The sequence below is a fragment of the Pristiophorus japonicus genome, chromosome 10, assembly GCF_044704955.1.
Source record: "Pristiophorus japonicus isolate sPriJap1 chromosome 10, sPriJap1.hap1, whole genome shotgun sequence".
NCBI lineage: Eukaryota > Metazoa > Chordata > Chondrichthyes > Pristiophoridae > Pristiophorus > Pristiophorus japonicus.
The window spans coordinates 28550769-28694947 of record NC_091986.1 but is presented as its reverse complement, the minus strand read 5'-3'; the positions used below and the strand labels follow the sequence as shown (position 1 = coordinate 28694947).

The following is a 144179-nucleotide window of genomic DNA, read 5'->3' as shown; positions in this document are numbered from 1 at the left end:
CCAACCTGCTCATCTCAGGAATCACCCTCATAAACCTTCTCTGAATTGCCTCTAATGCAAATATATCCCTCCTTAAATAAGACCAATACTGTACGTAGTGCTCCAGGTGTGGTCTCACCAATGCCCTGTACAGTTGCAGCAGGACTTCCTTACTATTATACTCCATCCCCCTTGCAATAAAGGCCAACATTCTATTTTCTTTCCTAATTACTTGCTGCACCTGCACGCTAACTTTTTGAGTTTCATGTACAAGGATCCCCAAATCCCTCTGTACCGCAGCACTTTGTAATCTCTCCCCATTTAAATAATAATTCGCTTTTTTATTTTTCCTACCTAAATGGATAACCTCACATTTTCCACATTATACTTCATCTGCCAAATTTTTGCCCACCCACATAGCGTATCTATGTCCCTTTGCAGATTCTTTGCATCCTACTCACAACTTGCTTTCCCACCGATCTTTGTATCATCAGCAAACTTTGCTACATTATACTCGGTCCCTTCATCCAAATCATTAATATAGATTGTAAATAGTTGAGGCCCCAGCACTGATCTCTGTGGCACCCCACTAGTTACAATTTGCCAACCTGAAAATGAGCCATTTATCCCAGCTCTCTGATGTATGTTAGTTAGCCAATCCTCTATCCATGCTAATATATTACCTCCCCAACCCCGTGAACTTTTATCTTGTGCAGTAACCTTTTATGTGACACCTTATCAAATGCCTTCTGGAAATCCAAATACACCACATCCACTGGTTCCCCCTTATCCACCCTACTCGTTACATCCTCAAAGAACTCCAGAAAATTTGTCAAACATGATTTCCCTTTCATAAAACCATGCTGACTCTGCTTGACTGAATTATGCTTTTCCAAATGTCCTGCTACTACTTCCTTAATAATGGACACCAACATTTTCCCAACGACAGATGTTAGGCTAACTGATCTATATTTTCCTGCTTTCTGTCTGCCTCCTTTTTTAAATAAGGGTTTAAAAAAACATTAGTGGTTTTCCAATCCGCTAGGACTGCCCAAGAATCCAGGGAATGTTGGTAGATTACAACCAATGCATCCACTATCTCTGCAGCCACTTCTTTTAATACCCTAGGATGCAAGCCATCAGGTCCAGGGGACTTGTCCACCTTTAGTCCCATTATTTTACCGAGTACTTTTTCTTTAGTGATAGTGATTGTTTTAAGTTCCTCCCTCCCTATAGCCCCCTGATGATCCATTATTGGGATGTTTTTAGTGTTTTCTACTGTGAAGACCAATACTAAATATTTGTTCAATGTCTCTGCTATTTCCCTGTTCCCCATTATTAATTCCCCGTTCTCGTCCTCTAAGGGACCAACATTTACTTTAGCTATTCTCTTCCTGTTTATATACCTGTAGAAACTCATACTATCTGTTTTTATATTTCTTGCTAGTTTACTTTCATAATCTATCTTCCCTTTATTTTTTTTGTCATTCTTTGCTGATTTTTAAAAGTTCCCCCAATTCTCTGGCCTCCCACTAATCTTGGCCACTTTGTATGCTATTCTTTTCAGTTTGATACCATCCTTTATTTCCTTAGCTAGCCATGGATGGTTATCCCTTCTCTTAAAGTCTTTCCTTTTCATTGGAATATATTTTTGTTGAGAGTAATGAAATAACACCTTAAATGTCCGCCAATGCTCATTAAATATTTTACACTTTAATCTATTTTCCCAGTCCACTTTGTCCAACTCTGCCCTCATTCCTTTGTAGACCCCTTTATTTAAGCTTAGGGCACTGGTTTGAGATCCAACTTTCTCATCCTCCAGCTGAATTTGAAATTCAACCATGCTATGATCACTCTTTCTTAGAGGATCTTTTACTAGGAGATCATTTATTAATCCTGTCTCATTACACAGTACCAGATCTAAGATAGCCTGCTCCCCTGGTTGGTTCCGCAATGTACTGTTCAAGGAAACTATCCCGGATACACTCTTTTTTACAAGCCTCCATTATTTATTGATTTATACTCTGTTCTACTGTGTGGCTACTGTTAGGGGGCCTGTAGACCACATCTACCAGTGACTTCTTTCCCTTATTATTTCTTATCTCCACCCAAACTGACTCTACATCTCGATTTTCTGAGCCAATATCATTTCTCAGTACTGCACTGATCTCATCCTTTATTAACAGAGCTACCTCGCCTCCTTTTCCTTTCTGCCTATCCCTCCAAAATGGCAAATACCCCTGAATATTTAGTTCCCAGCCTTGGTCACCTTTAAACTGCATCTTTGTAATGGCTATCAGGTCATACCTATTTATTTCTATTCGTGCTGTCAACTCATCTATCATGTTACAAATTCTGTGTGCATTCAGATAAATAGCTTTTAATTTTGTCTTTTTACCATTTTTCCCCACTCAAAGCCCACTTTTTGATGCACTCTTATGTGTCTACGCTCTGTTGCTACCTGTCACACTCTGGTTATCATTACCCTTATCGATACCCTAGACTATTGCCTTCTCCTTTCTGTTTGACTTTTTCAATTTCCGCTCACCGGATCTCTCCCCCCACCCCCACCCACTAATTAGTTTAAAGCCCTATCTACAGCCCTAGTTATTTGATTCGCCAGGACACTGGTCCCAGCCTGGTTCAAGGGACTGCCTAGTAGTAGTAGTAGTAATGAAGCATGTCCCGACGGAACAGCTCCCTCTTATCCCAGTACTGGTGTCAGTGCCCCATGAATTGAAACCCTCCTTGCAGCAACCTTTCTCACCATTGACAGATCGCTCTGTCATCTCAACTTCAGCTGCCATCTATTCCAGCTGCATCGATGCCCTTAAAAAAAATCTCACCTTGGTCCTCAGAATCCCACCATGATCAGTTCCAACACGAACATCACTAAACACACCAGCAGCAACAACCGTCTCCGCCATCACCTGATGCTGCACAGGACAGAGGGTTTCAGCAACTGACCACATTGCTACCCGGACGGCCAGTGATGGCCTCACCATGGCTTAATTTACTTCAGTTGATGCTGTACACCCTGGCTGCCACATGAGGCACCAAGTTGGCACCACCCCACACCAGCACCATAAAGCATCCCTGCAATGCCCAAGCCATTCCTTTCACACTCATCACCATTGCCTGTTTTCTGCCTCCCTCCTTTCTTAAATAGAGGCGTGATATTTGCAGTTTTCCAGTCCGCTGGGACCTCTCCAGAATCCAGGAAATGTTGGTAGATTACAACCAATGCATCACTATCTCTGCAGCCACTTCTTTTGAGACCCTAGGATACAAGCATTAGGTCTAGGTGAAAAAAAATCTCAATCCTCTGGCCTTCCACTGTTCTTAGCAACATTGTATGCCTTTGTTTTCAATTTGATACCATTCTTTACTTCCTTAGTTAGCCAGGGATGGTTCATTCTTCTCTTAGAGTCTTTGTTTCTCACTGGAATATATCTTTGCTGAAATATCTCCTTAAATGTTTGCCACTGCTTTTCTATAGTTTTACCCTGAATATATTTTCCCAGTCCACTTTAACCAACTCTGCCTTCACAACTTTGTGATTGCCTTTATTTAAGTTCAGGACACTAGTGTGAGATATAGCTTTCTCACCCTCAAACTTAAATTGAAATAAAACCATGCTATGATCACTCTTCCCAAGAGGATCCTTCACCATGAGATCATTAATTAATCTAGATTCGTTACACATTACCAGATCTAAAATAGTCTGCTCCCTGGTTGGCTCCACAATGTATTATACCAAGAAACCATCCTGCATACACTCTATGAACTCTTCCTCAACCTACCTTTGCCAATTTGATTTGTCCAATCAATATGAAGATTAAAATCGCCCATGATTATTGCTGTACCTTTCTTACAAGCCCCCATTATTTCTTGATTTATACTCTGTCCTACAGTGTGGCTACTGTTTGGGGGCCTGTAGACCATTCCCACCAGTGATTTCTTTCCCTTATTATTTCTTAGCTCCATCCAAACTGATTCTACATCTTGACCTTCTGAACCAATATCATTTCTCACTACTGTACTGATCTCATCCTTTATTAACAGAGCTACTCTCATCCTTTATTAACAGAGCTACCCCACCTCCTTTTCCTCACTGCTTATCTTTACAGAATGGCAAATACCCTTGAATATTCAGTACCCTTGGTCACCTTGCAACCACATCTCTGTAAGGCAACCAGATTATACCCATTTATTTCTATGTGTACCGTCAACTCATCTATCTTGTTACAAATGCTGCGTGCGTTCAGATATAGAACTTTAAATTTTGTCTTATGTGTATACAATCTGTCCCTTCCTGTCACACTCTGGTTATCATTATCCCTATCGCTACCCTGCATTTTGCCTTCTCCTTTCCCTTTGACTTTTTAAATTTCAACTCACTAGATCTTCCTGCCAACCGCCCCCAACCTCCACTATTTAGTTTAAAGCCCTATCTACATCCCTAGTTATTTGATTCACCAGGACATTGGCCCCAGTCTGGTTCAAATGAAGTCTGTCCCGACAGAACAGCTCCCTCCTATCCCAGTACTGGTGCCAGTGCCACAATTTACTACAGTTCACTAAGCCACTTCCAAAGGTGCATAAAAACCTGTCCAAGAAGGCAAAGTGTTCAAAATAAAGATTTCACTGTTGGACAACACAATAGCAGAAACTCTACATGAACATTGACTAAATTACCCAAGTTCTTACCTTTGTGTGTTGCTAGTTGATATGATTGGACAGTTGGCTAGTGAGATGGGCATGTGATAATGCAGATAGAGAGAGAGGGATAGATGGAGATGCAAGGTAATTTGGTGTGAGTAAGGATTTGCAGGAGTAGGGTAGGGAAAACAGAGTGATGGGGATGTGATGAGTGGCACGGCAGATGACGTTGAGTGTGGTTTTGCAGTAACGTTTTGTGATCTACTGAGATCATTGAAAGGTTTGTGCCACTACAGCCTGGTCCTCCTGAGGACATCCCTGCTTGTGCCCTTATGTTCAATGTGCAACCAGGTTGCATTGATCTCCTGGGGAGGTCTCGTCCACCCATTGGAAGAGAAGAGAACCTCCCTGCGTTCTGTGACTATATGGAGGGAGTGATGGGAGAGCCTGGGTGCAGCCCTGTGCCTCTGTGCAGTGCTTGTTAGTGTTTGCAGCACCTCAATGCTGTAGAACACTGACAGCACAACTGTCGAAATGAAAGTGGGTGTGGTCCTTTTAAGAAAACCGGCCAATGACGCATTATCAAATGATGTCATCAGTCTTGCTTCCTGTTAATTGTCCGCGAACCTCACAGGGTGGGCTAAACAAGCCCAATCAGGACTAAATCATTTCAACAGAGTGCGATGGAACCGGGAGCGGGATCTCAGTCCACCACACTTAGCCTGCCTTGGAAGGTGAAATCGCGGCCATATTGTGCGATACAGACATTGTAGGCTGTATTTGTGTTGAGTTTAGTTACTACCTGTTCCTTTCCTTGGTTTCTTGTATTTCATACCATTTTCCATTCACTCACTGGCATTTTTTGGGGATTTCTAACAAATTTTATTTCATTATTTGGGCCTGCCTTTTCCCTGAATTCTGTACCATCTCACAGTAACAACCATGAGATAGGGCATTGTGTAAATTGCATTTCCATTCTTGATATCCCTATAGAGTCCAATGTGCAATGCATGAGATATTACACGGTTCCATTTATGTTCTTGCACTGATTGAAATATGTTCTGGGCTGAGAAGGTTATGCATGGCGCTGAATGCTGTCAGTCATTTAAAGAATTGAGATCTTTATTAATCCTACTACCCACAGAATAAGCTACAGTTAGATTAGGGAATTGGGTAGGCAGGTAGAAGATGAAATTCAATGTAGAGAAATGAAAAATGCTTTACATGGGAATTAACAAATCTAGGACGGGGCTATTATTAAATGGAAAGAAAATACTCTGCATGGAAATTGAAAGGGATTTGGGGGTCCTAATTGACAAGAAATTGAAGCTATTGCAACAATGCTCAGCAGCAATGAATAACGCAAATCATATGTTGGGGTTCATAGAAAGATCAATATTGAACCAAAATAGCGAGGTAATCCTGCCATTTTATAAATCATTGGTGTAAACGCACTTAGAATAGTGTGTACAGTTCTGGTTGCCACAGTACAAGAAAGATATGGCAGATATTGAAAGGATACAGAAGAGGGCAACAGAATGATTGAGGGGATGGAGGGATTGGATTATGAGGAGCGATTATGTAAATTGGGGCATGTTCTCACTGGAAAAGAGAAGGTTGAGAGGTAATATGATTGCTGTTTTTTTAATTCTAAAGGGATTAGATTATGTAGACCATGGTGAGCTATTTCACTTTGTCCAGAACAGTAGAACCAGAGGAAATGGCCTGTGCTTGAGGGCAGGTAAATTCAAAACTAATTTGTGGAAATAATTGCCCTGATATTTACAGGGGGGGCGGGTGAGTTGCGTGTCAGCGACCGGAAAACCTGGAAATGTCGGGAATTTAACAGCAGGACCTCATTCTAATTTTTTACTCTGTTTTCAGCCCGGCAACCAGCCAGATTAAAGGTTGGCCAGTTGCTGGGCAGAAAAGTCAATAGTAAAAATCTGGCTGGGGCCAATCCGTAGCGGAGAGGATCGTGAGTTGGCCGGGTGGGGCTCGGAGCGTGGCAGAGAGATTTCAGGAGAAAAAGGTTGTGCGGGGAAGTGATCACAGGGAGGGAGAGGTTGCAGGGAGGGAGAGATTGCAAGGAGAGAGAAATTGTGAGGGTCTGAAGATCGTGGGAGCAGAGGATTGTTGTTGGCCAATTGTGTGAAAGGGAGAGACCGCAGCAGGTTTGCTTGAGGGGCCAGGGGAAGCAATCCTGGTTTCCTGGCCCAAAAGCAGTGCTGGATGTGGAAGCTCCATCCTCCCTTCAGCTGCCAGGTTTCCCGAGCCCTGGGGAAACTGGCCGGCCAGCGTTAACTTCAAATAGCTCCCAACATCTGATAAACAGAGTCTCATTTAAATATTATGATCATGGTCCTGCCTCTCCAGAGCGGGTTACTCGGTCGACCCCAAATCCGTCACAATTAAACTGGATTTAGGCACCCTCTCCCGCCCATCATTTGGGCGGGCGGGGGGAGCTAATATTACCCCCAATATTGAGTGAGCATGCGGTTAATCTATGGAACAGGCTCACTAAGGAGGCAGTGGAAGCAGGTAATGATGAATTAAAATATAAATTAGTTTGATTTTTTTTCACAAAATAATATTTTGGGATACAGTATGAGTGTAGCAGGTTGGTGAGGAACAGGTGACTTTGGACTTATGGTTCCCAAAGCTCTCCACCACTGGGGTTTTCCTCGCCTCATGTCTGGGGCTGTTGTAGACTCATTGGTCGCGATTGATTGCTTTGATTAGTCAACAACTCCATTATCGATGTATCATGTGACAACCAGGATGGCATAAGGTGAACCAGATAGACTGTGGTCTTTTTTCATCTAGCAATTCCTACCCTCCTCTCTGACATTTTGTACTTTTTATCTATATTGCAAAATAATTTCAGAAAGGTAATATTAATTTTTATTATCTACATTGTAATTTTACAGAATAGATTTGCAATGAACAGCAAAACATAGTTTATATTAATTTTGATTTTGATGTACACTTTAATATATCCTAAACATAGTTTATATTAATTTAGATTTTGATGTACACTTTAATATATCCTGTGTTCCTTGTTTTTGATATTATAAAGAACTCATAAACTTTATATGTAAAGTCTATTGGAATCATACAGATTGAAGGAAGGTTAGTAAAGAAAGGAATATAAAATGTCAGAGCTCAGGCAGACTTAGATTTAAAAGCATTAGATATGAACTTAAGAGAAGAAATTAATTCAGTGTGCTGTTAATCAGTTAGGTATATTTTAAAGAATAAAGCAAACATTTAGTTTAAGAACATAGGGCTAGAAATTCGAGTATTTGCAATATCGGCATTTTTTTGTCAATAATCACGGCGGTGTTTTTTTTACCGCCAGGGTACCGCTATCGCTAGATGTTGCAAAATTCACCAAATGGTGATCAGCGATAGTGATAAATCCAGCCTTGCATGACTGAATTTGTGCGCTGGAGCCGAAATTTGTGAACGAGAAAAAACCGGACCTTCTGCGCATGCACAAATGTTTTTTTCCGATTTTTATTTTTCCCCGATTTTTTTCTTCCCATGATTCTGGTCAGCTGTCAGGGCATGCGCAGTACATCCAGGGGTGAATCAGCTATTTTTCACACAGTAGGTATGATGAAATGAGAGTTTAGCAGGCAGAGAGCCAAGAAATTTAGCTCTGAGGCGAACGAGGCCCTCATCGCAGCTGTGCAGGGTAGATGGGGGGATTTTAATAGGAGGGGTGCAAGTAAACCCCTCCCGACTGTTCTAAGGCGTCAATGGACCAGCGTCTATGGACACCATCAGGAGGGACCACAAGCAGTGTTTGAAAAGGTTCAATGACCATTGCAGGGTCGTCAAAGTAAGTAAGTAATATTTTTATTGATGCATTCCTTCATTACTTAAATTGCAAATCTGACACATGTTGGTATAGGTAGGCTTAGTGTTGCATGTTATTTACCATGAATGATCGTTACACATTATTAAGGCTGTTTTTTGACATTGTAAAAGATATTTCTGCACTTCGATGTCTTCCTCATGAACCGCGTGCAGCTACTAGGGCCATTAAACAGAGGACTGTATTAAATGCACACAGTATGGTATAAGTGCTTTGATGGCTATCTATGTGTGCCACAAGAGCAGAAGGGTCCTCTGGTAACCATTCCCATTGTCAGCTTTGCAGGGAAAGGTGTCCCACAACCGCCGGGAGCAGCAGCGCACAGCCTGAACCTTGGGGAAGCCAACAATTCGTCCAAAACCTATAAGCCTCTCATTCTGTGCTTCCTTGATCATTGGGAAGTTTATAAAGTCCATCCTGCATGCGTACAGTGCTGTAGTCACCTGGCGAATGCAGCGATGTGTTGCGTACTGTGAGATGGAGCATATGTCCTCTGCTGATGCCTGAAAGGAGCCAGAGGAAATAAAAGACCAGTGCCGCAGTCATCTTCACCTCGACGGGCAGTGCAGTTGTGTTGCTGCTGGTAGGCTGTAGGTCTGCCTGTATGAGCTGGCATATCTCTGTGACCATCTCCTTTCAGAAACGCAGCCTTCTAAGGCACTGTGCCTCAGAGAACTGCAGGTATGAGCGCTGTTCCCTGTAAACTCATGGGGGGAAAGGCCTCCTCCCCATACGTCTGCGAGCTCTTCGATTAAACTCAAAATGCTCTTGAATAAGCCTTCTTACAACTTGATGCTGCATAGAAAAAGTAACCAGGAATAATGGCAGAGATAGTATAGCCCCCATTCTTTTAAATGTCCTTAAATTTCCTTAAAAACGAACTATAAACACATAAAGCTCACTGTGTAAAACGCAGCCTTCCCTCCAAATCCTTTTATGCAATGAACTTGTGCTCCGTTTCTCAAGATGGCACCGTTAGCACTGATTGCGTCCTGGGTCCGACCTGGTAAGACTTGATTTTTTTGGGCTTGTTTTTAGGCAGGCGGTAACAATGGCGATATCGGCGAATTTTCCGTCCCCAGCGATAACGCAGCGTTGCATGATGAGTGACGTCATAAAAATGGCTAAAAAAAACAGGCAGGAGATCATTTTTAGCATCGTCGCAAAACCACTGCCAAATTTTCCGCCCTGGTGCTGAATTTTGTGCAACTTGCTTCGTGCCAAAAAAATTAAATTTTCCACTTCACCATGGTGGAAAAACGGGCACAAAGCTGCCAAATTTCTAGCCCATAACCTTTAATATTTATAGGATAGGATTATAGAAATGTCTGTGGGATTTTGTCAAAGGTCCAGTAACTAAAACTTTTGGATGGAAAAAAAAATTGTGTAGTAAGTTAAGGAAATGTACTGGCAAGATTGAAGTAGCATTTAATTCTATATCCAGCAAGCTGGCACCTTGCCAAACCAGCAAGGTTCCAATATACTGCATAACAACTTGCATTTTCCACATTTCAAGAGTGCCACAATGGAACTACAATGGAACTACATGATCTCATATGTGCCACTGATTGGAAAAAGAAAATTCCTCTGGTCATTTTATTGGTAAATGCAGAAGCATATAAAAACAAATAATATTTTTGTTGATAATGTAGAAAGGAGACAGAGAAGGTCCAAGCAATCACTGAGAATGCCTGATCAAAATGGTAACTGTAAGTGCTGAGCTTGGAAGTTAAAACATATGCGACATCAAAAATAGCAACTATGCTGCCACCATTAACTATAGACATGGCCTGGAATGATAGAGAGTGAGAACTCTGGTACATACTTCAAAGATCCATGCTAGACTAAGGCAGGTTAAGGTGCTTGACATTGATGGTCATTTCATTTCGATGCTGGGAGACCAATGTCAATGTGTTGTATTTAATCCACTTATCATCATCAAAGGCAGTCTCTTGGAGTCGAGGATGACTTGCTTCCAAACTAGAAATTAGTTCTCAGGAGTCCAATGCAGTCTCGGTCACAGGTGGGGCAAACGGTGGTTGAAGGAACGGTTGGTTGGGGTGCCTGGTTGCCATGCACTCCTTCCGCTGCTGATGCTTGGCTTTAGCTTGCTCTCAGCGAAGAGACTCGAGGTGTTCAGCGTCTTCCCGGATGTTTTTCCTCCAGGTTGGGTGGTCTTGGGCCAGGGATTCCCAGGTGGCGGTGGGAATGTTAAATTTTTTCAAAGAGGCTTTGAGGGTGCCCTTGAAGCATTTCCTCTGCCCACCTGGGGCTCGCTTGCCGTGTCGGAGCTCGAGTAGAGCGCTTGTTTTGGGAGTCTCGTGTCGGGCATGCGGACGATGTGGCCCATCCAGTGGAGCTGATCGACCGTGGTCAGTGCTTCGATGCTGGGGATATTGGCCTGAGCGAGGACACTGATGTTGGTGCACCTATCCTGCCAATGGATTTGCAGGATCTTGCGGAGGCATTGGTACTTCTCCAATGTTTGAGGTGCCTGCTGAACATAGTCCATGTCTCTGAGCCATATAGAAGGGCGGGTATCACTACTGCTCCGTAGACCCTCCCTGTAAAGGTCTGCAGCAGGGTAACTGAAAGTCATTTCTGGAATAAAGGAGACAGAGATATGGTTTGACACAGCATTCAGATGATGCAGCTAGGATTTTTCAAAGAGGTAACCACCAAAATTTCTGACCCAGTTTGAGGACACTGCAAGCCTTCTCCAACATAGAGCAATATCCTAATTCCCTCCACGTGGCATTTAAATTGTTCCTTCTGTAGTGGTGTTAGTTTGTGGGGAAGTGATCACAATACACACATCCTCAGATCCATTTGAGGCTAATTGCGGAGGAAAGTTTCTATAGATTGGCAACTGCTTGTAAATCCCAAGGGCCCCTGTCCACTTGGCTGCTCACTCCACTGCAGAACCCCAGGACAGCGCCAGAGCATGCATTCAATATCGCTCATTGTGCCACCAGGTGCATCATCGAGCCGTGCATAGGCATCCTTAAGCAGAGGTTCCGGTGCCTGGACCGCTCTGGTGGCACCTTGCAGTACTCTCCTCAACGGGTTTCCATACTCGTGGTCTGCTGCATGCTGCACAACCTGGCCATCATGAGGGGACAGCCGCTGGAAGTCGAGCCAGCAGTACCAGCTGAGGAGGAGGAGGAGGAGGAGGAGGATCCCTGTCGTCCCAGAGCTAGGAGGCGTCATCCCCATCGCAACCCTGGAAGGGAGGTGCAGTTGCGTCTCATAACTTCTCGCTTCAGATAATTCCATCCACACATGACTCTTCAGGTCCCACTTTCAATGGCCATCGCAATGAGTACCTTAATGCAGAATTGCCCACTCCCAGATGAAACACCTTGCCAGATATATGTGCCAAAAATAAAGATTTATCCAATTATCCAAATCACTGCAAAAACAGACCATAAAAAACCAATATAATAATACTGTTTATCATTTTTTCCCCCTGTGCATCTCACTATAACACCTGTTACGCGTGACTACCCTAACACTATGCCTGTCATCCCTGTGGCTGCATCATGGGTTCGGGAAGACAGCTGTGGTTGTTGTCTGGGACTTACAGCTGTCCTTCTAGGATGCCCTGGAACACCTCTGAGCCTGGAAGGGCCAGGTGCAGACTGGCCAGCACCCTCCTGGGAGGGTGCGTCCTCACATATATGAAGTGCCTGACACCTCCTCTGCAATCTCCCTCCATGCATTATGTACTGGTGGCCTCCCCACATCAGGAAACAGTATTCTTCTTCTGTCCTCCACACCGTCCATCAGTGTCTCCAGCTCCATATCAGTGAACCTGTTGGCTCTCCTTGCACCTCTTACACCAGCCATCCTTCCAAACTCCTTCCTCCCTCAGGGCCTTGCTGCAAACCCTTTAAAAAGGCCAGGGAGCAGCTGGCTCATTAGAAACCCTTACCTGCATGCTGAATTTCTCAGTGGTGATAACGCTCAAATTAAGACAGCCACACTGCTGAAAAATCCACTTTGGAAGGGTTCATTAGTGCTGGAACCCATTTTTTCACTTTTGGAGCTGAATATGGGGTGGCCCAGCCACAAAAAATATTTGGCACTAATGGCCCCAAAAAGGTGGGGGGAGCACCAGCTTTCCAGCGGTACTGAATTTCGGACCCTTGATCTTTAGTGTTGGAGATGCGAGAAACACAGCTTTCTTTTTCTTTATACTTAAGACAATTAGCGGTGGCTGAATGTGATCGAAACACACGAGATGACAGACATTTTTACTATTATATATAATCAGGTTGTTCGTCCCATTAAAGTATTAGTAGCTCTGCTATCAATCCAGGGCAATTAGCACACGGTTGTAAGTATTTTTTGTTGCACAGTGATGAGAAATATGAGTACCACATATTTAATAATGCATAATTATTGAATTCATAAGAACCTATTCATTAAAAGGAGATGGAACCACCAGCAAATGTACCAATCATTCATTGCTTCTTCTTATGCATCATGCTTGAAGACTTCCGGTAGACTTCCCATCTTCAGCAAAGTTTTTTTCTCCCATGCTGAGCAAATTAACATGTCAATACTGGATAATTCTACATAATCTGCTTCCAGGATACTTCTGTCTAAGAGCGTAAAGCATCAAAGACAGGAACAAGGCATAGAATCATAGAATCATAGAATAGTTACAGCACCAATGGAGGTCATTTGGCTCGTCAAGCCATGGCGACTCTCTGCAAGATCACTTCAGCTAGTCCCGCTCCCCTGCCCTTTCCCCATAGTTACCTGCAAATGTTTTTTCCTTCAGGTACTTATCCAATTAATTTGTGATAGCCACGATTGAGTCTGCCTCTATCACCCTTTCAGGCAGTGTATTCCAGCTCCTAACCATGGCTGAGGATCACTGACAAGGCCCTCATATTCCCTTTAGGTAGCATTTGAGGAGTGTTTCAAATTCAGGTGAATATGGTTCGCTTTTAATGTTGAAAGGGTTAAAGTGATACCATTTTTATTCTGGAGTTTCACGCACATTTACTGAAGTTGTAGATCTACTCCTAGTTGAGGAAAGAACAGTAGATGCATTTGCCTTCTAAAGTGCATGTTGTTTAGATTAAATTGCACCTTGGTAAACCATGTTAAAATATTTATCACTTTCCCATTAATCACTGACATGTTCTTGCAATTCTAATAACCACGAATATGCACATGTTGGTTATGACACAATCCTTTGTTTCAACTTGTGAAATCGCATTAGCTGCACTATGTTGAACAACATACTAAAGTTTTAATAAACTGAGTAAACAACATGAATTCATTCATTACTTTACGCCCATGTTCAGAAGGTGTGCTATTTTAATGGACAGATAAAATAAGTACTGAAAAAAAGCTTTAGAAAATGTCATGTGTCCTCCTCCACCTGCCTCGTACATTTCCCCTCCTCTTGAAGACATTTACTGGGATACAATTGCATGCTTGCTGATTACTTTCCAGTACCTTATCCAAGTGACCATTCTTCATGGGTAAGCTTTGAGCTATTTGCACTTATCAACTCCAAACTGTCCAACCTTTGACCCTCCTCTCACAATGACATTTCTGCAGCCACCGATCTGCTCAACTACATCCTCACTACCACCTTTGATGCCCTAGTCCGTATTAAAACCATTACTCTCTCCTACCCTGGCTGTTCCCCCTGATACAGCCCTCGTCTTTGTTCCCTCAAGTCCAAAGGGCTCAGACTTGAATGGATATGGCAGAGAATTGGTTTAGCCATTCACTGACAGATCTGGCTTGAACATATAAAGCATTACCGGGTGCTACTCTTGTCTAGAAAATCAGCTTACTGTTCCAGGATCATTCTGGAATGCAAAGGTAACCCCCGGCTACTATTCTCTACTGCTAACTGTTTTCTTAAACCCCTCTCCCTTGTCTCCATCACACTCACTTCCAACAACAAGTGCGAGGAGCTCATGGAATTCTTTGTCTCAAAGATTGAGACCATCTGATCAGCTGCCTCTGCGAGTTCCCTTCCTTCCCTTAGCCCACTGAGCCAAACTTCATCTGAGGCCACCACCTACCCTAGCCCTAAACTCGCATCTTTCTCTAGTTTCTCTTTGATCTCCCCTCTTGACCTCTCCAATCTCAACTTGTCCATGAGACCCGCTTCCTGCTCTCTTGACCCTATTCCCATTAAACTGCTGACCACTCAATTTCCTTTTTTGGCTCCCATGTTAGCCAACATTATTAACGGTTTGATCTCCTCAGGTACTGTTCCCCTCTCTCTTCAAATCTGTGGTCATCACCCCTCTCCTTAAAAAAAGCAACCCTTGACCCCACTGTGCTTGAAAACTACGCCCCAATCTCCAACCTCTCTTTCCTGTCCAAAGTCTTTGAATGTGTTGTTGCCTCACAAATCCATGACCGTCTTTCCCTGAATTCAATGTTTGAATCCCTTCAATAATTTTCGCCCCTGCCACAGTACCAAAACGGCTCTCATCAAAGTCACAAATGACATCCTTTGTGACTGGAAAATGTAAACTATCCCTCCTCATCCTACTGGACCTGTCTGCAGCCTTTGACACAGTTGACCACTGCATCCTCCTCCAACACCTCTCCAACATCGTCCAGCTCGGTGGGACTGCACTCGCCTGGTTCCATTCTTATCTATCTAATCGTAGCCAGAAAATCTCCTACAATGGCTTTTCTTCCCACTCCCACATCCTTACCTCTGGTGTCCCCCAAGGATTTATCCTTGGCCCCCTCCTATTTCTCATCTATAGGCTGCCCCTTGCGATATGATCCGAAAACACGAGTCAGTTTCCACATGTACGCCAACACTCTTTTCCTCGCCCCCAGTGCGCCAGTCCAGCCTTTCGCCGCCTAAGGAAAAGAGTGTTCGAAGACCAGGCCCTTAAATCTACCACCAAGCTTATGGTCTACAGGGCTATAGTAATACCCACCCTCCTGTATGGATCAGAGGCATGGACGATGTACAGAAAACATCTCAAGTCGCTGGAGATATTCCACCAACGATGTCTCCGTAAGATCCTACAAATCTCCTGGGAGGACAGGCGCACCAATATCAGTGTCCTTGCCCAGGCTAACATCCCCAGCATTGAAGCACTGACCACACTCGATCAGCTTCGCTGGGCAGGCCACACAGTTCGCATGCCAGACACGGGACTCCCTAAGCAATTGCTCTATGCGGAGCTCCTTCACGGCAAACGAGCCAAAGGTGGACAGCGGAAACGTTACAAGGACACCCTTAAAGCCTCCCTGGTAAAGTGCGACATCACCACTGACACTTGGGAGTCCCTGGCCGAAGATCGCCCCAAGTGGAGAAAGTGCATCTGGGAGGGCTTTGAGCACCTCGAGTTTCAACGCCGTGAGCGTGAAGAGGTCAGGCTCAGGCAGCGGAAGGAGTGTGCGGCAAATCATTCCCACCGTCCCCCCACCCCCTTCCCCTGATGAATGTCTGTCCCATCTGTGACAGGGTCTGTGGCTCTCGTATTGGACTGTTCAGCCACCAAAGGATTCACTTTAGGAGTGGAAGCAAGTCTTCCTCGATTACGAGGGACTGTCTATGATGATGATGATGATGATGGTGATACGCCGATGACACCCAGCTCTACCTCACCACCACTTCTTTCGACCCCTCCATGATCTATAGATTGCTTGTCCGACATGCAGTACTGGATGAGCAGAAATCTTCGCCAATTAAATATTGGGGAGACTGAAGCCATTGTCTTTGGTCCCCGTCACAAACTGCATTCCCTAGCCACTGACTCCATCCCTCTCCTCTATCTGAGGCTAAACCAGACTGTTCGCAACCTAGGCGTCATATTTGATCCTGAAATGAGTTCCGGCCACATATCCGCGGCATAACTAAAACCACCTATTTGCACCTCCATAACATCGCCCACCTCCGCCTCTACCTCAGGTCTTCTGCTGCTGAAACCCTCATCCATGTCTCTGTTATCTCTAGACTTGACTACTCCAACTCACTCCTGGCTGGTCTCCCACATTCTACACTACGTAAACTTGAGGTCATCCAAAACTCAGCAGCCCGTGTCCTAACTCGCACCAAGTCCCACTCACCCATCACCCCTGTGCTTGCTGACCTATATTGGCTCCCAGATAAACAACACTTCGATTTCAAAATTTTCATCCTTGTTTACAAATCCCTCCATGGCCTCGCCCCTCTCTACTGCTGTAATCTATTTCAGCCTCGCAACCCCATGAGATGTCTGCCTTCTTCAAATTCTGTCCTCTTGAGCATCCCTGAATATAACTGCTCAACCATCGGTAGTCATGCCTTCAGCTGCTTGGGCCCTAAGCTCTGGAACTCCCTCCCTAAACCTCTCTTCCTCTCTTTCCTCCTTTAAGACACTCCTTAAAACCTACCTCTTTAATCAAACTTTTGGTCATCTGCCGTAATTTCTTCTTACGTGGCTTGGTGTCAAATTTATATTTTTCTTATAACACTGCTGTGCAGCGCCTTGGGACATTTTACTATGTTAAAGGCGCGAGATAAATAAAAGTTGTTGTTGTTATTCAAATCATGTGCATATCAAATCCAAACCCGGTCCTGTCCTCCACACTTTCCAATTACCATTAGGAACCCCCTGTATTTCGATTTGCTCCAGCTTTGAAAGAAGAAAGAAAGATTTGGATTTATATAGCGCCTTTCATGACCACCGGATGTCTCAAGTACTTCGGAAGTGTAGTCACTGTTGTAATGTAGGAAATGCGGCAGCCAACTTGCGCACAAGCAAACTCCCACTAACAGCAATATGATAATAACTAGATAATCTGTTTTTTTGATTGATGGATAAATATTGGCCAGGACACCAGTGGTAACTCTGCTGCTCTTCTTTGAAATAGTTCCATGGGACCTTTTTACATCCACTTGAGAGAGCAGACGGGGCCTTGGTTTAATGTCTCATCCAAAGGACGGCATCTCTGACAATGTAGCACTCCCTCAGCACTGAACTGGGGTATCAGCCTAGATTTTTATGCTTAAGTACCTGGAGTGGGAGTTGAACCCACAACCTTCTAGATTCAGAGATGACAGTGTTACCCACTGAGCCACAGCCAACACTGGGTGGGCATATTATGCCCCACTGCTGCTGCCGAACCTGAGCTACCCATGGCACATGGCACCTTATAAAACTTAAAATGGTCATAGAGTGAATGTGGGGTGTTTTCTTTATGAATATAATCATAAAAGGCATGACTTGCAAAGAACATTTAGAAGAAATACTAAATTCTGAAATCCAAATGAAATATTCTATGCTTTTCATATAATATATTGTAGACATAGTCAATGGCATTTGTAAAAATTTGTCACCATTTATTTCACTCTGCAAAGTGGCATTTATACAAAATTACAGTTGTGACCTCCATATCAATAGGAAAATACTTCCATTCCCCCCTTTCCCCATTCCTAGCCAGGTGGAGTCTTGTGAAAATAACTTTCCTGTGGCCTGAGATACCTGACCAGGAGCACCAGGATCAGCAAGAGCTCCTAAAGTATTGTTGGTATTTGTCTGAAAGCTGCCAATTGGTCTAGTTGCAGAACTGTTGAATCAACTAAAGCTTTGATGTGCTTGGTCCCACCTTTTGACAAACCATTCCCTAACCACCTGTACACCATGTTGCAAACCTCTGATCCACTTAGAGCAGAATTATGCTTAGTCCTGCTGTGAAAAAGAGATCAATGGCAGATCAAATGTATCTCCAGACCAAACAGTCCAACCCCAGCACCTGACGGTTTCAGCATTGAACTGCCAATCACAGGTCATCGAGTAAATGTAGTCTTCTGTAGTTCGAGAGCCAAAGTGCAAAGCTTAGGGGTCAAGAGGAGGGAAAAGGTAAACTTTTATATTCTGCATTGGAATATAGTTTTAAAACGAACAAAAACATTGGAGCTGCTATGTATTGTGATGTTGGGTTGTATCCCACTAACCTAATCCCCATAAGTTCAGATACAGGTGTGAATGGAGCCACCTAATCCAAAGTGAATTCAGCAACAATTTGCCACCAAGTTACATGATGGAGTGTGAGTGGACCCTACGTTCAAGACAGAGGGAAGGCATTTCCTCATCTTACTTGTGGCTTTTTCTAACCAGAATCATACGCTTTCTAAATCATCTCCAACTTCCCTTGTGTTCCTTCAACTGCTTTAAATCCCTTCCCTGAATTGTTTGTTTCCTCCTAATTATCTCACTTAAACTGAATAGCAAAGTTGCATTGAATAGAAAATATTAAATGTCACAGTTGTCAGCTGTGGCTCAGTGGGTAACACACTTGCCTCTAAGTCAGAAGGTTGTGGGTTCAAGTCCCACTCTATGGACTTGAGCACAAAAATCTAGTGCTGTGCTGTCAGAAATAGAAACATAGAAAATAGGTGCAGGTGTAGGCCATTTGGCCCTTTGAGCCTGCGCTGCCATTCAATGAGTTCATGGCTGAACATGAAACTTCAGTACCCCATTCCTGCTTTCTTGCCATACCCCTTGATCCCCCTAGTAGTAAGAACTACATCCAACTTCTTTTTGAATATATTTAGTGAATTGGCCTCAACAACTTTCTGTGGTAGAGAATTCCACAGGTTCACCACTCTCTGGGTGAAGAAGTTTCTCCTCATCTCGGTCCTAAATGGCTTACCCCTTATCCTTAGACTGTGACCCCTGGTTCTGGACTTCCCCAACATTGGGAACATTCTTCCTGCATCTAACTTGTCTAAACCCATCAGAATTTTAAACGTTTCTATGAGATCCCCTCTCATTCTTCTGAACTCCAGTGAATACAAGCCCAGTTGATCCAGTCTTTCTTGATATGTCAGTCCCGCCATCCCGGGAATCAGTCTGGTGAACCTTCGCTGCACTCCCTCAATAGCAAGAATGTTCTTCCTCAAGTTAGGAGACGTGGCGTGGTGACTGGGTCTGTGGGCAGAGCCAGCGTCCTGCGCTGGAAACAGTGCTGGGACGTTGGACATGCGCAATAGGATCGGGATTGCCGTGATCACACATGCGCAGTAGAATCGGGTCAGTGGGTGAGTGAGAGAGCTGCAGTTTTAACTGTCCGCGCATGCGCAGTAGAATCGGGCTCCTGATACTTTGCTGTGTTTCTGCCCAGCCCAGCCAGCCAGTCTTTTCCTCCACCCCCCACTCTTCTCTTCAGCCTCCCGATACTTTGTCGCGTTTCTGCCCAGCCCAGCCAGCCCCTCCCCCAGCCCCCCCACCGCCCCCTTAACTTCATCTTCCCTTCCCTTCAGCCTCTCGATGTGTCTTTGCCGGCCGCCCCTTTCCCAGGCCAAATGGCCTCCCATACAGGCCGGCCGAGTTCAATTCAAGGTAGGATTTACTACAATTATTTATTTGTTATTCAATTGTTTACCTGAGTTCTTTATTTTTATTGAGTTATTTCAACTTTTATTTGCAATGTTTGGTGCTTGGTGCTTGGATGCAGGTCATTACTTACTTATCTGCGCGATTTCTTAACTGCCCGCAAGGTTTTTCAGAGCTGGCAACATACGTTGACCTAAGTGGAACTGGAGTAACTTTTAGCTGGCCAGAATTGCCTAAATGGCCAAAACTGGCGTAAGTGGCTGGGAACGCCTCCTTTTGAAAAAAAATACTGAACTAAAAAAAATTGTACCTAACTGAGTTACTCTGGAGCAAACTGATTGGGGAAAATGGCGTTTTTTAACTTACGCCAGAAAAACCAACTTACTCAAAAAGAATTGGAGTAAGTCATGGCCAAAATTGGACCCATTGTGTCTGGAGAAAATACTTATCTTGCTACATATGCACACTTGTATGGATAGAAGTAAGTATAAATGATGGCCACAGAATTGTTGGCTGAGAAGTAGTGGTATGGATGGGAAACTCTATTCAATCCATACTTCTGGACTCATATGCTGAGCCTGGATTATAGTACTGGGTCGTGGAATAAACAAGACTGAGTATTTGAGAAATGGACCCTCAGATAGAGTGGTCAGAAGTACACTCAAACCACCAACACATTATCAACCTTGATGTCATTACTATAAGAACTTTATTTTTCTGTTGTACAAACCACTACCTCATACCCACCGAAACCCATGAGTAATGCAAACATTCTCAATTACCATTATATCACATGGTGTTTATTAGCCTTTACAAAATTATTTTTTTTTTGTGGAAGGGCAGAATATGCCACTTAGTAATACAGGAGGGGAGCGACAGAAAGGAATCCCAAGGAGAAAAACAACGAAGAAAAATGCAATGGGTCATGGTGGATTAGAAAGTATTTAGTGCCAGTTTTAAATTACTTCTGAGCTTCTTTTACACACACTTTCCCTATAATTGTGTTCTATTTTATCACTGCTGAGCTTTGCTTCTTTATTCAGCCTTTGCATGGCTAAAAACTATACCTGACCTATTCAACATTTATGTGGTTCAAATTGTAATCTTTTATTTGCTTTGATCTGCTGAGAAATTTATGAAATCTGTTTTCAAGTACACCTGAGGAACATAGAAAAAGGGGTAAGTCATTCAGCCCATCAAGTCTGTTCCGCCATTCAGTTAGATCAAGGCTGATCTATACATCAACTGCATTTACCTGCCTTTGTTCCATATCACTTGATATCACCAATGTTCCCTCTAATTGTTTTTTTTTTGTGCATGGTTCCTTTAAATTTGCTGCGCGGTTTCTTCCAGGGGCAACAGCTGGTGAGCGGCCTCTTGGGACCACCCAATTGTTTTGTGGACACACACCTTAGGTGGGAGATTGCTTGATAACCCTGATCAAAAATGTCTAGCATTCTCGGTCTTGAAAATGTCAATTGATCCAGCATCCATTGCCTTTGGGGAAGCTGTAATATAGTTCCACCTAATGGACTACTGCTCCCCTTAGTGGACAACTGTGGTAATGCAGCCATTGCTGTGAATGCAATAATGCATCAGGTGACAGGTCACCTGACAAGTTCCTGTGTTAAGAGCCATCTTGTAAAAGTGTGTATTGTGATGTCGTAAGGAAGATACCACATTGACGATGTAGGATCAGATTTCTGGACACATTAGCTGAAATTTTTGTGGTTGAAGTTCCAGCCAAACAAAAAAGAGACTAGAGAGATCCTTTGTTTACAGAACAGCTAAGAATCCAAGGTAAATTACAAGCAGACTTGGCTGAACTGCCAGAGTCCAGATGGCAGCGCTTATGGGAATAATAGGACGCTTGGTTGTAGTTCAACCAAAACGAGAAACTTTCGGAGCATATGTAGAGCGGCTAGAAATGTTTTTCACCACAAAAAGATTATGAAAACTGTAACTGGGTGATGTTAGAAAGAAAATGGGCTATTTTCCTCATGGAGGCAGGCCCCGAAGTGCATGAAACCTTGAAAAATGTGCTTGTTCTCGTCAAGCCAAAGGACACACCACTGATGGAGATTCAGCACTACAGTCCTGAGCCCCTGGAAATTGCTGAAAGTTATCGTTTTGGAATACGAAATCAACTACCTGACGAAAGTATCAGTGAGTATATTGTAGCATTAAAAAAGCTATCCATTCACTGTCATTTCGGAAACGTTCAGGGCCAAGCATTGCATGACCACTTTGTTTGTGGGATGAAAGATGAAACAATCAGACTGACATTGTTGACAACCCCTAACTTGACTTTTGATTTAGATTGTCAGACAGCTATGTCAATTGATATGGCCGACCAATATTCCTGAGAAATTTGCGCCATTTCTAGTCATCAGCCAACCGAGGTGAATTGCCTTCATGTATAAAGTAAAAGACAGTTGGGCCCCAAGGCCTCAGCAACTGGCCACGGTAACAATATATTGAAGTCATGCTATCAGTGCTTGGGACAACGTTGTCCATATGTGAAGGCAGAGTGTTTCTTCTGCAGGAAAACTGGGCATCTTGCAAAGGCATGCCGACTGAATAATAAACCAACTTTCAAAGCTATAAGTAGAAATCCACAGAGACTGCATAGCATGGAAGAAAAGCAACAGAACGAAGAGATACACGTCATCAGGAGCACGAGGGTATCTAACAGCCATTCGAAAAGTATCATCATCCAAGTAGATATTGCAGGAACCAAGATACCCATGGAAATCAACACTGGCGCATCTGTGTGCTTGGTACTAGAATTGCTATATCTAGACAAGTTGAATGATTTTTCACTGGAAAAGTCAAAGATAGAGCTGCAAGGCTACTGAGGAGAGCAAATTCCTGTGGTAGGTCGTATCACCGTACCAGTGAAATACAAGGATCAATTTCAGAGCTTACCTATCTTAGTAGTGGCAGGAGACAAGCCTGCCTTACTAGGTAGAAATTGATTGGGATCACTGAAGCTGGATTGGAATGAGATGTTTCATGTTGAAACGAGATTTGCATCAAAGGATGCCGTCATCAAGAAGTATCTAAAGGTGTTCTATGAAACAGGCAGTCTGATCCTGCTTCAAGGCGAGTGTCTGGGTACAGAAGGATGCTAGATCAGTTTACTACAAGCCACGTTCCATACCATATGCACTCAAGGAGAAAGTTGAGCAAGAACTCAAAAGACGAGAGACTGAGAACATTATTTGTAAGATAGATTGATGTAATTGGGCTACACCCATTGTTGTTGTACCTAAGTCTGATGGTAAGGTAAGATTGTGTGGTGATTATAAAGTAACCGTAAACCAGGTTCTAGAGGGTAATCTACCCAAAACATTGCCGAATATAGAAGATTTGTTCACAACACTGACAGGTGGTCAGATCTTCTCAAAGTTAGATCTTACAAATGCCTACTTACAACTGGAGCTAGATGAGGAGTCCAAGTCATGCTTGACTATAAATACTCATCGAGGCCTATATCAATTTTATAGACTACCATTTGGAGTGTCTTCTGCTCTTGCCATATTCCAAGGGGTAATGAACCAGATTCTTCAAGGCATTGAAGGGGTAGTATGCTCTTTAGATGACATACTCATCTCAGCACCAAACAGGCAAATCCATAATAACGTATTGAATGAAGTGCTCAAACGGCTAGAGAAGCATGGAGTATGAGTGTCTGCTCATAAGTGTGAGTTATTTCAAAACTCAGTGGAGTATTTAGGGCACAGACAAAGATGGTTTACATCCAACCAAGGAAACGCTAGATGCAATTAGAAATGCACCCACTCCCAAGAATGTCACTGAACTTCGATCATTTTTGGGTCTTTTGAACTATTATGGGAAGTTCCTACCAAATTTGGCTACAGTGTTACAGCCACTGAATAAACTATTGAAAAAACAGGTCCAGTGGAAGTGTTCAAAAGAATGTGACGCAGCATTCAAGGAGTGTAAAATCCAGTTGGTAGAGAGCACCATGTTAGTTCACTATGACGTATCTAGGGAGATCAAGCTAGCATGTGACGCCTCTCCTTATGGAGTTGGGGCAGTGATCTCTCATGTACTACATAGTGGGGAGGAGAGACCAATTCCTTTTGCTTCATGCACTCTCAGTGCCTGTGGGCATAATTATGCGCAAATTGAAAGGGAAGCTTTGGCATTCATTTTGGGGGTCAAGAAGTTCCACAAATACTTGTATGGTCGTACATTTACCATCATTATGGACCATAAGCCCCTGACAGCAATCCTCCATCCAAAGTTCCTAGTTCCAACCTTAGCTGATAGCCCAAATGTAGAGATGGGCTTTGATTTTGTCAGTATATACATATGACATTGAGTACAGATACTCAGCTGATCACAGTAATGCTGATGCTTTATCTCGGTTGCCATCCCCATCACAAGTTACACCTAATAGGGAAGAAGTGTTCTATTTTTCATACATTGATGAACTGCCAGTCACAGCTCAAGAGATTGGTGGAGCAACCAAATGTGACCCAGTTATGTCAAAGGTGTATAATGACATCGCAAATGGCTGGCCAAATGAAGTATCAAAGAAAGATATTCATCCATACTTCATTGTAGGAATGAATTATCAGATAGGATAAAGATTATATCATGTGGGTGCAAGAGTGGTTATACCAAATAAATTCAGGTCCAATTTATTAGGAGATCTTCATGACCAACACATGGGAATGTGCTTGACCAAGAGTTTTGCACACAGTTACTTATGGTGGCCAGGTCTAGATAAGTTAGTTAGTGTACAACATGTTAATTGGTAAGCAAGAAACCACCATCAGTACCATTACAGCCACGGAAATGGCCTCCTAGTGTGTGGCAAAGGTTACATATAGATTTTGCTGAACAGTAGGACAGCAATTGTTCATTGTGATTGATAGCCATGCGAGGTATGTAGAAGTCTCTCAAACGCGGAAAATAACAAGTAAAACACTAGACAATTTGTGAAGATTATTTTCTTCATATGGCCTTCCAGAAGAAATTGACTCTGATAATGGGCCACAATTTTGTTCAAAAGCATTTGCACAGGTCACGAACAAAAATGGTGTGAAACATACCAAGTTTCCACCCTACCACCCCGCTTCAAATGGTGCAGCAGAGTGCACAGTACAAATTATAAAATGTCCCCTCATTAAGGAAATGTTAGATCCAAATCTAAAGAAATGGCAGTTGTCATTGAATCATAAATTGGCAACTTTTCTAATTACTTATCGTAATACTCCTCATGCAACTATTGGTAGAACACCAGCAGAGTTGTTTCTCAAACGACAGCCATGAACTAGGTTCTCGTTGTTAAAACCAAACTTGGCACAGTCAGTAGAAGAGAAACATTTAAGACAGAAAGAGAATCATGATAGAGGTAGAGTAAGAGAGAGAAGTGTTAAATTAAATCAGAAGAAGAGAGTGAAGAACCATCACCATAAATGGTTAAAGTGGTTACCAGGAAGAGTAGTGAAGATATGTGGTCCTCGCACATATTTGGTCAAGATGTTTGATCATGGACAGGTTTGGTTTGTTCACATTGATCATATTTTACCTACAGATATGGAAAGAGTTGAAAGTTGGAATAATTCAATTATTTCTGACTCATCAGATAGTTTGGCAACATATACAGTACCAGTAACATATCCTACATCAAATGTACTAGAAACAATTCCAAAAGAAAGTCAGAATTTAAGTCTCAGTCTGAGTCAGGCAGACAAACAGTGTGAATTTGTAGAGAGTTCAAATATAGATCGAGTGTATCCCTTGGAGGAAAATTTTCCTCAGAATCAGCCTAGAATGAATCTAAGTTTGATACCATGTTTGGAAGGTTCTATTCGAGAGCAATGGTATCCTCTTCGAAACAGAAAACCAGTGGTTAAGTTTGATTTGTAAATATGGCAAAATAGATCCCTTTCTTTTGTTATGTATAACCATGCAAGTTATGTATGATGATTATTTTGTTATAATTACTTCTTCATTAAGGAGGGAGAAGTGTAATATAGTTTCACCGAGTGGACTACTGCGGCACCGAGTGGACTACTGTGGTAATGCAGCCATTGCTGTAACTACAATAAAAGCATCAGGTGAAAGGTCACATGACAAGTTCCTGTGTTAACAGCCATCTTGAAATCTGTGTGTTTGTGATGTCGTAAAGAATATACCACAGAAACGAGTTCCATATTTCCACTAACTGTGTCAGCTGTGGCTCACTGGGTTGCACTTTCACCTCTGAGTCAGAAGCTTATGGGTTTTATACACCAGAAGCTTGAGCACAAAAATCTAGGCTAACACTCCAGTGCAGTGCTGAGGGAGTGCTGCACTGTTGGAGGTGCCGCTTTTCAGATGAGACATTAAACCGGGGTCCTGTCTGCTCTCTCAGGTGGACGTAAAAGATCCCATGGCACTATTTCAAAGAAGAGCAGGGGAGTTATCCCTGCTCTCCTGACCAATATTTATCCCTCAATCAACATAACAAAAACACATGGTCTGGTCATTATCGCATTGTTGTTTGTGGGAGCTTGCTGTGCACAAATTGGCTGCCGTGTTTCCTACATTACAGCAATGACTATATTCCAAAAGTACGTAATTGGCTGTAAAGCGGTTTGAGAAGTCCGGTGGTCGTGAAAGGTGCTATAAAAATGCAAGTCTTACTTTCTTTATGTGAAAAAGTGCTTCCTGATTTTACTCCTAATGGTTTAGCTCTAATGTTAAAATTATGCCCTCTTGTTCTGAGTTCTCCAGAGAATCTAGAGAGCCGAACATCTCAAACATGATATTGAAGAAATAGTTTCTCTGTATCTGCCCTATTGAATCTCTTCATCATTTTAAACACCTTGATTAGACATTTCCTTTACCTTCTAGACTCAAGGAAATACACCAAGTTTATGCAACTGCCCTCATACGTTAACCCTTTAAATCTGGGTCTAACCAAAGTTTTGTACAAAGATGACTTACGCACTTTTGAATTACAACCCCTTTGTGTTAAAGGCAAATATTCCTTGGCCTTTTGGAATCATTTTTGTACCTGTGCACTAGCTTTTAGTGATTTGTGTTCATGGACATCTACATTCCTTTGCTCCAAATAATTCCTAGTCTCTCGCTATTAAGAAAATATCCTGATTTGTCTTTCTCAAATCGAAAATGGATAGCCTCGCACCTCCCCACATTGAACTCCATAAGTCATAGTTTTACCCACTCATTCATCCTCTCTATGTTCCTTTGTAACTTTCTACTCTCATCCAAACAACTTGGTGTCTTAACTTAACTTAGTGTCATTTGCGAACTTGGATATACAACTCTCTATTGCTTCATCCACTTCATTAATACATATGATGAAAAGCTGAGGCCCCAGTACAGATCCCTGGGCAAGATCACTTGCCTCATCCTGCCAATCAGTGACTGAATCCTTTATCCCTACTCTCTGTCTCCTATTTCCCAACCAATTACTGAGGGAGCTTGTAGAATCTAGAGGACCAAACACCTCAAACATGCAACTGTAGATCGACATCCATTCAGAATATACTATTCTGTCTTAATGTGTATGGAAATGAAGACATTAAAACAACTGGAATGTTTGGGAGACAGTGAGTTAAAAATTGATTATAGCCTTGTTTCAGGCGTAAACACCGCCTGATCGCTAACATTAGCACCGGGCAATGTTCACCGTCTCCAACTGGGATATTGCTTTTTTAGCGCTCCAAGAGGGGAGTAGAGCATTAGGGGAAGCATTCCACACTCCTCTTAGGGCGCTAAAGTTCAATCGTGAGGCGCTAGTGCAGGAGCGCTCCTGAAGTTGTGGCGCTAGGCAACCGACATCCTAGCGCCTAAAGGGGAGGTCAGTTGGACCACCTGAAGAGTACAAATAAATGCTAGGGATGTCATTTGAACATTGTTAAACATCAAACAAACAAATAAATGTACATAAAGTGAATTGAAATGAAGAAATCGCACCTTACAACCACCCACCTGCTGATCCGTTTCAGTATCGCCCCAGGAGGTTTGGGAATTGCCTGCTTTCTCTGTCGCGATTAGCGCCAAGCGCTAAGGCAGGCAAACCCATTGAAGTTCACGACCGCGGCGCTAATGGGGCGTTACACACTCATTTACATCAGCAAGTGGGTGGCGCTAGAGTCCGCAGCGCTTACTGTCAGCACCACTAAAGTTCCCGGGAGGCGCTGACAGTGCGGCGATCTGGCGGTAAGCGCAGCGGCCCATTAGCGCCCTTCTCGGAAGTTATTATTTAAATGGAGAAAAATTGCAAAGTGCTGCAGTACAGCAGGACCTGGGGGTACTTGTGCATGAAACACAAAAGAATAGTATGCAGCTACAGCAAGTGATCAGGAAGGCCAATGGAATCTTGGCCTTTATTGCAAAGGGGATGGAGTATAAAAGCAGGGAAGTCTTGCTACAGCTATACAGGTATTGGTGAGGCCACACCTGGAATACTGCGTGCAGTTTTGGTTTCCATATTAACGAAAGGATATACTTACTTTGGAGGCAGTTCAGAGAAGGTTCACTAGGTTGATTCCGGAGATGAGGGGGTTGACTTATGAGGAAAGGTTGAGTAGGTTGGGTTCAATGGAATTCAGAAGAATGAGAGGTGATCTTATTGAAACGTATAAGATTATGAGGGATCTTGACAAGGTGGATGCAGAGAGGATGTTTCCATTGAAGGGGGAGAGTAGAACTAGAGGCCATGATCTTAGAATAAGGGGCCCATTTAAAACTGAAATAAGGAGAAATTTCTTCCCTCAGAGGGTTGTGGATCTCTGGAATTCGCTGCCTCAGAAAGCTGTGGAAGCTGGGACATTGAATAAATTTAAGACAGAAATAGACAGTTTCTTAAACGATAAAGGAGTAAAGGGTTATGGGGAGCAGGCAGGGAAATGGAGCTGAGTCCATGATCAGATCAGCCATGATCTTATTGAATGGCGGAGCAGGCTCGAGGGGCCTAACCCTGTTCCTATTTCTTATGTTCTTATGTAAGATCCTGCTGTCCTCTGCACCCCCCCACCCCCTGCCCAACCCACCCCCACCACACCCTGCCATTGCAACATCCAATTGTTTCTTAAATGCATCTAGGGATTTTGCCTCCAGCACTCTATCTCGAAATCTATTCCAAATGATGATCACTTTCTGTGTGATGAAGGATTTCTTGACATCAGTCTTAAATTTGTCTTTTACTAGCTTGAATAGGTTTGCTTGTCCCATCCTTAGAAATGAATGTTAAAAATAATTTTCTGGATTTACCTATACATTTCTTTAATTGTCATATTTATTTCTTAAGATCACCTCAGACTCCTTTCCTGCTTGAATAGCAAAAGTTTTTCCAGTGTTTCCTGCTTAACTCAGATGTTTGATACTAGGGATTAGCCATGTGCTTTCAGGGTTTATGGAAAAATAATGCACCAGAGAGATAGGCCTAAATAACTCATGATCCCTAAGCAGATGGAGTCTCCTGTCGAGTTGAGGGATAGGCCTCAGTTGTACACTGATGAGGAAAGAGCCCAGTCCTGGATGCACATATACAACTACACATATCGCATTGAAAGCCAGATGAGTCATGAGGTGAGTTGTCTTGTGTGCCAGATGCTTGGCAAGCAAATCTCACAACCTCAAGTTCCTGATTTCTTTGTAAATCTGCTCTATCTCCTTCCCACTATTTGGTAGCCTATAAAATACACCAAGTAGCGTAATAGCTCCTTTATTGCTTCTTAACCCAATCTAATCTCCGTCACAGCCTGAACCAGGAGGAGGTGAGGGTTGAGCGGGGGTGGGGGGGGGCGGAAGACAGAAGGAGATGGACTCTGGCCACACAACATTGACTCAATGTCAAACTGCAAAGGCTGTGACACTTGCCTGCAGTTCCGAAGGATTCGGCAACGCCATCAGAACGTGTCGTGTGTGTTTTTAAAATAAAAAAGAATTTTGCGCTTTTCCAAAAAAATTTAAATGTCCCATATAAGTAGTGTCAGCTGTGACTCAGTGGGTAGCACACTCGCCTCTGAGTCAGAAGGTTGTGGGTTCATGTCCCCAATCCAGCAACTTGAACACATAAATCTAGGCTGATACTCCCAGTGCAGTGCTGAGGGAGTGCTGCACTATCGGAGGTGCCGTCTTTCAGATGAGACGTTAAACCGAGGCCCTGTCTGCTCTCTCCGTGGATGTAAAAGATCCCATGGCCACTATTTCGCAGAAGAGCAGGGGAGTTCTCCCCTGTGTCCTGGCCAATATTAATCTCTCAATCAACATAACAAAAACACATAATCTGGTCATTATCACATTGCTGTTTGTGGGAGCTTGCTTGTTCACAAATTGGTTGCCGCGTTTCCGACGGTGCAACAGTGACTGCACTCCAAAAGTATTTCATTGGCTACAAAGAGCTTTTGAGACGTCCGGTGGTCGTGAAAGGCGCTATATAAATGCAAGTCCTTCTTCTTCAATGCTGACATTCCAAGTAAGCACTACAATGATAAGGTTGGTTTCTGCTGCCTTGGTCAAGCCCACACAACTCAACACAGACAAAGGATCAAATCTGGGGCCGTCCTGGCCTGTCTAGACAGAGCACATGGTGCAGTTACCCACTGAGCCATCAGGGTGCCCTATCACTATTCATTTTAAAAGCATATGTATAGGCCTTAGTTATGCTGAGAAAAAGGAGCAGGAGGGAATCGTGAGGGAAGAAATGAAGTTCAGCATGAATTTTTTGGAAAATCAGCTTTAAAATATAATCATAGAAGTTGCTGTATTAATGCTAAAATAAGTCTCATAACGAGAGTGCTACAGCAGAGGTGGAGTCTATCTGGAGACTGCGAAGGATCACAATATCTGCGAGCAATAGGCAACGGAGCAGTGACGCATTGTTTGGGCTCCTGGTGCCCAGAGACGCTGACGGTGTACATGGGGAAGAGGTTACCAGTCACCAGACCGGTCTAGCAACACGTTCCTCATCTTCTGCTCCTCCTCCTCCTTCTCTCGAGCAGATTTCACCACATGTTGACATCAAATGGCAATTGCAGTCATATGATTTTTTTTCCCCTAAAGTACTTAAAAATAAATTGTAGCAATGGTAAACAGTAGTCTTTGAAAAGATGATAATAATTTCCAGATGGGACCGTGCTCCACAAAGACGTCAAGTTATAATGACATCCAGTGCAACTAAACTATTGGAACCAACTGATATCTAAAATCTTTTAATCACTCCTAATCCTCAGCATCTCAGCATAATGAGAGAATCAGACAAACCAAGGACAGAGTCACCAGACCGGTCTAGCACAAATGTTCCTGCTATTGACTTGGACTTCTTTTGATTCTTCTCTGTGAAAAATGTTGAAACAGATGCTATACTCGGGTTGTTTTGCCTCAAATCTATTGTGGTAGATCATAGATTTCTGAGCGAAGATATACTAAGGAGAAAACTGGAATTATCATTCCCACATTACATACAACTAAGTCCAAATTTAGAAAACAGACTTTGTGTCATTAACAACACAATATTAATTCAAATTTAAGGAGCATCGTGGCAGTATATTAAGCTGATGCTCCAACGTATGTGCTGCACACTTCAGCACAATGAGTTCCCAATCTCAACCATGACATTGTTGGAACAGATTGAGTAGAAGTGTAGCAGTTCTCCAATCCCTACAGGAAGAGGGGGAATAACCACCATGGTATCCTCGTGGTTGTCACACCAGATTAACAACCCAGAGGTCATAAGTTCAAATCCCACCATGGCAAATTGTGAAATTGGATTCAATAATTCTGATAATTTGTGGGCTGGTATCTGGAAAAATTGTTATGAAACTGCTGGTTCATTGTAAAACCTGAATGCATGAATGTCATTCAGAGAAGGAAACCTGCTGCTCAGTCTGGCCTACATGTGACTCCAGTCCTACACATATGGTTGATTCTTAATACCTTCAGCAGAACTAGGGATTGGCCATAACTGCTACCTTTATGGAATTGCCCAGATCTGAAATATATATTTTTAAAGTCATATAATCAGAGAAAGACTCATCCTAGTATTCTTCTGACAGAGACAAATGACATTGGTAAAGGATTAGGAACAGATCACTTACTGGCCCTCTCAGCTGTATGATCCATTAAAACAATGTGATTGGCTTTTTACCCTTTGTGATTATTTGTAAAAATCAACTTCAGGTTTCTGCTAGCAAATAACCTTTTTTAAAAAAAAGTAAAGTACATTATTCAAAAGCTGCATGTCAGATGTCCTTTTAAACAGTGTCAGCTGTGGATCTGTGGGAAGCACACTTGCCTCTGCATCAGAACATTGTGGGTTCAAGTCCCACTCCAGGGACTTAAGCACAAAAAAAAATTTAAGCTGCCACTTCAGTGTAGTACTGAGAGAGCGCTGCACTATCAAAGGTGCTGCCATTTTGGATGAGATGTTAAATCGTGGCCCCATCTGTTCTCTCAGGTGGATGTAAAAGATCCTATGGCACTATTTCAAAGAAGAGCAGGGAAGTTATCCCCAGTGTCCTGGCCAATATTTATCCCTCAATCAACATAACAAAAACAGATTATCTGGTCATTATCACATTGCTGTTTGTGGGAGCTTGCTGTGCGCAAATTGGCTGCCGCATTTCCCACATTACAACAATGACTATACTCCAGAAGTACTTAATTGGCTGTAAAGACTTTTGGACGACCGATGCTCATGAAAGTTACTATAATTATCCAAGTCTGTCTGTCTGTTTTAATTCCAACCAACTAGACTCTGTCTTTCACTCCTCAAGGACATTCTCTCTTTCTAGCACTGTAATATTTTCCTTAATCAAAACTGCTACCTTTCCTTTTTTTCCTTCCCTATCTTTCCTGAATACCTTGTACCCAGGAATATTAAGCATCCAATCCTTCCCTTTTTTGAGTCATATCACAGTTATTGCCACTACATCATATTCCCATGTGGCTATTTGCACCTGCAGCTCACCAACCTTATTACCCACACTTTGTGTATTTACAGACATGCTAACTTAGTCTTCTTTGTATTTTCTATGATCCCACCTACTTCTGTATTATTTCTAGCTCTAACTGTCTCTCCCAGTCCTCTGTGAACCTTGTTTCTATTTTTAAATACTACATCCTGGTGCCCCAACCCCTGCCAAATTCGTTTAAACCCTCCCCAGCAGCACTAGAGAACCTGCCAGTGAGGATATTGGTCCCAGCTCTGTTCAGGTGCAGCCCGTCCATTTTAAACTAGTCCCTCCTATCACAGAACTGGTCCCAATGTCCCAGGAATCTGAAGCGCTCCCTCCTGCATCATGTCTCTAGCCATGCATTAACCTGCCATATCCTCCTATTTCTACTCTCACTCGTGCATGGCACTGGGAGTACTCCAGAAATTACTGCCTTTGAGGTCCTGCTTTTTAACTTCTTCCTTAGATCCTTGAACTGTAACTGCAGGACCTCAACCCTCTTCCTCCCTATGTCATTGGCTCTTCCTCTTCTCCCCACAAAATGTTCTGCACTTTCTCAGTGATATCCCACACCCTGACACCAGGGAGGCAACACAGCATCATCATAGGTAGTACCTCGAAATCTCAGTAACAGGTGGGGCAGACAGTGGTTGAAGGAAAGGGTGGGTGGGGAGTCCGGTTTGCCGCATGCTCCTTCCACCGTCTGCGCTTGATTTCTGCTTGCTCTCGGCGATGAGACTTGAGGTGGTCAACACCCTCCCGATTGCTCTTCCTCCACTTTGGGCGGCCTTGGGCATACGGATCTCACGTAGACAGTAGCTGTTTCCCCCCTGACTATCAAATCTCCAACTACTACTGCGTTCCTACACTTTGCTGTATGCCCTGTGCTGTGGTGCTGATAACGTCAAGGTTGCGGGTTCGATCCCCGTACGGGCCATTCCAGTGTTTTATCAAGGGGTATGGAGAGAAAGCAGGAAAGGGTTACTGAGGGAATGATCAGCCATGATCTTATTGAATGGTGGTGCAGGCTCGAAGGGCTGAATGACCTCCTCCTGCACCTATTTTCTATGTTCTATGTTTCTAAACAACGTACAGCTGGTATTTTGAATGGGCCGCGCAGCCCCTTTTTGCACTCAATTTTTTTTTAAGGGAGTATTGACCATGACTACACGTTTCAGGTTTTGGCTTTTGAAGGATTTTCATAACATCCTTCTCATGTCCATTGACCATGTCACCACCTTATCTGAAAAAATGGTGCAAAAGGTCTGTTAGTCTAACATCTGTTGTGGAGAAGCTGTTGGAATCTATAAGGACAGAGTGATTGAGCACTTTGAGAAACCTGATTTAGAGAGAGCCAGCATGGATTTGTGAAGGGTAGGTCATGTCTAACAAAATTAATTACATTTTTTGAGGAAGTAACTGAAGGATTTGACAAGGGAATGTATTTGATATAAACTTCCAGAAGGCATTCGACAAGGTTCCATATGATGGACTCTTGGCTAAAATTAAAGCTCATGGAATTGAAGGCAAATTATTGACCTGTTTAGCAGATTGGTTAGGTGGTAAAAAGACAGAATGTAGAGATAATGGGAATGTATTCTAATTGGCTGGGGCCTCAAGTAATCACTATTATCATCATAGGCAGTCCCTCGAAATCGAGTTCTCAGGTGGCTGTACAGTCCAATATGGGAATTACAGTCTCTGTCACAGTGGGACAAACAGTTGTCGAAGGAAAGGGTGGGTTGGGAGTCTGGTTTGCTGCACGCTCCTTCCGCTGTCTACACTTGATTTCTGCGTGCTCTTGGTAACGAGTCTCTAGGTGCTCAACGCCCTCCCAGATGCTCTTCCTCCGCTTAGGGCGGTCTCGTGTTGGGCATGCGGACAGTGTGGCCTGTCCAACGGAGCGTGGTCAGTGCTTTGATGCTGGAGATGTTGGCCTGAGCAAGAACACAGACGTTGCATCTATCCTCTCAGTGGAATTGCAGGATCTTGCGGAGGCAGCGCTGGTGGTACTTCTCCAGTGCTTTGAGGTGCCTACTGTATATGGTCCACATCTCGGCTATGTAGGAGGGCGGGTATCACTACTGCCCTGTAGACCATAAGCTTGGTGCCAGAGTTGAGGTCCTGGTCTTCAAACACACACTTCCTCAGGCGATTGAATGCTGCGCTGGCACACTGGAGACGATGTTGGACCTCATCTTTGATGCCTGCACTTGCTTGATAGGCTCCAGTGGTCCACGTTGTCCAAGGCCGCGTCGTGGATTTTGATGACCGGGAGGGGCAGTGCTGTGTGGCGTGGTCAGGTTGGTGGAGGACCTTTGTCTTATGGATGTTTAGTGTAAGGCCCATGCTTTCGTACGCCTCGGTGAAGATGTTGACGATGGCTTGGAATTCAACCTCTGTGCGCAGACGTTAGCGTCGTCCGCGTACTGTAGTTCGATGACAGAGGATGGGACGGTCTTGGATCTAGCCTGGAGGCGACGAAGGTTGAGCAAGTTCCCATTGGTTCTATAGTTTAGTTCCACTCCAGCGGGGAGCTTGTTCAGAATGAGATGGAGCATTATAGCGAGGAAGATCGAGCAGAGCATTGGTGCTTCACCCAATCCCCGATGACGTCTGGTGAGCCTCCGACTAGCTCCGACCACAGGTTTGAGCCCTACCTACTCCCTCCGCTCTCACATTTGGGCCTCCCTCCCTCCCTCCCTCCCTCTGCTGACGTTTGGGCCACCCTCCCTCCCTCCCTCCCTCCCTCTGCCGACGTCCGGGCCACCTTCCCTCCCTCCCTCTGCCGACGTCGGGGCCACCCTCCCTCCTTCCCTCTGCCGACGTCCGGGCCACCCTCCCTCCCTCCCTCTGCCGACGTCCGGGCCACCCACCCTCCCTCCCTCCCTCCCTCTGCCGACGTCGCTACAGTTGTACAGGGCCTTGGTGAGGCCACACCTGGAGTATTGTGTACAGTTTTGGTCTCCTAACTTGAGGAAGGACATTCTTGCTATTGAGGGAGTGCAGCAAAGATTCACCAGACTGATTCCCGGGATGGTGGGACTGACCTATCAAGAAAGACTGGATCAACTGGGCTTGTATTCACTGGAGTTCAGAAGAATGAGAGGGGACCTCATAGAAACTTTTAAAATTCTGACGGGTTTAGACAGGTTAGATGCAGGAAGAATGTTCCCAATGTTGGGGAAGTCCAGAACCAGGGGTCACAGTCTAAGGCTAAGGGGTAAGCCATTTAGGACTGAGATGAGGAGAAACTTCTTCACCCAGAGAGTGGTGAACCTGTGGAATTCTCTACCACAGAAAGTAGTTGAGGCCAATTCACTAAATATATTCAAAAGGGAGTTAGATGAAGTCCTTACTACTCGGGGGATCAAGGGGTATGGTGAGAAAGCAGGAAGGGGGTACTGAAGTTTCATGTTCAGCCATGAACTCATTGAATGGCGGTGCAGGCTCGAAGGGCTGAATGGCCTACTCCTGCACCTATTTTCTATGTTTCTATGTTTCTATGTCCTTTGCCTCACCGAGTCAGGCTCGGGAATGTATTCCTTTGAGGTGTTGTCACGCTCTCTGACATTCAATGCTGAACATTGATTTGCGAGTGCCACACTCCCAGAGGACTCCTGCATAGCCTGCCTCTTCCTATCCTGCCACGCGACACCCTTTTGCTATTCTGAACTCTATCTGGCTGTGAGGTGACCACCTCCTGGAACCTGCGATCCAGAACACATTCAGTCACCCATATGCCCTGCAGTGAATCCAGCTGCCTGTCAAGTTCAGAAACCCTCAACATGAGTTTGAGCAGCTGGGGTAACTTCCTACAAACATGGACCTCCGGGACACATGAAGCATCCTGAAGTTCCCTCATGGCGCAGGAATTACAGGATACAGGTTACAGCTCTCCCTCCTTTCTAATTAGAATCATAAACTCCTTAGATAGAAGATGATTATTTATATAATTGCTGTGAACTGGGTCTAAGCTAGTAATGGGAAATGAACCAGAGCAGATAAGAGAAGTAAAAGTAGGGGGACATCTAGGCAAAGTGACCATAATATAATATGTTTTAAGGTGATAATTGAGAAGGACATAAGTATGATGAAAACTAAGGTTAATAGATTGGAGAAAAACTGATGTTGAGGAGCTGAAAACAGAACTTGAGAAAATAAAATGGGCAACAATATTGGCAAAAAATTATGTAGAACAGCAATGGAAAACATTTTAAACGGAGTGCAGGAACAATATATTCAGCTAAAAGGAAAGACAAACTAAACAGTAATGAGACTCGATGGATGAATAAAGCCTTGAGGGAAAAATTGAGGCTAAGGAAAGAGGCATACATTAAGTATATAGACAGCAGGGGAGTGCATGATAAGGGAGAATACAAACAGATTAGGAGATGTCAAAAAAACAATTAGGAAGGTGTAATGTCTGTAAGCTTGTAATAATTGTAGCTCCACACTGTGGATGTGGACGTATTGTTTACTGCAACTACAGAGTTAATAATAAACAGAACCAGGCATGTTCCGGTGGCTTCTGACAGAGCTGCCTGCCATGTTAGAAAACTGTGTGTGCTGTGCTATGTGAATATATCACATTTGACGGCGAGATGGGATTTTTCGGATGATTTAAAGCTGAAATTTTGTTGGTGAAGGATTCAGCCAGCCGACAGAGAGACTTTGGAAGCTTCTGTCTTTGGAAGCAGCTACAAAATCTGAGGTAAAATACAGCACACTGTGTGAACAGCTAGAAATTAAAATGGCAGCACCCGCAGGTGTAATGGGATATTTGGGTGAATATAGACGTGACCGGGAACGTTTTAAAGCGTATGTGGATCGGCTAGAAATGTATTTCACTGCAAATAACATAATCGAAGTTCCAGACAATGCAGTCCAAAATCAGACAATATTAGAAGCGAGCTATCTTTTTATCTGCAGCTGGACTTGAATTGTTTGAAACCCTTGTAAATCTGCTTGTGCCTGACGAGCCAAAGGACACAATGCTTAAAGAGATTTTAACGCAGCTGGAGCAGCACTATAACTCCAAACCGATAGAAATTGCTGAAAGCTATCATTTTGGGATACTGAATCAAAAGGCTGATGAAAGTATCAGTGATTACATTGCAGCATTAAAAAAGCTATCTATTCACTCTAACTTCGGAAACTTTCAAAACCGAGCATTGCAGGATCGTTTTGTTTGTGGGGTGAAAAATGATGCGATCAGAAGGAAGTTATTGATGACGGATGACTTGATTTTTGAGATTGCTTGTCAGACAACGAGGTCGATGGGCATGGCCGAATAATATTCCCGAGAATTTCACAATAATTACAGTCGTCAGTCAACCGAGGTGAATCGCCTGCAGGTTCAAAGTAAAAGACAGTGGGGGCCCAAAGTCTCAGAAACTGGAAATTCCAACAGAGCGCTGAAGTCATGCTATAGGTGCCTGGGAAAACACATTGCTCAAAGTTGTCCATACGTGAAGGCAGAGTGTTTCTTCTGCAGAAAGACTGGACAACTTGCGAAGGCATGCCGACTGAAGGGTAAGCCAGCTTTTAAAGCTATGAGTCCAGCGTTCAAAGCTATGAGTAGAAATCCCAAGAGACTACATAGCATGGAAAAACAACAACAGGACGAGGAAATGTTAGAGTTATACGTTGTCAGGAGCACGAAGTTAACGGACAGTGATTCGGAAAGTATCAAAACCCACATTGTTGCGGTATTCAAGATACCAATGGAAATCGACACAGGCGCATCCGTGAGTGTAGTACCGGAGTCGCTATACCTCGACAAATTGCATGATTTTCCATTGGAGAAAGCCAAGATAGAGCTGCGAGGCAACTCGGGAGAGAAAATTCCTGTGGTAGGTCGTATCACCGTACCGGTGAAATCAATTTCAGAACTTGCCTTGAATAGTAGTGACAGGAGACAAGCCTGCCTTACTAAGAAGAAATTGGTTGAGATCGCTGAAGCTGGATTGGAGTCAGATTTTCTGTGTAGAAGCGAGATATTCATCAACGGACGAGGTTATCAAGAAGTATCCGAAGGTGTTCTGCGAAACGGGCATTCGGATCCAAGGCTTCAAGGCGAGTGTCGGGGTACAGAAGGACGCTAGATCAGTTTACTACAAGCCAGGTTCCGTACCATATGCACTCAAGGAGAAAGTTGAGCAAGAACTCAAAAGACTAGAGACTGAGAACATTATTTGTAAGATAGATCGATGTAATTGGGCTACACCCACTGTTGTTGTACCTAAGTCCGATGGTAAGGTAAGATTGTGTGGTGATTGTAAAGTAACCGTAAACCAGGTTCTAGAGGGTAATGTCCCCAATACATTGCCGAATATAGAAGATTTGTTCACAACACTGACAGGTGGTCAGATCTTCTCAAAACTGGATCTTACGAATGCCTACTTACAGCTTGAACTAGATGAGGAGTCCAAGTCATGTTTGACTATAAATACTCATCTAGGCTACCGTTTGGAGTGTATTTCGCCCCTGCCATATTCCAAGGGGTAATGAATCAGATTTTGCAAGGTATTGAAGGGGTAGTATGTTATTTAGATGACATACTAATTTCAGCACCCAATAGGCAAATTCATAATTACATTTTGAATGAAGTCCTCAAATGGCTAGAGAAGCACAGAGTACGAGTGTCTGCTCGTAAGTGTGAGTTATTTAAAAATACAGTGGAGTACTTAGGGTACGGAGTAGACAAAGATGGTTTACATCCAACCAAGGGAAAGCTGGATGCAATCAGAAATGCACCCACTCCCAGGAATGTCACTGAACTTCGTTCATTCTTGGGTCTTTTGAACTATTATAGGAAGTTCCTACCAAATTTGGCTACAGTATTACATCCACTGAATGAACTTTTGAAAAAACAGGTCCATTGGAAGTGGTCAAAAGACTGCGATACAGCATTCAAGGAGTGTAAAAGCAAATTGGTAGAGAACACTATGTTAGTTGACTATGACATATCTAAGGAGATTAAGCTAGCATGTGATGCCTCTCCATATGGAGTTGGGGCAGTAATCTCTCATTTATTAAGTAGTGGGGAGGAGAGACCAATTGCTTTTGCTTCCCGCACTCTCAGTGCCAGTGAGAGTAATTATGCGCAAATTGAAAGGGAAGCTTTGGCATTAATTTTTGGGGTCAAGAAGATCCACAAATACTTGTATGGTCATAAGTTTACCATCGTTACGGACCATAAGCCCCTAACAGCAATACTCCATCCAAAGTCCCCAGTTCCAACATTAGATGCAGCCCGAATGCAGAGATAGGCTTTGATTTTGTCAGCATATATATATGATATTGAATACAGATGATCAGCTGATCACAGTAATGCTGATGCAATGTCTAGATTACCTTCCCCATCACAAGTTACACCAAATAGGGAAGAAGTGTTTTATTTTTCATACATTGATGAACTGCCAGTCACAGCTGAAGTGATTTGTAGAGCAACCAAATGTGAACCAGTGATGTCAAAGGTGTATGATTATATTGCAAATGGATGGACAAACCAGGTAACAGATAAAGATATTCATCCATTCTTCATTCGTAGGAAATAATTATCAGTCGATAAAGATTGTATCATGTGGGGTGCAAGAGTGGTTATACCAAATAAATTCAGGTCCAAATTATTACGAGATCTCCATGAGCAGCACCTGGGAATGTGCTTGACCAAGAGTTTTGCACGCAGTTATTTATGGTGGCCAGGTCTTGATAAAGATATAGAGTACATCGTGAGTCAGTGTACGACATGTCAATCGGTAAGCAAGCAACCACCACCAGTACCATTACAGCCATAGAAATGGCCTCCCAGGGTGTGGCAAAGGCTACATATTGATTTTACTGAGTTAGAAGGACAACAATTGTTCATTGTGATTGATAGCCATTCGAAGTGGATTGACGTGTTTCCAATGTGAAAAATAACAACAATTAAAACATTAGACATTTTGCGAAGATTATTTTCTTCATTTGGCCTCCCAGAAGAAATTGTTTTGGATAATGGACCACAATTTCATTCCAAAGAATTTGCACAATTCACGAGCAAAAATGGGGTGAAACATACCAAGGTTCACCATACCATCCTGCTTCGAATGGTGCAGCAGAGCACACTGTACAAATTGTAAAACGTGCCCCATAAAACAAATGTTAGATCTAAATCCAAAGAAACAACAGTTGTTATGGATCACAAATTGGCTAATTTTTTGATTACATATCGTAATACTCCTCACACAACTACTGGTAGAACAACAGCAGAGTTGTTTCTCAAACGACAGCCATGAACCAGATTCTCGTTGTTAAAACCAAATTTGGCACAGTCCATAGAAGAGACACAATTAAGACAGAAAGAGAATCATGTAGAGGTAGAGTAAAAGAGAGAAGTGTGAAATTAAGCCAGAAGGTGAGAGTGAAGAACCATCACCATAACTGGTTAAAGTGGTTACTAGGAAGAGTGGTGAAGATATGTGGTCCTCACACATATTTGGTCAAGATGGTTGATAATGGACAGATTAGGTTTGTTCATATTGATCATATTTTACCTACAGACATGGAAGGAGTTAAAGGTGGAAATGATTCAATTATTTCTGACTCATCAGATAGTTTTGATATACCAATGTACTGGAAACAAATCCAAGAGAAAATCAGAATGTAAGTCTGAGTCCGAGTCAGGAAAACAAACAGCCTGAAGTTAGAGTGAGTTTAAATGAAAATCAAAGAAATTCTATGGAGGAAAACGTTCCTCAGGATGAGCCTTGAATGAGTTTAGATTCGACACCATGTTTGGAAGATTCTGTTCGAGAGCGAAGGTATCCTCTTCGAAACAGAAAACAAGTGGTTAAGTTAAATTTGTAAATCTGGAAAAAATAAGTCTATATCCTGTGTTATGTATAAACATGCAAGTTATGTATGATGTTGTTATAATAACTTCTTCATTAAGGAGGGAGAAGTGTAATGTCTGTAAGCTTGTAATGTTTGTAGCTCCACACTGTGGATGTAGACGTATTGTGCACAGCAACTACAGAGTTAATATTAAACAGAACCAGGCATGTTCTGGTGGCTTCCGACAGAGCTGCCTGCCATGTTAGAAAGTTGTGTGTGCTGTGCTCTGTGAATATATCACAGAAGGCAAACAGTAACTATGAAATTTAATTTTCAAGGAACATAAAACAAAATAGTAAAATATTTTACAGACACATCAATAAAAAAAGGAAGTTAGTGATGGGAATAGGGCCATTAGGGATAGACAGGATAATACCACAGGCAACGATAGAGAGATGGCAGAAATATTAAATAATTATTTTGCTTCAGTATTTACCAGGGAGATAGAATAGGTGGCCATGACATTGCATGATGAGATTAGTAATGAGATAAGTGCATTTAAAATAAAAAGAGGGGATAAATTAAATAAACTAATCAAACTCAAAGAGAATAAAACCCCTGGTCCAAATGGATTGCATCCGCTCATTTTAAAATAAAATAGGGAAGAGATAGCAGAGACATTACTACACATATTTAATAATTCATTAGAAAAAGGTGTAGTGCCAGAGGATTGGCGGATAGCTCACGTAATACCTATATTTAAGAAGGGGAATAGAACATGTTCAGGTAATTATAGACCAGTCAGCTCAACATCGGTGAAAGGAAAAATAATGGAATCCCTACTAAAGGAGAAAATAGAAGAACATCTAGAAACCAAAAATATAATAATGAATAATCAGCATGGAGTTCAAAAGGGAAAGTATTGTTTGACCAACCTCATTGAATTTTTGAAGAGGTAACAGAGAGTAGACAATGGTAATACAGTAGATGTAATTTATCTAGATTTTCAAAAGGCTTTCGATAAGGTACTCCATAATAGACTGATGAACAAGGATAGAGAATGCAGAGTCAGGGAACATGAAGCAGAATGGATAGCTAGCTGGCTTCAAGACAGAAAACAGAGAGTAGGGGTAAAAGGGTAGCTATTCAGAGTGGCAGAAGGTGGGTAGTGGTGTTCCACAAGGATCAGTGTTGGGACCATTGTTGTTCACAATTTATATGAACGATTTAGACTTTGGAATAAAAAACACAAGTTCTAAATCTGCGGATAACACCAAACTGGTTGGGGGGGGGGGGGCGGGGGGTGGGGGGGGGGGCGGTAGTCAATACTGAGGAGGACATTACAGGAGGACAAATTACAGGAGGACATTAATAAACTTGCAGAATGGGCATATAATTGGCAAAGGAAGTTCAACACAGATAAACGTGAGGTATTACATTTTGGTAGGAAGAATAGGGAGGTCACTTATTACTTGGAGGGTGCGAGTCTAGGTGGTGTAGAGGAACAAAGGAATCTCGGAATACAAATACACAAATCACTAAAGGTTGAGACACAGGTTAGCAAGGCCATAAAAAAAGCAAACTAAGCACTAGGGTTTATTTCTAGAGGTAGAGAATTGAAAAGTAGGGAAGTTATGCTAAACCTGTATCGAACCTTGGTTAGACCACACCTAGGGGCCGAAATTGATGGCCTTACCGCCCACTGCTGCCAGTTTGCACTTGGGCTGGAGCAGGCAGGAGGGGAAAACCGGCAGGAACCACCCGCTGAGGTCAGCGGACGGCCAAGTGGCGCAAGTGACCACCCGCCCGCCGAGATGGCAGATTGGTGCGGGCGGGAGTAGGCGCCAGAGCGGGGAAGGACCGCTGCATGGAGGCTGGTCTATCGCTGATGCTAAGTATGAAGACCCGCCAAAAAAAGGTTGGGAAGATTTTTTTTAAATTCTTACACGACTTACCTGCATGGGGTCCCCTGAAGGTGTTCCGGGTTTTTTTTGCATTGATTTTTCTTTTCAGCTCTTGAACCCTCCGTGGGCCCGACTTCATCCTCGACGGCACTTGTGCGGCAAGAGCCTTTGCCGCCGAGATTGGGAGCTCCCGCCCGCTGCCACCCAGATTGACGGCGTAAGTCCCTCTTTTGCCGCTGGGTGCCCTTTCAAGGACCTTTTTGCCTAAACTCCCGCCCGAAGTACCATCAGGTATCTCTGTGGCCATCGGCGGTCCTTTGGCGGCACTTGGGTGGCCCTTGGCCTTCACCAATTTCGGCCTCTTAGAGTACTACTTAGTCTGCTCGTCATATTATAAAAAGGATATAGAGGCACTGGAGAGGGTGCAGAGAAGATTACAAGGATTATACCAGAAATGCGAGGGTATACGTATCAGGAAAGGATGAACAGACTGGGTCTCTTTTCTCTTGAAAAAATAAGGCTGAGGGGTGACCTAATAGAGGTCTTTAAAATTATGAAATCTTTTAATAGAGTGGATACAGAGAGAATGTTTTCACTTGTGGGGAAGAACATAACTAAAGGATATCAATATAAAATAGTCACCAAGAAATCCAATAGGGAACTCAGAAGAAACTTATTTAACCACAGAGTGGTGAGAATGTGGAACTCGCTACCACAGGGAATGGTTGAAGCAAATGGTATTGATGCATTTCAGGGATAGGCTAGACAAGCATATGAGGGAGAAGGGAATAGAGGGTCATGCTAGATTTAGATGAGGAAAGACAAGAGGAGACTTGAGTGGAGCATAAATGCCGGCATGGACTAATTGGGCCGAATGGCCTGTTTCTGTGCCGTATAACCTATGTAATCCTATGTAAACTACACTGCTATTTTTCTATTTGTTCCTAACTGACCATGCAGTTTCTTTTAAGTTATAAGACCAAGCTAAATTTCAATCTGATGACTACTTACTTAATACCTACCAGTTAATTAATGCTATCACTAAATTAAAGTTTCTGGCATAGAACTTGCACCCACAACCTGCTTACTCAGAGGCTAGGGTGCTACCTACTGAGCCATAACTTTCCACACCTTTCAACTTCCAGAGTGAATCATGAGTGATGAGAAGCACTTGCAAAATTCACATGCATTATCAGTTTTGGTCATGCTGATACCTGAGCGCTTGATCCCTTCCAGTTAAAGCTTTAGGCTTACTTAAAGTTGGTGCAACGAGACCTGGGTGTCATGGTACATCAGTCATTGAAGGATTGCATGCAGGTACAGCAGGCGGTTAAGAAATCAAATGGCATGTTGGCCTTCATAGCGAGGGGATTTGAGTACAGGGGCAGGGAGGTGTTGCTACAGTTGTACAGGGCCTTGGTGAGGCCACACCTGGAGTATGTGTACAGTTTTGGTCTCCTAACCTGAGGAAGGACATTCTTGCTATTGAGGGAGTGCAGCAAAGGTTCACCAGACTGATTCCCGGGATGGCGGGACTGACATATCAAGAAAGATTGGATCAACTGGGCTTGTATTCACTGGAGTTCAGAAGAATGAGAGGGGACCTCATAGAAACGTTTAAAATTCTGATGGGTTTAGACAGGTTAGATGCAGGAAGAATGTTCTCAATGTTGGGGAAGTCCAGAACCAGGGGTCACAGTCTAAGGATAAGGAGTAAGCCATTTAGGACCGAGATGAGGAGAAACTTCTTCACCCAGAGAGTGGTGAACCTGTGGAATTCTCTACCACAGAAAGCTGTTGAGGCCAATTCACTAAATATACTCAAAAAGGAGTTAGATGTAGTCCTTACTACTGGAGGGATCAAGGGGTATGGCGAGAAAGCAGGAATGGGGTACTGGAGTTGCATGTTCAGCCATGAACTCATTGAATGGCGGTGCAGGCTAGAAGGGCCGAATGGCCTACTCCTGCACCTATTTTCTATGTTTCTATGTTTCTATGGTACATAAAAGGTCTCTTCAACTCACAGTAAAGGGTAAATGTCCCTTTTAAGGTTGCCATTGGTTTCGGTTTGGATTAAACATTGGTCATTTTCCTTTTGTGTTCTGTGATTTACATGCATTGATTAATTTTTCAATGCATTTTCATCTCAAACGCAAATATCAGATTGCCAGGAGTGTGCATTAAGAACTACAGCCATCATCCCATTCACTTTTCAGGTTTGCACTTGGCAAAAGATGGAAACTCGATTAATGATTCTCCATTTGATCTGGCCGCCCTATGAATCAGATGTGTACATTTAATATTTTCTTTCCTGTTTAGGATTTACTTATTCCATGCATCATTTCTTGAATGGGAGTGGGCAAGCAGCCTGTTCCATGCATCCACTGAGGTCTTAAGCTGATTTCAATAGGTGTGGAAGAGCAGGATCGGTCACTAACTTCCTCCACACTTTCTATGAGAAACCGTTGGGTCTCCCCTTTGCACCTTCCCCTTACAGCATGCTTGGCATCAGGAGCTCTCTATATTGAGTCAACTTTTATACAAGTCATTCTTTTATTTCATATTCTGTGCTTAGCTTTGACATAAAGCTCTCATCTATAGTGGGTGAGAGATAGAAACATAGAAACATAGAAAATAGGTGCAGGAGTAGGCCATTCAGCCCTTCGAGCCTGCACCGCCATTCAATGAGTTCATGGCTGAACATGCACTTCAGTACCCCCTTCCTGCTTTCTCGCCATACCCCTTGATCCCCCGAGTAGTAAGGACTTCATCTAACTCCCTTTTGAATATATTTAGTGAATTGGCCTCAACTACTTTCTGTGGTAGAGAATTCCACAGGTTCACCACTCTCTGGGTGAAGAAGTTTCTCCTCATCTCGGTCCTAAATGGCTTACCCCTTATCCTTAGACTGTGACCCCTGGTTCTGGACTTCCCCAACATTGGGAACATTCTTCCTGCATCTAACCTGTCTAAACCCGTCAGAATTTTAAAAGTTTCTATGAGGTCCCCTCTCATTCTTCTGAACTCCAGTGAATACAAGCCCAGTTGATCCAGTCTTTCTTGATAGGTCAGTCCCACCATCCCGGGAATCAGTCTAGTGAATCTTCGCTGCACTCCCTCAATAGCAAGAATGTCCTTCCTCAAGTTAGGAGACCAAAACTGTACACAATACTCCAGGTGTGGCCTCACCAAGGCCCTGTACAACTGTAGCAACATCTCCCTGCCCCTGTACTCAAATCCCCTCGCTATGAAGGCCAACATGCCATTTGCTTTCTTAACCACCTGCTGTACCTGCATGCCAACCTTCAATGACTGATGTACCATGACACCCCGGTCTCGTTGCACCTCCCCTTTTCCTGGATAATTGTGTATTAGTGCACATGACAATACATGACAGATGCAACTCCTCTCTCCCTGAAAATAATGTGTGACAGTGCTTTAGGATCATAAGTAGTCAACAGTAAACATGAAAATTGATAACTTAATCTGCTGGAATCTGAGAATGTGTAAAGAGAAATTAGACAAGAAATTACATATTGACTATTTCTAGTGTTTAAAATTTTTTATTCATTCCGGGATGTTGGCATCGCTGGCAAGGCCAGCATTTTTTGCCCATCCCTAATTGCCCTTGAGAAGGTGGTGGTGAGTCACCTTCTTGAACCGCAGCAGCCCGTGTGGTGAAGGTACTCCCACAGTACTGTTCGGGAGGGAGTTCCTGGATTTTGATCCAGCGGCAATGAAGGAACGGTAATATACTTCGAAGTCAGGATGGTGTGTAACTTGGAGGGGAACTTGCAGGTGGTGGTGCTCCTATGTGTCTGCTGCCCTTGTCCTTCTAGGTGGGAGAGGTTGAGGGTTTGGGAAGTGCTGCTGAAGAAGTTAACATTTCAGTAGTATTCAAGTCTGCCCAATCACATGCATCATTCACAGAGCATTATGACTTCAGTCACCAATGCAGTTCCACGTGAAGTATTGTCATGTGCACTAATACACAATTATCCACTTTATCGCAACATTGACAGTCCAGATATGTGACTGACCGAAGAAAGATGAGTCAAGATCAGTCTTGACTTTCCTCAATTTAGTGCCAAACTAGCACTTGGAACAGAGCATTGCTCAACTGTGTCAGTCATGGCTCAATGAGTTGCACTCCTACCTCTTGAACCAGAAAGTTGGGGGATCAATTCCCACTACAGTGACTTAGTGCACAAAATCCAGGCTGATACTCCAATGCAGTACTGAGAGAGCATGGTACTGTCTTTCAGATGAGATGTTCATTAGGATGGAGAATGAAACAGTTAATTCAGAGACCATGGTCCAGAACTTAAAGAAGGGTAACTTTGAAGGTATGAGGCATGAATTGGCTAAGATAGATTGGCTAATGATACTTAAGGGGTTGACTGTGGATGGGCAATGGCAGACATTTAGAGAACGCATGGATGAATTACAACAATTGTACATTCCTGTCTGGCGTAAAAATAAAAAAGGGAAGGTGGCTCAACCGTGGCTATCTAGGGAAATCAGGGATAGTATTAAAGCCAAGGAAGTGGCATACAAATTGGCCAGAAATAGCAGCGAACCTGAGGACTGGGAGAAATTTAGAACTCAGCAGAGGAGGACAAAGGGTTTGATTAGGGCAGGGAAAATGGAGTACGAGAAGAAGCTTGCAGGGAACATTAAGGCGGATTGCAAAAGTTTCTATAGGTATGTAAAGAGAAAGAGGTTAGTAAAAACAAACGTAGGTCCCCTGCAGTCAGAATCAGGGGAAGTCATAACGGGGAACAAAGAAATGGCAGACCAATTGAACAAGTACTTTGGTTCAGTATTCACTAAGGAGGACACAAACAACCTTCCGGATATAAAAGTGGTCAGAGGGTCTATTAAAGAGGAGGAACTGAGGGAAATCTTTATTAGTCGGGAAATTGTGTTGGGGAAATTGATGGGATTGAAGGCCGATAAATCCCCAGGGCCTGATGGACTGCATCCCAGAGTACTTAAGGAGGTGGCCTTGGAAATAGCGGATGCATTGACAGTCATTTTCCAACATTCCATTGACTCTGGATCAGTTCCTATCGAGTGGAGGGTAGCCAATGTAACCCCACTTTTTAAAAAAGGAGGGAGAGAGAAAGCAGGGAATTATAGACCGGTCAGCCTAACCTCAGTAGTGGGTAAAATGATGGAATCAATTATTAAGGATGTCATAGCAGCGCATTTGGAAAATGGTGACATGATAGGTCCAAGTCAGCATGGATTTGTAAAAGGGAGATCATGCTTGACAAATCTTCTGGAATTTTTTGAGGATGTTTCCAATAAAGTGGACAAAGGAGTACCAGTTGATGTGGTATATTTGGACTTTCAGAAGGCTTTCGACAAGGTCCCACACAGGAGATTAATGTGCAAAGTTAAAGCACATGGGATTGGGGGTAGTGTGCTGACGTGGATTGAGAACTGGTTGTCAGACAGGAAGCAAAGAGTAGGAGTAAATGGGTACTTTTCGGAATGGCAGGCAGTGACTAGTGGGGTACCGCAGGGTTCTGTGCTGGGGCCCCAGCTGTTTACATTATACATTAATGATTTAGACGAAGGGATTAAATGTAGTATCTCCAAATTTGCGGATGACACTAAGTTGGGTGGCAGTGTGAGCTGCGAGGAGGATGCTATGAGGCTACAGAGTGACTTGGATAGGTTAGGTGAGTGGGCAAATGCGTGGCAGATGAAGTATAATGTGGATAAATGTGAGGTTATCCACTTTGGTGGTAAAAACAGAGAGACAGACTATTATCTGAATGGTGACAGATTAGGAAAAGGGAAGGTGCAACGAGACCTGGGTGTCATGGTACATCAGTCATTGAAGGTTGGCATGCAGGTACAGCAGGCGGTTAAGAAAGCAAATGGCATGTTGGCCTTCATAGCGAGGGGATTTGAGTACAGGGGCAGGGAGGTGTTGCTACAGTTGTACAGGGCCTTGGTGAGGCCACACCTGGAGTATTGTGTACAGTTTTGGTCTCCTAACTTGAGGAAGGACATACTTGCTGTTGAGGGAGTGCAGCGAAGATTCACCAGACTGATTCCCGGGATGGTGGGACTGACCTATCAAGAAAGACTGAATCAACTGGGCTTGTATTCACTGGAGTTCAGAAGAGTGAGAGGGGACCTCATAGAAACGTTTAAAATTCTGACGGGTTTGGACAGGTTGGATGCAGGAAGAATGTTCCCAATGTTGGGGAAGTCCAGAACCAGGGGTCACAGTCTAAGGATAAGGGGTAAGCCTTTTAGGACCGAGATAAGGAGAAACTTCTTCACCCAGAGAGTGGTGAACCTGTGGAATTCTCTACCACAGGAAGTAGTTGAGGCCAATTCACTAAATATATTCAAAAGGGAGTTAGATGAAGTCCTTAGTACTCGGGGGATCAAGGGGTATGGCGTGAAAGCAGGAAGTGGGTACTGAAGTTTCATGTTCAGCCATGAACTCGTTGAATGGCGGTGCAGGCTAGAAGGGCTGAATGGCCTGCTCCTGCACCTATTTTCTATGTTTCTATGTTTCTATGTTCAACTGGAACCCTGTCTGCTCTCTCAGGTGGATATAAAAGATCCCATGGCAAAATTTCAAAGAAAAACAGGGAAGCTCTTCCTGGTATTTATTCCTCAACCAACATCACTAAAATAAAAACAACTAAACAGATAAAAAAAACAATGTATCTGGTCATTATCACATTGCTGTGTGCAATTGGCTGCAATGTTTCCTACAATACAACAGTGACTACACTTCAAAAGTACTTAATCGGCTGCAAAGCGTTTTGGGATTCTTGTGGTTATAAAACCTACCATATAAATACAAGTCTTTCTTTCTTTTCAACAATTAAAAGTCCTGGTGAGAAGCTTATTTTTAACAGTTTATCTGTGGTTGACAGTTTAAACAGCTGATCAATAAACTATAATACTGTACAATCCTTGATTTAACAGTCAACCTGGAGATTAAACACAGGATCAAATTCAATCTTTGCTAGCTTTTGTGATTAATGCTTTATAGGTTCATATTTTAAAGTATGAAAGATTGAAAGCAAGAACACTTTGTTGCTGGTACCAGATAGGAAACTATTTATGGCATGCTTCTGACTCCAAATAATGTACACCAAATAAACAAGGCCTTCCTGTTATTTCATTTGCAGAGGGAGAATTAGTTTTAGATGATTTCTTCAAAAGAATTCATAAGAAAAATTTGCATTTATATAGCAGCTTTTTCAACCTCAGTATATCCTAAAGAACCTTACAGCATAGTTGCTGTTGTAATGTCGGAAAACCAATGCACACAACAAGCTCCCACAAACAGCAATCTGATAATGACCAGATAATCTGTTTTTGTTAGGTTGATTGAGAGATAAATATTGGCCAGAACAACAGGGATAACTCCCCTGCTCTTCTTCCCAATAATGCTATGGGATTTTTATACATCCACCTGAGAGAGCAAATATCTCAATTTAACTTCTCATCTGAAAGACAACACCTCCAACAGCATTCAGCCTAGATTTTTGTGCCCAAGTCTCCAGAGTGGGATTTGAACCCACAACCTTCAGACTCTGAGACAAGAGTGCTACCCACTGAGCCACAGCTGACACTAACAGCTGCATTCATTGAGTGGAATCTTTCTCTTTTAACTTTATTTTTCTCATATGGATGAAATGAGTATGAATACTAGAGAAATGCTCTTTGTGTTTAAACATACATCATTTGGAGCATGATATTTCCTTTTTGGAACATTCATTATGTGAAGATAGAATGTAAAATTCACAGTGCAACAAATAATAATATTAAATATGACTAGCCTGTTTGCTATTTAGTTTAGGATCATGGCTTTTATCATTTAAACATTCAAAAATTGCTAATCCAAGATGCTTAAAGAAATTATATGCTATATTTTATCTTTATTTAGGTTGGTCATGAAACAATAAGGGAATAAGGGGTTATGGGGAGCGGGCAGCGAAGTGGACCTGAATTCATGATCGGATCAGCCATGATTGTATTAAATGGTGGAGCAGGCGCGAGGGGCCGTATGGCCTTCTCTTGCTCCTATTTCTTATGTTCTTATATTCTTATTTAGAGATACACTCTGCTTATTCTCACATGTGTATCCTTGCATCACCTATTGTACACATGTCCTTGGGCAAATGAAGGCACATGTTTATAGACAGAATCTTGAATATCTGTAGCACAGTAAGGTGTTTATCTTTCTAAAGTATTTTAATAGATTTTACATATGTAATTTAATATAGATAAACTTATTAAACGATTGAACCATTAGAAGCATTCCATACAGGCTTTAGAAATTTGTGCAATTAGTTCATGAATTGGCTAAAATAGACTGGCGAATGATACTTAAAGGTTTGACAGTGGATAGGCAATGGCAAACATTTGAAGATCACATGGATGAACTTCAACAAATGTACATCCCTTTCTGGAGTAAAAATAAAAAGGGGAAAATTGAGTATGAGAGGAAGCTTGCTGGGAACATAAAAACTGACTACAAAAGCGTCTATAGATACGTGAAGAGAAAAAGATTAGTGAAGACAAACGTAGGTCTCTTGCAGTCAGATTCAGGTGAATTTATAATGGGGAACAAAGAAATGGAAGACCAGTTGAACAAATACTTTGGTTCTGTCTTCACGAAGGAAGACACAAATAACCTTCCGGAAATACTAGGGGACCAAGGATCTAGTGAGAAGGAGGAACTGAAGGAAATCCTTATTAGGCAGGAAATTGTGTTCGGGAAATTGATGGGATTGAAGGCCGATAAATCCCCAGGGCCTGATAGTCTGCATTGCAGAGTAATTAAGGAAGTGGCCTTAGAAATAGTGGATGCATTGGTGATCATTTTCCAACAGTCTATCAACTCTGGATCAGTTCCTATGGACTGGAGGATAGCTAATGATAACACCACTTTTTAAAAAAGGATGGAGAGAGAAAATGGGTAATTATAGACCGGTTAGCGTGCCATCAGTAGTGGGGAAAATATTGGAATCAATTACTAAAGATGAAATAGCAGCGCATTTGGAAAGCAGTGACAGGATCGGTCCAAGTCAGCATGGATTTATGAAAGGGAAATCATGCTTGACAAATCTTCTAGAATTTTTTGAGGATGTAACTAGTAGAGTGGACAAGGGAGAACCAGTGGATGTGGTGTATTTGGACTTTCAAAAGGCTTTTGACAAGGTCCCACACAAGAGATTAGTGTGCAAAATTAAAGCACATGGTATTGGGGTAATGTACTGACATGGATAGAGAACTGGTTGGCAGACAGGAAGCAGAGAGTTGGGATTAACTGGTCCTTTTCAGAATGGCAAGCAGTGACTAGTGGAGTGCTGCAGGGCTCAGTGCTGGGACCCCAGCTATTTACAATATACATCAATGATTTAGATGAAGGATTTGAGTGTAATATCTCCAAGTTTGCAGATGACACTAAGCTGGGTGGTGTGGTGAGCTGTGAGGAAGATGCTAACAAGCTGCAGGGTGACTTGGACAAGTTAGGTGAGTGGGCAGATGCAGCATAATGTGCATAAATGTGAGGTTATCCACTTTGGTGGCAAAAATACAAAGGCAGAATATTATCTGAATGGCAGCAGATTAGGAAAAGGGGAGGTGCAACGAGACCTGGGCATCATGGTACATCAGTCATTGAAAGTTGGCATGCAGGTACAGCAGGTGGTGAAGAAGGCAAATGGCATGTTGGCCTTCATAGCTAGGGGATTTGAGTATAGGAGCAAGGAGGTCTTCAGTTGTACAGGGCCTTGGTGAGGCCTCACATGGAATATTGTGTTCAGTTTTGGTCTCCTAATCTGAGGAAGGACATTCTTGCTATTGAGGGAGTGCAGCGAAGGTTCACCAGACTGATTCCCGGGATGGCAGGACTGACACATGAGGAGAGACTGGGTCGACTGGGCCTGTATTCACTGGAGTTTAGAAGAATGAGAGGAGATCTCATAGAAACATAGAAAATTCTGACGGGACTGAACAGGTTAGATGCAGGAAGAATGTTCCCGATATTGGGGAAGTCCAGAATCAGGGGACACAGTCTAAGGATAAGGGGTAAGCCATTTAGGACTGAGATGAGGAGAAACTTCTTCATTCAGAGAGTTGTTAACCTGTGGAATTCTCTACCGCAGAGAGTTGTTGATGCCAGTTCATTGGATATATTCAAGAGGGAGTTAAATATGACCCTTTTGGCTAAAGGGATCAAGGGGTATGGAGAGAAAGCAGGAAAGGGGTCCTGAGGTGAATGATCAGCCATGATCTTATTGAATGGTGGTGCAGGCTTGAAGGGCCGTATGGCCTACTCCTGCACCTATTTTCTATGTTACTATGTTTCTATGTAAGGTGGCTCAACCGTGGCTAACAAGAGAAATTAGAGATGGTGTTAAATCCAAGGAAGAGGCATATAAATTGGCCAGAAAAAGCAGCAAACCTGAGGGCTGGGAAAAATTTAAAATTCAGCAGAGGAGGACAAAGGGTTTAATTAGGAGGGGGAAAATAGAGTATGAGAGGAAGCTTGCTGGGAACATAAAAACTGACTGCGAAAGGTTCTATAGATATGTGAAGAGAAAAAGATTAGTGAAGACAAACGTAGGTCCCTTGCAGTGAGGTGAATTTATAATGGGGAACAAAGAAATGGCAGACCAATTGAACAACTACTTTGGTTCTATCTTCACAAAGAAAGACACATATAACCTTCCGGAAATACTAGGAGACCGAGGGTCTACCGAGAAGGAAGAACTGAAGGAAATCTTTATTAGTCAGGAAATTGTGTTAGGGATGTTGATGGGATTGAAGACCAATAAATCCCCTGGGGATGATAGTCTGCACCCCAGAGTAATTAAGGAAGTGGCCTTAGAAATAGTGGATGCATTGGTGATCATTTTCCAACATTCAATCAACTCTGGATCAGTTCTTATGGACTGGAGGGTAGCTAATGTAACACCACTTTTTAAAAAAGGAGGGAGAGAGAAAACGGGGTATTATACACTGATTAGCCTGACATCAGTAGTGGGGAAAATGTTGGAATTAATTATTAAAGATGAAATAACAGCGCATTTGGAAAGCAATGACAGGATCGGTCCAAGTCAGCATGGATTTATGAAAGGGAAATCATGCTTGACAAATCTTCTAGAATTTTTTGAGAATGTAACTATTAGAATGGACAAGGGAGAGCCAGTGGATGTGGTGTATTTGGACTTTCAAAATGCTTTTGACAAGGTCCCACACAAGAGATTGGTGTGCAACATTAAAGCACATGGTATTAGGGGTAATGTATTGACATGGATAGAGAACTGGTTGGCAGACAGGAAGCAGAGAGTAGGGATAAACGGGTCCTTCTCAGAATGGCAGGCAATGACTAGTGGGGTGCCGCAGGGCTCAGTGATGGGACCCCAGCTATTTACAATATACATCAATGATTTAGATGAAGGAATTGAGTGTAATTTTCCAAGTTTGCAGATGATACTCAGCTGGGTGGCGGTGTGAGCTGTGAGGAGGATTCTAAGAGGCTGCAGGGTGACTTGGACAGGTTAGGTGAGTGGGCAAATGCATGGCAGATGCAGCATAATATGGATAAATGTGAGGTTATCCACTTTGGTGGCAAAAACATGAAGGCAGAATATTATCTGAATGGCGGCAGATTAGGAAAAGGGGAGCTGCAACGAGACCTGGGTGTCAAGGTACATCAGTCATTGAAAGTTGGCATGCAGGTACAGCAGGCGATGGAGAAGGCAAATGGCATGTTGGCGTTCATAGCTAGGGGATTTGAGTATAGGAGCAGGGAGGTCTTAATACAATTGTACAGGGCCTTGGTGAGGCCTCACCTGGAATATTGTGTTTAGTTTTGGTCTCCTAATCTGAGGAAGGACGTTCTTGCTATTGAGGGAGTGCAGTGAAGGTTTACCAGACTAATTCCCAGGATGGCAGGACTGACATATGAGGAGAGACTGGATCGACTGGGCCTGTATTCACTGGAGTTTAGAAAAATGAGAGTGGATCTCATCGAAACATATAAAATCCTGACTGGACTGGACAGGTTAGATGCAGGTGAATATTCCCGATGTTGGGGAAGTCCAGAACCAGGGGTCACAGTCTAAGGATAAGGGGTAAGCCATTTCGGACCGAGATGAGGAGAAACTTCTTCACCCAGAGAGTGGTGAACCTGTGGAATTCTCTACCGCAGAGAGTTGTTGATGCCAGTTCATTGGATATATTCAAGAGGGAGTTAAATATGACCCTTTTGGCTAAAGGGATCAAGGGGTATGGAGAGAAAGCAGGAAAGGGGTCCTGAGGTGAATGATCAGCCATGATCTTATTGAATGGTGGTGCAGGCTTGAAGGGCCGTATGGCCTACTCCTGCACCTATTTTCTATGTTACTATGTTTCTATGTAAGGTGGCTCAACCGTGGCTAACAAGAGAAATTAGAGATGGTGTTAAATCCAAGGAAGAGGCATATAAATTGGCCAGAAAAAGCAGCAAACCTGAGGGCTGGGAAAAATTTAAAATTCAGCAGAGGAGGACAAAGGGTTTAATTAGGAGGGGGAAAATAGAGTATGAGAGGAAGCTTGCTGGGAACATAAAAACTGACTGCAAAAGGTTCTATAGATATGTGAAGAGAAAAAGATTAGTGAAGACAAACGTAGGTCCCTTGCAGTGAGGTGAATTTATAATGGGGAACAAAGAAATGGCAGACCAATTGAACAACTACTTTGGTTCTATCTTCACAAAGAAAGACACATATAACCTTCCGGAAATACTAGGAGACCGAGGGTCTACCGAGAAGGAAGAACTGAAGGAAATCTTTATTAGTCAGGAAATTGTGTTAGGGATGTTGATGGGATTGAAGACCAATAAATCCCCTGGGGATGATAGTCTGCACCCCAGAGTAATTAAGGAAGTGGCCTTAGAAATAGTGGATGCATTGGTGATCATTTTCCAACATTCAATCAACTCTGGATCAGTTCTTATGGACTGGAGGGTAGCTAATGTAACACCACTTTTTAAAAAAGGAGGGAGAGAGAAAACGGGGTATTATACACTGATTAGCCTGAAATCAGTAGTGGGGAAAATGTTGGAATTAATTATTAAAGATGAAATAACAGCGCATTTGGAAAGCAATGACAGGATCGGTCCAAGTCAGCATGGATTTATGAAAGGGAAATCATGCTTGACAAATCTTCTAGAATTTTTTGAGAATGTAACTATTAGAATGGACAAGGGAGAACCAGTGGATGTGGTGTATTTGGACTTTCAAAATGCTTTTGACAAGGTCCCACACAAGAGATTGGTGTGCAACATTAAAGCACATGGTATTAGGGGTAATGTATTGACATGGATAGAGAACTGGTTGGCAGACAGGAAGCAGAGAGTAGGGATAAACGGGTCCTTCTCAGAATGGCAGGCAATGACTAGTGGAGTGCCGCAGGGCTCAGTGATGGGACCCCAGCTATTTACAATATACATCAATGATTTAGATGAAGGAATTGAGTGTAATTTTCCAAGTTTGCAGATGATACTCAGCTGGGTGGCGGTGTGAGCTGTGAGGAGGATTCTAAGAGGCTGCAGGGTGACTTGGACAGGTTAGGTGAGTGGGCAAATGCATGGCAGATGCAGCATAATATGGATAAATGTGAGGTTATCCACTTTGGTGGCAAAAACATGAAGGCAGAATATTATCTGAATGGCGGCAGATTAGGAAAAGGGGAGCTGCAACGAGACCTGGGTGTCAAGGTACATCAGTCATTGAAAGTTGGCATGCAGGTACAGCAGGCGATGGAGAAGGCAAATGGCATGTTGGCGTTCATAGCAAGGGGATTTGAGTATAGGAGCAGGGAGGTCTTAATACAATTGTACAGGGCCTTGGTGAGGCCTCACCTGGAATATTGTGTTTAGTTTTGGTCTCCTAATCTGAGGAAGGACGTTCTTGCTATTGAGGGAGTGCAGTGAAGGTTTACCAGACTAATTCCCAGGATGGCAGGACTGACATATGAGGAGAGACTGGATCGACTGGGCCTGTATTCACTGGAGTTTAGAAAAATGAGAGTGGATCTCATCGAAACATATAAAATCCTGACTGGACTGGACAGGTTAGATGCAGGTGAATATTCCCGATGTTGGGGAAGTCCAGAACCAGGGGTCACAGTCTAAGGATAAGGGGTAAGCCATTTCGGACAGAGATGAGGAGCAACTTCTTCACTCAGAGAGTTGTTAACCTGTGAAGAGTTGTTGATGCCAGTTCATTGGATATATTCAAGAGGGAGTTAGATATGGCCCTGACTGCTGAAGGGATCAAGGGGTATGGAGAGAAAGCAGGAAAGGGGTACTGAGGTGAATGATCAGCCACGATCCTATTGAATGGTGGTGCAGGTTCGAAGGGCCGAATGGCCTACTCCTGCACCTATTTTCTATGTTTCTATATTTCTACACACTGTAACACTGACTATCATTCGTATGAAAAACTCGTAACGCCTAAAGTTCATAATAAGTCTTTCACACTTGAGGAAAAACTCATAAAATTATCCATTATTGCAAATGCTTGCTGTTCTATCGTCTTGAGGGACTGCTGCGCTGTCGGAGGTGCCGTCTTTCAGATGGGATGTTCAACCGAGGCCACATCTGCTCTCAAGTGGATGTAAAAGATCCCATGGCACTATTCCGAAGAAGAGCAGGGGAGTTATCCCGGGTGTCCTTGCCAATATTTATTCCTCAACCAACATAACAAATAACAGATTATCTGGTCATTATCACATTGCTGTTTGTGGGATCTTGCTTGTGCGCAAAGTGGCTGCCGCATTTCCTACATTACAACAGTGACTACACTTCAAACGTACTTCATTGGCTGTAAAGCACTTTGAGACATCCGGTGGTCAGGAAGGGCTCTATATAAATGCAAGTCTTTCCTCCTTTCTTAATGTGCTATGATTCTTACTTTTCTGGAAATGTGTGACTTTCAAACTGATTTTCTTGGTAAGTAAATATAAGTGAGTTTTCAGAAAATCTTTCTTTGTATCATGTTTTACATGTTTACATCTGGTATTTGTGCAAGTGAGGAAATCAGTTTAAATTTTTAATGTACTTCCTACTCCTACTTCTCTTTGTCTCATTTACAGTAACAATTATTTTGATATTTTCAGGATTTAAAAATTGATCAAATATAGAAACTATTAAAATTATTGTTCAAAAATCATAAGGGTAAAATGACTATTACATTTTGAGTGGAAATTAGTGAAAAGTTCAATGTTTTAAAAAACTTCAGATCCTTCCGTCCTTTCCTCCCTGACCAGTTAATGTCGGATATTACTTCTCTGTTCCATGGACTACTTTCCTGTTTTTTTTAACAACTGCAATATTTCTGTGACAGTTTGACTGAGTTGGTAGCACTCTTGATTGAGCGAGAAAGTTGTGTGTTTCATCATCATCATCATAGGCAATCCCTCGGAATCGAGGAAGACTTGCTTCCACTCTAAAAATGAGTTCTTAGGTGACTGAACAGTCCAATACGAGAATTACAGTCCCTGTCACAGGTGGGACAGAAAGTCGTTGAGGGAAAGGGTGGGTGGGACTGGTTTGTCGCACGCTCCTTCCGCTGCCTGCACTTGATTTCTGCATGCTCACGGCAATGAGACTCGAGGTGCTCAGCGCCCTCCCGGATGGACTTCCTACACTTAGGGCAGTCTTTGGCCAGGGACTCCCAGGTGTCGGTGGGGATGTTGCATTTTATCAAGGAGGCTTTGAGGGTGTCCTTGAAACGTTTCCTCTGCCCGCCTTGGGCTGGGCTGGTACTTCAAAGCAGTACTGCGGGAATATTGTATTGCTGGATGAGCTTTACTCCCTTTGGATGAGATGTTGAACCACTCTTCAGATGAGATGTTAAACCAAAGCCTCACCTGTCTGTTCCCATGGTTTACATTAACACTAAAGATTCCCTGGCATCACTCAAACAGCATGGAATTCTCCCTGTGTCCTGGCTAACATTCCTCTCTCAATCAATTGCATCAAAAACTGATTAGTTGGTCATTTATCTTACTAGTATTTGTGGGGTCTTGTGATAACCAAAATAGCTCTTGCATTTGCTTACATAAGTCAGTTACTGTACTGCAAAGTAATTCAAAGCATATGAAACACTTTGAAATGTTTAAGTCATAATGAGTCATACTATAAATATAAGTCTGTTATTTTTTAAAGGGATTCCTTTGAATGTGTGGAATGTAAAAAAAAAAAATTCTTCTGTCAAACCTATATGTCCGATAATTCAATGTACTGCCATAATTTTGAGAGCTCTTGTCTTTGGGCAACATTTATCTTATCAGTGGCACCTGACAGATCATAATACCATAATACAATCATCCCTGCCAATTTTGTCAGACTGTCAGAGACAATAGTGGGAGTTCCAAGTCAAAACAAACCTTATAGCATGGTGTACAATCCTAACTTTTTAAAAACACATAATGATGCATGCAAGGCATGCTATCGCCTTTAATGGTCTATGAAGTAAAATCTAATCACCATGTAGCATAATGCACTTAGTACAAAAGCACTGCAGTATAAATGATGTGCAATATCACTTCTGATTATATACTGTAAATATGAGAATCTACCATCTTTTTACACAGAATAGTAACTTGCCTTAGTGTGGGTTTGTTTAAAAAAAATCTAAGAGTTAGTCTTTATATGTTGCATAAGATTGCTCATTACCTGGAGTGTGTTAAAAGACAATAATATATCAGTGAATCTACAACATCTTGCATTTTATGGTGGCTTTAACACAGCAAAGCATTCCAAAGCACTTCACAGGAGCATTTCAAACAAAATTTGACACTGAGCCACATTAGGACAGTTGGTCAATGAAGTAGGTTTTAAGGAGTGTCTTAAAGGAAGAGAGAGAGAAAGCTAGAGATGTGGGTAGGTTTAGAAAGGGAATTCCAGAATTAGGGTCTCGGCAGCTGAAGACACGGCCACCAATGGTTGAGCGATTAAAATTGAGGATGTTCAGGAGGCCAGAGTTCTCGAAGGATCGTGGTGCTGGAGGAGCTTACAGAGATAGTGAGGGGCGAGACCATGGAGGGATTTTCAAACAAGGATGAGAATTTTAAAATCGTGGCATTGTCGGTCCGGGAACCAATGTAGGCCAGCAAGCACAGGGATTAAGTTAAACTGTAAAATGTTTATAAACATGCAATCTGCAGATGTTGCATCATTAAAACGATTCAACTTGTGTTCATCTATAAGGTGTATAGCAGAATGTACATACTGAAACTTGTGGACCTCATCTGAGCCTTGAAGCTCAGTTGACCCTGTATTATTTTCTGGTTTGTCCTCTTTGAATTTTGGGGGCCTGGAGGTTTGTAAAGGGCTCCTCCTAGTGCTGTTGCCTCATTTAGTGGCTAAATCCTAAATCAGTGTACCAAACCTGTTCATTTCAGTAACTTGAGCTGTATGCCAATTAATGGAAATGTAAAGTTTATGATGTTACCCCAAGGCTTTATGGTACCCTTCTATTCAAAGACATATGTTTGGAAGCCTTTTTTTTGTTATCAAGGTAAAAGTATAGTTCAATAGGCTTATAGTAAGCTTGCCAACAAAGTTGAAGTCCATGGAATAAAAAGTACAGTGGCAGCATGGATACGAAATTAGCTAAGTGACAGGAAACAGAGAGTAGTGATGAACGGTTGTTTATCGGGCTGGAGGAAGGTATACAGTGATGTTCCCCAGGGGTTGGCGCTAGGACCACTGCTTTTCTTGATATCTATTAATGACTTGCACTTGGGTGTAGAGGGCACAATTTCAAAATTTGCTGATGACTTGGAAAACTTGGAAGTATAGTGAACAGTGAGGAGAATGGTAATAGAGTCCATGGACAGGCTGGTGGAATGGGCAGACACGTGGCAGATGAAATTTAACGTGGGAAAGTGAGAAGTGATACATTTTGGTAAGAAGAACAAAGAGAGGCAATATAAACCAAAGGGTACAATTCTAAAGGGGGTGCATGAACAGAGAGACCTGGGGGTATATGTGCACAAATTGTTGAAGGTGGCAGGGCAGGTTGAGAAAGTAATTAAATAGCATATGAGATCCTGTGCTTCATAAATAGAGGCATAGCATGCAAAACCAAGGAAGTTATGATGAACCTTTATAAAACACTGGTTCGGCCTCAACTGGAGTATTGTGTCCAATTCTGGGCACTGTACTTTAGGAAGGATGTGAAGGCCTTAGAGAGGGTGCAGAAAAGAATTATGAGAATTATTCCAGGGATGAGGGTCTTCAGCTATGTGGATAGACTGGAGAAGCTGGGATTGTTCTCATTTGGCTGAGAAGGTGGAGAGGACATTTAAAAGAGGTACAGGTGTTCAAAATCATGAGAGATATAGAAAGAGTAGATAGAGAGAAACTATTCCCATTGGCAGAAGGGTCAAGAACCAGAGGACACAGATTTAAGGTGATTGTTAAACGAACCAAAAGCGACATAAGGAAAAATAAAATGTACGCAGCGAGTGGTTAGGATCTGGAATGCATTGCCTTGAAAGGGTGGTGTAGATTCAATTGTGGCCTTCAAAAGGGAATTGGATAAGTACCTGAAAGAAATGTTTTTGCAGGGCTCGGGGAAAAGATCCTATGCCCTTATTGGGAAGAAGAGTAGGGGAGTTGTCCCTGGTGTCCTGGCCACTATTTATCCCTCAACCAACATCACTAAAACAGAGTATCTGGTCATTATCGCATTGCTGTTTGTGAGAGCTTGCTGTGTGTGAATTGGCTGCCGCGTTTTCTACATTACAACAGTGACTACACTTCAAAATTATTTCATTGACAGTGTCAGCATGGCTCAATGGGTAGTTCTACATTTCAAAAAGTACTTCATTGGCTGAAAAGCACTTTGGGACGTCCTATGGGCGTGAAAGGCGCGATATAATTTAATCTTATCTCATCATGTACCTGCTGTAATATGTAACTTGACACCTCAAGTTTTTAACCAGAGCCCGCCCCTCTGCCTCTCGCCGATTGGTGGCTTGCCAGCTCACTCGGACGGGCCGGGATAAATGACTGGTGGAGCCGAGTGCCAATCACGCGGAGCCTGGAACACGGCAGTGGAAGGGAAGAGTGTCAAAAAGTGCCAGAATATATTGGGAGGCTCGGCATTGGCTGGGTGCGAGTGAAGTGTGCGCAAGGGGCGCGCTCGATAGATGCCGGTCTGCTGCGCTGCAGAAGGGGCTGCTGATTGTGAAACTGAGCCCCCCCCCCCCACACACGCACACCCTCACCGCCCTGTGTGTGGAGCAGATGGCCAGCAGCATACTGAGGGGCGCTTTGGGCGGGGGCTGCTCGGAGGAGCCCGTCTTCGCGCAACTCAAGCCGGTGAGTGTGGGCAGCGAGGAGCAGGCGGCGATGTTCGGGGGCACGAAGAGTTCTGCGGCCAGGATGCTGGCGGCGGAGAGCCAGGCGGACGATCTGGCCCAGGTACGGCTCCAGGGGGCAGGGGGGCAGTGCCAGGGCTACCTGACAACAGGCGTGTCTTCCTCAGAGAAATGTCACCCAAAAAAAAAACTTTTAAACAAAGTTCTTGGAACCTGTCATTGCGAAACAACTTTGTATAACGCCCCCCCCCCCCCAATCCCATCGCAGAAGTTTCCTAACTTGGTTTAAAAAAAATCTCATTTGAGAATAAACGTGTCTGTCATGAGTTTGTAAAAAGTTGGGATACTTTTTCAGGAAGTGCTGGAATGAACGCCTGTTTGTCAATCTCTCCAAGTTTTTTCTTTCATTTATAATCCTCGGGCTTCAAACTTATAAAGTTATCGAAGTCCCCAAAATGTATTAAGAGGGAGTGGACGGGGGACGGACGCTACACTTTGTTGGTGGGTTGGTGACGGGGGGGGGGAAACCCTTTCCCGCCCATTTGTTTAACCTAAGCCCTGGTGTTTCTGGGCGCTGGAGAGCCACAAGCTCTGCGTGTTGCTGCTAATGTGGGGCAGCCCGCGCGGTGGGCAGCCAGTGCAAGCTGCTGCTGTGGGCCATCTCGGTGTGGACTTCAAACCACACCCCATCTCTTCCAGCACAGCAGAGAGAACCAGTTGTCAGATGCTGCCGCACCCACCATAGGTGCAGCCTCTCCATATTGACCTCCACCGTGTCCTGAGTTATAAAGCACGTTAAACTCGAAGGAAGTGGAAGTGTGTTTTTTTTTGCATTGGAATTGTAAAGAAAGCAGAGTTGTCATTGTTTAGCTGGTAGTACATTGATTTGAAGATACAGAGCAGGGTTGGATAGGCAATCCCACGACTGCATCTCTGCCTCCCAGTTGCAGGCGGGAGTGGCACCTTCGTGTAAACTGGTAAAGAATGACTTGCATTTCTCTAGCGCCTTTCACAACCTCAGGGCATCCCAAAGCGCTTTACAGCCAATGAAGTACTTTTGAAGTGTGGTCACTGTTACAAAGTGAGAAATGGTAATGTTGCAGTGGGTTAAAGCGATGGGATGTATGTGAGGGGGGAGCAATGTGTTCCCCATCTCCCTCCAGACGATACAGTGTGCAGTATGCACCAGGCGAGGGCGAAGATGTGCTTTTTTTTTTGAATTATTACTTTTTTTGGTTGCTGACTGAGAGTGCTGCAGCTGGTTTAGCACTTGCCGTGTAGCATCTGACCCTCTTCTCGCCCACACAGCGAGTCATTGAGACCAGAAAAAACTTCCCAGCACTTTGAAACTCTCCCTGAGCCACTGTACCCAAAATATGCCAACGACAGCTGGAAGGGCTATAATCAGAAAACTCTAAACGTGTGGCCAGCACCAAACTTTGTAACATTTTTCAAGGGGTTGATAGAATCCGAATTCACTGCATGGTTCGAGTACAGTCATTGATCAGATTTTCCATTAGTCAGCTGATTTTCATTGCCGGGTGGGGGGGGGCGAGATATTGCTAAAAAAATATTTGGCATTATGTGGGGCCTTTTACAGATGAAGGGGGAATGTGGCATTTGTATCTTCAACAGCACTGTGCTGGATGAATGTTTTCCTGATGACACTGTGAAAACCCACCACCCTGTGTTGATCTGTGTGTCAGGTCATTACCGAATGGCGTTTTCTATTTCAGATATTTTGATCTGTTTTGGAAAATATTTGAACAACTGTCTTGCAGTTTAAGTATTGCTTCAACTTTTTTTGAACTCATAAGGAATGTATAACCTCATTTCCCCTGTATACCGTAAATGTATGGCAAAGCCTTATATATGTATTATTGTAATGGAATATTTTTTTAAAAACTTAAAATCTCAATATGGTGCTTTCCCTAAGTAACTTAAGCATGCTGTTTCACTTCAAATGGTAGCCCGCACATCATAATCCTTACACTTAAATGTTTCGAAATTATTAAAAGTGGTAAACGATGTGGATGTGTTGCATAAAACAGGTTCTCTGATTTTAAAGTCTACGTATACAAGTGGTTCAAAAGATCAGAGGAAAGCAAGTAAAGGAATAAGAAGCAGCTGGATTAGGTTGCTGTTGTGAGAGTGCAGTGAAATGTTTCTGGTATGCTGGAGGTGACTGCTAATTCCTGGTACCAGTTTCAGATGACTCTGTACAATCCTATCCCAAACAAATGGAACGGCTAGATTTGCAAGCTGCCAGAAGTTCGTGTGTATGGTGGACCCCTGTTAAAGATGTGGACTTGTGTTCAGCATGCCTATTGTTACTGGACATATTAAAATGTATTGATACCAATGTTGTTTAAGAAAAGGTGCATTTAAGCCAATGTGCATAAAGGTTGTATGACTCTTTTAATTCATCAGCTCAAATTGATTTCACTAAAGAGAAAGACTTCACTTTAGTGAAATCAGTGACAACCAGTACTTCATCCTAGTGTTGAAAGTCACTTACTGCCGATACAATCTATAATTGAACTGCTAAGTTTTTTTTAAACAGTTCAAGTGGATGTAGTATGAAAACTTTACATGCCCACCATTATTTAACTGCAATCCTTGTGACTGCGCTAAACTGCATGCCTTCAGCTGTTTTAACCCTTCCAGTGATGTCACTGACATGCCTGCCTTGTCGGGAAAAGCAACATGTTTTCAACAATGGATTGTACAATCTAATTGTAGCTCGAGGCTTGCTCAGTGCACAACTTGTCCATACACTCGGTTTTTAATTGTGCAGGGGCATGCCCCACAGTTAACCCTGTAACTTCTGACTACAATTTAGAAGCTTAGAAATAAGATACAGTTTCCTCCCATTTGCTCCAATCCTGTTCAAAGATTCAGAGTTCAGTTTTGGGATGACATGATTTTTGTCTCATGTTGCCAATTACCAGTTTTTCATTCTAGAATTTATGAGGAACTGAAAAGTGAAGAGCCTTTATTGGCATGAGTACACAGATTGTGAATTTGAAGTTGACCTCTCCTAACTAATGATGTTGAAAATAAGTGTCCGAATAGAAAAATATATTGTGTTTGTTTGTGTGTGTGGGGAGGATGTGTGGGTGGGGTGAAGAAAAGAGAAAGGGTTTAAAAAGTATTTAACTGTAAAATTTTCTCAATATTTGAAGTTCTGTGATTATAGATATTCAGGGTGGAAACAACAACAACAACTTGTATTTATATAGCACCTGTTTAATGTAGCAAAACATCCTCATCATGGTTCATTTTGTAGCACTCTCACCTCTGAGTCAGAACTTTGAGCACAAAAATCTAGGCTGTCACTCCAGTGCAGTGCTGAGGGAGTGCTGCACTGTTGGAGGTGCCGTCTTTTGGATGAGATGTGAAACCGAGGCCTCCTCTGCTCTCTCAGGTGGACGTAAAAGATTCTATGGCACTATTCGAAGGAGAGCAGGGGAATTATCCCCGGTGTCCTGGCCAATATTTATCCCTCAATCAACATAACAAAAACTGATTATCTGGTCATTATCACATTTGTCATCATCATAGGCAGTCCCTCGGAATCGAGGAAGACCTGCTTCCACTCCTGAAGTGAGTTCTTTGGTGGCTGAACAGTCCAATACGAGAACTACAGTCCCTGTCACAGGTGGGACAGACAGTCGTTGATGGAAGCAGTGGGTGGGACTGGTTTGCCGCACGCTCTTTCCACTGCCTGCGCTTGATTTCTGCATGCTCTCGGCGATGAGACTCGAGGTGCTCAGCGCTCTCCCAGATGCACTTTCTCCACTTAGGGCGGTCTTTGGCCAGGGACTCCCAGGTGTCAGTGGGGTTGTCGCACTTTATCAGGGAGGCTTTGAGGGTGTCCTTGTAACGTTTCCGCTGCCCACCTTTGGCTCATTTGCCGTGAAGGAACTCTGCATAAAGCACTTTGGGAGTCTCGTGTCTGGCATGCTAACTATGTGGCCTGCCCAGCAGAGCTGATCGAGTGTGGTCAGTGCTTCAATGCTGGAGATGTTAGTCTGGATGAGGATGCTGATGTTGGTGCGCCTGTCCTCCCAGGGGATTTGTAGGATCTTGCGGCGACAACATTGGTGATATATCTGCAGCGACTTGTGGTGTCTACTGTACATGGTCCATGCCTCTGAGCCATGCAGGAGGGTGGGTATTACTACAGCCCTGTAGACCATTAGCTTGGTGGCCTGGTCTTCGAACACTTTTTTCCTCAGGCGGCCGAAGGCTGCGCTGGCGCACTGAAGGCGGTGTTGAATTTTGTCGTCAATGTCTGCTTTTGTTGATAAAAGGCTCCCGAGGTATGGGAAATGGTCCACGTTGTCCAGGGCCGCACCATGGATTTTGATGTCTGAGGGGCAGTGCTGTGCGGCGAGGACAGGCTGGTGGAGGACCTTTGTCTTACGGATGTTTAGCGTAAGGCCCATGCTTTCGTATGCCTCAGTAAATACGTCGACTATATCCTGGAGTTCAGCCTCAGAATGTGCGCAGACGCAAGTGTCGTCCGCGTACTGTAGCTCAACGACAGAGGTTGGGGTGATCTTGGACCTGGCCTGGAGGCAGCGAAGGTTAAACAGCTTCCCACTGGTTCTGTAGTTTAGTTCCACTCCAGCGGGGAGCTTGTTGACTGTGAGGTGGAGCATGGCAGGGAGGAAGATTGAGAAGGGAGGGTTGGAGCGATGATGCAGCCCTGTTTGACCCCGGTCCGGACGTGGATTGGGTCTGTGATGGATCCGTTGGTAAGGATCACGGCCTGCATGTCATCGTGGAGCAGACGGAGGATGTTGACAAACTTTTGGGGGCATCCGAAACGGAGGAGGACGCTCCATAGACCCTCGCGGTTGACAGTGTCAAAGGCCTTTATAAGGTCGAAAAAGACCATGCTCCCTGCTGTCGCACTGCAACGATCATGTCCATTGTGCCCCGTAGGGGACGAAATCCGCACCGTGACTCCGGAAGGAGCTCCTCGGCCTCAGTGAGAAGACGGTTGAGGACTCTAGCGACAACTTTCCCAGTGGCTGATAGCAGAGAGATTCCTCTATAATTGCCGCAGTCGGACTTGTCCCCTTTTTTAAAGATGGTCACGATCACTGCATCTCTGAGATCTCCCGGCATGCTCTCCTCCCTCCAGATGAGAGAAGTGAGGTCATGTATCCACGCCAACAACGCCTCTCCGCCATACTTTAGCGCCTCAGCAGGGATTCCATCCACTCCTGTAGCCTTGTTGTTCTTGAACTGTCTTATGGCTTTTCCTACCTCGTGCATTGGGGTTTCACTGAGATGGTGGCGGGTTGCATGCTGCAGGATAGAGTCGAGAACACTCGAGTCAAAGGCAGTCTCGGTTGAGGAGATCTTCGAAGAGCTCCTTCCAGCAGACCCTGACTGCCTCGGTGTCCTTGATAAGTGTTTCCCCATTCTTGGCAGCAGTGGGGTGGGGCCTTGGGAGTTTGGACTGTAGATGGCCTTGACTGCGATGAAGAATCCTCGCACATCATGGCTGTCGGCCAGTTGTTGTATCTCCTGTGCTTTCTATATCCACCACCTGTTCTTTAGGTCCCGGGTTTTTTGTTGGACCTCAGCCTTGAGCCGCCTGTCATGTTGCTTTGCTGCTCCCAAGTTGGGTTGTTGCTTGACGCTCCGAAATGCTCTGCGCTTGCGATCTCTTGGATCTCATGATCATTCTCATCAAACCAGTCCTGGTGTTTTCTGGTTGTGTGACCAAGCGTCTCTTCGCAGGCACTGGTTATGGAGGCCTGGAGGGCAGACCAAGCGCTGTGGGCATTCTGCGTCTAGGGGTCATCAAGGCACGCCAGGTTAGCTGTGAGGCGCTGGCTGCATAGAGCTCTCTTAGCTGGGTCTTTAAGTGCCCCAGCATTGACTTTTTTGTGGCACTGCTTCTGCTGTCCCCTCTGCTTTGGGGCTATGTTGATGTCGATGATGGATCGGATTAGGCGGTGGTCCATCCAGCAGTTATCAGCTCCTGTCATGGCGCGGGTGATGCGCACATCCTTATGATCCCTGGCACGGACGATGACAATAGTTGAGCAGGTGCCAATGTTTGGAGCGAAGGTGTTGTCACGATGTCTTGTATTTGTCCCTCTGGCAGAACAGGGTGTTGGTGATGAGAATTCATGTTCTAGACATTTTGTCAGGAGTAGGGTACCGCTGGAGTTGGCTTTCCCTACCCCCCCTCTGCCAATCACGCCCCCCCCCCCAGAGGGCTGTGTCTTTGCCGACCCTGGCGTTGAAGTCACCTAGGAGGATCAGATTGTCGCCCGCGGGGACACGGGACAGGGATGTTTCGAGGTTGGAATAAAAACCCTCTTTGGTCTCATCAGTTGCATCGAGTGTTGGGGCGTATGCACTGATGACTGTGGCGCATTGGTTCCGGGATAGGGTGAGTCAAAGAGTCATGAGGCGTTCATTAACCCTGAAGGGAATCTTTGAGGCGGTTGACCAGCTCATTTTTGATGGCGAAGCCGACTCTGTGAAGGCGCCGTTCTTCCTCTGGTCTTCCTTTCCAGAAAAAGGTGTAACCTCCACCTTGCTCCTTGAGTTGACCTTCCCCTGCCCGCCGGGTCTCACTTAGGACGGCGATGTCGATGTCAAAATGTCTTAAGTTCCCGGGCAACTGTGGCGGTGCGGCGTTCCAGCCTGTCGCTGTTGGAGTTGTCAATGAGGGTCCTGACGTTCCAGGTCCTGAACTTCATGTTAACGGAGTGGAATGTCTGTGCATGAGTTCTTTTAACGTGGGTTGGCCGTTGCACACCGGCCACCACACAGGCTTAGCTGAGCAAGGTCTTGGTCCAGTGGCAAGGGGGTCTAAAAATGACTGGAGACCAGGCATTGCTGTATGAGCCTAATTACCTATGGCGAGATGTTGGCCACAAGCTCGGCGCCGAGTAGCGCCCTTGATGGTAGGTGGTCCGAGGCTTGGTTGGGGGCAGGCATTAGGAAGGTCAGCTGTTCGCGAGAGTTCCGGGTGGGAGATCAGCAAGGAGTGAGAGGGTGGAAGAGTCATAGCCGTGATGCTCACCAGTGGAAGAGGCCCAGTCACCAGTGGGGAAGGAGGTCCAGCCGTCGACGAGGAGAGGGATGTAGGCCCGCCGCTGAACGGATGAGACCCCACCGCAAGAGAGATGTAGGCCCACCGCAGGAGGGGGGAGGTGATGTCCCGGTCGCCTGGTCGGAAGCACACCTGCTCGCCAGGCGTCGTCGTGAGTAACCCGGTTTCAAATGACTGAAAATGATGCTAATAAACACACCAAACTATTTTCTAGTTAGATTGGGGTACAGTATTCAATTCCTTTAATAAAAATTTTTAAAAGAAAATAATTCTTGAAAGTTCCTCCACGTTGTTTAAAAGTTTCTTCAGAAGTTTGAAAAGTTTCTCCCGAAGTTTTAACAAAGTTTTCCCAAGTTTATTTAAAAGTTTCTCCAGATGTTTTAAAAGTTTGCCCAAGTTGTTTAGAAGTTTCCAAGTTGATTAAAAGTTTAACATGAAAGTCAGTAGTAAGCTACCTCCCTTGGTACTGTTCCATGGGCGTGCCAGCCCTCTGCAGCTGCACAGAGCCCTGGCTAGACTACACCTGGAGCACTGCGGGGAAGTAGAGGCCCAGTCATCTCCGAAGTGGGTCCGAACGCCTGGACGCCACTGGGGAGAGGTCTGGATGCCGCCCGGGGGCCCAAACGCCTCGACGCTGCCCGGGGCCTGAACTCCTGGTCGCCGCTGGAGGCCCGAACGCCTTTGTTCCCTGACTTGGCCTTGGGATCTCCCCGGACAGTTGACTGTCGGCCGCTCCTCCTAGGGTGACAACTGAACTGAGCTCAAACCTACAGTTCCTGCCACTGCCCGCATCCGGTCGACGACGGTGATGTTGCTGCAGACCCGGCAGTCCAAGGGTCGCCGGAAGGGGCTGGGGAAGTCGGGCAGCCCGACCCACGCACAGCTCCTATGCGATGTGAACCACTTCACGCGGAGACTATTTCCCCCCCCCCCCCCCCCCCCTCAGGGTGTCCCTGTTGTTTGTAGGGGCTTGCTGTGTGTAAATTGGCTACTATGTTTTTTACATTACAACAGTCCCTTCTAAAAGTACTTCATTGGCTGTAAAGCACTTTGGGATGACCGGTGGTTTTGAAAGGCGCTATATAAATGCAAGTCTTTTTAACATATCCGCGTCAGATTTGGCCGGTTAATGATCCTACCCCACATGTCCTAGAGCAATTCTATTCCAGTTCTTTAAAAATAAAAAAAATCCTGTGCCGTGTTTTTTCCTGGACTTGTATTACATTTTCTTAGAGAAACCAGAAGTGAAGGCGCTGATCCAGGATAAGTACGCAAAGAATACAAGATACATCAGGAAGTACAGATTAGAGGGGTGAAATTTCCCTGCGCTCAAGTTTGGGCTGCTTAACTCAAATTAAGTGATTTTCTTTTCACCCGGCAGTAGTCGGATGTTAGAGCCACGAAATTGGGCACATTACCTTAAAATAATCATCCGGGCGCTCTGGGGTGGGCGTGAGTCAGCGCGGCGTTGAGCACGTTAGCGCTGCGCTGTGAGTCAGCGCAACGCAGTCGTGCCACGTCGCGCTGACGTGTCGTAACGTCCCTCCCCTTCTCTTGAAGGGGAGAGCCGCTGTGAACTCTGCAGCTACCTCCATGGCACCCACTGGGAGAGTTTCGGCTGGATAGGCGGCCCGGCCGAACCCGCGTCCGCCATTGTCGTACCGACTGCAAAGTCGGGCGGCAAAAAAAAAAGATGGCGACCGCGGCACAAGGCCCTCCCCTTTAAGGGCGGCCGGGGCACCCCAGCCCACGACCGTTTTGCGACCCACAAAGCTGTCGTTGGCATCGCCCCACGCCAATCTGGCGCCCCGCGGGGCAATTTCCCCCACGGGGCTCAAAGGGGTCGACATAAGGCAATAAGAGGTCGGCGTGCCTCATCGTCGTGTGCGTCCCCCCCTTAGGGTGAAAAGTAAGGGAGCAGGAAGAGAGATATAACATGGTGTAATTGGAACTTAGAAAGAACAACAGGGAGAAGTTCAGAGGGTCACCAGAGTATTGACAAATGAAGCAAGTTAAGAAAGATAACCGGGAAAGAGATTGGACCCTAGATGCGAGAGGTTGCTTATCAAGAAATTAATATTTGCTTGCATCCTGTGTTAAAGCCTTTCCAGATATCAACATTGTTTGAAGTCATGAGTTGCTATTGCACTATTATTTTAACTGATTCTGGGAGCCATGTGCCCATGAGCTAGTGCCTGGCATTTATGTTGTTAAATCAATTGTCTGTAGCTCCTGAGCAGACTTAGAGATCCAGATAAATGGGTATACAGTGTGTCACTCACTGGGCGATGGAAAACTGTTTCCATAGCATTAACGCCAGGAGCTGGCTTTGAGAATCTGAATAAGATAAATATATAAAATCGCTTTTGGATGGACTTAGGCTTCGTAGAGAGCTAGTAGATGTTGCGAAGAAGCAAGAAAGTTAGTTTAGCAATGATAGAGATGTGAGGTTTCAGTGGCGGTCAAAGAAGGTATGAGAGGCTAAGACTGTTGATCAGATAAGAGATGGTGGCAGTGGTTAGACTTTGAAGGAACAGGAACGTTATGGAACACTGTCTCTGTATTTTATAAAATAAGATTATCAGGGATAGATGTCATTTTGTTTGGTGCGAATTAAGCAAAGGGAAATTCTATCTTTCACCTGCCATGATTACTGTTAGAATTCCGAGTGTAATATGTCATGAATAAACACTGCAGCCGGTGATTGATTTTCAAGTGACAAACCGATTTAGCTAAAGGTCATTCACACAATCATGTGAAAAAATGATTGGCTGATGACTTAGCAAAAGCGACAGAGAGAAACTAATCTAATTGGCATGGTGGTAATAAATCGTACTGAGGCAACGGTATTGTAGGCGGCATTCAGATGTTTGCCTACCAAATATTGTTCCACTTTGTTGTTCTTCCTTCCTTCCTTCCTTCTTCTCTGCTCACTGTACAGTGTTGCATCCCATTCACGATTTAACAAGCAAGTTTACCAAAATTCAGAGATTTTCTGAGGGTGATCGTACTTTTCGCCATTGCATTTCATTCTTTCCTTGCTCCTCCAAGCTGAATGGGGAAACGATTCACAAGGGCCAGCATACTCGTTTAGTATCAACTGCCGCCAGTGTTTTTGTAACACTTGTAATAAGTGGTGTATATCCATATCCGGCAGGGGCTCCTCTTACACTTCTGAGTTAATCACACCCGCTACATATTGTGCAGTGCTAATATGGGTTGTTCCACAAAATAGCAAAGCCACACTGAGAGAACTCATTTTATAAGCTATAGCAATTTTTTCTCCTGTTCACAATTTGCAAAACAAATTCTGGCTGTATAAGAGGCCAGTCATAATTTTATCATTGGCAATTATACAAAGAATGGCTGGATACATATTGGGTTTTAATGCTTTTATGTATGTTTTTATACAAGTTTTTTTAAAGCTGTTTTCTTTTGGGATGGAAGAGGTGGAGCAGGTAAATACGCACTACGTATAACTACTGAACATTGGCTAAAGCTGAAGTTTCAAGCTGTTTTCTTTAAATAATCATAGCCATATTGAACACGAGGAAGATGATCATACATTTCCTTGTCTTGCAACCTTCCCTAGTCACCCATTAATGATCCGAAGCACAATAGTAAATCCAGCAGGAAGTCTCAAGTGGTTTCAGAAGGTGAGAAATAATTGATGTTTTACTTGAAGGAGTGAACCAATTAAATGATTGGGGTTTCCTAATACTCCCCAATCTGTCACATAATTCATTTAACAAATTTGAGTTCAGTCAAAACTGGAGTCGTTTTTTTTCATTTTTAAATCTCTATGTCTCGATGTGTGTGTTCCAAACTTTTTAAGTCTCGTATTACTCCTGTGAAGCACCTTGGGACGTTTCACTACGTTAAAGGCACTATATAAATTGTTGTTCTTATTTCCTCACTCGTTTTCTTGTGTTGCCCTCACTCATGCTTTCTTGCTCTTGTGCTCTCTGTCTCAATCCAGATGTTGAGATTTTTTTTAATATAAAAAGCAGAAACAAAATGTTTAATAAACAACACTTTAATTTTGTTCAAATTTCAATGACTTTCAGTATCAGCTGTGGCTCAGCACCCTTGCCGCTTGAGTCAGATGTTTGTGGGTTCAAGTGCCACTCCAGACACTTGAGTACAAAAATCTAGGCCGGCACTCCCAGTGCAGTACTGAGGGAGAGCTGATGGAGGTGTCATCTTTCGGATGAGACGTTCCAAAACCGAGGTCCCATCTGCTCTCTCAGGTGGACGTAAAAGATCCCATGGCGCTATTTCAAAGAAGAGATGGGGAGTTATTCCGGGTGTCCTGGCCAATATTTATCCCTCAATCAACATCAATAAACAACAGATTATCTGGTCATTATCACATTTGTGGGAGCTTACTGTGCACAAATTGGCTGTTGCGTTTCCTACATTACATGGCTACACTTCAAAAAGTACTTTGTTGGCTGTAAAGTGCTTTGGGACATTCGGTGGTCATGAAAGACGCTATAAAAATGCTAGTCTTTTTTAAAGAAGTGGAACTAAATGGATTGCTCTTCAGAAGAGCCGGCACTGACTCGATCGGCCAATCAGCCTCCTTCTGTGCTTTCTTATTCTATGATTCTAAGATTTAAAACTTACTTCTAAAGCTTGAAGAGAACTGCAGCCAAATGTTCTCTTGTGACCCATGAGTTTACAAACTATTAACACATTCATCATTTTAAATTATTCTTTCATTGTTTGTGTTCCTGCAACTGTATCAGCTTAATTAAACATTAACTTTTACATGCAGTAACATTTAAAGTGCAGCTCATTGCATTCTTAAGTGTCTGCACCTGGACAGATAAGGTTTATTCTCCAATCTCAACTGTTTGCAGAGTTGATGTTCGAGCAACTCTGTTCCAGCTATGTTTTGGGGGGGAAAAGTTAGAAAGGTGAGTAAGCTATACACATAATATTTTTAAATTTTTCTGCTCGTCAATCGTTGGGAAATTGTACATGTAATGTTGACTGTTTCTGGTATATATACATATATATATATATAAATCGAGATTTGACTTATTCTGCACAATGCTATCCTCTGGTTAGTTTTTATATAAAGAAAATGTGAGCACTGTTGAAAAAGTGAGATATGTATTTTAAAAATAAATGATGTCTAGGTACAAATACAACCATCATCATGTAATGTGTATTGAGAAGTTTTACTTGGAAATGCTCAGTTTCTAACAGCTTGCTTTGAAAACCCATCCAATGCTAATATTGGCTACCTGAGTATGTTTGGATTGTGGTAGACGCAATATCTGCTGTATTACGTTTTGAAGTGTAGTATTTAGATTTTTTTCTGAAGCTGTGATTTAAAAATACTGTTCGTTGCAAATGGTGATGTGGTGCTTTTGCAGAATTCATAATTGTCTTTGAGCCTTCCTTGTATATGTGCATGAAGTGACTTGCAATTCCTGATGTGATGGTAATATCCTTTTACTAATTCTGCAGAACCAACATTTAAGCATCAAGCATATCTCTTCGGACCCAAGCTTGTATAACATTCTATTACTTGCTACAGAAAATAGTGTTATAAAGAGTAGTGTAAAATCTATTTTCCTTAACGTCTGCTTGTATTTTGCAAACAACTAAGATTGAAATCGTTTGAAATCATCCACTTAAGGTTGTGAATGTAATCCTTGGAGTTTACAGAGTTACCCAATCAACTTGTGTATGGGGCATATTCAACTCTATTAAATTACTGATCGCCATGCAACAATTTCTTTTAATATACAGGGGGTTTGCATCCAAAAATATCAGTATTATACTGATGCCAAAATCCTGATTCACGATCGAGGAGAAAAAAGTGGGTCGCTTTATATTCTAAAATATCATAGAGCGATCAATTCCCCATGAGTTTATATTTTGTTCTCCGCTGTTGTGATTCACAAAGAGCAAATTCCCAGTTCTAATTTACCAAGGCGGTAGCACAGGCACCATATAAAATGCAAACTTTATGCCAGACCTTAGTATAATGTACTTTCAGATTGAATCTATACAGTATTTCATTCCATATACTTTTATTCTGTTATAATGCATTTAATGACCAGTAAAACAGGGCCTCGTCTAAATCCTACTGTAGATGACGATGAGATCTGCGCTTAAGTATCTGCAACTGGTGTCTGATACCATGCAATGTGAAATCAGCCCAGGTCCTTTCTCTCATGCAGCCTATACTTGACATTTCCCCGGGGTGGCTTAGCTGAGATTGGGAACTCAAACTCCAGGGATTTGCAGGCTATTTCTTTCCACACTGGGCCAGTGTCTCAGTATCTAGAAATGATGCCTAGCATTGTTGGGTTAGCTTTCTGCTTTTAAAAACAAAAAAAAAAACGATGTTGAAACCTGTTGACCACGATTAATAGATGGTCATTTGTATGCTGCCTAAGTTTCAGTCTAGAATTCTCAAGTTCGAAGCGAGTGGATTTTCTGGCCTGAGCCCAATAGTAGAGGAGCAGAACAGGTACCGGAGGATAAAATCTAGCTAAAGCCATGTATCCACATTACGGCACTTTCGTGCTAAAGATGATGATCTGGCAGGCATTTTAGAGCAGCCTAAATTAGTCCAGGTAAAGAGGAGCCATAGCTTCATTTAACTCTTTGTCCATCTGTTTAGAATGGGATTGAGCGAGATGCTCACTTTGCCCATCTAGAATGGACCTAAGGAGCGATAGAGCTCTTAGTGGCCACGGTTTATTAGACTTTGCATTTTCTTTGTAGTACGCTTTTAGTGCAAAGTTTTTAAGCACTGCGAAAAATGTTCACATTGGTTTTATTTTACTTTTCTGTCGCCTTACAGCGTGTTTCATTGGAAACTGAATGAGCTGAATGTTGTCTGCTAATTCACTGGCAAACAGCTAATAATTGAAAAACTTAGAAGACTTTAGCAGAGCAAAAAGAAAGATGAAAAAAGGGACGGGATAATTGCCATAGAATTTTCACAGGTGCTCAGAAAGGTGCGAGTTCAAATTAGTGATGGGGGTTGGTTTTGAAGTGCATTTGTCACAGTATTTCATGGTTGAATGGCACACGATGAAATAAAACAGGCCAACGGGCACCAGTGCCATAACTGTATCTTCAGGCCCTGGCATATTGACCAAGCAGTGAGTAAGGACAACTACCTCCACAAGCTTTCGATCAGTGCAAAGCTCATTGTAGATCAGTACCATTTGATGGAAGGAAACTTCTTCCTCCACCTCTTTGGTAAGTTCCCAGAGCCAAGCTCAATATGGGTGGGGAACTTGGCATGAATATGTAATTAGAACCAATCCCAGCAGTTTTCCGTGAATATGTAATTAGAGCTAATCCTGTGAGTTTGGCGTGAATATGTAATTAGAACCAATCTCTGGAGTTTAGCGTGAATATGTAATTAGAACCAATCCCAGGAGTCTGGTGTGAATATGTAATTAGAACCAATCCTGCAAATTCTGGGGTGATTGGTCCTGCTGGAGACCAGCAAGTGTTGCAATTGCAACATAAAAGCAAAATACTACAGATGCTGGAATGTGAAATAAAAACAAAAAATGCTGGAAATACTCAGCAGCTCAGGCAGCTGTGGAGAGAGAAACAGAGTTAACTTTGTGAATTGATTTCTTGCTTTCTCTTGATCCGAGGAAAATCCATCCTAAAACTTTCAGCATTCAAACTTCAGCATTCAGAATTAAAAAAAAAATCTATAAAAAGCTTAAACTTTAATAGAAACGTAGAAACATAGAAAATAGTTGCAGGATAGGCCATTCTGCCCTTTGAGCCTGCACCACCATTCAATAAGATCATGGCTGATCATGTACTTCAGTACCCCATTCCTGCTTTCTCTCCATACCCCTTGATCCCTTTAGCCGTAAGGGCCACATCTAACTCCCTTTTGAATATACCTAACGAACTGGTCTCAACAACTTTCTGTGGTAGAGAATTCCACATGCTCACAACTGAGTGAAGAAATTTCTCCTCATCTCAGTCCTAAAGGACTTATCCTTAGACTGTCATCCCTGGTTCTGGACTTCGCCAACATCGGGAACATTCTTCCTGCATCTAACCTGTCCAACCCCATCAGAATTTTATATGTTTCCATGCGATCCCCTCTAATTCTTCTAAATTCCAGTGAACATAAGCCTAGTCGATCCAGTCTTTCTTCATATGTCAGTCCTGTCATCCCAAGAATCAGTCTGGTGAACCTTCATTGCACTCCCTCAATAGCAAGAATATCCTTCCTCAGATTAGGAGATCAAAACTGTACACGATATTCAAGGTGTGGCCTCACCAAGGCCCTGTACAACTGTAGTAAGACGTCCCTGCTCCTATACTCAGTTCCTCTCGCTATGAAGGTCAACATGCCATTTGCCTTCTTCACCGCCTGCTGTACCTGCATGCCAACTTTCAATGACTGATGTACCATGACACCCAGGTCTCGTTGCACCTCCCCCTTTACTAATCTGTCACCATTCAGATAATAATCTGCCTTCCTGTTTTTACCACCCAAGAGGATAACCTCACATTTATCTACATTATACCGCATCTGCCATGTATTTGCCAACTCACCTAACCTGTCCAAGTCACCCTGCAGTCTCTTAGCATTCTCCTCACAGCTCACACTGCCACCCAGCTTAGTGTCATCTGCAAACTTGGAGATATTACATTTAATTCCTTTGTCTAAATCATTAATGTATATTGTCCCAGCACTGAACCTTGCGGTACCCCACTAGTCACTGCCTGCCATTCTGAAAAGGACTCGTTTATTCCTACTCTTTGCTTCCTGTCTGCCAACCAGTTCTTTATCCGAGTCAGTACATTATCCCCAATACCATGTGCTTTAATTTTGCACACCAATCTCTTGTGTGGGACCTTGTCAAAAGCCTTTTGAAAGTCTAAATATACCACATCCACTGGCTCCCCTTGTTCACTCTACTAGTTACATCCTCAAAAAATTCTAGAAGATTTGTCAAGCATGATTTCCCTTTCATAAATCCATGCTGACTTGGACCGATCCTGTCACTGCTTTCCAAATGCGCTGCTATTACATCTTTAATAATTGATTCCAACATTTTCCCCATCACTGATGCCAGGCTGACCGGTCTATAATTCCCTGTTTTCTCTCTCCCTCTAGTCCATAGGAACTGATCCAGAATGTTGGAAAATGACCACCAATGCATCCACTATTTCTATGACCACTTCCTTAAGTACTCTGGGATGCAGACTATCAGGCCCTGGGGATTTATCGGTCTTCAATCCCATCAATTTTCCTAACACAATTTGCTGACTAATAAGGATTTTGTTTAGTTCCTCCTTGCTAGACCCTCGGTCCCCTAGTATTTCCAGAAGGTTATTTGTGTCTTCCTTAGTGAAGACAGAACCAAAGTATTTGTTCAATTGGTCTTCCGTTTCTTTGTTCCCCATTATAAATTTGCCTGATTCTGACTGTAAGGGACCCACATTTGTCTTCACTAATCTTTTTCTCTTCATGTATCTGTAGAAGCTTTTGCAGTCAGTTTTTATGTTTTCTGCAAGCTTACTCTCATATTTTATTTTCCCCCTCCTAATTAAACCCTTTGTCCTCCTCTGCTGAATTCTAAATTTCTCCCAGTCCTCAGGTTTGCTTCTTTTTTTTGGCCACTATATGCCTCTTCCTTGGATCTAACAGTATCCCTAATTTCCCTTGTAAGCCATGGTTGAGCCACCTTCCCTGTTTTATTTTTACGCCAGACAGGGATGTACAATTGTTGAAGTTCATCCATGTGATCTTTAAATGTCTGCCATTGCCTATCCACCGTCAACCCTTTAAGTATCATTCGCCAATCTATCCCAGCCAATTCACGTCTCATACCATCGAAGTTACCTTTCTTCAAGTTCAGGACCCTAGTCTTTGAATTAACTGTCACTCTCCATCTTAATAAAGAATTCTGCCATATTATGGTCACTCTTCCCCAAGGGGCCTCGCAAAACAAGATTACTATTAATCCTCCCTCATTGCACATCACCCAGTCTAGGATGGCCAGCTCTCTACTGGTTCCTCGACATATTGGTCTCGAAGACCATCCCTTATACACTCCAGGAAATCCTCCTCCACTGCATTGCTACCAGTTTGGTTAGCCCAGTGATGGAAATGTTTTTAAAAATCAGTTTTATTTCAAACAAAATTAACTGGAACAGTGCAACGGAGTCAGTCATCTTGAAATCCAATGAGGATTGTTCATTTTCAGCTCCCTTATTAATGTTTAATGTAACTTGACAAATAGCCGAAATGTATATATTTTGTAACACGACTAAGATTAACTTACCAAATCTTGGCTCCTCTGCTGCAGTGCTGTCTTTCCAGTATTTCAGCAGAGAAGTTGAGAGATGAAACTGACTGTATCTCATAATAGTGGCTGCTTCTAGGTTGTCATTTTAAATATTTTGTCTGGGTTAGCAAATTTATTTTAGCAGGTTTTTAAAATGCCACGCCTTGTAAGAAGTGACATTTGCGTCTCATCTGTGCTTGATTTTATATTAGCAATTCTGCAGTGACAACAATTTGAACGCACTTTGTTCTTGTATTATTTTTAATTGTGCCCTTTTGACTTATTATGTACTGCCTTTTATTTTACATACAGACTAGGTGTGAGATGGAGAAGTATCTGTCACCCCAGCCACTGCCAGTCCCAGAGCTGAAGAAGTACAGAAGAGACAGCGCCTCAGTGGTGGACGAATTTTTCCAGGACGAGAGGACCTCGCCGTACAGCGTCAACATCAACGTGATTCTGCCCGACGTCACGTACCTGAGAACTGGTCTTTATAAGCCGCAAAGACCATCCATGGCTCAGCCCCATTCGGAACCGGTTGCCGTTTTTACCCAGGCAAACAGAACAAGTACGACCCAAGCCCTGCCCGAGTTCACCAGTGTGTTCAACACCTCGCAGTCGACAGATGTCAACACTGCGTTTATCAAACAGGAGCTGCCCTCGCCCGAAATGCATCTGCCTGCATCCCCGCAACAAGGTCAGTTGTACCAGCTACTGAGTGCCCCAGACTTGATCAGCATGCCTGGTGACACTCCTCACGCACAAGGTAACACAGCGTGTATGGGCAACCTTGACAGTGCTTCCCTATCGACAGCAATGACCAGCATGAACTCGCTCGCCGCAGTGCGTCCGCAGACAGCAGTGAAACACTTCCACTCCATCTCAGCGGGCACATTTGCCATGCCTACGCAGTTCTTCCCACAACAGCCCATCTACCTGCCGCCCTCGCCGCCAAACTCTGAGCCCGGAAGCCCCGACAGGCAACCAGAACTGCTGCAAACTATGACGCCACCCCCATCGTATGCTGCCTCTATTGCCTGCAAGTTGGGCTCACCCACTGTAACCCATGCCCTCCCAGCAACCTTGCAAGTAACGCAACAGAACAACCCACTGGCTAAGTTCAACCGGAGAAACAACCCTGAGCTAGAGAAGAGAAGGATTCATCACTGTGACTTTCCAGGTACGTTGTGTAATGCTCAAAATAATGACATGTTACATAGGATTGCATAGAACGTACAGCACAGAAACAAACCATTCAGCACATCTGGCCCATGCAGTTGTTTACGCTCCACGCGAGCCTCCTCCCACCTCTTCATCTCACCCTTCGATTCCTTTTTCCCTTATGTACTTATGTAGCTTCCCCTTAAATGCATCAATGCTCTTCGCCTCAACTATTCCCTGTGGTCGTGTGTTCCACATTCTAACTACTCGCTAGGTAAAGAAGTTATTAGTGACTATCTTATATATTTATGGCCCCTAATTTTTGTCTCCCCCAACAAATGGAAGCACCTTCTCTGAGGAAATGTCCAATAGTCTGGGCCTTTATTTAAGAAAGGAGTTTTAAATTAAGTTAAAATGTAATCGTCAAAATGGGAAAGATAATTGTAATCTGATTAATGATCTGCCAAATAACAATTAAAGTACTGCTGTTTTGGAAGTTTGCTAGTTGACAGAGTGATGAATTACCTTTAACGATCTAGTTTTTCATCAATAAAATATTATTTGTAAAGGAGGGTTTTTTGGTAATTAGTGAATGGGAATAGAAACCCTCAGGATTTAGGATCACAGTACAGCTGAACCCGGTTGTAAACAGTTTGTGGGTCAGACATTGTTGCCGAGATGTAGATGTACATAGTGACATGATTGCAATTTTCTTGCGTTAGAAACACATTCATAATCTGAGTGTTACGGTAAACAATTAACAGTGTGACTGCTCAACAACTCGAGGCTGACTCCCTGCTCTCTTCAAATCGCTTCAAAAAACATTTTGACTCCCTGCCTCTTTCGCTGCCATCACAGGCTTCCCAAAAACCTACCTCTTCAACCTTGCTTTTTGTTTTCCTCACTTCCCCCTCTAAAAATTTCCCTGGCTTTTGCTTTGTAATGCACTCAGCCATTTTATTATGCAAAGAAGTGCTGTATAAAATGTATGTTCTCATCGTGCATTACTGTTGAAAATGATGCTGGATAACAACACACGGTACTTTGTGCTTTCCATGGCCGCTGCTCGACGCTGCTTTTATGGCCCCAGCCTGCCGCTGAAGTTCCCACGCAGGCGACCCCGACCTGTGTGGGCACATCAGCGGCAGGCCAGGGATATTAAAGGAGCGGCGAGTGGCGGCCATGGACAACATGGCGGTCCCGACCTGCGTGGGAACATCAGCAGCAGGCCGGGGTCATAAAAGGAGCGGCGAGCGCCTTCCATGGACAGCATGGCGTTATGCCACTGCAAGGTACAGCGCTAACCGGTTCAGGAGGGCGGTGACTTGGAGGAGGGGCGACTGGATTGGACGTCACCAAAATCCAGGTCGCTGATTGGAGCGTGGGCAGCTACAGCAGGAGCGGCGAGGTCGGGGCGAAGGAGCGGTGAGAGATTGCATAGCGACGTGATCGAGGCCCGGGAGAGATGTGAGATCGGGGCCCTGAAGAGGCGAGGGCCCAGGGGCAGCACGGGCCAGCCCACACTGCGATATGTGTGCGCACTAGGTCTGTGCAGCAGAGCGGGTCTCCAGTCGTCTTGGATAATCCTTGCCACTGGACCAAGACCTAACTCTGTTAAGCCCGTGTGGCAGCTGGTGTGCAACGGCCACCACACGTTAAAAAAATCCATTCAATATGTAGTTCGGGACCTGGAATTTCAGGTCCTTCATTGAAATACCTGTGAACTCATCCCTTTTTGGCGTGGAAGCAGGTCATCCTCAATACGAGGGGCTGCCTAAGAAGAAGACTTTGTGCAATACACAGTTCTTGCAGCTATATAAAGTGAGAGTGTTATGCAGTTTCTCACAGTTTTGAATTGCTTGCTGGTAGGGCTAAGGTCATTCTTTGGTATGAAGCTCAGATCGTATGGTGGCAGAGAGGAAAGAGATGGAGGATTTTTTTGGGTAGTGAGTGCTGCCTGTGGGAAGTGAGGGGGCAGTAAGGAACTGAAATCAGCCTATTCAGTGGAAGTCTGACATCCTTTTGATTGGCGACTTAGCTGGGTATTGAGACAGCAAGAAAGAAAGAAAGAAAGACCTGGATTAATTTAGCGCCTTTCACGACCACCGGGCATCTCAAAGCGCTTTACAGCCAATTAAGTACTTTTGGAGTGTAGTCACTTTTGTGATCTGGGAAATGTGGCAGCCAATTTGCACACAAGCAAGCTCCCACAAACAGCAATGTGATAATGACTAGATAATCTGTTTTTTTTTGTTATTTTGATTGAGGGATAAATATTGACCAGGACACGAAGGATAACTCCCCTGCTCCTCTTCGAGATAGAGCCATAAGATTTTTTACGTCCACCTGAGAGAGCAGACGGAACCTCAGTTTAACGTCTCATTCGAAAGATGGCACCTCCGACAATGCAGCACTCCTTCAGCACTGCACTGGCGTGTCAGTTTAGATTTTTTGTGCTACAGGTTCCTGGAACTTTATGTTTTCTTGGCTCCTGGTACAGCTTGTAGCACTCGCTCTGATCGGCAAGTGTTTCGCAGATGTTTTGTCTGAGTATTTCTTGTAAAGGGATATTGGATTGTGCCAAAGCTCACAGAGGCTGTTCCTTGCTGCTGGATGACATGGGAGTGAATAGGTTTCATTACTCTGCTGTCAGGTAGGCTGAGCAGGCATGGGAATATATCTAGGGGTTAGTAAGGCTGATTATTGCTTGCAGACTTTCAAGATCTCTATCCAGAAGGGCTGGAGGAAGGGGAAAGGCCACAAGTTGTGTTGGTGTGTACCCTAAACAGTGACTACACTTCAATCCTTGCTACTCTTTGGGTAAAGAAGTTTCTCCTGAATTCTCCCTTTGGTGACATCTTATATTTATGGCCCCAAGTTTTGGTCTCTTCTCCCTGCCCCATCCAAGTAGAAACATCTTCTTTACATCTACCCTCTCAAAGCCATTTGTAATTTTAAAGACCTCTATTAGTTCACCCCTCAGCCTAAATGCCTTTCTTATAGTTCTTCCAGCATTCATTTGATTGAATTGATTGCAATGTTCAGAGGTAATGTGGAGTAAGGTATAAGCAGTGAAGAATGTTGAGCTAGTCCCCTCTCAACCTGCAACAGGTGGAGGTCATGCCAGCCAGCTTGAGCTCCCATTCCCAAGAGTTAGAGCAGCTTTGTATGTATTTGTGGGGGCGGGGGCGGGGGGAGTACTTGTTGCAGAAACCTAGTTCTAACAGGGTTAGTTTGGACTGCATTTTAGGCAGCAGATCTTGGAGGTAGTTTTGGATCTGGACGCAGATCCAGGGGTAGGCGCAGAATTCTCTTGGGTAATGTGGGACCTGCCAGTCGTCTTCTTTCGTATGATCGTGGCAAAGCAAATCAAATGTCAATACCCAAGTCAGATATCCAGGCCAAAGCTTCCGGTGTAACAGTGTGGATATCCCGCAGGCTGCCTGCAAACTTTCTCTGAGGGCAGTGCTCAATGATGTGCTCCAGGTTCTGATCAGGAGCTCCACAGTCGCATGATGGGGATGCTTTAATCTTCCACCTGTGGAGAAAGTGGCAGCATCTACCATGACCGGTTCTGAGGTGGTTGATTTTTGTCCACTGTTTGTGAGGAAGGTTTGATCCTTCAGATTGTACTGTGGGCTCCTCTGTAAGGAATCCATTCCATATGTCGCAGTTCTTCCTAGTATTTCGCCATTGTTCATCGAGGCTGAGGGGAGATCGCTGAAGGGCTTCCGCGATGGTCTAAAATGGCCTTCTATATTTGAGACGGGTTGGTAGTACGTTGTTCAAGTCAGCCTAGATCGGCATGTCTTTGCTGGTGTAGTGGTTGTATTCTCTGGAGACTGCATATTCGCGGTGTAGGTGTGGTGGTGCGATGTTTGCAAGCATGGGGAGCTAAGGTGTTGGTGTTGATAAAAGCGATAATTCTCATCGTAGAATTCAGCTGGCAGTGAGCCTCTGCAAGAACAGGCCTCGGACGCTATTGGTGAAATTATTTTATGCCCTACTAATTATTTGAGTTCCTTCAGGCTTACTATCTTGTAGAGTTTACTTCACTGACAGTGTCCCTGGCTTGTCTGGATAATCAAGTAAAATGGACCAAAGCTATATTTGTTTACCAAGCCAGATGCAATAGAACTAATACATTTGATTGCTTAAGGTAGATATTTCTTCACTTTGACTCTAGTTTCAGAAACTGTAGATAAATTTAGACACGATTTGACTGCAATCCAGTTAATCGGGAATCACTTTGCTCTTTGTGTTGCTAATGAAATTGAGCCCATTGCTTCTCCTTGAGCTCTTAATCTGAGTACGCAGCTAGTAAACTGCCCGCTCACAGTTTGACTAAATATTTGACACCAGAAATTATTAAGGTGACAGATCAAATAAATCTGATGAAATAAGCCCGACAACACTCATTGAAACCAACCATGCATGTGCCTTAAAGGCATTTTTAAAGATCGATCATTATGAAATCCAGGACAGTCCAGGTTACAGTGGATTTTGGTTTAACCAGCCAAGTCAGCTCTGATCTATGCGGAAGCTTGCACTATTTCAACAATTAAATATAACATATAGTTCCAACCGTATGTTCTCACGTTATAAAGATAAAGGAAATGAATACCAATGAACTGTCTATAGAAAGGACTGGTTATGTCTCTCACTGTTCTTTGAGGATTAGGTGTGTCTCTCTTAATCCCCTTAAAATGTTTTTGTACTATTTTGGGATTGTAGGCGTAAGCTAACTGATTTTATTTTTTGCATACAAAGCGCTTAAACTTCTATCATGCCTAAACTCAGTCTGTAGAATATTTTTGCTTTTTCCAACTTTTTTCTCCCCTTCCCATCTTTCCTAAAGACTGACTCCTTACTGGGGTTCCGTGGGTGCCATTTGCCCTCTGGTAACTTCACAGCCAGTCTTTGCTCAAACGCTGCCTTTGTTACCTCTAGGCTTGACTATTCCCATGCACTCCTTGCTGGCCTCCCATGTCCTACCCTATGTAAACTTGAGGCCATCCAAAACTCTGTTGCCTGTGTCCTAATTTGCACCAAGTCCCACTCACCCATCACATCGCTGTGCTCTCTGACCTACATTGGCTCCTGGTTAAGCAATGCTTCAATTTCAAAATTCTCATCCTTGTTTTCAAATTCCTGCATGGCCTTGCCCCTCCCTATCTCTGTAATCTCCTTCAGCCCCACAACCCCTCCAAGATGTCTGTGCTCCTCTAATTCTGCTGTCTTGAGCATCCCTGATTATAATCGCTCAACCATTGGTGGCCGTGCCTTCAGTAGCCTGGGCTCCAAACTCTGGAATTCCCTCCCTAACTGCGTGCAGTTTTGGTTTCCATATTTACGAAAGGATATACTTGCTTTGGAGGCAGTTCAGAGAAGGTTTACTAGGTTGATTCCGGGAATGAGAGGGTTGACTTATGAGGAAAGGTTGAGTAGGTTGGGCCTGTACTCATTGGAATTCAGAAGACTGAGAGGTGTTCTTATCGAAACGTATAAGGTTATGAGGGGGCTTGACGAGGTGGATGCAGAGAGAATGTTTCCACTGATGGGGGAGACTAGAACTAGAGACCATGATCTTAGAATAAGGGGCCGGCCATTTAAAATTGAGGTGAGGAGAAATTTCTTCTCTCAGAGGGCTGTAAATCTGTGGAACTCGCTGCCTCAGAGAGCTGTGGAAGCTGGGACATTGAATAAATTTAAGACGGAAATAATAGACGGTTTCTTGAATGATAAGGGGATAAGGGGTTTTGGGGAGTAGGCGGGGAAGTGGAGCTGAGTCCATGATCAGATCAGCCCTGATCTTATTGAATGGCAGAGTAGGCTCGAGGGGACTTATGGCCAACTCCTGTTCCTATTTCTTATGTTCTTATGTAAACCTCTCTGCCTCTCTACCTCTCTTTCCTCCTTTAAGATGCTCCTTCAAATCTACCTTTTTGGCCAAGCTTTTGGTTATCTGCCCTAATATCTGCTTAAGTAGCTCGGTGTCAAATTTTTGTTTATAACACTCCTGTGAAGCGCCTTGGGACGTTTTACTACATTAAAGGCGCTATATAAATACAAGTTGTTGTTGTTGTGGCCTGGGAAAGAGCAGCCAAACACATTTGTGCCATTCTCTGACGTACCACGTCCAGCACTTACAGCGGGGACAATAGTAGAAGGTCCCTGGCTCTCACCAGCACACTCGTTTCTTAGCCCAGAGTGACTGAGGCCCATCGTACTCCCAGCCTGTGAGTTCAGGTTACTCAGCACAGACTAGGGATTAAACCTATAAACGGTATGGTCTTTATACGTGACTGGCCAGTCTTGAGCCAGCAAGGAGTTAATTGTTTATTCATCCCAACTTTGAGGGTGGGTGGGGGTGTGATGGCTAAACTGATGTAGTGATAGCCTGTCAACTGGTCCCACTGGGAGATACACTGACTGAAAAAGTAACTATTGAGGCAAACTATTGGGAATTTCTGCTGGGGTTTACCTGCTGTTCTGCTGCCAACTGCGGTGAAACTGCCAGAGGAAAGGTGTAAATCGCCACAACAGTTTCACCAGAGTTGCCGCTGGAGATGGGAGAAGCATGCAGAAATTCTCCACCGCAATGTTTAACGATCTTAAAATGACAGAACATCAGTTCAAAAATGAAAAACTAAATCCACACAGAGTAGTTGACCTGAATCAAATGGATAACTTTCAGGGGCAGCTACATAAGTACTTGAGGGAATAAGGAATAGAAGGATATGTTGATAGGGTTCGAGAAAGTAGGGTAGGAAGAGGCTCGTGTGGAGCAAAGTAGGACTGAATGGCATGTTTCTGTGCTGTAAGCTCTATGCGGTTCTATGTAATATGTCTGAAATGACTATGTGCATTGCTTTTAGCCTTCAGTAGCGGTCTGCAGTCAGCAACACTAGTGGACCTCATGCTAAAGTTAGTTGTAGCTATCATGAATTCCTTTTTTTAAATTGGGTTCCATGGTTGCTTAGAACACTACAGTTTCACTTCTGGGACTGGAATTTGAGCCTATCACAGAGCGATATCCTCTGTCTGCAACTTGAAATGCATTTTGGGATCGGCTGAATCCAGTTCGCGGCAAAACCCAAACTGTGAGGACTTGATACTACATTGAGTTCAAAACGTGTAAAAAATGTTCCAGATCTAAAACCAATGTTCTGGACCTTGACCAGCACAGAAATTCACCAAAATTATAATTTAACGTAATGATAAATTGATTACTCACTACATCATTTATGCTTCAACAACTTGCTTTTCCTAATTGAGGAGCAAGAACACTGCATTTTCTGATGAGATTATGACCCCACTGTAGCAACACAAATCTAGAGATCATGTGGGTGTGCAATTCATCTTCGACAATAGGGTCAAATGGTGATAGTGAATTGACAGCCCCTTTTACAATCTGCTCGATTTTCTTTCCAATTAAGGCAGTAGAAAAGAAAATTGGGTTGGGAGGGGTGTACAAGGAGCTGCCACTTCACTATTGCCTATTTTGTGCGACCATCGAAGACCAATTTCACTCTGTGTGTTCATCTTTGTAATGTATGCCACTCTGAGTATGCTCTCAGGTTTGTAGATCTGTTGCATTGTGAGTGGCTTAGCCAGTCATGTGATGTTCACAAGACTCAATAAAACCCCAGTCAGTTGGGTCTAGGTCATCTACGATGAGGTATGCAGTTGTGAGCCTAGTGAATGAACTAGTAATGTGTAGTGTGATTGTTAAACCTTTGTTAATAAAACAACTTGTTCTTAATAGCAATTCTTGAGCAAAGAACCCATGAAGCAAATACATTACAATCTTGAATGCTTAAAAGGGGAGATTCCTTCTTTCCACTTTTACCGCTCCTCATCCGCCACTGTATAGTGTCCTAATTGGAGGAGGGAACTTCAAAAAAACTATCTACAGATACAGTGTCCGAAATCTGGAATCCTTGGGATGTAGTCCATTCCGGTTTTGGGGTTTGCCCGGATTTCAGATAAGAAAATCAATAGTCTGAAATCCGGAATCCTCGACCTAATCTGCGCTGGGTTTTGAGCGGCGAGATCTGAAATCCGGTAAACCCCATAATCTGGCATGGATCTGGTCGAGGATTCCAGATTTCAGACTTGATTTTCTTGTCTGAAATCCCGAATCCTCAACCGAATCCGTGCCGGATTTTGGATCTTGCCTGAAAAATGTCCTGTTTTCGGACAATAATTCCGGATTTCGGACGGCTCCATCAGTTATGTGCAAAATGTCTGGTTTTTGGACAATTCTGGTTTTCGGCGATCCGGATTCAGGACGTTACACCTGTATATGGGAAAGAGCACATTGAAAATACTTGGTCCCTCCAGACTGTGCACTTTAAGATAATGTAATAGTGTGTGTTAACTGCAAATTTTAAATATTAGCACATGTTTTGCTAGTGTTAAATACTCTTTTAGTATGATTCAACACTGTTGAATTTCAATGGTTTATTGAGTAGTGGTTTACCCTGCTATAGTGCTTGCTTTTTTGTGGCAACATCCTTGCAGTAGGATTATATTTTTTCTCCATGGCTGTTGTCCTTCCTGCAGAGAAAACTTAAACTCAATAGTGGACCTATTTTTTTCATTTCTAGGTAGATTTTTTTTAGATTTTTGGACTCGTAAGGGAATCGACGGATATGGATATCTGGTGGGAAAGTGGAGTTGAGGTTGAAGATCAGCCATAATCTTACTGAATGGCAGAGCAGGCTCGAGGGGCTCCTGCTGCTCTTATTTCTTATGGATTTAGTTGATTATCGATTGTTGTGTTCTTTATGCCAGTTTTCTCTCCTTTCCTCTCCTGAAGGCATTCGTCCCTGGCTCAGTTATGGTTCCACAGTTTGTGGTCACCCACTGTTGGCCATTACTAACAGACCATTGGAGGGAGGGGTGCTTTTCGCTCTCTGATGTAAACGATCCCATGGCACTATTTCGAAGAAGTCCTGCCCAATATTTATCCCCCAGTCAACATCATCACTTAAACAAAAACAGATTATGTGGTCATTATCTCGTTGCTGTTTGTGGGAGCTTGCTCTGCACAAATTGGTTGCTGCATTTCTTGCATTACAACAGTGACTACACTTCAAGTGCTGTAAAGCACTTTGGGGCATCTGGTGGTTGTGAAAGGTGCTACATAAATGCGAGTCTTAACCCAAGGACACTGAGATTAATTGTGTTCCTGTTGCCACCGGGCTATGATCAGCTAAGTCGGTACAAGATTGAACCTCACATCTTCCTGGCCTTTATGCTTAATTTACTCACGAAGCTCTCAGATGCATTACTGCTTATGTTATTATGCAACCCATCTGACATTGGGACTTTATTCTTGGGAAACCATGTCACTTCTTGGATCAAGGCTTTTGACTACAGGTACTGGAAGAAGGAATGATATTTGGTGCTAAAATATAAAATGCTGCAAAGCACTCAGCAGGTCAGGCAGCATCAGTGGAGAGAGAATTAGAGACAACGTTTCAGGTCGATGACCTTTCATCAGAATGTGATGATGTTGCAGATGAACAGTTTTTCAGCAAGGAGCCAGAGAAAAGAAAGTACAAAGGGGAAGGTTTGTGATAGGGTGTGCAGGAAGTGATTAAACGACAAAAGAGTTGATGGGGCAAAAGGAGTGGGTAATGAAATAGGTAAAGAAACAGAAGATTGATCTAGAGGAGATGTAAATGGCTGATCAATGGAAACCACTGCTCAATAAACATTGAAATTCAACAGTTGAATCATACCAAAAGAGTATTTAACAACACTAGCAAAACATGTGCTAATCTTTTAAATTTGCAGTTAACACACACTATTACATTATCTTTTTGGAATCTAGGGGAATCAAGGGATGTGGAGATCGGGCAGGAAAGTGGAGTTGAGGTCGATGATCAGCCATGATCTTATTGAATGGCGGAGCAAGCTCGAGGTGCCATATGGCCACTCCTGCTCCTATTTCTTATGTTCTTAGTTACCACTCAGTTATAATGATCAAATATGGACCTTTCACAATTGATTACAACTGAACTTTCTCATAACTGGTAACCATATGCTATTAGCATTGAGTTTCTCTTTAAGTAGGAGTGTCTACTATGATTTTTTTTAATATTGCAATGAATTGAAACTTTTTCTGGATCAAAGGCCTTCACAGATTGCAGGTGCCCTTAAGAAACAAGAATAATTTAGGCTGATAGTGATTGTTTGATGAGATTTAAATCTCACCCATGGCTGAGTTGTTGCATTCTTTCCTCTGAGATAGAAAGTTATGGGTACAATCGCTACTGCATAAACATAATCCAGGCTGACACTTCAGTGCAGTACTGAGGGAATGTAGCACTGTCGGAGGTGCCATCTTTTGGATAAGACATTAAACTAGGGCCCCATCTGCCCTCAGGTAGGTGTAAACGATCCAATGAAACTATTTAAAGAAGAGCAGGAGAGTTCTCTCCAGTGTCCTAACCAACATGTATCTCTCAACCAACATTACTAAAACAGATTATTTGATTAATTGTCTCATTGGTGTTTGTGGGAGCTTGCTGTGCGCAAATTGGCCGCCACATTTTCTACATTACAACAGTGACTACATTTCATGGGCTGTAAAGCACTTTGGGACGTCTCGAGATTATGAAAGGTGCTTTTTAAGTGGTTGCTACATTTCCCTACATTAAACAGCGACTACAACTGAAGTCTTGAAAGGCACTATTTAAATGCAAGTTTGTTCTTTGTTCTTACAGTGAAGAAGAAAATAACATGCATAAGTAACTGTAAAAAAAAAAACCTGAGGTTTCTCCCATATTTCCTACTTGGCATCTGTGAGAAAATCTTTCCAAACGCTTTACGTTGACTTGCTGGTAATTTTACTGCACTTGGCTATGGAGTGCTAGTTAGCCTGTGTGAAGAGTAAAGTACAGCAGCTGAATATATGCAGGTGTACATCACCATCAAAGAGTAGACAGCGAGAAACTGTTCTGATTGGTGGAAGGGTCGAGAACCAGAGGACACAAATTTAAGATGATTGGCAAAAGAACCAAAGGCGACATGAAAAAAACTTGTTTTACGCAGCGAGTGGTTAGGATCTGGAATGCATAGCCTGAAAGGGAGCTTGGAGGCAGATTCAATCGTGGCTTTCAAAAGGGAATTGGATAAGTACCTGATGGAAAAACATTTACAGGACTATAGGGAAGTGGCAGGGGAGTGGGACTAGTTGAAGTGCTCTTGCAGAGACCTGGTATGGGCTCGATGGGCCGAATGGCCTCCTTCTGTGCTGTAACCATTCAATGATTCTAAAGGGCCGAAAGCAATACTGACTTACGTGCTCATGTACACATGTGCTCATGTTGATGGGCAGTCAATAGGTGTACGTGTTATAAGTTGACATGCGCTGTATAGAAAACGGCGATCAAAATGATGTTAAAAACACCATCATCTTTTTAGCATGTAGGTGAAACATGCATTTAACCGCCTGTCACTCTGTTTTCTAGGTTGCTCTAAAGTCTACACTAAAAGCTCCCACTTAAAAGCACACCTGAGAACTCACACTGGTAAGAGCTTTTTAAAAAAAAATTCTGTTTACTGTTTTGAAAATGCTATGAGGGTATTTGGGTTTAACATCGAGAAGGTTGACAACTGAACGCACACCCTTTTGACTTGTTTGGCACAAGGGTAATAGAACTTGTGCGCATCAGTACGACAGCAGGAAATTCAAAAGCCATTTCAGAAATGCTGATGGGTGTGGCCTGTATAGGCCTAGTGCACACTTTTTTTTAATCGGATAAATGTTGGAGCAGCAGTTCACTTCGATTTGGGATTAATCTTGCCCAAGGTGAGGATCCAGCATAACTACAATAAGACAAAAGGGAATTGGTAAGTACCTGAAGGGAAAAACATTTGCAGGACTATGGGGAAAGGGCAGGGAGTGGGACCAGCTGAAGTGCTCTTGGAGAGAGCCAGCACAGGCTCAACAGGCCTCCTTCTGTGCTGTAACCATTCTATGATTCTAAAGGGCCGAAAGCAATACTGACTTACGTGCTCATGTACACATGTGCTCATGTTGTTCGGCAGTCAGTAGATGTACGTGTTAAAAGTTGATGTGCGCTGTATGTAAAACGCCTTCTCCCAGAGTCGCAGTGCGGATTCCGCCCACTAAGGGACACAATGGACATGATCTTCACCGCGCGTCAAATTTAAAAATGCAGGGAGCAGCACCAACCTATGTACATGGCCTTCTTTGACCTCACAAAGGCCTTTGACACTGTGAGGGATTATGGAGTGCCCTGCTCAAATTCGGCTGCCCTCAAAAGTTCGTCACCATCCTCTGCCTGCTTCACGATGACATGCAAGGCGTGATCCTGACCAATGGATCCACCACACAACCAATACACGTGCAGACCAGGGTCAAGCAAGACTGTGTCGTCGCCCCTCAGTAAGCTCCCCGCTGGAGTGGAGCTAATCTACAACAGGAAATTGTTCAACCTCCATCGCCTCCAGTCCAGATCCACGGTTGTCCCATCCTCTGTCATTGAATTACAGTACGCGGACGATGTTTGTGTTTGCGCACACTTGGCGATCGAACTCCAAACCATCGTCAACACCTTTACCAAAGCGTACAAGAGTGTGGGCCTTACACTAAATATCCGTAAGACAAAGGTTCTCTACCAACCTGCTCCCGCCACACAGTACTGTCCCCCGATTATCAAGATCCATGACGAGGCCTTGAACAACGTGAACCATTTTCTATAACTGTCAACAAGGGCAGACATTGATGACGAAGTCAAACACCACCTTCAGATGCCAGTGCAGACTTCGGTCGCCTGAGGAAGAGGGTGTTTGAAGGCAAGGACCTCAAATCCGGCAACAAGCTCATGGTCTACAGAGTAGTAGTGATACCCGCCCTCCTATATGCTTCAGAGACGTGGAATATGTACAGCAGGCACCTGAACGCACTGGAGAAATACCACCAACCACCAGCCGTTGCACACCAGCCACCACACGGGCTTGACGGAGCAAGGTCTTGGTCCAGTGGCAAGGGGATCCAAGACGAGTGGAGACCAGGCTCTGCCGCATGTGCCAATACATACACACAAACTCAAACATACTCCTCCTGTCCTCCCTCCTTCCTTCCCACAGGACTCTCTCCACGTACGCAATGTGAGCCTCACGACCTCATAGTCTCACTAATTGCTGTGCTGCGCCTTCCCTTGGTCTTGTCCACACTGCTCCACCTCTGGGCTCCTTTTGTTTTAGTGAGCTCCACATTCTCATCACTCGCTGGCTGAAGAGGTTTCTCCTGAATTCCCTTTTGGATTTATTAGTGACTATCTTATATTTATGACCCCAATTTTGGTCTCCCCTACAAGTGGAAACATCTTCTCTACGTCTACCCTAGCAAACCCATTCATAATATTAAAGACTGTCTGTTAGGTCTTCTCTGCCTTCTCCTCTCCAGAGAAAAGAGCCCCAGCCTGCTAGAGTCTTTCCTGATGGTTACACCCTCTCAGTTCCGGGCAGGTGATGTGAAGCAGCTGCCTAGCTGTTAAAATCGGGTGGGTGGATGCCACCGCTGAGGACCCAGGGGATCAGTCCGTCGGCACAAGGAGGAAATCGTGGGCGGGGCCATACATTCCTGATCTTCCTGCCCCACGCTGAAAGCAATAAATAAAAAATGTAAAAAAGAAACCTGGGCTGGTGTTTCCGGCAGATCTTTCCTGGCAGGGGAGGCAGCGCTGCTCCCCCTCTCCGCCCTCGGGTTCAAATGCTTATCTGGCCCCGATGACCTATTCGGCGCTCAATCTGTAGTTTTAAAAAGGACTCCGCCGGCTTGTGGTGGATTTTGTTTGCTGCCTGCAGTCGATCAGATCGGGGCGGGAAAGGAGTGGGTTAGCTCAAGGGCAGAGTTAAAAGCGACCTCACTCTATCCTTGAGCCTAGAAGAGATTTAACTATATTGATACTGTACTTCGATGGCAAAAAAAAATGGCAAACTTTATTTTATCCCAACCACATTGAAGCAATTTGCTCCGTTACACGACATTTGCCAGAATCTTGTCTGCAAATAAATGTCACAAATCTTTGCTGAACCCATTTTCAACAAATATGCTCGAACTGGAAAACCAGTAACACTCATATTTGTTTATTCAAACAAGTATAGACTAGTCAACCTGCCTCTGGATAATTGTTTCAACTTGACCGGGATATGACCATCCCAGTCCATACAAGTGTAAACTGAACTCGTGAAGATCGTGATCTACTTGGGTTCAGATCTGGTGTACATTAACAGTATCTCCACACAAGATCTTAACCTCAAATATAAATCAAAGTGGCTAGGTTTGAGGATGACCTTGCTCTTTTCGCCCCAGTACACTGTTTACCCACGAGCATTTTTTAAAAGATTCGTTCACTGGATGTGGGCATCGCTGGCGGGGCTAGCATTTATTGCCCATCCCTTATTGCCCTTGAGAAGGTGGTGGTGAGCTGCCTTCTTGGACCACTGCAGTCCGTGTGGTGAAGGTACTCCCATAGTGCTTTTAGCGAGGGAGTTCCAGGATTTTGACCCAGCGACGATGAAGGAACGGCGATATATTTCCATGTCAGGATGGTGTGTGACTTGGTGGGGAACTTGGAGGTGGTGATATTCCCATGCACATGCTGCCATTGTCCTAGGTGGTAGAGGTCATGGGTTTTGGGAGGTGCATTTGAGCATTTATATAAACAACAGCTTATGTAGCGAAAACATCAGGAGACATATGGTACAAACCACAGCTGAAAAAATGAGGGTGTCGCTAACATACAGCAATACTGACAGAATAATCACGGGTGAAAAGATTTATTTTCAACCATTGCAATCAAGCATTCCAAACAGCTTATAATGTGCCTGTTGTGGCCCATGTTCCTGACTTCAATTCTGCGAACCAATATTTTAATGGTCAACTTCAATACCTTTTACCCTTAGCATGACACGGACACAGGTACTGACACTAAAAGATATCATTATCATAGGCAGTCCCTCGGAGTCGAGGAAGACTTGCTTCCACTCTTAAAAATGAGTTCTTAGGTGACTGAGGAGACCAATGCGGGACACTCAGTCTCTGATAAAGATAACATAAAGGTTAAATGGGTATAAATTACTTTTAAATTGAATTGAAAAAAAAATTCTACTCTAAATTATTTTTTCATGCAAGACTTTAAAGATGAACTTGCTGTTGCTGTTGCAGTTAACGTACTTTTCTGCTTCATATAAAATGGTGCCCCAATGGCATGATTTTACAATCAACTTACACAATGGGTTGGGACATTTTCCTTGTCCATACACTGAAGAATATATATCTTTACAATATACATTAATGATTTGGATGAAGCAATTGAGTGTAATATCTCTAAGTTTGCAGATGACACTAAACTGGGTGGCGGTGTGAGCTGTGAGGAGGATGCTAAGAGGCTGCAGGGTGATTTGGACAGGTGAGGTGATTGGGCAAATGCATGGCAGATGATGTATAATGTGGATAAATGTGAGGTTATCCACTTTGGTGGCAAACACGAATGCAGAATATTATCTGAATGGTGGTAGACTAGGAAAAGGGGAGGTGCAACGAGACCTGGATGTCATGGTTCATCAGTCATTGAAAGTTGGCATGCAGGTACAGCAGGCGGTGAAGAAGGCAAATGGCATGTTGGCCTTCATAGCTAGGAGATTTGAGTATAGGAGCAGGGAGGTCTTACTGCAATTGTACAGGGCCTTGGTGAGGCCTTACCTGGAATATTGTGTTCAGTTTTGGCCTCCTGATCTGAGGAAGGATGCTCTTGCTATTGAGGGAGTGCAGCGAAGGTTCACCAGCCTGATTCCAGGGATGGCTGGACTGACCTATGAGGAGAGACTGGATCAACTGGGCCTTTATACATTGGAGTTTAGAAGGATGAGAGGGGATCTCATCGAAACGTATAAGATTCTGACGGGACGGGACAGGTTAGATGCAGAAAGAATGTTCCCGATGTTGTGGAAGTCCAGAACCAGGGGACACAGTCTTAGGATAAGGGATAGGCCATTTAGGACTGAGATGAGGAGAAACTTCAGAGAGTTGTTATCCTGTGGAATTCCCTGCCGCAGAGAGTCGTTGATGCCAGTTCATTGGATATATTCAAGAGGGAGTTAGATATGGCCCTTACGGCTAAAGGGATCAAGGGGTATGGCGAGAAAGCAGGAAAGGGGTACTGAGGTGAATGATCAGCCATAATCTTATTGAATGGTGGTGCAGGCTCGAAGGGCCGAATGGCCTACTCCTGCACCTATTTTCTGTGTTTCTAAGAAAGAAATAAGGAACAGTATGAAGGAAACTAGGATAATAGGGAAAAAAAAGAAATATAAAACCAATGGAGACACCAAGCTGACTAAGAGAATTTTTCGAAAATAAAAATGGCATGCATGTTTTTTTATTTAATCTGTAAAATTTAGGTACTATCAACTTTACTGCTCTTGAAAGCTTGACATTTTTAAAGAACCAAAAGGACTGAATAGGGCTAGGGCTGAAAATATAGTTGCTCAAACAAAGCTCAATTTGTAAGTTTTGTCGTCATTTGTGAAGTAGCAAAACTCTTACACTTGGAATTATAACTTTAAACTTTCATGTTTCTACATGGTGCCTAGTATCTTTTCAACCATAAATCGGTAGTGCCGTGTGGGAAATAACAGCATTCAGAGTTTGTTTCCAATTTGTATTATTGGAATTGCTGGTCTCATTTTGGAAAGTGAAGACTCAAAAATAAACTTGGTGAAGCTGAAGGAATGAACTAATGCAAGAGATTGTGTAAGCGACTGGGAGACAGAGCCAGTTGTAGAACAAGTATTCGAAACCCTGAAGTGTTGAATTATGGTGGACCGTAATTCACCTCAGGGTTGATTTGATATGGAAGGTAAATTAGGTATTTCTCAGTTGTGTAACCCAGTCTGTTAGTGCAATACTGAACACACATAAATTTAGAAAAGCCAGTCATTGCTTGTTGGAGCGGAGGACTATAAGCTGTCTGTGGTATGCACATAGAACCAACTTCTTTTCTATTCATAATAAATGTTATGTGTACATTTGGTGTGTGAGCGAGTGCAAGAAAATGAAATCCTGTTTTGACTCTCGTGTAACTCTCTTACATTGAGAAGCTTTTGCACAGTTTCACATACTGGAGTTGAACAGGTTTGGATTTTGTTTTTGTTAACTGGTACTAAGACACATTGTTTTTGTCTACCTTGGTTGAGGTCCAAAACAAACACAGATAGCTTACCTGTCGTACCTTTTTAGAAATCATCAGTCCACGCTGATGCCAGTTACATAGCATTTCAGCTCAATACACAGCGACTCGAATTGAACTCGTGCGGGGCTGCGGGTTTTATTTTCACTAAAATGCTGAAAATGACCTGGTTTTGCGGGCAATTTGAAAAAAGCAATCTTCACCAGAGCATGGGGGAGGGGAAATTATCCTTTTTTATTGGAGTTCTGTATCGTATTTCGCCGTAGCAACCTAAAAGGACATTTTTGTTTTCCCTCCGCCGTTTCCATCATATTTATTTGCTGTCCTTTTTACCTTTATGACAAAGCTGCAGTGTGTGAAAGAAAATGCTGTTGTGTAGGTTTGAAAGGCATGTGTGGTCCTGCTGACATATTAATGGCATTCATTTGATCTGTGGCAACCAGAAAAACAAGGTGGAGGATCCGCCCTTCAACTAGAAGTAAATTTGAACTGAACCGTACAAAAAAAAAGGCGAAACTGGTGTCTATAATGCAAAAACTAAAGTCTGATCACCAAACATAAAGTTGTCAGTAACTGTCAGAATATGTGCAGCTTTTCAATCACTCAATATGGGGGCAGTAGCAGGAGGGAAGGCGTGGAGATATTTTGTAGTCTCTATTTCTTTTGAACTCGGTGATGTATTATCCTCAGTATAAAAGCTAGGGTCGCTAAAACTATAACTGGAGTTTACAATTAAGAGGATTTGAAGACTAGCCATCTCTGGCAATCACTGTGTTGTCTACATATGTAAGCCAATTTGGTATCATTTAAGGCTCGTAAGCACTGGAAGATCTTTATCAAAGTACAGTATTGTGAGTCTTCTGTGATGATCCGTGTTATTCATTGTATCGTGAAAAGGGCATTAAGACCGTTGCTGGCAGTCTAAACAGTCTGCGTGCCACTGCTTTTGTTTCTGAAAGTCTTCAGACGTGTTTCTAGCTTGCCAAAATATTGGTTTTATTTTTAAAGGAGCTTCAGGCCTCTTCTGTAGAATTATCTGGTCAACGGTGAATGTTGGACAGGAATTGATTGTTGTGCAGAAGTCAGAAAACATACTGTGATGGCCTTCCTCGACAGGTGCTCTGACAGCGCTGCTGAGTCAGCTCGAATCACAGACGCGACACATAACCTTTTGGGGGTGGGGGTCAAAATTCAGTGAACAAGGTCAGCTGAATTTCATTTGAAACCCAAGTGCAGCTTTTCGCATGGTGGAAGTATATTTAAGGGATCGGAATCCTATCACATGAGTCTTAACCAAAGATGTTCAGTGCTGTTTCTGATGTATTGTAAATCTTTGGTTCATGGAATCTTTTAAAACTTGTCGAAACCTCTGAAATGGCGAGAGTGCATGACAACTTGAGAGCTCGTGTGGTGATAGTTACATGCAGGTATGTTAAGTCAGCAGTCTTTAATACATGTTGTTAAGTGTCTGGCTTGCATTCCATCCTCTCCACATACAGAAAAGTAATAGTCTCACATGGCCTTTAAACATAACTCACCTGTCAGTAAAATCTTGGAATAGTGCATTTGTCTTTCAACACACATTGTTAGTTCAGTACTTGTTTGTAAGAGTATAGAACCATATCAAGTCTGAATGATATTCCTCAGTATTAAATGATTGTAACTCCACAGTTGTTTTGTTTATTTACTTTAGTATCATTCTAAGATTATGTATGCTTCTCTAAAATATTTTTTTTAGAATAAAAGAAGCTCAACAGGAGAAATTCAGAGGCAATTTTCAATGCATGGGCCAGTATGGTATGGCAGTGTGTGGATACTCTGGCAGATAACCAATTCTACTTGAGCACGTAATCTCGGCTGACACTTCAGTGTAGTGCTGAGGGAGTGCTGCACTGTCGGAGGTGCTGTCTTTCAGAGGAGACATTAAACAGAAGGTCCCATCTGTTCTCTCAGGTGGATCACATGGGACTATTCAAAGAAGAGCACAGGAGATCTCTTGGTGTCTTGGCTAACATTTATCCTTCAACCAACATCGCTAAAGTTACTTCATTGTTGTATGTGGGACTTTGCTGTGCACAAATTGATTGCTGTGTTTGCCTACACAACAACTGTGACTACACTTGAACCGTACTTAAATGGCTGTGAAACGCTTTGGGGCATCCTGAGGTCAGGAAAGATGCTATATGAATGTATGTCACTTATCTGCCTGGGAGCTACTGGGAGCTGGCCTTCCATGATTCTCATCTGCTCAACTTTTTAACACAATAGGCTCAAAGATAGGTTTATAAAATGTATTTTACTTTTGATGAGTCCAGGAGGAGCAGGAGTCCTCTGTGCCCCACAAGGAAAGCTTGGGGCCCCTCCTTGAGCGACATGGCTCTCTCCTCCCCCACTCATTGAATGCGGGAACCCCATGGGACGGCCCGACAGTCAATCCAGCCAATCTCTCGCTGTCAACGGGTGGCTTCCAGGCCGCGCGACCGTCTGCCGTTTCCCGCTCAGAACGAGAGGCAAGTTGGCCGACGGGAGTTGACCGAGGCCCCGGAGTAAAAAAAAATACCCAGAGGCTTCACTTATGGTGCAGCGGGATGAGTTTATAACTCACGGCGCTGGTCGCCTGAAGAAAACTGACCCACAGTCAAATTGAGGCCTTGAAGGAAGATGCAACAACGCTTGGAGAAGTGGAAGATTCCTAGCAGAAGAAACCACTGAGTTTCTCACACCATTGGTAGCATCATGTTTAGGAATGCTGGCTTGTGGTTTGAGACAATGTGGGGATTAAGACATTCCAATGCAGTAAAGGCCTGGCTCAATAAAATTAGAAGTTACAGCAAATATAATGATAGTGGCTTCAACCTAAGCAGTGTGTTTATGCTGTTTGATGATCTGTTGTCACATTTTGTTGCAGGAAAAGTGGAGTTTGCTGGAATTTAGCAATAACAACACTGCTGGTTTTTAACCTGTAATCGCACTAACAAAGTTGTGGGGATCTATAGCTTTAAAATATTAGATGTTGTTAACTGTGCGTTAATTAGAGAGGCGAACAGGCGGTTTCATTTTCCATTCAAGGTCACCAACAGATTATTCTAAAATTGGTTCTTAATAATGTGCTGCACCTTATGAGAAATTTCAATCAAAATGCAAGGTGCGATATGCACACGTTAGCTGTTGAATTACTCATATAATTCCACTACCAATAATCTGGCAATTTATGCCACAGCTATATAGGTAGAGGCTGTTACCCATTTGGAACATGACAGGGCCAGTAATGCTGAGTTATAATGCCAGCTCTGCATAGTTTTCTTGCTAGCTCAAGGAAAGCTTCATGCTCAGAGCTCAGCTGACTGGCATTCAAATGTTAGTTCAATTTCTAATATGACTAACGGGATAGAACGAGCGATCTCGCGCTCTGGCGTCCTGGGAAACTCGTCTCTGGTGGACAGCCATGTTCCTCTAAGTTGCGCTTTGTTTTGCGCTGCCTGTTTCTTTCAATGCGCAGTCCCTTTAAATTTCTGCGCGTGTGTGGCATTTCCAGTGTAAAAGCTTGTGAGCGGCCTCCGCGGGATTGTGCAGATTCCTACGCAGCTTATGCACATGTGCAGCTTCAAGGGAAGGTTGGTGGGTAGCCAGTGATTTTTCTCAGCGATTTACTATCAATGGGTAGACAATAACATGCTGCGTGGCCCCTGATTCCCTGAGACGTGCTTCTGCCAAGGGCTGTTCCTTACTGGGAGTGCCAGATTGTGAACTAACCGCATGTCTATTCTCTGCCAATATTGTTCAACAAAAAAGCTGAAATACTTTGAAAAGTTCACTTTGCACCAGTTGCATTGAAGCTGCAGCCAGTCATCAGTCAACAACAACAACTTGTATTTATATAGCACCTTTAACGTTGTAAAATGTCCCAAGGCGCTTCACAGAAGCATTATAAGACAAAAACAATCGACACAGCCACATAAGGAGGAATTAGGGCAGGTGACCAACAGCTTGGTCAAAGAGATAGGTTTTAAGGGGCGTCTTAAAGGAGGAAAGAGAAGAAAAGAGGCGGAGAGGTTTAGGGCGGAGAGGTTTAGGGAGGAAATTCTAGAGCTTAGGGCCTAGGCAACAGAAGGCACGGCCACCAATGGTTGAGTGATTATAATCAGGGATTCTCAAGAGGGCTGAGTTAGAGGAGCAAAGACATCTCAAGGAGGTTGTGTGGCTGGAGGAGATTACAGAGATAGGGAGGGGGCGAGGCCGTGAAGAGATTTGAAAACAAGGTTGAGAATTTTGAAATCGAATCGTTGCTTAACTGGGAGCCAATATAGGTCAGTGACTATAGGGGGAGATGTGTGAGCGGGACTTGGTGTGAGTTAGGACAAGGGCAGCCAAGTTTTGGATCACCTCAAGCTTACGTAGGGTAGAATGTGTCAGGCTGGCCAAGAGTGCGTCGGAATAGTCCAGTCTAGAGGTAGCAAAGTCTTTGCAAAACAGAGGGCTTTAGTCCTGACTTGTGTGTCTTCAAAACCATGTTTGCATTGACGGAAAATTAATAACGTTGGAAGAGAACAGCATTCTCGGTAATCAATAAGAGCCACTATTAAAACATGAACAGCCGAAGTTACCGTTCGCTGCTTAGCCTGTGCTCATCACTCGTGCCCTTCTGTCTCATGAAGCAACCGGCTCACAACTACATTTCGCACTCAAGCTGCCGTTGGGAGAATAATTAGGTGTATGCTAGACGTTTACATTGATTCGGGGTGGGGGGGGGGGGAATTCTTTAACCAGATTCATAATATCACTTGAAACCATTTTTAAATGAATTTATGTGCCATTTTGAAACTTAGGCAGGAATTTCGTCAGGTTTTTGTGACCTGCGTTTTCGCTGCAATTTGACCCTCCGCGGCAAAAAACCGGTTGCAAAGCCCGGGTGGGATCCTTGGGTACCTGTTTGTGGCGGCGCTTCCAAGTACCGCCGGGGAGAGGTGCGCCGACATGCAATGATGTGAATTGTGTTTGTGCCTGAGTTTCGGCACTCTCCCGACCAGAATGTCGCGCCCAGAATAGCAACAGGTCAAACTGCCGGTGCAGCCCTGCCAGCAACGAAAACCTGCAAAAAAAGTTAAAGTTTTTATTTTTACATTTTTTGCATAGATTAGATAGTTAAGGGTCTTGTAAATGTTTTTGGAATGTTTTGGAATTTATTTTTTCTTTCCCTCCTTTTTTTTTTCTTCCCCCCCCCCCCCCCCCCCCCGCTACCGAAGGCCTCTCTCACAGCGCTCCCGGCCCCGGACTTAAGTTGCTGAGACTCGCGTTTTGTGTCGCGAATTATTGTGCAACGCCTCCCTCAACGATGCGCCCCGGCGCAGTCGTAAAGGCCGAAGGTTCAGGCTAAAAACGGTAGCACAGCGATAACGGTAAGTTTCACGTATCGCTACCGTTTTCGCCGAAAAAGCCGTAAACGGCCATAATTTATATGTAACTGTTGTAGAGTGAAATGTGCTGCATATTAGTATCATGTTACTGCAAGTTAGAGATCTGACTCGGACTGGTGATTAGCCGCATATAACCAGGCTTCAGTTTGATCTATCTCACTACGAGGTCATTTTGCTCCAAATTGCATCGTCCTGTAAAGCTCGACTTGAAATTAAACTTAATTGAAATGAATCTGATCAGAGTGTCTTTGATGTGTAGGATGCAAGCATAATGGAATGAAAGTGCATGCAATGTCGACATGTCAATGCTGTGTCAGAGCCTGGGGTGCTCAATGGAAGAGTACACAGAAAGTGAAGTGAACTGTGAGCTGACTCTGGATCGGCTGGATCCACATTTGCTTCACTGCCTCTGTGTAATTTGAACGAGACAGCCTCAAATTAATATTTTTTGTCTGGAAACACTTAGCTCCAACAATAAGACTCAAAAATGGAAGCCAAGTTTTCACAAATTGGTGCCAAGTTATATATGGAGTGTCACCAGTTACTATCCATAAAGCTGTTAGTAGCAAGTGGGTGAAAATCTCATGCATCAGTGTTGGCTAAATTGAGGTTGATTAAAAATAAAATCTTAACGGAATATTGAAAGATTGGGTCTATATGGATTTAGCCTTAAGTATTTGTTCAAAATATGCATCCATATAAATTTGCTAAACAGGAAAAAATAGATGTTAAATGTACTTGGAGCTTGTAATGTATTTGCTTCATGGGTTCTTTGCTTAAGGATTCATAACAACACATTGCTATTAAGAACAAGTTAGAAACATAGAAACATAGAAAATAGGTGCAGGAGCAGGCCATTCAGCCCTTCTAGCCTGCACCGCCATTCAATGAGTTCATGGCTGAACATGAAACTTCAGTACCCCCTTCCTGCTTTCTCGCCATAACCCTTGATCCCCCGAGTAGTAAGGACTTCATCTAACTCCCTTTTGAATATATTTAGTGAATTGGCCTCAACTACTTTCTGTGGTAGAGAATTCCACAGGTTCACCACTCTCTGGGTGAAGAAGTTTCTCCTCATCTCGGTCCTAAATGGCTTACCCCTTATCCTCAGACTGTGACCCCTGGTTCTGGACTTCCCCAACATTGGGAACATTCTTTCTGCATCTAACCTGTCTAAACCCGTCAGAATTTTAAACGTTTCTATGAGGTCCCCTCTTATTCTTCTGAACTCCAGTGAATACAAGCCCAGTTGATCCAATCTTTCTTGATAGGTCAGTCCCGCCATCCCGGGAATCAGTCTGGTGAACCTTCGCTGCACTCCCTCAATAGCAAGAATGTCCTTCCTCAAGTTAGGAGACCAAAACTGTACACAATACTCCAGGTGTGGCCTCACCAAGGCCCTGTACAACTGTAGCAACACCTCCCTGCCCCTGTATTCAAATCCCCTCGCTATGAAGGCCAACATGCCATTTGCTTTCTTAACCGCCTGCTGTACCTGCATGCTAACCTTCAATGACTGATGTACCATGACACCCAGGTCTCATTGCACCTTCCCTTTTCCTAATCTGTCACCATTCAGATAATAGTCTGTCTCTCTGTTTTTACCACCAAAGTGGATAACCTCACATTTATCCACATTATACTTCATCTGCCATGCATTTGCCCACTCACCTAACCTATCCAAGTCACTCTGCAGCCTAATAGCATCCTCCTCGCAGCTCACACTGCCACCCAACTTAGTATCATCCGCAAATTTGGAGATACTGCATTTAATCCCCTCGTCTAAATTAATGTACAATGTAAACAGCTGGGGCCCCAGCACAGAACCTTGCGGCACTCCACTAGTCACTGCCTGCCATTCTGAAAAGTACCCGTTTACTCCTACTCTTTGCTTCCTGTCTGACAACCAGTTCTCAATCCACGTCAGCACACTACCCCCAATCCCATGTGCTTTAACTTTGCACATTAATCTCTTGTGTGGGACCTTGTCGAAAGCCTTCTGAAAGTCCAAATATACCACATCAACTGGTTCTCCTTTGTCCACTTTACTGGAAACATCCTCAAAAAATTCCAGAAGATTTGTCAAGCATGATTTCCCTTTCACAAATCCATGCTGACTTGGACCTATCATGTCACCATTTTCCAGATGCACTGCTATGACATCCTTAATAATTGATTCCATCATTTTACCCACTACTGAGGTCAGGCTGACCGGTCTATAATTCCCTGTTTTCTCTCTCCCTCCTTTTTTAAAAAGTGGGGTTACATTGGCTACCCTCCACTCCATAGGAACTGATCCAGAGTCAATGGAATGTTGGAAAATGACTATCAATGCATCCGCTATTTCCAAGGCCACTTCCTTAAGTACTCTAGGATGCAGTCCATCAGGCCCTGGGGATTTATCGGCCTTCAATCCCATCAATTTCCCCAACACAATTTCCCGACTAATAAAGATTTCCCTCAGTTCCCCCTCCTTACTAGACCCTCTGACCCCTTTTATATCCGGAAGGTTGTTTGTATCCTCCTTAGTGAATACCGAACCAAAGTACTTGTTCAATTGGTCTGCCATTTCTTTGTTCCCCGTTATGACTTCCCCTGATTCTGACTGCAGGGGACCTACGTTTGTCTTCACCAACCTTTTTCTCTTTACATACCTATAGAAACTTTTGCAATCCGCCTTAATGTTCCCTGCAAGCTTCTTCTCGTACTCCATTTTCCCTGTCCTAATCAAACCCTTTGTCCTCCTCTGCTGAGTTCTAAATTTCTCCCAGTCCCCAGGTTCGCTGCTATTTCTGGCCAATTTGTATGCCACTTCCTTGGCTTTAATACTATCCCTGATTTCCCTAGATAGCCACGGTTGAGCCACCTTCCCCTTTTTATTTTTACGCCAGACAGGAATGTACAATTGTTGTAATTCATCCATGCGGTCTCTAAATGTCTGCCATTGCCCATCCACAGTCAACCCCCTAAGTATCATTCGCCAATCTATCCTAGCCAATTCACGCCTCATACCTTCAAAGTTACCCTTCTTTAAGTTCTGGACCATGGTCTCTGAAATTACTGTTTCATTCTCCATCCTAATGCAGAATTCCACCATATTATGGTCACTCTTCCCCAAGGGGCCTCGCACAATGAGATTGCTAATTAATCCTCTCTCATTACACAACACCCAGTCTAAGATGGCCTCCCCCCTAGTTGGTTCCTCAACATATTGGTCTAGAAAACCATCCCTTATGCACTCCAGGAAATCCTCCTCCACCGTATTGCTTCCAGTTTGGCTAGCCCAATCTATGTGCATATTAAAGTCACCCATTATAACTGCTACACCTTTATTGCATGCACCCCTAATTTCCTGTTTGATGCCCTCCCCAACATCCCTATTACTGTTTGGAGGTCTGTACACAACTCCTACTAACGTTTTTTGCCCTTTGGTGTTCTGCAGCTCTACCCATATAGATTCCACATCATCCAAGCTAATGTCTTTCCTAACTATTGCATTAATCTCCTCTTTAACCAGCAATGCTACCCCACCTCCTTTTCCTTTTATTCTATCCTTCCTGAATGTTGGTTTATTACCAAAGGTTTAACAATCACACTACACATGACCAGTTCATCCAACAGGCTCACAATCACCTGCCTCATTGTGTATCCCCTGAACCCAACTGGCTGGGGTTTCATTGAGTCTTGCGAACATCACATGACTGTCTAAGCCACTCCCAACTCAACAGCTCGACAACTATTTTGTTGAAACTATAAATCAAGTGCCCCCTTATTAAAGGGGCACTCCAACCGATAAATTAAACAAAGTAAACTTTTAAAATTAAAGGATCAAATTAAAATTTGGTTGCCGGGGGTGATGATGCACTCCAGTCCCTTCTGCACCCACCTCTCGCGGAAGGCCGCGAGCGTACTGGTGGGCACTGCGTGCTCCATCTCCAGAGACACCCTGGCTCGAACATAACTGTAGAAAAGAGGCAGGCAGTCGGGCTGAACGATCCCCTCGATCGCCCGCTGGTTGGACTGGTTAATGGCCAATTTGGCCATGCTCAGGAGCAGTCCTACGAGGCGGCCTTTCGACCTGCCCGCTCCCTTTCACACAGGCTGCCCAAAGATCAGGAGCGTGGGACTGAAGTGCAACCAGAATTTGAGGAACAGCCCCTTCAAATATTGGAACAGGGGCTGGAACCTGACACACTCCACATATACGTGGAACATTGACTGTTCCAGACCGCAGAAATTCATCAGCTTTACAACTCTTTTGAGAGAGAACAATAAATAAACATTAAATGAAATGCCCCCTTGTTTCCAAGTGCCTTTTTTTTTGTTGTTTTTTTTTTGTGCAAATTATACAAGTGCCCCCTATAAAAGGGGAGGGGGATGCTAAAACCCGGCAATAAAACAAATTAAACTATAAAACATATAAAATCAAATTAAAATTTGGTTGCCGGGGGTGATGATGCACTCCAGTCCCTCCAGCGCCCACCTCTCGCGGAAGGCCGCGAGCGTACCGGTGGACACCGCGTGCTCCATCTCCAGGGACACCCTGGCTCGGATGTAAGCGCGGAAGAGAGGCAGGCAGTCGGGCTGAACGACCCCCTCGACCGCCCGCTGCCTGGACCGGCTGATGGCCCCCTTGGCCGTGCCCAGGAGCAGTCCTTCGAGGAAGCCCTCGGACCTACCCGCTCCCTTCCGCACAGGGTGCCCAAAGACCAGGAGTGTGGGACTGAAGTGCAACCAGAATTTGAGGAGCAGCCCCTTTAAATAATGGAACAGGGGCTGCAACCTCGTACATTCCGTAAAAACATGGAACACGGCCTCTTCCAGACCGCAGAAATTCAGCAGCTCGACAAACTTGTGAGCATACTCACAGGTGCATACATTACAGAGCTCTCACTTGGAATGTCCTTTCTGGACATGTGGCTGCCACATTCTTAAAGCTGGTTGCCTTTAACATTCCGCCTCAAGCTCCCAGCATCTTCTGCTGCCTCACTTATAGCACTGATGGCCCCTTTACTTTCCGTGGAGCAGCAGCAGGCTTTGGGAACAGTTTCAGAAGTTGGGTTTTAAATTTTTTTTTACACGGTGGAATGAAATAGGGTGGGAGGAGGCTTGCATGGAGCATAAACACCGGCACAGACCAGTTGGGCAGCATGGCCTGTTTCTGTGCTGTAAATTCCATGTCATTCTGTATAGTAGATCCCACTTAAGATAGAGAGAAAAATCTGTACAATGTGATACTAAACCTGATACATGAAGGAATATTATATAATATGGATGTAGAATGGTTTTAATTATGTGCGCATGTATCTCGATATTATTGCCTATGGCACACACTTTTCCCGTCACACTTGGTTGATAAAGCCCCTATTATTATAAAACTGCATCTTCTGACCCACTGAACCATGTCATGGGCGATGTGCTAAATATAGATTTAACTTCATATTTGTATTCTTTTTGTAGCAGTATTTTAACAAATATGCTTGTGGTTGTATTCTCAATTTCCTTGGTGCAAGGGGCTGAGAGCAATGAAGCGTAACATTTCAGCGTCAAGCCTGTAAAAGTATCACTGCTGGTACCCAGCAGCTCAGACCCTGCAGCAGTTGACATTTCGGTAGGAGGTGGACGTGGGGGAGGGTGTGGTTGTTGATGTGTTTTAACTGAGGTACTGAATGAAACATCTCCAACGTCAGAGATTCCCTCGAAGTGTTCACTATTAACAAAACAAAAAAGGTACTTTCTGTATTCTGCCAGTTAAACACGAGGCGCCTGCAGTGAATGCATTGCAATCCAGTCATATCCGATTGCGTCGCGCTACACCTATTCATTTATTTTTTCCTCAAATGCCCTTTGTGGTTGCACATGAAGTAGAGCATGAGCAATTCAATTAAACTCTTCAATTCTTCAGCATACTGCCCTAATCTGATTCCATCAGTACAGATTTGCGATTAATTTTGTAATGAGTGACAGTCTCAGGATTTCATAGAAACATAGAAAATAGGTGCAGGACTCGGCCATTTGGCCCTTCGAGCCTGCACCACCATTCAATAAGATCATGGCTGATCATTCACCTCAGTACCCCTTTCCTTCTTTCTCTCCATACCCCTTGATCCCTTTAGCCGTAAGGGCCATATCTAACTCCCTCTTGAATATATCCAATGAACTGGCATCAACAACTCTCTGCGGCAGGGAATTCCACAGGTTAACAACTCTGAGTGAAGAAGTTTCTTCTCATCTCAGTCCTAAATGGCCTACCCATTATCCCCAACATCGGGAACGTTCTTCCCGCATCTAAACTGTCCCTTCCCGTCAGAATTTTATATGTTTCTATGAGATCCCCTCTCATCCTTCTAAACTCCAGTGAATAAAGGCCCAGTCGATCCAGTCTCTCCTCGTATGTCAGTCCAGCCATCCCGGGAATTAGTCGGGTGAACCTTCGCTGCACTCCCTCAATAGCAAGGACGTCCTTGCTCAGATTAGGAGACCAAAACTGAACACAATATTCCAGGTGAGGCCTCACCAAGGCACTTTACAACTGCAGTAAGACCTCCCTGCTCCTATACTCAAATCGCCTAGCTATGAAGGCCAACATACCATTTGCCGCCTTCACCGATTGCTGTACCTGCATGCCAACTTTCAATAACTGATGTACCATGACACCCAGGTCTCGTTGCACCTCTCCTTTTCCTAATCTGCCGCCAATCAGATAATATTCTGCCTTTGTGTTTTTGCCCCCAAAGTGGATAACCTCACATTTATCCACATTCTGCTGCATCTGCCATGCATTTGCTCACTTACCTAACCTGTCCAAGTCACCCTGCAGCCTCTTGGAGTCCTCCTCACAGCTCACACCGCCACCCAGTTTAGTGTCATCTGCAAACTTGGAGATATTACACTCAATTCCTTCATCCAAATCGTTAATGTATAATGTAAAGAGCTGGGGTCCCATCACTGAGCCCTGCAGCACCCCACTAGTCACTGCCTGCTATTCCTAAAAGGACCCGTTTATCCCGACTCTCTGCTTCCTGTCTGCCAACCAGTTCTCTATCCACGTCAGTACATTACCACCAATACCATGTGCTTTAACTTTGCACACCAATCTCTTGTGTGGGACCTTATCAAAAGCTTTTTGAAAATCCAAATATCCACATCCACTGGTTCTCCCTTGTCGACTTTACTAGTTACATCCTCAAAAAGTTCCAGAAGATTTGTCAAGCATGATTTCCCTTTCATAAATCCATGTTGACTTGGACAGATCCTGTCACTGCTTTCCAAATGCGCTGTTATTTCATCTTTTAGAATTGATTCCAATATTTTCCCCACAACTGATGTCAGGCTAATCAGTCTATAATTACCCGTTTTCTCTCTTTCCTTTTTTAAAAAGTGGTACATTAGCCACCCTCCAGTCCATAGGAACTGATCCACAGTCGATAGAATGTTGGAAAATGATCACCAATGCATCCACTATTTCTAGGGCCACTTCCTTAAGTATTCTGGGATGCGGACTATCGGGCCCCGGGGATTTATCGGCCTTCAATCCCATTAATTTCCCTAACACAATTTCCCGCCTAATAAGGATATCCTTCAGTTCCTACTTCTCACTAGACCCTCGGTACCCTAGTACTTCCAGAAGGTTATCTGTGTCTTCCTTCGTGAAGACAGAACTAAAGTATTTGTTCAACTGGTCTGCCATTTCTTTGTTCCCCATTATAAATTCACCTGAATCTGACTGCAAGGGACCTACGTTTGTCTTCACTAATCTTTTTCTTTTCACATATCTATAGAAGCTTTTGCAGTCAGTTTTTATGTTTCCTGCAAGCTTCCTCTCATACTCTATTTTTCCCCTCCTAATTAAACTCTTTGCCCTCCTTTGCTGAATTCTAAATTTCTCCCAGTCCTCAGGTTTGCTGCTTTTTCTGGCTAATTTATATGCCTCTTCCTTGGATTTAACACTATCTTTAATTTCCCTTGTTAGCCACGGTTGAGCCACCTTCCCCGTTTTATTTTTACTCCAGACAGGGATGTACAATTCTTGAAGTTCATCCATGTGGTCTTTAAATGTTTGCCATTGCATATCCACCGTCAAGCCTTTAACTATCATTTGCAAGTCTATTCTAGCCAATTCACGTCTCATACCATCAAAGTTACCTTTCCCTAAGTTCAGGACCCTTGTCTCTGAATTAACTATGTCACTCTCCATCGTAATAATGAATTCTACCATATTATGGTCACTCTTCCCCAAGGGGTCTCGCACAACAAGATTGCTAATTAGTCCTTTCTCATTACACATCACCCAGTCTAGGATGGCCAGCCCTCTAGTTCGTTCCTCGACATATTGGTCCAGAAAACTATCCCTAATACACTCCAGGAAATCCTCCTCCACCGTATTGCTACCAGTTTGGTTAGCCCAATCAATATGTAGATTAAAGTCGCCCATGATAACTGCTGTACCTTTATTGCACGCATCCCTAATTTCTTGTTTGATGCTATCCCCAACCTCACTACTACTGTTTGGTGGTCTGTACACAACTCCCACTAGCGTTTTCTGCCCTTTGGCATTCCGCAGCTCCACCCATACAGATTCCACATCATCCAAGCTAACGTGCTTCCTTACTATTGCGTTAATTTCCTCTTTAACCAGCAATGGTACACCACTTCCTTTTCCTTTCTGTCTATCCTTTTTGAATGTTGAATACCCCTGGATGTGGAGTTGCCAGCCTTGGTCACCCTGGAGCCATGTCTCTGTGATGCCAATGATATCATATTCATTAATTGCTGCCTATGCAGTTAATTCGTCCATCTTATTATGAATACTCCTTGCATTGAGGCACAGAGCCTTCAGGCTTGTCTTTTTAACACACTTTGCCCTTTTACAATTTTGCTGCAATGTGGCCCTTTTTGGTTTTTTGTCTTGGATTTCTCTGCTCTCCACTTTTACTTTTCTTTTTATATTTTGCTTCTTCCCCCATTCTACTTCCCTCTGTCTCCCTGCATAGGTTCCCATCCTCCTGCCATATTAGTTTAACCCCTCCCCAACAGCACTAGCAAATACTCCCCCTAGGAGATTGGTTCCGGTCCTACCCAAGTGCAGACCGCCCGGTTTGTAATGGTCCCACCTCCCCCAGAACCGGTTCCAATGTCCCAGTAATTTGAATCCCTCCCTTCTGCACCACTCCTCAAGCCACTTATTCACCTGAGCTATCTTGCGATTCCTACTCTGACTAGCACGTGTGGCACTGGTAGCAATCCTGAGATTACTACCTTTTTAATTTAACTCCTAGCTCCCTAAATTCAGCTTGTAGGACCTCATCCCATTTTTTACCTATATCGTTGGTACCTGTATGCACCACGACAACTGGCTGTTCACCCTCCCCCTTCAAAATTTCCTGCAACCGCTCCAAGACATCCTTGACCCTTGCACCAGGGAGGCAACATACCATCCTGGAGTCTCGATTGCGGCTACAGAAACTTCTGTCTATTCCCCTTACAATAGAATCCCCGACCACTATAGCTCTCCCACTCTTTTTCCTGCCCTCCTGTGCAGCAGAGCCACCCGTGGTGCCATGGACTTGGCTGCTGCTGCCCTGCCCTGATGAGTCATCCCCCCCCCCCCCCCCCAACAATACCCAAAGCAGTGTATCTGTTTTGGAGGGGAATGACCGCAGGGGACCTCTGCACTACCTTCCTTCCACTGCTATTCCTGCTGGTCATCCATTCGCTATCTCTCTGTGTAACCTTTACCTGCGGTAAGACCAACTCACTAAACGTGCTATTCACGGCATCCTCAGCATCGCGCATGCTCCAGAGTGAATCCACCTGCAGCTCCAGTGCCTCAATGCGGTCTGTCAGGAGCTGCAGCAGAGTACACTTCCCGCACATGTAGTCATCAGGATACTGGAAGCGTCCCTGAGTTCCCACATAGCACAGGAGGAGCATAACACGTGTCCGAACTCTCCTGCCATGACTTAACCCTTAGATTAACTTAATTTGACAACAACAATGAAGTGTTTTCCCAGCTCTCCTCTGTCCCAACTAAATAGCTGGAAAATCACCACATGAAACACTGGGAGATCATTGCCTACAATAAGTTTTTTAAAAAAAGCAACAAGGCCAGAATTCTCAACATACATTCCATTGGTATTCACAAAAATGATCAACACTAAAGGGGCTTCTGATTAGAGTTTTACAGAATACCATAATCTGACCTCATTATGGGCTCAAGTTTCGGACTCCCGCTAGAACAGTGCACATCGAAGAGGCCCGCCTAATTTGTAGAACAAAAATTGCGGCGAATACTCACCTCGCAATTCTCCGATAGCTGTAGGCCCATTTCCACCTCAGCGCGGCGCTGCAGGAGCTGCTGGGGACGGAGCTACAGCCCTGCGCCGAAAACAGTGCTGGCAGCTGCGCGTGTGCGCAGTAGATCCCGGCCCTCCCAGCGCATCCTGTCTCCGGGCGACGACCCTATCCCAGGCCGAAGGGACGTCGCCCCTATCCCGGGCCTGACGCATCTTGCCTCGTTGGCGGGGCCGCCCGGCCTCTCGCTAGGGGCGGGCCCCGCCCGAAGAATCGGCAGCGGCGCCCCGGCATCTGCTGCATGCGGGCCCTGCCTGACGTCCTCTGTGGGGCCCGTTCAGCTTCCCCCCCGTTCATCTTCTCCCCCCCCCCCCCCTTCCCACCATTTCATCTTCCTCTCTCTCCTTCCCCCCCCCCCCTCCCGTTCATCTTCTGCCCCCCTCTCTTCTCTTCTCCCCCTCCCCTTCTCTTCTCCCCCTCACATTCTCTTCTCTCCCCCCCCCCCCCCACTCCTCTCTTCTCCCCCTCCCCTTCTCTTCTCCCTGGTGCTGCAGTAGGTGAGTAGAAATAATTTTTTATTTATTGAGTGATTTATTTTTTTTAATTTTTTTTTTGATTTATTGATTTATTTATCATTTATTATTGATGATGGCTCTTTATTTGTAAAAGTGAAGTGTTTAATGTTTGTAAACCCTCCTTACCCCATCCGCCCCCCCTCCCCATCTCTCGTTTCCTACGCCTGACTTATAAGCGTAGGCAAGGTTTTTCTGAGCATACAAAAATCTACACTTACTCCATTCTAAGTTAGTTGGGAGTAAGTTTTTGCTGCCTAAACTTGCAAAACAGGCGTAAGTGGCCGGATGCGGCCCCTTTTTGAAAAAAAAACTGTTCTAAAATGAAACTATTCTAACTCACTAGATCTGGAGCAAACTAAATGCCGAGAATTACAATTTGTAAGATGCTCCATTCTAAACTAGTTGCTCCAAAAAAATCAGAGCAACTCAGATCGAAACTTGAGCCCATATAAGTGTATCTAAAACCAATTCCACGTTTAAAACTTGGTGCAGGAACCTGATTGGGAACAGATATATAATTAGTTTTTTTTGTTGGAAAAACATATTAACATTTTGGAGTTGCAAACTGTTTTCTTGATCAAAATATTTATAGCACCACAATCTTTGTTTTGCATGTCCACAGGAGATTGGAAAGAACGGGCATGGGTTATTTTTTATTGTGAAGAGTTTCCTGAAATGACTGTTCCCTGACCCGTTGTCATGGCGGTTTAGAAAGAATCTAAACAAAAACAAAATGTTTTACCTGGAAATATTTAATAAGTTAACTTTGATTGCAATCGTGCTGATACTGAGTTATCTACCATGACCACCTGCGGTATTCACATCTGCTCTCCACCAAAGTCTCATGCGAATGGATTGGGGCAGGAGTGCGTGGTGTTCATTTCTGTGGTCATTGAATCATGCATTTTGTATTCAAAATGCTACAGGTGCTGCTTCCAGCCGACGTAGTCATAAAGTTATCCGGGCTTCAGCAAGAAATGTGGTCATCCTTTCTCCCCTGTTTACATTTGTACCTATGGTATATTTATTAGTGGTGTTATAACTTTGTGTCTCACATAGCGGTCCAGTAGCATGGTGATTTATGATATTGAGCTGATAACCCAGGTTCAAACCCCACCATGAAACGTTGGAAAATTTGAACTCAACTTAACCTGGTAATTTGTGGGCCAGCATTGAAGGATAAAATGACTAACTGGTTCACTGATGATCTTCCTCCAGGGAAGGGAATTTTCCACCTCGCATCCCTTCTCGTGTACTCATGACTGCCATGGGAGTGAAGTGAACTTTTATATTCCATTCTTTCAGTAAGCCAGACTGCAAAAGAAGTTAATATGTTATGATGTATATAACCATTTTGTTTTTAATTAAATTTTTTTAAACCTTGACAGATCGCAGGTTTTCGCAGTGCACGCAGAAACCCGCAATTTGCGGGGCCTTTTACAAGACTTACGCCGCCATACTAGGCGTACGCGTCATCGGCCCCGCAAAATCTGGACCGATATAAATGCTTGTTGGTTGTTTGTGGTGTTTCTTTTATGTAGGCTGTGGCTCAGTGGGTAGCACACTTGCCCCTGAGTCAGGAGGTTGTGGGTTCCAGTCCCACTCCATGGAACTTGAGCACATAAATCTAGGCTGACACACCAGTGCAGTGCTGAGGGAATGCTGCACTGTCGGAGGCAACGTCTTTCGGATGAGACGTTAAACCGAGGCTCCGTTTGCTCTCTCAGGCGGACGTAAAAGATCCCATGGCACTATTTTGAACAAGAGCAGGGGAGTTATCCCCGATGTCCTGGCCAATATTTATCCCTTAATCAACATCATAAAAACAGATCATCTGGTCATTATCACACTGTTGTTTGTGGGAGCTTGCTGTGCGCAAGTTGGCTGCCGCGTTTCCCACATTACAACAGTGACTACACTCCAAAAGTGCATCATTGGCTGTAAAGTACTTTGAGACGTCCGGTGTTCGTGAAAGGTGCTATATAAATGTAAGTCTTTTTAGGATGGTGTATGTTTGAACAAATTACATCGTAGTTCTTGTTGATGTGTATTTATATTTGCAAAATTATTGTCAAGAGTTTTTTTTTTGAAGAATTCACAAATAGATAAAATTTGTAATCAGCAGAAAACTGACATAAGATCCAGAACTTGCCGCTTGTCCATTTATACTGCCAACTGAGGTTTAATACTCAATTTATAACAGGAATGTAGGAATTGTGAGCCAAAAAAGGACCGCAGTCCCGGTAGTCGCATGATACATCGATAATGGAGTTGTTGACTAATCATAGCAATCAATCTCGATCAGTTAGTCTTCAACAGATGGTAGCATGGTGGTTATGTTTCTGGACTGGTAATCCAGAGATTTGGGCTAATGATCCAAGACGTGAGTTCAAATCCCACCACGGCAGCTGGGGAATTTAAATTCAGTTAATGAAATAAATCAGCAATAAAAAAACTAGTAACAGCAATAGTGACTTTGGGCCCAAGTTTTGGGCCGCGCCTAAAACGGCGCAGCCCGGACCTGGATGCCCGTTTCTCGCACCACAAAGTGCGCCTAAAATAAATTCACCTATTCTCTGGCTCCCTGCAGGTCCTCTGGAACTGGGCGTGGCACAGTATGAGCTGTGGGGGGCGGAGCCAGGTCCCTGCGCTGAAAACAGTGTCGGGACCTCTGCACATGCGCGCTACAGTGGGCGCGCATGTGCAGTAGCTCCGATGCGCCCAAAACTGTGGGAGGGGCCCGAAGCATGCAGCCCCTAGCCCTGGCCGAATGGCTTCACTGGGGCTGCGTGGATAAGGCTCACCTCCCACCCGACTTGACTCCAACTCCGCGCCACGCGACCCGACCTCCGCGACTCTCTTTCCCCCCCGACCTCCGCGACTCTTCTTTTTCCCCCCCCCCCGCCCCCCGACCTCCGCGACTCTCTCTTCCCGGGACCCAAGACCCGACGCCACCTACCTGTAAATCCAACCCAAAGTCTTGGGCCCGGCCGTTCACTCTCCTCTCCTTCCTTCCCTCCCTTCCTCCTCCTCCCCAAACCCCCACCCCCCTTCTCCCCCCTCCCCTCGCTGTCAGAAACACAGAAAATTAACAGACAGAGTGAGAGACACACAGAAAGACAGAGAGATAGAGACACACTGGGGGGGCCGTCCCAGCACGCTGTTGGAGGACTCCCGGTGCTGCAATCGGTAAGTAGAAAATGTTTTATTTATTGATTTTTAAAAAATTTTATTAATTTTTTTTGATTGATTTATTGGTTGATTTATTGATGTATTTATCATTCATTCTTGATGATGGCTCTTTATTTGCAAAACTGAAGTGTTTAATGTTTGTAAACTTCCCTTTAAACCCCCCCCGCCCATTCCCTACGCCTGATTTGTAACCGACGCCTGATTTTCTAAGTGTAGACAAAGTTTTTCTGAGCGTACAAAAATCTACACTTACTCCATTCTAAGTTAGTTTGGAGTATGTTTTCACTGCCTAAACTTTCAAAACGGGCGTAAGTGGCCGGACACGCCCCCTTTTTGAAAAAAAATCTGTTCCAAGCTGAAAATGTTCTAACTGACTCGAACTGGAGCGAACTAAATGCCGAGAATTGCAATTTCTAAGATACTCCATTCTAAACCAGTTGCTCCAAAAAAAACAGGAGCAACTCGGAACGACACTTGGCCCCTATGAAACTACCGGATTGTTGTAAAAAACTCATCTGGTTCACTATGCCCTTTAGGGAAGGAAATCTGGCCTTTATGTGACTCCAGACCCCCAGCAATATAGTTGACTCTTAACTGCCCTCTGAAATGTCCGAGCAAAACATCAGTTGTATTCAAGAAGGTGGCTCATCCCCACCTTCTCAAGGGCAATAGGGATGGGCAATAAATGCTGCGACATCCACATCCCATGAATGAGTAAAATCTCTGGCCGTGTGGCTTAAGGATCTGGTTCCTGAGTGATCTCTGCCTACATTGTATGACTCCCAGGGGGTCATTTTGACTTTGTGCGATGGTGTAAAATGGGTGATAGCGAATCGACAGCCAGATTTGTATTTCCATTCAAGTCAATTGATAACTGTAGAACTTCCCAGGCTTTTTCTTTACACAAAGGGTAATCATCCTATGGAATAGCCGGGAAAATTAGTGGAAACAATGACTCAAGATTTGTAATGAAAGAATTGTATATTGCAATGATCTTTCTGGGTGGATGAACCAAGATCGGCTCAATGGTCTCCTTCATCTTGAACTGTTTTATGATCTTATGATTTGTAAGTATTGACAGCATTGTGAGAATTGACAAACCGTCTCTTGTTTACATGCTTTTACAGCTACGTAAATGGCATAAATTTTCTGTGTAGCAGATGACAGAGATAAAAGTATCCTTAATGATTTTACAGATATTGCTTTGTTACTTTGAAATAGAGGAATTTTTCATTCCATTTTTTGAATGATCCCTTATTATTCTGATTGTAGAATAACATTTCAGCCCTGAAAATCTATGTGGCAACAAAGTTTTGGTGTGGCTCAAGAATGCTGTCTTTAAAGTCAGTGTAGTTTGCAGTCGCTTTATACAGGTTAGCCTTGTTGTTAAGTTGGGATTCCTCAAATGTGAGGCATAGGACATTACAACTGTATCGGCCAGGCCAGATGGACCAATTTGGTCTTTTCCTGAGATGCTGTCAGGAAGGTGAAAAGGATCTCCCTGCCCTATTCGAAGAACAGGGAGTTATCCTTGTATCCTGGCCAGTATTTCTCCTTCGACCAACACCATCCAAAACAAATACATTGATTATTCATCTCATTTGCTGTTTGTGGAATCTTGCAGTGTGCAAATTGGCTATTGTGTTTGCCTTAAGAACAACAATGACTTCACTTCAGAAGTAATTAATTAGTTGTGCAAACCTATGGAATGTTCTGAGTATATGATAAGGCGCTATATAAATACAAGTTCTTTCTTTGCACCATGATTTCAATCCGATTATACATTACTACGGTGCTACAATGGGATGTGATAATATGCCGATCAAAGTGCTGTAAAACTGTAGTCACCTTCCATACGATTTTGTATTTCCAAGTCACAACGGAAAGTCTACCAGATAAGCAACCTTATGCAGTGCAATTTTGTTGTTAAGTCTTAACTTTATTTTGAAAGAAATAATTTTCTTTGTTCACTGGATGTGGGCGTCACTGGCAAGGCCGGCATTTATTGCCCATCCCTAATTACCCTTGAGAAGTTGGTGGTGAGCCGTCTTCTTGAACCGCTACTGTCCTTGTGGTGAAGGTAGTCTCACTTTGTTGCAGCAGTTTGGTACAACTGAGAGGCTTGCTAGGCCAATTCAGAGGGAAGATAAGAGTCAACCACATTGCTGTGGGTCTAGAGTCAAAAATAGGCCAGACTGGGTATTGAGGGCAGATTTCCTTCTCTAAAGGACATTAGTGAACCAGTTGGGTTTTTCTGACAATCTGGTAGTTTCATGGTTAACATTACTGATACTAGCTTTATAATTCCAGATTTATTTAATTAACTGAATTTAAATGGTACAGCACATTAGTACTCCAGAATGGGTAGGACAATCACATGATCGGAGTCACACCATTTGGTGGATATAAGTAGAGGCCAGTGCCTTGTCCTTGAAGGGGAAAACCGGGAAGCCACTCCAAGCTGTTCTTCCGTGCCTCCTCAGTCGTTTGGTAAAGGTATGGTGGCCTCTGGCCCTCCTTTGTGTGTGTGACATGGCGTGACCTGAAAAATAAATCGATTATATGTGTATCGATTTAACTAGGACAAAATTATCTTTCAGCAGTAATGTTATAGAGGAAATTGCAAGGACGATGCATTTGTGAATATTCCAAATTATGGAAAGAAATGCCATAAACGAGGAAGAACCAGTTCCAAAGCATTTTTTAAAATTTCTATTAATATGGGACGGTATTTGCTTTGTAAGTTAACACACTATTCAACAATTGATAATTCCTTAGTTCTTGGTCAACCATTAGTGAGAGCAACTCTTAATGATTTACAGAGCAGTTCCTTGTGGAATGAGATGCAAGAACTTGGCAGTGTCCACTCTTTATTGGCATGTGTTTTTAAGATCTGTTGGTTTGTTTACAGACACATAGGCGGTTTTTATAGAATATAAAAATACATGCCGATCAGTCTCTCTTACCTCAAGGTGAAGGTACTATGGAGTGAAATTCAGTAGTGCCTGTTTGGGGGCGACAGGCGAAGCGGAACTTCCTGCGCCCAGTGCGGCGATCCCACCCCGGTCACAAAGTGAGGGTTACGGCCCCCGAGAGGACGTGAAGTGCAATGTCAGGCGCTCCACTTCTTCTCGGGGGTGGGGGGAGGGGGTGGCAGGACCAGGACAGTCAGCGCGCAAACTTTCCAGCGCTACGCTGGCGCGAACACAGGGCCCTCCCCTTCCGTTAAAGGGGAGGGCACGCTGCGAGCTCTGCAGTGGGGCGAGGGGCGACCACTATGCCGCCGGGGATGCGGAGTGCCGGGGCTGCGCCATCGCGGTACGGACCCCGCGAAATCGACAACGAGAAAATAAATCCCGCCGCGCATCTCCCCTCTATTTTTCGTCCCGCGAGCAGAGTGCAGCGCGGTTCACGACCCGAGAGGCTTGTGCAAACATCACTCGCGGTGCGCTGTGGAATTTCTGCGGCGGGGCGAAAATGAGTCGCTGTGCATGGCGATGATGACATCATTGCTGACGCAGCGGCCTGAGGCACTACCGGCGGGAGCGAGGAGCAGCCAGTTTGCACGTCCATTAACTCCTGCACAACTGTCCCTCTCACTGCAAACAATGCAAATTTCTCCCCCTATATGTTTCCTGGATCCCAATCCATGGAATCTATTTACAATCATTCAGGCTGCTGGTATGAGTATTCTGAGAATCTTGGAATCAAAACATTTACAGCACAGAAGGAGGCCATTTGGCCCAGTTTGCTTGTCCAATGCTAGCTCTTCAACAGGAGTAGTCCACATGAATCTAAGTTCCCTACCCTTTTTCTGTATTGTTTTTATATTCTACTTGTTCAAATACTTATCCAATTCCCTTTAGAATGATAAATGAGCAGTTTTGAAGAAGGGTCATAAACTTTAAACATTAACCCCACCTTCCTTTCGCCACACAGATGCTGTGTAACTTGTTGAATGTTTTTAGCTTTTTCTGTTTTTAATTCCAGCATATGCAATATTTAGTGTTTAGTTTTACATAAGAACAAAAGAATTGGGAGCAGGAGTAGGCCATTCGGCCCCTCGAGCCTGCTCCGCCATTCAATAAGATCATGGCTGATCTACCTCAACTCCACTTTCCTGCACTGTCCCCATAATCCCTTGATTCCCCTAATATCCAAAAATCTATCGATCTCTGTCTTGAATGTACTCAAAAACTGAGCCTGCACAGCCCTCTGTGTCCCTTTTAAATGATGTTATAGTCTCTGTCTGTATTGTCACTTGTGATAAAGCATAATTAATACTGCCAGTGGATTATCTTAATTTACATCACTAAGTCCCCAGTGCATCAATTTCAGTCTCTTTGGAATGAACTTAATAGTTTTTGAAAAGTAACACTTTTATGTGCATGGATGCAATTTACAGGTTCTTGCCTGTTGACCTTTTAACAAAGTGGTGTGAAGGGGGACAATATGCATCTTTATGCTGTCCAACCAGAATATTGGTAACATTGCTATCAAGTAATTAATGCCGGCGTTCTTTCATTCCAGGAGAGAAACCTTACAAGTGCACCTGGGAAGGCTGTGACTGGAGATTTGCACGTTCCGATGAACTGACTCGCCATTTCCGGAAACACACCGGGGCAAAACCCTTTCAGTGTACGGTGTGCAACCGCAGCTTTTCACGCTCCGACCACTTAGCCCTGCACATGAAAAGACACCAGAACTAGAAGACGGATCCACCCTGGGGCTGAGGCCCATTATGCAAACAAGACATTGTTGTCCAAACAAAATACCCGACTACCATTGTGTATATGGTGACCTTGCTACCAGGGCTTCTTTTCCTCTGTGTAGTTTTGATGAAATGCATAACCTTGACTTAAGGTTTTTAAAACTGGAACCCTGTATATTTTGTATATATTCACTGGGAATTAAGAGCTTTGTTCATTCGGCAAACTTTATGAAATTTATAACGGGGATTGATTTTTCTTGGTTATTTGCTTTCGGTATAAACTAAGCTCACGTCCATTTCATAGACACACTTGCACTACAGTGTAGTTGGTTAGTACTGATATTTACCTCTGCCAAGTTCACAGCGTTATATCTTTTCTAATGTTTTGACCAAAGCACTGTATGGTCTTGGCAGTGTTTAGTAAATGTAGCTGAGGACATTGAAAAGATCTCACAAAGGACACAGTGTGGACTAATGCAGATAATATTTTCTACTGAACACAGAAAGGGAATTCAGCCTAGTTAAATACTTGAGGTTACCAAATCACTTTATGGAAGTTCTCATCTCATCAGCAGGATGTGGGGTGTTGAATGTAACTGTATAACTACAAAAGGTTGCCTGGGCTAACCCAACTAACCCGAGTTTAATAAGACAACAGTGCAGAATCAGCCTATGTTTGGGGTGCTTTTATACTGCATTCAGCCAACGGACAGCAAATTGCTTTCAGGATTTTGGAGAGCTGATTTACGCGGGCCTTGCCAAGCCTTGTTCTCGTATCCTCTTTCTGAAGTCAGCTTTCAAGCCCTGTGACGTCCTGACACGATGTTGCCCACAATAGGAAAGAGGAGTTTGGCCGTGTTTGCTGAAGACCATGTTTAGACTGCAGTCAGGCAACTGAGGTTTGGGTTCGAAACCCCCAAGTTACTGGAGGTCTCACTTTCCAGTTCCAAGTGCAATTAGGAATGCAATTGCTTATCTGACTTGATGTTTACACTCCAATTTTAGCATCGCCGTGAGGCTAAAGTTGGTGTGTAAATGTGGCCAAAAATATCCTCTATGTGCATTGGAAATTCCCAATGCCTTGTGGAATTGGGTTAAGCCTCAAAAGGCTGACTCTTAAGTTTATAGTTATTTTAGCACTCCATTCCAGTTTGAAACTACTGCTGCAATAAAGATATTTATATAAATATATAAATATATATATACTGTACACACAGTGGCACTGATGCTGAGTAGAACGTCTCATTCTGCACTCAAAAATTGTGGAATTATTCTTCTATTTTTTTATTCAAGAATTTTTTTGTCCTTTTTTAAAAAAACAACAAATTGACCTGACTATGTTTCTGATTCACCTCTTTTATTATGGATTGAGCTTGATCAGGAATTGAGGATTTAGCTTAATCACACCTAGACACAGGATCAGCATAGTATGCAGAAAGCAGCAGTTATTTCTTGTTTGCATCATATGTGGGCAGTTCTATCCAAAGAAAACCTTGATTCCTGTTGCATGGAGTTGCCCCTTCTGAACTCTTTTTTATTTCATTTCCTGACATCGGGGGAAACAGAGAGAAAATGGCAGTTAGTTTGTTTTTAACCGTTGATCTATATTTCCGTAACTCTTAATTTGTATTTTGTCAAATTGCAAAAAAAAATGCTTTTCTAGTTGAATGGGTATTATGCATTTATGAGGTGTGGAGATTATTAATAATGGGCTGTGTAGGCTTGGGCTGGCTGATTTAAAGAAGGCATTTTGAAGCCAAAGATTAAACTCCACTTGGGTCTGACTTTGTGAAAGAAAAATGCTGTTTAATAATTATCCTCTTGTTTTATTTATTTCTAATCATACAATGGCTTTCTAAATGGATCGTTTACAACCCTGATAACTTATAGTGTTCTTCATTGTGATTGCTTGGCAAAAAAAGGCAGTGAGAATATGTAAATAGCGTTGAAAGATGTATATAATTTTATAAGATGCTGCAAAGTTTATGCTTTGAACAAAGGGGCAAATGTGGTTGCATCATTTTGCTTCGGCTTAACTTTCTTTTTTGTTACATTGTATTTCCCTTAAGTTGTGGCTGTATATTACTTTCTATAACCTGCATTAACTAGAATGAGAAGGTTTGTATTTGTGAGGGGGAAAATGTAATTAAAAAAAAAACTTCAGTAATAAACTGTTTTAAAAAAACAAAGCTTATTGTCCTTCGGATCCATCATTATTCTTTGTAGCGTTTCCTATATTACAACAGTAAGTACACTTCAAAAAGCTCTTCATTGGCTGTAAAGTGCTTTGGCATGTTCGTGAAAGGTGCAACAGAAATGCAAGTCTTTTTATAATTGTGGTGTTCGGGTTGCTACAACTCTTTTGGAGTAAACAATAAACATTAAATCATAAACTTTAAATCGTGCCCCCCCCAATCTGGGGGACACTCCAAACATTTCCCAAGGCCCTTTTTTGTTTTGTTGTTTTTTTTTTTGTATTTTTGTAGTTTGTTTTTGTGGTTTTTTTGGGGCTCTAAAACCATAATTTACAAGTGCCCCCTATAAAAGGGGAGGGGGACACTAAAAACCCGGCAATTAAACTTTAAAACATATAAAATCAACTTAAAATTTGGTTGCCGGGGGTGACAATGCACTCCAGTCCCTCTGGCGCCCACCTCTCGCGGAGGGCTGTGAGCGTACCGGTGGACACCGCGTGCTCCATCTCTAAGGACTCGGGTTGCTACAGGCAGTTTGCTACGTATCCAGCTACCAAACTAAGGACATCTGTTAGCTCCTTGTATGTTAATTAAAAAAACACACATTTATACAATGCTAAACAGTAAGTTTTCTTTCCAACTTTCAATCTGACCTCTAAGATAGCTGTGCCATTAAGTATATGGGGTGAGAAGTATAACAGCATGCCGTGTATCCTGGAGTGAGCCTGATCATGAATAAGACTTTAGGGGCTGGATCTTCTGGTGGTTTGTGACCAGGTTTTCGCCGCGATTTGACCCTCCGCGACGAAAACCCGGTCGCAAAGCCCGGGCGGGATCCATGGTACCTGTTTGTGGCGGCACTTGGAAGCACCGCTGGGGAGAGCTGCGCCGGACGTGTAATGACTCGGATTGCGTTACCATCCAAGTTTCAGCACTCACCCGACCCGTACGCTGTGCCCAGAACAGCGACAGGACGGGTCAGTGCAGCCCTGCTGGCAACGGTAAGTTGGAAAACTTGGAAAAAATGTAAGTTAAAGTTTTAATTTTTTTATTTTTTTGCAGCGATTAGTTAGTTAAGGATCTTGGTAATGTTTTTGGAATTAAAAAAAAAACATTTTTCCCTTCCCAAGGCCTCTCTTGCAGCGCTCCTGCCCCCACACTAAAGTTGGCGAGGATCACGTTTTTGCGCCGCAAAAATAGTGCAACGCCTTCCTTTGTGATGGCACAGACCCCAAAGGCTGAAAGTTAGGCCTTAAATCATTAGTGCAGTGAAAACGATAATTTTCATTTATTGCTTGCGTTTTCGCCCTAAAACCCCAAAACCCAAAAATCCAGACCCTAGGCTTTAGAAGTAGTGCACTTCTCCATCTAAGATTTGCATTCCTTCCTACTTAAAGTCTAGCTACAGTGATTTTGTCTTCCTGTTTTCGTGGCCTTAACTGCAATAGTAAGTTGGCTTAATGACTGTTTGCTTCAGACAAAATTAATTGGCCTTAGTGCTAATGTCATTTTTAGTCCCATGCCATCTGTTTCTCAGTGAGGAGAGAAGTTGTTCTATAATTGAATTGAAATTTTCAAGACTGAGATTGAAAGATTTTTGCGAGGTAAGGGTATAAATGGGATATTGGTCAAAAGCAGGTTAAAGGGTTTGACGTACAGATCAGCAATTATCTTATTGAATGGCGGAACGGGCTTGAGGGGCTGAATAGCTTACAGCTATTCCGATTATAAAAATGCATTCAAAAGCAGTGGTGGAGTGACACTATGAAGTGGATGCAAATTTTCTTTGTGTTTTCCCCATGAATTGCTGATCCCAGCTGTGAGGCCATGATCTCCGATGCTGCAGAATTTAGAAAGAGAATTGTGACTGCCAATTTCCTCCTGATGGCCAATTAAAGAGCAACAGTCGAACACACATGGAGAGAACTCAGAGCCATTTGTTGTGTGATCTATTTGGTTAGGGTAAGAAATGGCCAAAAGAAGCCAAAAGAAATGGTAACGGTCTATTTTGCAAAGTCTCGAGGCAAAACAAGGACTACTTGAAGCAGAACATGTGATCAACAAAATCACACTGCCCTATTTTTGATGTAATGAAACCTAGCCTGTATACTTATTGGTGATAGTGATTGCAATCAAGATGACACAACTTTCATAGGACCACTGTCGAGCAGTAAATCAAGAGAACTTAAACTTTTGAGAATGGGTTTCACACCTCCAACTTGCTGGTTGGTGGTGAGAGATTAAAACAACATGTATTAAGAACATAAGAAATAGGAGCTGGAGTAGGCCATTCAGCCCTTTGAGCCTGCTCCACCATTCAACAAGATCATGGCTGATATTCTACCTCAACTCCACCTTCCTGCACTATCCCCATATCCCTTGATTCCCTTAGTTCCCAAAAATGTATCGACCTCTGTCTTGAATATACTCAATGACTGAGCATCCACAGCCCCATGGAGTAGAGAATTCCAAACATTCACAACCATTTGAGTGAATAAATTCCTCCTCACCCCAGCCCTAAATGGCCAACCCCATGTTCTAGATTCCCCAGCCAGGGAAATATTTTCTCAGCATTAACCTTGTCAAACCCCTTAAGCATTTTATATGTTTCAATTAGATCACCTCTCATTCTTCTAAACTCGAGGGAATATAGGCCGAGTCTACTCATTCCCTCCTCATAGGGCAATCCCCTTATCCCAGGAACCAGTCAAGTGAATGTTCATTGCACTCCCTTGAAGGCAAGTATGTCTTTCCTTGGGTAAGGAGACCAGAACTGTACACAGTACTCCAGGTGTGGCCTCACCAATGCCCTGTATAACTGTAGTAAGATTTCTTTACTCTTACACTCTAATCCTTTTGTAACAAAAGCTGACATACCATGCTTTCCTAATTGCTTGCTGTACCTGCATGTTAACTTTCTGTGATTCATGTACAAGGATACCTAGGTCCCTCTGAATGCCAACATTTCCCAGTCTCTCACCATTCAAAAATGATTCTGCTTTTTTGTTTTTCTTACCAAAGTGGATAAATTCAGACGTTCCCACATTGTATTCCATTTGCCATGTTCTTGCCCACTCAGTCAACCTGTCTCTATCTCTCCGCAGCCTCTTTGCGTCATCCTCACAGCTTACTTTCCCACCTAACTTTGTTCATCAGAAAATTTGGTTACGTTAGTTGCACTCAGTCGCTTCATCTAAATCATTGACATATATTGTAAATAGCTGAGGCCCAAGCACTGATCCTTGCGGTACCCCACCAGTTACAGCCTGCCAACCCAAAAAAGTCCTGTTTATTCCTACTCTCAGTTTTCTGTCCATTAACCAATCCTCATTCCATGCTAATATATTACCCCCAATACCATGAGACCTAATAGTGTGTAATAACCTCTTATGTGGCACCTTATTGCATGCTTCTTGAAAATCTAAATACACTACATCCAGTGGTTCCTTAAAATCTACCTCTTTGACCAAGCTTTTGGTCATCTGCTGTAATTTCTTCTTATGTGGCTCAGTGTCAAATTATTGTCTTATAACAGGGTCAAAGATGTCACTGAGCGGCTGCAAGACATTCTGGGGGGAGAGGGAGAACAACCAGAGGTCGTGGTCCATATCGGGACCAATGACCTAGGTAGAAAGAGGATTGAGGTCCTGCAGGCAGAGTTTAAGGAGCTAGGAGAGTGATTAAAAAGCAGGACCTCAAAGGTAGTAATCTCTGGATTACTGCCTGTGCCACGTGCTAGTGAGTACACAACTAGGAGGAAAGAGAAGATGAATGCGTGGCTGGAGAGATAGTGCAGGTGGGAGAGCTTTAGATTCCTGAGGCATTGGGACCGTTTTTGGGGGAGGTGGGACTTGTACAAGCTGGATGGGTTGCACCTCAACAGAGCCGGGACCAGTATCCTCACGGGAGGTTTGGCTAGTGCTGTTGGGGAAGGTTTAAACTAACTTGGCAGGGGGATGGGAACCGGAGAACAGATTCAGTGGGGAGAGAAGCAAAGCTGGAATTGGGTAGCAGAGAAGTCGAAAGTGAATTTGGAAGATAGAGGAAACAAGGGCTGGAAAATGGACAACAAGGGAGTTTGGCAATACTAAATGGTATACTAAATGCAAGGAGTATAGGAAATAAGGCAGATGAGCTGAGAGCACAGATTGACAATTGGGAGTACGATATTATAGCTATTACTGAGAAATGGCTGAAAGAAGGGCAGATATGACAGCTCAACATTCCTGGTTACAGGGTTTTCAGACGGGATAGAGAGGGGGGAAAAGGAGGGGGGTCACAATATTGATTAAAGAAACAATTACAGCTGTGAGAAGGGATGATATGTTCGCAGGGTCATCAAATGAGGCCACATGGATTGAATTAAAGAACAAAGAGGGGCGATCGCACTACTGGATGTGTACTATAGTCTCCCAAGCAGTCAGAGGGAGATGGAAGAACAAATATATGGGCAAATTGCTGCGAAGTGCAAAAACTATAGAGCTGTAATAGTGGGGGATTTCAACTACCCTAATATTAACTGGGAAAAAGGTAGTGTGAATGGTACAGAGGGTGCGGAATTCCTAAAATGCATTCAGGAGAACTTCTTTATCAAGCCCAACAAGGGTGGGGGTGGTTTTGGACTTAGTTTTGGGGAATGAAGAGGGGCAGGTGGAAGGGTCATCAGTGGGAGAGCATTTTGGTGCTAGTGATCATAATTCAATAAGATTTAGGATAGTTATGGAAAAGGACAAAGATGGACCAGGAAAAAAAGTTCTCAACTGGGGTAAAGCCAATTTTGCTGAGCTGAGATAGGATTTGGTTAAAGTGGACTGGAAACGGCTACTTGATGGTAAATCAGTGTCAGAGCAGTAGAAGGCATTTAAGGAGAGGATCCTGAGGGTATCGAGCAAGTATATTCCCTTAAAAAAAACAGTGTGACTAACAAATCTAGAGCCCCCTGTATATCAAGGGACATACAGGGCAAGATAAAGAAAAAAGGAAGCTTATGACAGATACTGAGAACTCAATACCGCAGAAACTCTAGAGGAGTATAAGAAGTGCAGGGGTGCAATTCAAAAATATATCGATGTACTGATCAGATGGGCAGAACAGTGGCAAAATAAATTCAATCCGGATAAGTGTGAGGTAATGCATTTGGGGAGGTCTAACAGGGCAAGGGAATACACATTAAATGGTACGACACTTAAAAGTGTAGAGGAACAAAGGGATCTCGGAGTGCAGGTCCACAGATCCCTGAAGGCAGCAGGCCAGGTAGATAATGTTGTAAAGAAGGCATAAGGAATATGTGCCTTTATTAGTCGAGGCATGGAATACAAGAGCAAGGAGGTTATGCTTGAACTGTATAAAACACTGGTTAGGCCACAGCTGGAGTATTGTGTGCAGTTCTGGTCACCACATTACAGGAAAGATGTGATTGCACTGGAAATGTTGCAGAGAAGATTTAAAGGAATGTTGCCTGGACTGGAGAATTTTGGCTATGAGGAAAGATTGGAGATGCTGGGTCTGTTTTCTTTGGAACAGAGAAGCTAAGGGAAGACCTGATTGAGGTGTATAAAATTATGAGGGGTCTGGATAGAATGGATAGGAAGGATCTGTTTCCGTTGGCAGAGGGGTCAACAACCAGGGAGCATAGATTTAAAGTAATTGGAGGGGGTTAGAGGAGATATGAGGGAAACTTCTTCACCCAGAGGGTGGTGTGGGTCTGTAACTCACTGTCTGAAAGGATGGTCGAGGCAGGAACCCTCACCACATTTAAAAGATACTTGGATGTGCACTTAAAGTGCCGTCACGTACAGGGCTATGGACCAAGAGCTGGAAAGTGGGATTTGGCTGGATAGCGCTTGGTCGGCCGGCACGGACACGATGGGCCGAAATGGCCTCCTTCCGTGCTGTAAATTTCTATGATTCTATGAACACTCCTGTGAAGCACCTTGGGACGTTTTACTACTTTAAATAAGTTGCTGTTGTTATCGAATGCTTTTTGAAAATCCAAATAGACACCATCCACTGGTTTCCCCTTATCCACTCTAATAGTTACATTTTCAGAAAACTTGGTAACAGATTTGTCAAACATAATTTCCCTTTCATAAGATCATGTTGACTCAGCTTAATCATATTATGATTTTCTAATTACCCTGTCGCCACGTCCCTAATAATAGCATTGTTCCTACAACTGATGTCAGACTAACTGGCTATAGTTTCCATTTTTTCTTTTCCTCCTTTCTTAAATAGCGGGGTTATGTTTGCTACCTTCCAATCATTAGGGACTGTTCTAGAATCTAGGGTATTCTGGAAGATTAATACTAGCGCATCCACTATCTCTGCAGCTACCACTTTTCAAACCCGAGGATGCAGGTCATTAGGACCAGGGGATTTGTCGCTACTTAGTCCCATTAATTTCTCCAGCACTATGTCTTCACTAACACTGATTTCTTTAAGTTCCTCATTCTCTCTAGACCTTTAGTTTCCCATTATTTCCTGAATGTTTTTTGTGTCTTCTACCGTGAAGACAGATACAAACTATTTGTTTAATGTCTCTGCCATTTCCTGATTGCCCATTATAATTTCTCGTGTCTCTGCCTCTAATGGGCCCACATTTACTTTCACTAATCTCTTCTTATTTACATATCTATAGAAACATTTACAATTTGTTTTTATGTCTCTTGCTAATTTACTCTCATATTCTTTTTTCTCTTTCCTTATCAATTTCTTGGTCCTCAGTTGCTAAATTCTAAAATCCTCCCAATCCTCAGGCTTACTTCTTTTTTTGGCAACATTATAAGCCTCTTCCTTTGATCTAATAGTATCTTTACCTTCTCTTGTTAGCCACGGTTGGACCACTTTTCCTGTGGGGTTTTTGGGTCTTAAAGGAATGTATATTTGTAAATTATGTATTAATTCTTTCAATGCTAGCTATTGCTTGTCTACTGTCATAGCTTTTAATGTAGTTTCTCAATCTACCTCAGCCAACTCGCCCCTCATACCTATGTAGTTTGCTTTGTTTAGATTTAAGATCCTAGTTTTGGACTTAACTAAATCATTTTCAAACTCCATATAAAATTCTATCGTATTATGGTCACTCTTCCGTAAATGTCTCTGTACTACAAGATTATTAAATAATCCTTTGTCATTGTACAATACTAGATCTAAAATAGTCTGTTCCCGAGTTGGTTCCTCAACATACTGATCCAGAAAATTATCTCGTATACATTCCATGAACTCGTCCTCCACACTATTACTGTAAATTTGGTTTGCCCAGTCTATATGTAGATTAAAGACCCCCATGATTACTGTATTATCCTTGTTACATGTGCCTCTAATTTCAGGATTTATACACTGCCCTTCATTACAACTACTGTTTGGGGGCCTATAAACAACTCCCACCGATGTATTCTGCCCCTTGCTGTTTCTTAGCTCCACCCAAACTGATTCTACTTCTGAGCCAAGATCCTTTCTCTCTACTGTCTTCATCCCATCCTTTATTATCAGGCCTACCCCTCCTCCTTTTCCATTTTGCCCATCTCTTCTAAAAGTTAAGTATCCTGGAATATTAAGTTCCCAACCTTGGTCACTTTGTAACCACGTCTCCATAATAGCTTTTAGATAAAACCTATTAATTTCTATCTGTGCTATTAATTAATCTATTTTATTGCGAATGCTTCGCACATTCAGATATAGTGCCTTTAACTTTGACCTTTTTCTATTTTTCCCTGATGTCACCGTAGTCGCTGATGCCCTATTACCTTTATTACTCTCTCTGCCCTTTCCTGACCCACTTGCTTATTTTTACCCAAAACTCTGTTCTGCTATAGAGCCTTTACACGTCCCTTGTTGCTTTTAAATGTACTCTTTCCTGCACTGTATTCATGCAGTGCCTTTCACATCCCAAAGCATTTCACAGGCAATGAAGTATTGTTAAATGTTCTTATGTAGGCAAATGCATCATACACAGCAAGGTCCCACAAACAAACATGAGATAAATGATCAGTTCAATATTGATTCTGGGCTGATAGACATTAGAACAAATATAACTACAAGTGCTCCACACACTCCAGGAGTAGGACAAGGCGATTATATAATGAGTAGCCCAGCCAACCTAAAAGTGTGTGTGTGGTGTTAAATGACAATCTGTTTCTCATAGTCAATAAGACAGGTTATGTCCCGTGGTGCCCACTGGTCACGGAAAGTATCAGACAAAACAGTGGGCACTGATCATACTCCAATGTTACCTGGATGCACACTCTGAAGAGCGGCAAGTTGTTCGAGAAACTCTCCCCGCCAATCCAACGCATCCTGGAACTGTGGATTGCGGATTTCTCCAGACCACGTGGCGGTTTTCCAATCTGTTCACCATTTTGAGCAACAGGGAACTGAAGATAAAAGTGTGTAATGAAAAATGCAGTCATTGGTTGAGGATTAGCCACTTCTGGTGTAGCTAGAGCCCATTAAAGAGTGAATGCCTCTCTTGAAGTGAGATGCTATGGAAATAGGACGGGAAAGTGGAGTTGAGGTAGATGATCAGCCAGGATCTTACTGAATGGCGGAGCAGGCTCGAGGGGCCGTATGGCCTACTCCTGTTGCTATTTCTTATGTTCTTATGTGTCATTCAACTCATACGTAAATCTGTGCTGCTACTCCGGGGTTTTTGGAGCGAACATATCTCTGACACAACAGTGGAGATACATGTGGAGCAGCTGAGGCTACACAAGCAGGTTCTGTTCCCCTCGAATGGCAGGAAGGTGCCCAAGCAGGTGCTGCAACAGGCTTAGAGAGAGGTGGCAGTCAGTATCAATTCAATAGAATCACCCCCAGGACATGGGTTAAGTGCCGCAAGGTATAAGGCAACCTGACCCCAACAGCATGGATGAGAACGATGTCTTCCTCTCTCTACTTCTTTATGTTAGACCTGGTCAGAGCACTTTCCCTTCTCCCGCACGCCTTGTGCTTTCTTCTCCCACTCCACATGCTTCTCCCGAAATTACAAGAAGACACTGTACCGACTCTCCTCATACCAATGCCACACACGCCTGATAGTGCTTCCCTCAGGCACCAGCAGCATTCTGCTTCTACCTGATAGCTACTGCAAAGCATTGTACTCCTCTGCTGACTGCTTTCACGTTTCACACTGGAGCCATTTTCTTAGACATCATTTGTGCATGATCACCTCCCCAACTTGCTGCCTCTCTCTCAGCATGCACACTGTATGAAGCTGCTTTTATACACCTGCACAGCCTTTTACAACAACCACATATTGGGCTCGGGTTTGGTCAAACCTAAGTTTTGGCCATGTCGTGTCAAAAGGACCGCTAAGATCCTGACGGTACTTTGGGCGGAAGTTTGGTGGAAAAATGTGGAAAAAAACACCGGTGGAAAAAATGGGCCTTACTCGCCGATTCTGGGCAGCAGTAGGCGGTAGATCAGATTCTGGGTGGTAAATGTGACCCTCAGCAAATTAACGCCAAGGATCAAGTCGGGCCCAGGGAAGGGGAAACGGGAAAAAAAAACATTTTCAACAAATGAAAAAAAAACGTTTCCAAATCCTTCAGAGGACCCAAGCCACCAAAATTGCTGCAAAAGAAATGAAGAAAACGAGTGCACTAACCTTTTCTTCAGGTCTTCATACTTACCGCTTGGGTAAGACCTGCCTCCACGCAGCAGTCTCTTCTGCTGCCGGAGCAGAGGACCACCCGGACCAATCTGGGGAGTCAGCGGGCGGGAGGACTTTTGTCGGTGATGCACGCCGGTGCACGCCAGCGGACGCTCCCCAGCGGTCTTCTCTCCCCGCCGGCGTGAGGACCTGACCAAACCCACTCGGCGAGGAGAGCGCCCAAAAACCAGGGAGACCGCTGAGAAAACTCGGTGGCAGCCAGCGGTAAGTCCACCAAATTCGGGCCCATTAACTCTCTTCCCTCTTTCCCTGCAGGAGAAACCGGCTCATAATAACAGAGAGCAGCAGAACCAAGGCAGGGTCACCCTCCATCCAGGGCCTCATCCAGATGGAGGAGAAAGCCAGAGACATCATTGGAGCAGGCAGATCAAGTAGCGATGAAAGAGTGCAGAGTCTGACTATCATCTTTATCTTTTCTCTTTTCTCAAGCAATCACGAATACAGGCAGTGTGCCAAATGGTACTGTGTAGTACTGCCAATCACCTGTTACTGCCAAGTGCTTTTGTACAATGCTGTCCCTCTCCCCTGTTCCTAGGTCCATCTGAAGACCTGGACCCTACAGAACATGACTTGGAGGAGGACAATCCTCTCGAAGGAGCACCAGCACTCGCTCCAACCTTCCTAAGAACCAGAACAGAAATCAGCACCCCAGGTAGGATAGAAAGTAAGTTAGTGTGGCTGCATGTGAATTGCTGAGCACAAGGGAGCAAGGGTAGGTGCTAATGGAAAGGACAGCCCTTGAAATGGTATGCTGACCTCTAGTTTTGCCCACAAGTGGAAACACTCTCTCTGCATTTACTCTATCAAAACCTTTCATAATTTTAAAGACCTCTATTAGGTCACCCTTCAGCCTTCTCTTTTCAAGAGAAAAGAGATCCAGCCCATTCATCCTTTCCTGATGGGTATACCCTCGCATTTCTGGTAGCATCCTTGTAAATCTTCTCTGCACACTCTCCAGTGTGCCTCTATACCCTTTTTAGAAACAAAGAAACATAGAAACATAGAAAATAGGTGCAGGAGTAGGTTATTCGGCCCTTCGAGTCTGCACCACCATTCAATGAGTTCATGGCTGAACATGCAACTTCAGTACCCCATTCCTGCTTTCTCGCCATACTACTTGATCCCCCTAGTAGTAAGGACTACATCTAACTCCTTTTTGAATATACTTAGTGAATTGGCCTCAACAGCTTTCTGTGGTAGAGAATTCCACAGGTTCACCACTCTCTGGGTGAAGAAGTTTCTCCTCATCTCGGTCCTAAATGGCTTACCTTAGACTGTGACCCCTGGTTCTGGACTTCCCCAACATTGGGAACATACTTCCTGCATCTAACCTGTCTAAACCCATCAGAATTTTAAGCGTTTCTATGAGATCCCCTCTCATTCTTCTGAACTCCAGTGAATACAAGCCCAGTTGATCCAGTCTTTCTTGATATGTCAGTCCCGCCATCCCGAGAATCAGTCTGGTGAACCTTCGCTGCACTCCCTCAATAGCAAGAATGTCCTTCCTCAAGTTAGGAGACCAAAACTGTACACAATACTCCAGGTGTGGCCTCACCAAGGCCCTGTACAACTGTAGTAACACCTCCCTGCCCCTGTACTCAAATCCCCTCGCTATAAAGGCCAACATGCCATTTGCTTTCTTAACCGCCTGCTGTACCTGCATGCTAACCTTCAATGACTGATGTACCATGACACCCAGGTCTCGTTGCACCTCCCCTTTTCCTAATCTGTCACCATTCAGATAATAGTCTGTCTCTCTGTTTTTACCACCAAAGTGGATAACCTCACATTTATCCACATTATACTTCATCTGCCATGCATTTGCCCACTCGCCTAACCTATCCAAGTCACTCTGCAGTCTCATAGCATCCTCCTCGCAGCTCACACTGCCACCCAACTTAGTGTCATCCACAAATTTGGAGATACTACATTTAATCCCCTCATCTAAATCATTAATGTACAATGTAAACAGCTGGGGCCCCAGCACAGAACCTTGCGGTACCCCACTCGTCAGTGCCTGCTATTCTGAAAAGTACCCATTTACTCCTACTCTTTGCTTCCTGTCTGACAACCAGTTCTCAATCCACGTCAGCACACTATCCCCAATCCCATGTGCACTTTAACTTTGCACATTAATCTCTTGTGTGGGACTTTGTCGAAAGCCTTCTGAAAGTCCAAATACACCACATCAACTGGTTCTCCCTTGTCCACTCTACTGGAAACATCCTCAAAAAATTCCAGAAGATTTGTCAAGCATGATTTCCCTTTCACAAATCCATGCTGACTTGGACCTATCATGTCACCTCTTTCCAAATGCACTGCTATGACATCCTTAATAATTGATTCCATCATTTTACCCACTATCGATGTCAGGCTGACCGGTCTATAATTCCCTATTTTCTCTCTCACTCCTTTTTTAAAAAGTGGGGTTACATTGGCTACCCTCCACTCGATAGGAACTGATCCAGAGTCTATGGAATGTTGGAAAATGACTGTCAATGCACCCGCTATTTCCAAGGCCACCTCCTTAAGTACTCTGGGATGCAGACCATCAGGCCCTGGGGATTTATCGGCCTTCAATCCCATCAATTTCCCTAACACAATTTCCTGACTAATAAGGATTTCCCTCAGTTCCTCCTCCTTACTAGACCCTCTGACCCCTTTTATATCCGGAAGGTTGTTTGTGTCCTCCTTAGTGAATACCGAACCAAAGTACTGATTCAATTGGTCTGTCATTTCTTTGTTCCCCGTTATGACTTCCCCTGATTCTGACTGCAGAGGACTTACGTTTGTCTTTACTAACCTTTTTCTCTTTACATATCTATAGAAACTTTTGCAGTCCGTTTTAATGTTCCCTGCAAGCTTCCTCTCGTACTCTATTTTCCCTGCCCTTTGTCCTCCTCTGCTGAGTTCTAAATTTCTCCCAGTCCCCGGGTTCGCTGCTATTTCTGGCCAATTTGTATGCCACTTCCTTGGCTTTAATACTATCCCTGATTTCCCTTGATAGCCATGGTTGATCCACCTTCCCTTTTTTATTTTTACACCAGACAGGGATGTACAATTGTTGTAGTTCATCCATGAGGTCTCTAAATGTCTGCCATTGCCCATCCACAGTCAACCCCTTAAGTATCATTCGCCAATCTATCCTAGCCAATTCACGCCTCATACCTTCAAAGTTACCCTTCTTTAAGTTCTGGACCATGGTCTCTGAATTAACTGTTTCATTCTCCATCCTAATGTAGAATTCCACCATATTATGGTCACTCTTCCCCAAGGGGCCTCGCACAACAAGATTGCTAATTAGTTCTCTCTCATTACACAACACCCAGTCTAAGATGGCCTCCCCCCTAGTTGGTTCCTCGACATATTCGTCTCGAAAACCATCCCTTATGCACTCCAGGAAATCCTCCTCCACCGTATTGCTTCCAGTTTGGTTAGCCCAATCTATATGCATATTAAAGTCACCCATGATAAACTGCTGCACATTTATTGCATGCACCCCTAATTTCCTGTTTGATGCCCTCCCCAACATCACTACTACTGTTTGAAGGTCTGTACACAACTCCCACTAACATTTTATGCCCTTTGGTGTTCTGCAGCTCTACCCATATAGATTCCACATCATCCAAGCTAATGTCCTTCCTAACTATTGCATTAATCTCCTCTTTAACCAGCAATGCTGCCCCACTCCTTTTCCTTTTATTCTATCCTTCCTGAATGTTGAATACCCTAGGATGTTGAGTTCCCAGCCCTGATCATCCTGGAGCCACGTCTCTGTAATCCCAATCACATCATATCTGTTAACATCTATTTGCACAGTTAATTCATTCACTTTATTACGGATACTCCTTGCATTAAGACACAAAGCCTTCAGGCTTGTTTTTTTAACACCCTTTGTTCTTTTAGAATTATGATGTAGTGTGGCCCTTTTTGTTTCTTGCCTTTGTTTACTCGGCCTTCCACTATTGCTTTTTATCTTTCTACCATCTGTTTCTGACTCCATATTACTTTGCCCTGTCTCGCTGCATAGGTTCCCATCCCCCTGCCATATTAGTTTAAACACTCCCGAACTGCATTAGCAAATGTTACCCTTAGGACTTCAGTTCCAGTCCTGCCCAGTGCAGACCATCCCTGTTGTACAGGTCCCACTTCCCCCAGAACTGGTTCCAATGTCCCAGGAATTTGAATCCCTCCCTCTTGCACCACTGCTCAAGCCACGTATTTATTCTAACTATCCTGCTCCCTCTACTCTGATTAGCGATATAATATGGCGACCAGAATTGTGTGCAGTATTCCCAAGTGTGGCTACAAAGCCCTTTGGGATGGCCTCAGGTCATGAAAGGGGCTATATAAATGCAAATTCTTTCTTTTCAGTAAAGGCCAATACTCTGGAATATTTCCAGATGCAGTAGAATGCTGTGATGGTGGGACCAAAGGTTCTATGGGCCAAAGGGCTCCCTCTTTTATATCTCATGATTTTTTTGATGAATTCTATCCATTCTGCAGCTCGCTGCCTTGTTTTGTTTGATAAACCTCTGCACTGTAGAAGTGGTTAATCTGTTCCAATAAAGCTGCAACTTACTGCTTTGCTTTTCAAATCGCAGTTATTTAGGTGCTTTTACAAACCTCTACCTGTCACGTTGTTCACTAAGCAGCATGGTCAGTTGCCAATCGAGTTGATCTTTCTGTCTCAGTGCCATCTGGCCGAGTGGTACAGTCTGTTTAGAACAGTTCTTACAGATTCTTCCAAGTACTTGGTAATACATCTACTATTGGCTGCTCACATGCAGATTCAGGCAACCTTTCAAAAAGAGTATGCTGCGCACAGTACAGAACAATCCTACTGTTCTCTGACTAGAGGAACTTATGGAGATTAAATTCCAGAGAATCAATCTATCACAGAGCGGCTGAAGGAGATATTAGGAGGGGTGACCAGAAAATTTGGTCAATGGTGTAGGCTTTCAGCAGGGTCTTTAAAGGAAGTGGGAGGTAGAGGATCTTAGGGAGGGAATTCCAGAGCATGAGGCATTGATAGGTGAAGGAAAGGGGGGAATGCACAAGAAAGAAAGAAAGTCTTGCATTTATATAGCGCCTTTCACAACCACCAGACGTCCCAAAGCGCTTTACAGCCAATAAAGTACTTTTTGAAATGCAGTCACTGTTGTAATATAGGAAACACAGCAGACAATTTGCGCACAGCAAGCGGCCATAAACTGCAATGTGATAATGACCAGATAACCTGTTTTTGTTATGTTGATTGAGGGATAAATATTGTTCAGAAAAACAGGGATAACTCCCCTACTCTTCTTCAAAAACAGTGCCATAGGATCTTTTACATCCATCTGAGAAAGCAGCCTCAGTTTAACATCTCATTCAAAAGACAGCACCTCCAACAGTGCAGCACTCCCTCAGTACGGCACTGTACAGGAGCATGAGCCTAGATTTTTGTGCTGAAGTCTCTGGAGTGGAACTTGAACCCACAGCCTTCTGACTCAGAGACAAGAGTGCTACCCACTGAGCCACTGGCTAACACGCAAGAGATTGGAGTTGGAGGAACATAGATTTCTGGGTCTTGTAGGGCTGGAGGAGGTTACAGAGATAGGGATGGGCAAGGCCATGAAGTGATTTAAACACAGGATAGGAGTTTTAAATTGGAAGCACTGGGGGATTGGGAGCCAGTGTAGGTCAGCAAGGACAGGTGTTATGGCTGAACGAGATAGTATACTGGCAGCAGCATGGAGGATGGGAAGCCAGCTTGGAGACCATTGGAACATTTGAGTTGGACGGCGACAAAGGCATGGATGAGAGTTTCAGCAGTCGATGGGCTAAGGCAGGGATGGAGGCAGGTGTTTTTGTGGAAGTGGAGGTAGGCTGTATTAGTGATGGAGAGGAATAGGGGGTTAGAAGTTCAGCTCAGGGTTGAATGGGGTGCTGAGATTGCGACCAGTCTGGTTCAACCTGAGACAATGGCTGGGGAGGGGAATAAAATTGGTGACAAGGATATGACATTTTTACCAGGGACCAAAGTAAATGGCTTTGATCTTCTTAATGTTCAACTGGAGGAAATTGTGGCTCATCCAAGATTGGATGTGAGACAAGCAGTTTGACAGCACAGACGCAGCGGAGGGCTCGAGAGAGAGAGATAGTGGAGAGGTAGAGTTGGGAGTCGTCAATGTACATACCCATTGTCTTTGTATGCTGACAAGGGGCAGCATATAGATGAGGAAGAGGAAGGGGCAAAGATAGATTGTTGGGAGGCTCCAGAGATAACAATGCCTGGATGGGAAGAAAAGCCATTGCGCGAGATGCTGTGGCTGACATTGGATAGGTTATTGAACCAAGAATCTGACTTTAGATTTTATATTTTTACTTGGAGAGTCTTGGTGCCTTTTTGTTACAGGGAACATGCACTGTTTATCTCAGTCCAGACGGCAGGTTATTGAAAGGAAATGAATGAGTGAAAAAGGAGGGAGGGGTGACCCGAACAACGATTCAGCAGCGAGAAAAAGAGGCAAGACAGGAAAAATGTGTCGGAGCACATGGACAAAAGAAGTAACATTAGATTAGAAAGTAAGTAAATCCAGAATGGTATTACATGTGCAACTCTAGTCTACCTGCCTTCAGTTAATGAATTAATTTGAACCCTATTTGATTGTTGTTTGCAGACTGGGGATATCATGGGGTGGTGGGGGTGGGGGGAGGGACTGTGGGATATCTGCAGTTTGCTATTGATAGCAAAATTGAAAATGTGTAAAAAGAATGTGACTATTAGGGAACAAAGGACATTTTCCCCCTTCCCATATTAATTTTTCTTACCTATTCCATCTTGTCTCAATATCTGTTTTGATTCTTAAAAGGTAAGTAATAATTATTTTCTAAACTGTTAGATAAATTAACCTCCTGCATGTATGAAAGAGAACGCTTAAGGAGCAGGTGTATTTCCATCCGACTGTTTGGAACATTTGCACTTGTTGGAGCCGGAATCCTGGAAGGAAGAAATAGTGCCATATGCAGGAAAGACTTACGATGCAGAAAAGGTCCTGTACTGTCTAGAGTTTGCAATTGGTTACTTTAAAGGACATAGCCCGGGTGTGCCTTTCAACGAAACAAAAGATATTCTGCAGATCAAAATTAAAGATTTAGTGAATCAAAATGCATAATTAGTGTTACAGATTTTATTGTTGTTGACTGTCTTTTAGTGCATCATATGGAAACTCAGCATTAAGACCGACTGCATCCCAGTTGCATTAATCACCAATTAGCATATATTATTGATTGTCGAGATGTGGTCACTTTCAACAAGTGCAGTTAACTTTCGGAATAAATTTAATCCGGAGGGAGGAAAATTGCACCACGCCACAGCATATTTGATTTAGCCTCTGAATTCTAACCGCCCTAATTAACGGTCACCCAATTGTTTTATGTGTAGTCAGCTGATTATCATTGATCCCACACCACAGAGCCTTTAACTCATTGCACTCAATTAGACACAATTAGACATTGTATTAATGTAGTAGAATACTTCAAAGCCGCACAGATACATATTTCAAGTGCCATGTAATCAGCTTGCAAGCTTTAATTGTCTTAATGCACTCTGAATCTTGAGTAATTTACACACAACCCTGGTTATATGTCTCGTAACTCACTGTGCTTATGATTCATTTGACAGAGGGCAGTATATAATGAGTGCAGCTAAGTGAATTACAAGTAACTGAGAGGTTTAAATTACATCATAAACTACAAAAGCAAATTTGAGCAGTTTGTATTTTGTCATCTGAACCCCAAGATTGCATTACCACCTAAATTCACTTACAATTTTTTTCCTAATGCAGTGAACTTTCTTTCAAAATTGCGTTGATGAGCTACTGAGTGATACAGTACGTTTGCAGATTGCCTTTCCTCCTCTGGAGCCTGAGTTTAAATGCAGCGCAAACTGAAGGGGATAGACATCTTCCCTATGTTGCACATGGAGGTGCACTGTAAAATGAGCTTAGTCGCCTCAAGCCAGCTTTCAGTTGACACGGTGCACAGCACTACGATTCTCATTGCCAAATTCACCCAGGCCATAAAGAGGGGAGTGCAGGAGTGGAAATGTTACATTGTAGTAGCAAGTGCTTTTCTGAGGTTGAGGCTATGGCACATTGCAGGAGTGAGGTGGAGGCAGTTTATCTCTGTCTGTCTGCCTTGCTCCTGACCAGGGAGTTCTGTGTGATGACACAGGTTTCTAAGATGTGAATGGTTCTATGCTCCAGTCTTATCAGGTTGGTGAGCAGAAAATAAAGCACCTGTATTCTTCTTTGACAAAAATACGTTCTGGTATTTGAAGTCAAAATTGCTATGTAAGATTTATTTCCACAATAGATAGGAGGAACATTCACTGTTACATGTAGAGCAAGTGATTTGTTAACAACAACAATAACTTGAATTTATATAGCCCCTTTAATGTAGTAAAACGTCCCAGGACACGTCACAGGAGTGTTGTAAGACAAAAAAATAAATTTGACACCGAGCCAGATAAGAAGAAACTAGGGCAGGTGACCAAAAGCTTGGTCAAAGAGGGAGGTTTTAAGGGGCATCTTGAAGGAGGAAAGAAAAGTAGAGAGAAGGAGAGGTTTAGGAAGGGAATTCCAGAGCTTGGGGCCAAGGCAGTTGAAGGCACGGCCACCAATGGTTGAGAGATTATAATCAGGGATGCTCAAGAGGGCAGAATTAGAGGAGCGCAGACATATTGGGGGATTGTGAGGCTGAAGGAGATTACAGAGATAGGGAGGATCGAGGCCATGGAGGGATTTGTAAACAAGGATGAGAATTTTAAGTGATTTATTTCTCAGATATGCTGAGAATACAACAGTTTCACTGTCTTTGAGACTTCTTATACAAAAAGAGCTGCATATCTGTGCTACAACAAACAAAACCAAAATATTACAGATGCTGGAATCTGAAATAAAAACATAATATGCTGGAAATACTCAGCAAGTCAGGCAGCATCTGTGGAGAGAGAAACAGAATTAACCTTTCTGATGAAGGGTCATCGACCTGAAATGTTAACTCTGTTTTTCTCTCCACAGATGCTGCCTGACTTGCTGAGTATTTCCACCATTTTCTGTATATCTGTGCTTCTGGAAATACAGCCATATATTGTAGTGATCACCACAGTCCACTTGGAAATTCACTTCCTCAAAGAAGATGCGCAGGTTGGTCAGGCACGATGCGCCCTCTGAATCCATGTTGGCTGCTGTTTATTAAGTTGTTGCTGTTCAAAAGAATCTTCAAGTTTATTCCAAGTGTCAGCTGTGGCTCAGTGGGTAGCACACTCACCTCTGAGTCAGAAGTTTGTGATTTCAATATCCGATTCTAGGAACATGAGCACATAAATCTAGGCTGACACTCCAGTGCAGTGCTGAGGGAGTGCTACAACTGTTGGAGGTGTCGTCT

At 43.6% G+C, this 144179-nt stretch overlaps 1 protein-coding gene across 4 annotated transcripts; it reads left to right on the top strand.

Moving 5' to 3' along the window:
• The first annotated feature begins 62743 nt into the window (after positions 1 to 62743).
• LOC139274956 (Krueppel-like factor 5) lies at positions 62744 to 125031 on the top strand. 4 transcript variants are annotated; one of them, XM_070891727.1, is made up of 4 exons: positions 62744 to 62900; positions 80609 to 81476; positions 92944 to 93003; positions 122699 to 125031. In XM_070891727.1, exons 1-4 carry the CDS (start codon positions 62826 to 62828, stop codon positions 122875 to 122877), a joined length of 1182 nt encoding a protein of 393 aa, XP_070747828.1. In that variant the 5' UTR covers positions 62744 to 62825; the 3' UTR covers positions 122878 to 125031. The 4 variants fall into 4 exon arrangements, with proteins under 4 accessions (XP_070747828.1, XP_070747827.1, XP_070747829.1 ...); XM_070891726.1 differs by having other exon boundaries at positions 62744 to 63002; XM_070891728.1 differs by having other exon boundaries at positions 62862 to 62900; positions 80614 to 81476.
• Positions 125032 to 144179: the final 19148 nt, after the last annotated feature.

Coding starts and splice junctions, on each gene's coding strand:
- LOC139274956 (XM_070891726.1), top strand. CDS start 62,826: ATGGCCAGCAGCATACTGAGGGGCGCTTTGGGCGGGGGCTGCTCGGAG. Junction 81,477..92,943: donor TCATCACTGTGACTTTCCAG/GTACGTTGTGTA, acceptor TCTGTTTTCTAG/GTTGCTCTAAAGTCTACACT. Junction 93,004..122,698: donor ACACCTGAGAACTCACACTG/GTAAGAGCTTTT, acceptor CTTTCATTCCAG/GAGAGAAACCTTACAAGTGC.